Source organism: Pempheris klunzingeri, chromosome 6, assembly GCF_042242105.1.
Source record: "Pempheris klunzingeri isolate RE-2024b chromosome 6, fPemKlu1.hap1, whole genome shotgun sequence".
Classification (NCBI taxonomy): domain Eukaryota; kingdom Metazoa; phylum Chordata; class Actinopteri; order Acropomatiformes; family Pempheridae; genus Pempheris; species Pempheris klunzingeri.
In genome coordinates, this window is record NC_092017.1 from 23,565,386 (window position 1) to 23,684,104 (window position 118,719).

At 41.1% G+C, this 118,719-nt stretch overlaps 2 protein-coding genes across 3 annotated transcripts in view; both read left to right on the top strand.

Annotated features, from left to right (window-relative positions):
* Positions 1 to 9,510, top strand: part of lrrc7 (leucine rich repeat containing 7) — a 113,707-nt gene extending 104,197 nt beyond the window's left edge. Inside the window, exons 27-33 of the mRNA XM_070832244.1 lie at positions 1 to 137; positions 1,164 to 1,283; positions 1,477 to 1,687; positions 2,176 to 2,441; positions 3,550 to 3,642; positions 7,560 to 7,634; positions 9,400 to 9,510. The exon at positions 1 to 137 is cut by the window's left edge and continues 31 nt beyond it. Coding sequence (XP_070688345.1) covers positions 1 to 137; positions 1,164 to 1,283; positions 1,477 to 1,687; positions 2,176 to 2,441; positions 3,550 to 3,642; positions 7,560 to 7,634; positions 9,400 to 9,510 — 1,013 coding nt within the window. The remainder of the gene's footprint in view (positions 138 to 1,163; positions 1,284 to 1,476; positions 1,688 to 2,175; positions 2,442 to 3,549; positions 3,643 to 7,559; positions 7,635 to 9,399) is intronic.
* A 9,281-nt stretch (positions 9,511 to 18,791) lies between these two features.
* LOC139202291 (disks large homolog 4-like) lies at positions 18,792 to 115,777 on the top strand. Of its 2 annotated transcripts, XM_070831706.1 has the most exons (23): positions 18,792 to 18,946; positions 20,959 to 21,793; positions 22,292 to 22,388; positions 75,642 to 75,695; positions 77,919 to 77,969; positions 79,731 to 79,855; positions 80,704 to 80,873; positions 81,209 to 81,345; positions 82,139 to 82,283; positions 83,626 to 83,758; positions 85,758 to 85,914; positions 86,565 to 86,667; positions 98,918 to 99,032; positions 104,818 to 105,000; positions 108,394 to 108,457; positions 110,180 to 110,195; positions 111,176 to 111,217; positions 111,692 to 111,742; positions 112,027 to 112,128; positions 112,921 to 113,093; positions 113,191 to 113,300; positions 114,070 to 114,161; positions 115,033 to 115,777. In XM_070831706.1, exons 2-23 carry the CDS (start codon positions 21,366 to 21,368, stop codon positions 115,137 to 115,139), a joined length of 2,655 nt encoding a protein of 884 aa, XP_070687807.1. In that variant the 5' UTR covers positions 18,792 to 18,946; positions 20,959 to 21,365; the 3' UTR covers positions 115,140 to 115,777. The 2 variants fall into 2 exon arrangements, with proteins under 2 accessions (XP_070687807.1, XP_070687808.1); XM_070831707.1 differs by lacking the exon at positions 111,176 to 111,217.
* Positions 115,778 to 118,719: the final 2,942 nt, after the last annotated feature.

Here is a 118,719-nt window from a genome sequence, read left to right on the forward strand (position 1 = left end):
TGGGCATGCTCTGTCAGGGCGGGGGTCACGGCCAGGGGCGCAGCAGCACTTTGAACTTTAACCTTTACAATAACACTAAGCATGAGCCCCCTGCTGGCCGCTGGCTGCCACTACCTCCTCCTCCGTCTGCTAACGCTGTGAGTATCCCTCTGAGAACAATGAACCCCTGGTACTGCTGTTATCACTGCACACATAGGTAATTATAAAGAATAGCTGACTCTGCCTCTTCACCCAACACAGCAACCATAAAGTCTATTTAACTGGGGGCCATTATTGCTATTATGATATAGATTATTAAAAGTACCTTTTCTACCATCTGAAGCTGTGAGTATCCATGACGTTAGTATGATATGCCTTAGTTTTGCCGTTCAAACCCCACAAATCTTTCTCATCATGACTGGGAGTGACTTAAAAGGTCAAATGTAGCAGGAAGTGAACTAATTCTGGTGCTAGATTGGTATTTCAAGAGTTTGGACCCAACCATGAAACAATTTCCACATTTCAATTTGATTGAAACGGCTCAACATGCATTTGTCTGTCTGTCTTATGTCAGTGTACAGGCAGATTATTGTCATCGGACACACCGCACGTGTTTTTTCAAACAGATTCCTAGTATGGGTAATGGGATGCTACGTGAACATACAACTGTGTGCTGAAAGTTGGAATGGTTTGGTTATTTCTCTGTGCTCTTCTCGCTTGTTTCGAAGTGGGTGGGGCTCAGTAAGGGATGTCGCACACCTCCATTTGAATCTGAATCTGATGACAGTTGGTGGGTTGTTTGGACACTAACAAGCAAATTTGATCAAACCGCGCTCACACAGCCCTGATGAAACACATGAGCTGAGTTTTCAGGTGTAAACCACTAACGTCTAATATTTATCCGTTTTTTTTATCAATATTTATCAGCTGCTTCAGCCATCAGGCCATGTTGACTGGTGGTATCATTGCACACCATGTTACTTAATCTAGATTGGAAGGTAAATCTATTGACTAAGATGTTAAAGCGCTGCAGGATTCATACTTAAAACAGTAAAATTTCACAGAACGTTCCCATAAACCTGTCTGAAACTCAGGCAGACAAACGCTGATCCATGAATGAATTACTAAAGTTCATCTTCAGTAATGGTCACTGTGTCTCTCTCTTTCTCTGTCTCTCTCTCCAGACCCCCTCTCAGCAGGCTGCCATGCTGGATAATGACCAGGAGGGGATGTCAGGGAGCAACCAGTGGGCTCCCTACTCGCTTGGCAGAAGGGATGTCCCACCTGACAACCTCATGAAAAAGGTAAGAGCTGTTCTCCTTTATTGACTCTGTTTTATCCAGATGTTTTGCACTGATATTTAACATAGTCTAACAGTCATTAAGCTTTATGGAGGCTTTTTACACTACATCTTTTCCTCCAGTGTAGATGGGACCATATCTGTGTGTGGAAGAATTTTTAATGCCACGTCTCTTCCTGCCCCTCCTCTGTCCACAGAGTGTCCACTCCCACAACCCCTCCCACCAATCACACAACACACACATGATCGTCACTTCCTCTTCCTCGTCCTCGTCCACTACGCCTCATCGTGGGGGCGGGCAGCAGGGCTACGACGGGGTGGTGAACAAAGGGAGCCAATACCAACCAGGGATGCCCCTATCAGTGGTCCCCTCTGGGGGGCCGGGGCAGTACCAAGGCACCATGTCAGGTAAATGGTAATAAATTCAAAAATGGTTCATTTGTAGGGGTATGAAACCACATTGGACTGTAATGTAGAAAATTGAATTAGTGGGGTTACAAGCGGTCATCCAATCATCCTGTCACATCCAATCACAGTATCAAATCAGAAACAAATGAAGCATAATCACTTATTATTACTCATCATATATCTGTCTGTTTCTCTTTTTATTACAGCTAAAGAGTGGTTTAAAGGTGTAGTCATCGATTGTGGAGAAAGATTATTGATATGTAGCTAGTTACCATATTTAGATTAGTTAGCATGCACAAGATTTAATGTTCCTCTTGCTCCCACTGGCCTCTTTCCAACTATTTACAATGTGAAACCTGAAATTTCCCAAGTAAGATGACATTAGTCAGTCAGTTTAAACTTAAAATGAAGTATGAGTGCTATGTGTCTCAGATCTTACACATGTGTCTGGAAGTTTTATTTCACAGTGTTCTTTTTTTCTCTTCCAGGCCATCCCACTCCTGGACAGGCTTATCCCAGCTCCGGCCTGCCCATGGCCCTGTCCCCGTCTGGTAACCAGCCCCAGTACAACCCCCATTCCTCCCACACCTCCCATCAGCCCTCCCTCCCCGCCACCAACCCCCAGTACCACGGCAACCAGGGCATGGTCCATAGCAACCAGGTCGTCATGACCCACACCAACCCACGGCCTCAGAGCGCCCGCTGCCTGTTGCAGACCAAAGGCCAGAAGAGCACGGACGGTTTCCAGGAGCAGGTATCTGTCTGTCCATCTGTCTGTTTGTCTTCAGGCAGCACATCCCACACTATCTGGAGGTCTGTTTAAAAATGGGCTGTGCTTAAATGGTGGCTAAATATGTAGTAACTAGGTTACAAAGGATATCAGTTTTGTGGATGTATGTCAGTTCAGCTACACTGCAAGTAAAGTTCAATCTTTTGAATAACAAAATGTGTTCCTAGATGTAGGTAAGTATGATAAAGTAAACTGACTTAAGCTTTTCATTCTTTAGCTTTAGCTTTTTTTAGCTTTTTGGCTCTGCAACAAAACAGTGTTGCATTTGAAAGAGTCAGCGCAGCTACGCTGAAATATGGACTGTTGGTGTATCGATCAGTAAATCAGAATTTATTTGCATACTGCCTGGTGTCTCTCGAAGGACTTACAAAGCTGGTAATAAGACAAACAATTTCTATCACGTGATGATAGAAATGATAAATATTAAAGGAGATGTAGATGGCTTTGTCGGAAAATGAACCAGCAAGCTACAGTAAGTTGTAAAAGACAGACGTGTTTGATGTCAAATAACTAGCCGGATCAGATGTGTTAATAACAGGCCATGATGGTTCACAGATCAGATGCTTGTGTCGACGGGTGGATGTAGACAGGACACAAAATATTATAATTAACTGTGACATCTTGGTGTAATTTTAGATACCCTACAGCAACTGTTGGTGAAGAAACGGGGCTAGAAAAAGCCATGGAGGCGTAGTTCTAAATCTGAGATATTTCACAGATGGAGAGCACTGTACCAGTTTAGGTAGGAACATGAAGTCATTCACACCACCCGGATCAGCTGATCTTGTGGGGTTTTGTTTTTCCCATTCTAGTATGAGATGGCTTTCATTATGCCAAACAGAAATACTCTGACAAGGATATTTGTGGCTCCATTGTTGTTGCCAGAGAACCGAGGACCTCCAATATAGCTGCCAAAACGTGTCACACATCACACGAAAGCGCTCCTTCACTGTTGTGCGTGTCGTCTGTCTACTCTGTGCTTGTGTAGAGATTGTTAAGATCTTTGTATTTCACTTTCACTTGTCTTTCTTTCTTTTTTGTCTTTCTTTTTCTCCCCCTCCTCACTCTCTAGTTGTGTGTGAGAATAGAGAAGAACCCTGGTCTTGGTTTCAGTATCTCTGGTGGCATCAGCGGCCAGGGGAACCCCTTCAAACCCTCCGACATGGTACGACCCGACCCGGCCTGCCAGCCAATGACAGGCTCCCCGGCTTTACCTCAGAGTTGCCATGGAAACTGCTGCTGGTTACCGCAGAGTTTCGTCTATCTGTCCTTATGTCTGTCTGTAGGGCAGCAGTTGACTTGGTTAACTTGGAGTCTGTGATCTTCACAGATACTGTTGAGTTTAATTGAAATGTATGTATTTAAAGGGGTAAAAAGGCCTGATGTGTGATTAAATATACCAAAACGTCTTGAAATATTGGAAATCCTTGCTAGCCTCACAAAACAGGATGGAAGACTTTAGAGAAATGATATGAGTTTGGAAACTACAATATAGTATTAGGACTGATAGAACAAGAAGCACTTATGATACCTGATACACACGCTATGCATGTACGTATCATTAATAGTGTGTTTTTGTGTGTTTGCTTCATTTTTACACCGTTGGAAAATGTAGTTGCTGTAACAAAGTTAAATATTTCAGTATTTTGAAATAGATTTGTGCCCACATGCATGCATGATGTCTTATTACGAGATATGCCAAACTCTTTTATCATTTCTACTTCAGAGTTTGACTGATTCTGCCAGCGTGCGCCTGTGCTGAGAGCCTGTTGGGGCTGCAGATCCCCCAGGCCTCCTGCACATGGCAGTCTGTCCTAGAAACATGCTGCTATAGTCAGTCTAAAGGAGCGAGGCAGCTCACGGAGCTCTGACAGCTATTTTAGGATGGCTGCTTTAGTTCTGGGACACCGTGGGTGATTTTAGATGTTCAACACTTTGATCTCAGGATGGGGAGTATGGCAGATTTTACTGACTGTTATTCAGATGTTGAGTAACTGACGAGACAGCTGGTTTATAAATAGAAAGCCCACACGAGGAGTTATTTTAACAGTCGGCCTCTGTACAGCCCATCCGACAAATGGTGAAGAGATGAAGTGATAATATAGAAAATGTCAATTCATCATTTAACTTTAGTGTTAAGTAGACAAGTAGTGACTCAGTTGCTGACTCGGATAGCTGTTCAATCATCCCCATCTCTACTTGTATCTGTAAAGCTTCCACCAGCTGCAGTTTGTCCATTATTAATGCAATGTTGCACGGGCAGCAAGTGGAGTCAATGCACATGAGCAGTTTTTCAAGTGACTCTCCTCAACATTTTGTCAAGTAATTACATTACACTCACAGTCTATTAATAAAGTTTAAAATGTCATATTAGATACGGTATAGGTCTAGATATAGACATACTTTACCTGTCCATGTTAATACAGATTATTGGATATTGCAGAATGCTTTGCAGGATTTCTGGGTATCTACAGTGATGTCACTTCATTTTTCAGTGTGTATGGTTAAAATGTAAATGTTCTAACGTGAAAATAAGTGTTTAGATCTACTGATATGAGCTGGGTGTCTGCTTTCCTTACCTCAGACCCTACTCGTGCCTTTTGCCTTGTGTCTGAGCTACCATGATACAAAAACAGCTATTATCTATCACCACCATGTGTGTGTGGCGTCTCACTGAAGCCGCTGAAAGTTACTTTCAAGTTAGTTCACTGGTTGTGAGCTCAGGGCTGATTCGTCAGCAGTTTTAGCTCAAACAAATGCAGATTCCTTTGATTTTGGTTTGATCATCTTCTCTGGCCTACTTATGAGAGCTCACTTTGATTTGTCCCACCCTTTCTACATATACGTTTGTGGCTATTTTAGTCGATTTTATTTCCATGTTTAAAAGAATTGTTTTATTTTCTGTTCATGTTAATTAAGGGCAGACCTAAGGCTGAAGTGAGCCAGAGTTTAAATAGTTAAAAAGGACTGTGTATCAAAACAGCTTGACTGATAAATTATACATCTGTGGTTTTGATCCCCAGAGCCCACTACAGCCACCGCTGCTCCACAGGACTGTGGCGCCCCCTTTTGGCCACCTTGTTAAATGCACCCATCCTCTGATTAATATGGGCTGAAGGACTAGACTTACAGCCCAAATGAATCAGTGATGCTTATATTTATAAAACACTCAGTAATTATCCCTAGAGTTTCCTCATCATATTGTTTCCAACAGGTTTAGATCCCTCAATAATTTGCAATGTTTTGTAAAACCTGCCAGAAGTCATTATCAGGTTTCTAAAACAGAAATGATAATGACCTTCTAAGTTTCCGGGTCACCGGGTCAGTGTCACCTCTGGCTCATTACAATCCAGCGAGTAGAAGCAGTGTCTCAGGTCCTGTAATGACAGGAGTGGGATCCCGTCCTTTGATGTATTTGCTTCTCATGCTCGATTTTAGAACAGAAAACAGGGTTTTAAGGAACAGAACATGGATTTTTTTAGCAAATCTGGGTGATGAACATTTAAAAAAAAATCTAATTCTCTGTTCCCGTTGTTGCCAAATATGCTGTGTCTGCACACTGAGCTGCTGTCGATAACAAACACGCTTATCTACTGTCACCCTTAAGAAAAATGTTATCACTGGGCTGCAAAAACCTCATCCCTAATATTGTCCTATTTGTGTAACTGTCAGTTATGTAGAAAGCAGTTTATAAGCTCGCAGTCAAAAGTAACATTACCTTCAAAATGGTACATTTTTCAAGAAATTCTGAACAATTCTGAAATTTTGACAAAGGAAGGTTTTTGCAGCGGACTGTAGCTTTGTGTGCAACTGCTTTAAATTGTGTACATGTTTAACCGTGACTAACAATTTGCAGCTGCTAACAAACACATTTGTAACGTACAGTGAGCTCCATATAGGACCCGACAGGGACGTGCCGTTAAGTTGAAGTTTTTAAAGTCCACATTATCCCTTTAACCTCCTCACCAAGAAAAAAGCAATGAAAAAATGTATTCTTTATATATATTTTATTTCCTTGGGGCACTCATTAGAAAAATCAATGTTTTTTTATGAACAGACCCCACGTTTTTTGAAATATTGGCCTCTACTAAACGGTTGAGATGTCATAAGTAAAACATGTTTTCAATAAGATATAGTGAGTCAAAATGTGCTCCACCATATGGTTGAGCAGAAGGTTAAAGGGTTATAAAAATTACCTGATTGAATGCATGTATGAGGCTCACTGTATAAATACTAGTGTTACTGTGAATAGTAACTAAACTAATACTTCTAACATGCAATATATGTGTTTGTTCTTGCATTCACTCATAGACTGTAGTATGTATGTGCCACTGCACTGTCGATACTACATCGTCTTGTTTTTGGCTAACTGGTGTCACTTGTGGCACATTTCTCTGTAAAGCTCACTATTCTGTGTTCAACACGTGCGCCACCTGTTGAACCGTGTTGAGTTGATACAGCTGCATTGTCCTACACTTTCTGTGTTCAAAAACATCTTTCACCTCTCAATGAAAAGATGTTGGTGTTTTTACAATCTCTGCCTTGGGTTATTGAATAGAAAATATCAAATCTAAGAAAAATATTGGGGAAAATATTGGGGATGACATATCTTCTGCCCTCCCTGCTACCTACTTCTTTCCCCTAGACAGTACCCAACCCATACCTATTCTTCTTCCCCCTATTCCTTATATATTCACTGTATATCTCTATTTATCTCTCTTTCTAACCTCGTGTCTATTCCATGCCAGGCTCTGATCTGTATGAGTAGACGTTAAACCATTTCGACATGTGTAATCTATGTCTTTTTGGAAGGAATGTATCACTCAGCTTCAGTAAATTTTAAGTTAGATGGCAATAACAAGTAAACCCAAGTATTTTTAAACGACTAAAATTCTATCATCATGACCTGCATGCCTCTCTAAATTTAGAAGAAAGAGAATGCATTGGTGAACTTCCCATATATTTTTTGGGCAGAAATGTGATTTTTTGGGGGGTGGATATTGAGATGAGAATGAGAAAGGCAAAGATTCTAAACCATCGTGTCCCTGTGTTGTCCTAACGGTGTATCATTTTGACTTATAGGGTATCTTTGTTACTAGGGTACAGCATGATGGGCCCGCCGCCTCTGCCCTGCAGCCCGGAGACAAGATACTGCAGGTAACATCCTCTCACTCATCATCAGACGGGCCACAAACAGCCACATGACCTGCCCTCTCTCCCTCCCTCACCCTTCCCTTATTTTATGAACAAGCAAGGCAGAGCATTCAGTGGGAAAAGACAAACTTGTGTAACTTATGCGGTTAGCTGGACATTCTCTTACACAGGTTATTCAGGAGAGGCACACAAACACCAGTTAGCTGCAGCAACTGAGCCAGAGATCACAAATCAATTCACCCACTGGTGTTATATTACTGAATTGTTTACATGAGACTTCAGCTTTTTCCTGCCTTTATATTCTGCCTCATTGTGTGTACCTGTTGGTCCAGAAATCAGGCATGACCCCCCCCACCATCTCTCTTGTTCATCATTAGCCAGTGACACACACAAACCTTTGAGCCAAGGATCACAGGGGGATTTGAGAGGCCTAAAACGACTTTTTATACTGTTATTATCGCTGTTACTATGAAACTTAACAACTTAAACCCCCCTGAAGATAAAAAATGATGCGGGGGCCAGTTTTAAGACATCAAGGCTGAACTTGCTTTAAGCTACGTAAATGTACAGCGTCGTTTGTAACTACTGTGGGACTGCAGTGGTGACGCAGAGGTCAACAAAACCAGTTCGGGCAGAATTCACTCTTATCGAGGGCGACTTCCCCGATTGAAGCGAAGTAGTAAGAAGCTTTATTGTAAAACCAAAGAGTTTCTGCTTGTATCATCAGAACATTTAAATAGAAGGAGCTTTAAAGAAATAAAATGTACAAAATATAAACAACAAGTCATAGACAGTCACATGTATGTCAGCCAATTGGACATCCCATCCTGGATCTTTATGAGCCTGATGACAGGTGCAAGCAGAAATACTTCACGCCACCAGCTTTGCTTGCCACTGAGATATTTTACAGAGTAATTATTTTTCTAGATGTGTGGTCTTGTGCCATTCCCACGATGCTCATACATCATCTCACTAGATAACCGCTTTTTATTTACTTCAACTTCTACGTTGCGTTCTGAAAGTAGCTGAGCACTGCAGTTTGCAGTGAGGCTGAACTAAAGTATGCTATTCTTCAGATGCCTGGACTTAAATACAAATTGTGAAAAACCAAACATGGTTACGTTACAAGTAAACATGAGTATATTCTGATTTTGATGGTGAAATTAATTATGTATTGTTACACCTTGCAGGCATACTTTCCCAGGGGCAACAACAGCTATTGAAACAACTTCCTCCCCCCCCCACGTAGAATAATTAAATTAAATCAACGCTCAACATGAATTATTTATTTTATTTATATATTTACGGGAGCTATTATTCCTAAGACGTGCTAGTGTCAGCCCAAAAAGAACCGTGAGGATTGCCACTGCAGGGTCCGAATGAGATGCCAGGGCTTTACCCCTCCCTCACCCATCTCTCATTCCTCTCATGTTTTCCTCTCTCCTCCCCCTCCATCTTCTCTCCACAGATGTACAGTTTAGCTGGATGAACTCATCTAAAAGCCCTTTTTGTCTTTACCCCTTCTCTCTCTACAGCATGACTGTGTAGCTCCTCCTCTTCTCTCTCTTTTCCCCAACAGTGATGTGTTACTGAGATAATGGTGGCAGTGGCCCTCCATCCTTCCACACACACACACACACACACACACACACACACACACACACACACACACACATAGACATATGTATGGAAATACTGCAGCACACATACCTCTATACATACATGCACACACACATGCTGTTGACTGTGCTGCGTGTTTGCCTTGCAGGCTAACGGACATAGTTTTTTACACATGGAGCATGAGACAGCCGTCTCTCTGCTGAAGAGTTTCCAGCGGACGGTGGACTTGACGGTTCTGAGAGACAGCAACACGCGCTAAAAATAGTTTTATAACAAACAAACAAACAAACAAAACAACGCTTCTCTACTCTGCTCATCGCCATCCCACGCCACCCCACCTGCCCTCCGCTGGAGGCTTGTGGAACTGAAAAGTGAGCCGCCTTTTTTACCTTTTTAGGGGAACACACAGACATTTATTTGCCTATTGCTGGACCAAAGGCAAATACTAGTGCCAAATGTACCATAGGAAAACATATCGGCTCTTCTGTCTACCGGCGGTCAGGGACCTGATCGACGACCGGATGGACCACAAGAGGACTCTACGCTTTGAGTTCCTACAGGGCTGCTGCAGTTTGGATTTTGTGGTTGGTTTGTTAATTAGGCAGTCATCTGATCAGTCAGTCTGAATAGTTTGTTTTTGTTGGTTCGTTAGGGTTCTGGGGTATCTTTGCTTTCCTCCACTGCTTTCTCTTTGCTGTCCATGGTAGATTTTTCATAATTTGGTGTAGCACATGATTCACAATGTTATTCATTGTTCTTCTTTACTTTGTCCAATTCTCTTCTCCTCTCTTTTCTTTTGTCTTCTATTCTGTTCTCCTAATTTGTGTCTCGCTTTTTGTTCTGTTCTTGCTTTCACTGTCTTGTGTTTTACTCTTTACTGCTGTCTTCTGTTCTGTTCTGCAGGTATTATTGCCTCCAGTGTACAGAAATTGAAATCTTAAGACTTTCTGCCTTGTGTACATATATAGAGCTGCAGCTTTCTAGAGCTGCACTCTCCTTGGGGCCTGGACAGACAGCTCTAAAAGTTTATGATTAATATAAATATTGTTGATAAACCACATTCTGAATTCTCTCTTATGAACATACAGGGATTATTTCTCCAAATGGACAATTTTCTAAAGTTCACCGCTGTTTTTCTTCTGTAAAGAAAACATTGTTTATTGTTCATCACTGCTACTTGTCTTTTGGTTTAAAAACTGTTGCTTGCACAGCTGTGCTGAAAAGAGCTAAAGCAATATTTCTGAGGCTCAGCCCATTGAGATTTTCAGCAGAGCCTAACTTGTCCTGCAGTGCCCTCTATCGAGCAAGTCATGCTAATGTTTACACACACTGCCATGCACGTGAACTACCAGGCAAACAGAGACATACAGTAGGCGCATGTGCCCCCATACATAACACTCATGCAGCTGTGTGCTGCACTACTGCATCATGAAGCCCCGTCTATATTCTAGCCTGATTTTAGATCTGCTATTTTAAAACCATCATATTCTCTCTCTCTCTGTCTCTCTCGGTCACTCACACACATGCACACACACACACACGCACACACACTGCAACATTATTCAAAATACCCGTGCCATATTTTGAAGTCCTGTTTTCTAGTGTTGTTACAGCAGTGTTACATCGCTTTTTTAGCTGTTTGAGTTGTATGATAAAGTCACAGCATGCTTTCATGTCATTGGTCACTGTCAGCCAGCCATTTTCTGTTGGCTTTTAGAGTTCTCTACTCTGTAGAAAACTCTAGATGTACTATACCACTGAGTTTCAGTGAGACTGATGTTCTATAGCTGGTGCCATATGGACCCTCTGCCCCTCCCTGGTTCTATTTACACAGGCCCAAAACATCAGAGCTTTACCTCTTTGTGGCCCAGATCTGATCTGCACACAGTGAGAGCAGCAGCCTGAAGGAAAACTGGTTTTAACAAGTGTCCTGACTTCTGACCTACCTGTGGAAAGCAACTAGAGAAATGAGGATGTCCCTGCAAGGATCAGTGAGGTATCACACACAGTGTTTAGTGTCTTAATGGGTAAATCTGCAGTGAATCAGGTTTCCCTTTTTAGACAATCAGGGAAGATCTGATCTGTGCCACAAAGACCTTTGACTTTTTGGAAATTTCAGTGTAACTGTAAAGGAGATGCTAATCAACACTAGGTGTACATGGAAATTTAGATTTGCCAACTTTGTTGGTGAATGATAAAGATCGTATGTGGATTGGGTCATGTAGTGTTTGGAATATGACATTTAGAGGAGAGGGGAAAGAAAGAAGTAATGTAGACTCAGACGTGGAAATTGAGTTTTGCATGAGAAGTTTCTGGAGCCATGTCAGTGTGGTCTTCTAAAATCTGACCTTCACGGTCGTGCTTCAGTGAAGAGGTTCATTTTCTTCATGTAAATGCAACACGTGTCTTGAAGACGTTTCATGACAGGGAGTTTTGTTCTGTTCTGTGTGGCATCTGATGTTTCATCCAGAGCAAAACAACATCCTTCACTGTCCTTTGCTTTTACTTGATATGACAGTGTCATCCTGTGCCCATTTTGTGTCAACCCTCTTAATAAGCATTAGAGTTTAGTCAGTTCAATATAAGGGACACAAAATGGCACAGTTTAGTCTTGTGGTTGAGAGATCTTAACCACAGCTACTCACCCAACCCTATTTAGAGTTTGAAATATCAAAGATATTGTGATGAGAACAGAGTAAAGGTTTGATAATATAATTATTTTTTACTACATGTTTCAGGTAATTCTTTCTAAATATATTGATATACCTTAGCTTTGCTCAAAAATTGTGATATTTTATAATAATGACACTTATAACAAAGTTATGGATGGAAGTACGCACAGTATGACTTGGAGACCTACACATGTAATATCCAAAACTGTATAAAATGTATTTCTACTGTAATTGTGAATTTGTGTTATACAAATATATATTATATATATGTATATGACTATAAAAACAGTCTTTTTCTATGTGTTTAAACTACATAAGAGCTGAACAAATGCTAAGGACGGTGTCACTGTACATAGCTGTGAATGAAATCCAATTTAAAATGACTCATATTGATTGTGAATGTACTCATGCTTTCTGCAGTACCTACACCTACCCAACTTGAATGCTGCTTCTTCTGTTGTGTGACAAAAAGTACTTTGACCTCCGAAGAGAGAACCGCTGTTGAGTTATAAGTTGGACAAATTTTAGTGACGATTTAACAGAACTATTTATTTCTTTATTTATTTGCACATACAAGTTGAAATCCTTCCAGTTTTAAGTTTGAGTATTAATGCGGAGAAATGTAATTGCAGAAGTATATATAATATATATCATGTGTTTAGAATGCATTTTGCAGACGCTATCTGTACATACTATTTAAGATACATTTTTACAAAAAAAATAATATATGTATAAAATTGAAAAAATGCTGTGCAGCGATTATACTGGAGCCATTTTGGGCTTTGGGACGTACCATTTTTTCAGTATATAAGAAGTGTTTTGAATAATGTACTAAAGTCTCTATTGTACAAATAATAAAAATGTCACTATTGGTAATCTGGGTTCCTTCTGGTGCTCTGATCTCTGTCTTTAGGAGGGCAGAAAAGAGAGGTAGCTGCCTTTCTGCCCTTCTATGCATCTTTATTACTGTAGAAAGAGAGCAAGATGTAAAGGAGGAGAGGAATGATAAGATAAAAGTAAAAGCAGGTGAGGGAAATGAGACATTTAAAAAGGGAAATTATAAAAGAATGAAGCGCTGAGGATGACGTAAGGATGGATGAGGGGGATTAAGAGAGAAATTATGCAAATAAAACAGGCATGGAAGGAAATAAAGGAACAGAGAAGGGAAGAAGGGAAGGGAAAAGGCAGCAGGAAGAGATGGGGTGAGGAAAAGGAATGAGAGGGAAAAAGAGGATAATGAAAAGGAGGAAGATAAAGTAGTAGGGAGAAATGATACACAGGAATGAACTAGGAGATAAGAAGGGGGTAGAGAAAAAGAGATGAGGTAAAGAAAGGAGATGAGGGATAAAGAAAGGAGAGAGGAGAGTGATGAAGATCGCCTCAGCAGATCTGTGGCAGATTTCGATTTCCTCTGCTTCTGTGTGGATTTAACTCAGTAGTGGCTCTCATCATCTCAGCAGATGCTCCTTTGTCTCGCTGTCCATTAGTCTGAAAGCCTTCTTCATCCCCCTCTATCCGTCCATCTCATCTACTCTTGATACTTATCTGAGCTGTGGATCAGAGAGGGACGGCTCTGTTTGTCAAGCTGCCTCACAAGCAGAGTTTTTACACTGAGGTAGAAAAACCATGTCAGTGTTTGTATTCTTCAGTAGAGCGAAGAAAAAGTTTGGTCCATTTGGCACACAGCATATGTAACTTTAAAAACTGATCCTCTCTGCCAACCTAACTTCTCTGATCTCTGAACTTCGATTTATTCACAACCTTATTATCCATTAATGGCATTTATGACGAGGAAATTAAATCATTAGTCTATTTTATGGCAAATTATGAAATCCGTCCCAAATTTGCGCTCCATTTGTGCAAGTTTGTCTGTTATTTGTCATTTGCAAATTAGAATAGTGATATTTGTTTCACTTAGTAGTATGAAGTTAATACTATGAATCATTTTGCAAGTATTCTAATAAATATTCAGCCGATTTTCCAAATTTTTCAGCATAAATCTATGTACGGAAAATTTATTGTAAGCCTGTCATTTAGTAATAAAGACATACTGACATTACGTGAGCTTTAATACACTGGATGTGTATATTTACATAGATAACATTAATGAACAAGGCGGAGATGAAAGAAGCCGTGACATGAAGCTAGGGTTTCCACCCAACATTATATCAGGACACCTCAACACGGCGAAGAGAAGCTTTGTCGTTCAAATAATCATATTTTCACTTGCTTTGTAGTTTGTTTCACGAGTGAGAAATGGAAAATCTGTTAGCCGTGTCATGTTGCTATGAATATCCACAGACAAATGCGTTGAGCACAACACCTGCCAGCCAATCAGAAGTGAGTATGATTGATGATGTAATATTTTTTCATTCCTGTAACTAACCGCTGCCAGTGAGTATTTTTACAACGAGATACTTGTATCTTATTTTTTGCACTTTGTACTGCTACATACATTTCAGATACAAATACTGTACTTTTTACTTTTACTCTAGCAGATACAGCGACTTGGCAAATTAAGATTTTACATACAAGCATAAATAGATAGGATGCATTGTTATAGATTAGACTAAACAACTGTAAAAACATATAAATAATATACAAAAAAATAAAATATATAGGCTGTATAAAAATAGGACTATAACACTCAGATAAGCAGAATTGGTACTGTTAGTCCAAGTCTTTACTCAAGCAAGATCTCTATTTTCTCTAACACTGGTCTCACAATGTGTAGCGTTCTAACTCACTACTGTATAATGATACGAATGACTGAATTATAAGGTATCACTTGCTAAACCTTCTTCCTGGTGTCTGGCTTGTACCATTCTCCACTATTCTCCTAGCATCATCTACCGCCTGTCGAACAGTTCTGCTTACTGTGGTACAGGCTGACAATTAACAATAGAGGGTGATAGTTCACACACACTCATCCGCTAACACACACACCCACACACACACAGTAATACAAGCATTGACGAAAGCAGCGTGATGTCCTTTTGTTCCCTTTCCTCTTTACTCTGTCTTTTACACACTGCTTTGGACAAAATGATACGTCTGTGTGGTGACTGACCAACCCACTTGCACAATCATGCATAAATCTCTCCCCACGCTTACTCATATTAAGCTGCCATCAGTGTGTGTGTGTGTGTGTGTGTGTGTAAGAGATACAGAACAAGATTTTTTTTGCACCCACCAAAGCTGTCAATAAGCCCTTGTGACCTAATCAATAACAATACCAGAGACTGAATCCATGACCTGCATTTAGTGAGTGTGTGTGTGTGTGTGCATGTAGATGAAATATCCTGACAGTCGCTTCATTGTCTATGGACATACAGTATATTGTGTCCAACATGGAGGACTGTTGTGAGTTCTGCATGTACTTTGCATTTTCTGTCATTTTACTCTGACAACATGGTTAACATCTCCACCGTCAAGGGTACGATTGCTGACTGAGTTAAACTAATGTTTCACAAAATGTCAAATGTGTTAGTGAGACAGAAATAGGATGAAAGGTACCTTCCTGCGATTTGTGATATCAACTTGTTTTATTCTCTTTTTCAGGTTTGAAGAGAGCGAAAAAGATCAATACCAATTTCCTCTCTTTGCATCCAGTTTGCAGATATATCCAGGACGTATTTAGCCTAGCTTAGCACAGGGACTGAAGCAGGGGGAACAGCCTGGCTTCTTCTTTAGCCTATATATTGTATTTTAAAGATATAAAATGAGCCATTGTAAAGGCAGTTAGCTTTTTATTCAAGACCTTAGCTGAACCCAATAAATGCATGCCATTTGAGTGGACTAACGGTTGTCCTTAATGTGAAGTTTCCAGCTTCACACTCCATCCTTTTTTCAGAACAAATCCCGGATGAAGCAGATGAAGTAGTTTTGGAGTTGTTAAAGCTAAGCTAAGCTAAATGCATTTTGGACAAAGAAGTTTTATATTTATCTTTGCATCTGACTATGAATAAGATGGCAAACAGTGCTATTTTCCAAAACGTCAGACTCGTCTCTTCCTTTGAAAGGGCACTCGACGACCAAATGGGAGAGAGAGAACGAGACGATACCAGTAACCTAGTTTTGGGTAAACTAGGCCCTGGTAGCTGACATGGATCCTGGCTGGGAGATAGTAGCAAGCCTGGATACAGAGAGGCTTTAATCTACTCAACACAATAAAACTGTTTACCATGACAATCACAGCGAGCTCACACAGGGATGGGCTTGCCTGGACTGCAGTGGGATTACACCTGTGGCATTTCAACTGGATCCCTCATGCACCTGTTTTTTTTTTTTTTTTTTTTTTTTTAAATTGTTGGTGTTGTGTCTCTGCATGCATGTGGGCAACATGAGTACACACCCCGCAGTGCAAATATGTTTTTGCTGTTACATTCGGCCACACTCGTTTCATATTTGTATAGTTCAATACCTACCTATCATGTAGCAGTAAGGAGCAGAGGAGGAGGGAGTCTAATCAGTATCTGTAAACTCAGATCTGTGGAGGTGAGTGGATTAAATGTAGATCCAAGGCCCTGGGATGGACCAGGGTTTTTTTTTTTCCACTATGCACAATGCAGCTGTTTAACATGACAATCCCACCAACATACACAAGCTGCTTATGAAGAGCCTCCCAAACCTGCTTTCACGGTGTTTTTAGGTGAGTGCATGAATGTGTGTGTGTGTGTGTTTGTGTGTCTTCCAGTGACTTCTGGTGTGTGTGTGTGTGTGTGTGTGTGTGTTCATCCCACAGGACCGCCTTAAAACCGGTCGGACAGCGTTTGGAGTCAAGTCAGTTGAATGAAGAAATGAAGAACTAGTTTTGCCAAAGAGAGGCAGAGGTAAAGTGAAAGAGAAGGAGAGAGAGAGAGAGAGAGAGAGAGAGAGAGAGAGAGAGAAAGAAAAAACGAGCGGCGGCTCCGGGTCCTAAGTCCAGTGGCGGCTGTCAGCGACAGTTCCTCTTCTCCTGCGCTGCTGTGACTTCCAAACAAAGTTGTAGTGTTGTGATAAAAAAAAACAAAAAACAGACAGGTTGGCATAGACCGCTGCGGTGTCAGTTCCGTGTCCCACTTTGGAGGCAGGCTGTCCCGGGACAGACGGACACATCTGTAATAACAGCGACACAGACGCGAGCCACGGGGAGGAGGAGAGTGCGCGTCACCATGCCTGTTCGACAAAAAGGTAAATAAAATATTTTATTTGATGATCCTCTGTCTTTTCTTCAATCTCTCCACTACATTTCCCCAACTAGTGTGTTTTTTTTAAAGGGAAATTATATGGAATTCATCGGGTTTGATCACTCTAAAATGTGCGTGGATGTTGCGCTCTTCTCTGGTATGGAAGTTAACTTACATGAGCGCATTAACGCCGGAGAATGAAACTTCTCTAAAACACCTGCAATTTAGCACTGAAGAGCGTACTGGTGTACACGTACAGCCTATAAGTAACAATTGAAGAGCTTTTAGTAATTTTTCACACGTTGTGGTAAATTCGGCGCACGTTTTCCATCAAATAGCACTTTTTTTTTCAAATCTGGTTAGCTGGGATGCAAAAGCGGACAGAGAGGATTTTTGGCTCTGCCTAATGTTAATTACATGCCGTATTAAAGAGTGAATGTGCAACAGATCAATATCTTGAAAACACGCTTTGCTTGATATGTGTGGTTACACATATGTAAGTAATCAATATATAGGACTTATTATGAATGCAGTTTGGTTTGACATCTTTCACTTCATGAAATCACTCTATACTACCAGATACTAGATACTTTAAAAGGCTGAACGCGGAGTTTGATGTTGATCTGTCAGTGCTTCCGGTTTAATCAGCTGTTCGGTGCCACGGAGCCTGGAATGCAGTCTGCACTCTTCTTTTACACCATAAAATAAATTGCTCTCGTGCCCTTTGTGACTCACAGTAATACAACTTCATAGTAGTTACTATTTCACAGAATGCAGATACATCAAAGCGCCTTAAATAGGCTGGATTGTCAGGATGTACCACAGAGAGTCACTGTTTCCCTTATATTTAAGAATAATTAAATATCACTCCAAACTTCAGTGGCAGGTTTTATTGTAATGTCATATTGTGGTGATATTAAGTCAGGGTTAAGTGAGGATCTCTTTGTTAAATGTTACATCCTTGTATGATTTATGTTGTGAGCTTTAAGTTGCTGTTGCAAACATGCAATTCAGCATAGTTGTCAAACACTGAAAACAGGCAGTAGTTCATTATTTTTTCTTTTTGTTTCATTTGTAAGGGACCGTGTACAATATGAAACACAAATGTTAGTGTCTGATGAATTGTACTAGAGTCATTTTCATCTGCAGCCCACCAACAGGTCACAACGGCAGCATCCACACAGTGACAGAACACCACTAAACAAACTAGATAAACAAGACGAAGCACGTCAGACAATTTACACACAGTAATCTTACACGCACCATGTCATGTTGGGCCATTTAAAGCAGGGTATACCAATGATAACAAATATAATACATAGTAGTGGTTACAGGGTTTTTCAATTTAACTTTAAAGCCACTTCTAGTATGTTTTTTATTTAGTTGAGACAGAAAGGGAAAGAAAACATTCCTTCGGCACTCTTACGAAGAACAAAAAGATGACGTATATTAAAAGGTAAGTATATGGAGCCACATGTTATTAATGTTTCTTTTATTAACTTCACCCTGTGAGGTCCAAACCTGTTTTTCACCATAGTAATCCTCAATTAAATCAAGGCTTTTAATGCACAGTATTGTCTCCCTGCCCCACTTAAGAGTGTCTAGAGGATTTTGTCTTTCCTTCTCTGTCATTCGTTATGGGGGAAAAGAGTTTTTCTTATTTACCTGTGCATTTTGTATTTAGATGCCCAGCGAGCCCTGGAGCTTCTCCAGCAGTACCGGACCAAACTTGACCAGAGACAGCAGAACCAGAGCCGGGCCAAACTGGGCCTCGTGGAGGAAGACCACCAGCTGCAGCAGTCTCTGGACAGAGTCATCAATGTCTTCCAAAGCCAGCTCTTTAGTGCTCTGCTTGGTAAGGATATCTGTATGTTTGTTTACACCCAGTCAGCCACCGTTTACCTGCTTACCAACTGGTTTAAGATAAATTCTTCAGGTTTATCGTGTTGCTCGTAATAATGAATTTAGATTAAGGATGTCCCTTTTAAAATGAAGCTTTGTTTGCACTATTTCCTGTACAGTGTTTCGTGCATAAAGTTGCATACTTTGCAACAAATTGCACGTATTTTTTCCTGTCCAAGGCTGCATTTTACAGTATATTAAGAGAGGTTTTAAGTAGCTCAAAAGTTTGGCAAATTAGCTTAGTTCTTGTGCTGGTCTTTACAACAACTTCATGAATTCAGTGTTGCTACTCTGCAGCCAGTTTTCCTTGCTTGCATTTTGTGTGCGATGATTTTTTACTGATTGACGGAGCAGCGCAGTGTGTCAGTCGGGAACGGTGTTAGGGACAGTGTAAGAAGGCTTGTTGATGGCAACTTGTGTGTGCTTTTGTCCAAACGGTAGAAGAGGTTTTGGCTATAAGTAGTAGACAGTAGGCCTCCTGCAGACAGAAGGCCAGAGGACTGTTTGTGTTGGACTTGTTTTTACTGCGTCTAACAAGATGTTGGGCTGTCACATTACTGTTCAGCCAAAAGTGGAGATCAGACCACGAAGATGTAGGCGTGAGGTGGGCTGTCACAGGAAACACTGGGTCCTTTGTCGACAACACGCACAAATTTGGAGAATGTGTAGCAAGTGTGCATTCCTTCCAAGAGTTAACAGTCTGTGTGTAACTGGTTAGTTCTGCTTGTGGTGAACTGTTGATTATTTGAAGGAAAACTTGCCACATGTGTGTGTGTGTGGATGACAGAAAACTGGTTCTCAATCCACGCCCTCACTGTAAGATCCTGTAGTAACACTTCTTTCTCTGTGTTGTGTGTGTGCATGTATGCACATGTGTGTGTGCTGTTCACTAAACATGAGACCGAGTTCCTGTTTGAGACTTTGACTTTCAGTGGAGCTGATGTTAAAGTCATATCTTCAAAGTGTGCTGTCTTTCTTTTGTAAAATGGTGCCTTTCCTTTTTTTCAATAATTGATCCCTATCTTATTTTTGTATATATTGTATTTTGTGTTGAAGACATTTGACTTCATCTATTATGTAATATGTTTGAATATATTATATGTCCCTGGTTGTGACTTTGTGTTAGTGTACTGTGTCATTTCCATACTTGATGTCTGTTTTATGGTAATTTTTATTTTTATATATTGTGCTGTTAAATTCCCCATGTGCTCTCCTCTCCTCTCCACTCCCCTTCTTTTATTCATACACATCCTCCTCCAGCTGTCTGTATATTTCCTGTTCTCTTCTCACATACTATACCTCTTTTTCTTCCTCTTCCTCTTCCTCTTCTCTTTTATTGCCACCAAACCTCACCAGTTAACAGCCTGAGCTCACAGCCATGTCTATGATTTAGCGTCATACTGTCAGTTCTGTATTAGTAGAGGGGGAATTGAAACCTTAAATCATAACGGTCACTTTGATACGGTCTGTCAGTTACTCACAACAAGGAAATGACAGTGGAATGACCTTTGCCTGTTTTAAGTGGTATCTTTGTTGTCTTTGTTTTGCCACTAGAGGTCAACCATGTATTGCTGTAGCTGTGTTTCCTGTGGTCTCCCTACTGATGGACCTTGCTAAAAACTTCTGAAATAGGTTTTTTTTTTGTGGCCAGCTTCAATTTGCTTGCATCTGAATGTACAATGTACAATGTGCAACGGTGATTAAGGTTTTCTACTGTATTTGGAACAGCTTTATTGGATAAATTATTTTTTCCCATGATACTTTATTGATCAATTGTTCAGTCTATAAAATGTCAAAAAATAGTGAGAAATGTTTCCCAAGGCCCAGAATGAGATTTTCAAATGTCTCGTTTTGTACAGTCAAGTATTTATTCATACATCCTTCCAATGTGCCATAACCTTTCAGTAATCCACTAAAGCCTTCCGTTACTCTTAATGGCTCTAATCTGTGCTTTTCTCCTTCCAGACATTCAGGAGTACTATGAGTTGACCATCCTTGCAGACAGCAAGTGTTCTGTGGACCAGATAGATGGTCCAGGGAACACCCCTTCCTCCTGTACCCTGCCAGCAGAGCACTCAGCCCAGCCACAGCCCTCCTCTGGTCCCCCGAGCCCCCAAGCTTCTGGACTATCAATCCAGCCAAAAGACCTTACCCCCAAACGCAAGTCAGTCAAGTCTCCTGCTCCTCCAATCCCATCCGGGGCACCCACAACGAAGCCATCTTCTCCACAGTCCATTACACCTCAGTCACCGCCTGCCAAGGTCAAGTACCGCGCTCCTCTCCCTCCTGTCCAGCCTGGAGCCTCCAAATTATTGGCATCAGAGACTCCTAAGCCCTCTTCTCCCTCTGCTGCCAAATCCTCCGGAGTCACAATGAATGGAGTAGAAACCCCCTCTGGCTCCATAAAAACACATCCTGGGGTATCACTGAATGGAACAAAGGCACATCTTACTGACACCAAATCTGATGTTTCTTCACAAAGCTCCACCACCTCTGCCGATCCACAAAGCTATCCTGTCTCTCCAGACCTGGTGACTGTCTCCGCCCTCGTCTCCAGCACCATCCAAGGCCTCGTTTCTCCAACCACTCCAGACAAACATACCCCCATCAGCACCTCTCCTACCACCAGCCCAGGAGTCAAAGGCACAAACATAAGCCTTACAACCCTTGGAACCAGCAAAGACCCAGGCATATCCAAAGTCACTCCCAGCACGAGTCCAACTAGCCCCAACCAGGGAAAATTTACCTTCAGTAGCCCCATAGTTCCTCCTGGGCCTTTGACTAAAGGGCCTCATCTGAGGTATGTCCCAAAAATGAGCATACATTTAAACTGATGGTAGGGAACATTAGCAAACTAGACTTTAACTTAACTGACATTTGACACTGAATGAGTTACGTATCTCCAGGAAATTTAATGCAAAATGCTACAGCAATGAGCAATTAATGCCAAAGTGTTGGACAAAAAAAAAAAAAAAAGCAGAATACACTGCGCTGACACTGTCACAATTCTGATACTTTTAATAAATGATAAAGATAATGTAGATCATTAATTTCCCATTGATTACTACATGTGGTCTGGTCCTTTACTTTATCTGGTCAGCTGTTGTACTGTCGCTATGCTGCTATTGTAAAATAATCATAGCTATTAAATGGCATCCTTTGTATCATAAGTGACAGATATAATACAACACTGCATTGAGTTTGCTATTGAGAATCCAGGTGTAGTAGTACTGAATAATAACTGACAGTTTTCAGAGTTCACCTACAGACACCCTCTCTCCTTGATCTCTATTCATAGTCCAACCAGCCCCGGGCCAGTAAAAGTCACCTCCACTAGCCCCAGCCGTGGTCCAGCCAGCCCCAGGCGAGCTACAAGCCCACTGACCCCCAACAAGGTAAGACATCTCTGGTTGTTTTGTATTAGCGCCTGAGGAAACCTGCAGGAAACCTCTCAGCAGTTAATAGTAGAGCATGATACATATTGCCTTCTGTCAGACGGTGTGTGATCTGAGTTGCTGGGTGGCAGCCTTGAGGTTACAGTCAGGCTGCACGATTCTGAAATAGAAGTGAGGTTATGTTGACTCTCAGGACACTTAGAGGAGCTACTCTTATTGAATAGACATATCCTCCTTTGTCTCCTTGGAGCTTAGCTCGTCAGGTTTGGTGATATACTGTGTCAAGCTCCCATAATGATGTTTATATGTCCATGTGGAAGACATTTCCTACTGGTTTTCATGGTTTATAACCTCATAATATTTGGATTTTTCATATTCAGATTTTATTTTGTTGGAATCCGTCAGGTAGAACATATACAGTTATTGCGATACCCTGTGGTGCTGCAATATCGGCTAAACATTGGATATGATGCTGTCTCTGTGTTTGATGATAGGCTTGATATAAGGCAAACATGTCTTTACTCGTGACAACGTGGCTGCTGGTGGCTCCAGAGAGCAGAATTAGATGGATAGATCGTTTATGCAGACTGGCTGTTTGAACGCTGGCTTACATCGCATTACATAATATGACAAGGGGAATCAATTCAATTCAGTAACATTTGTCTGGTAGAGTCAGCAGATCAAGCTCAGAGATGGGCTCATGCAACTGGTTTTGTCTGGTTTTGATGGTTTGTGGTATTTGACCAACGGCTTACACTGTACACATTGTGTACTCTCTGATCTGCTGCTGATAGTCCTGATGCTGTAGTGCTGACACTGACTTGCTCTACTTTATACCAAAGTTAATAGTTTGCAGTAAGGCGCTTTATGTGCAACCGTCAAAATGTGTCCTCCCAGCCACATACTGCTGGTATTGTGTTGGTGCAGGTGGTGCAGGCTGCTGCACTGTTCAGGTGTTCCTAATTAATTGGAAAATTCAGGTAATGTAGTTGTCTTTTATTTTGAAACATACAATTTGAATCAGACAAACAACGCTACAAGTTTCAAGTGACCAAGGAAATTAAATGAAACACATTTTTTTTTTGCTTTCGCTCGTTTTCCGTTACTGTCTTGCTGAATGAACGGGATTAATTGTATTAACTGGCTGTAGAAGAAACTGAGACCCAATAATAATGTTCATTAGCACAACTTTCTGTTGGCAGCAGTGAGCATCAGGAGAGAACCAACAATGAGCCAGGGGAGGGTAGAGCTGTACAGAAGTAGAGCAGGACAGGAACAGAAGCAAATATAAAGTAGTGTGTATGTGTGTGTGTTTGGTTTATGCAACAAATTTGGTTGTGAGACATTTCCCATCAGACTTTCCCATCTCTACTTGCTGGTCTTGTCGTATGCACAGAACAGGGAGTACTATATATTCAAGTGGTTGATGTCTATTTATTGTAAGATGGGCGGCTCGATCCAGCCCAGTCCACATGTGGACAAGTGCATTTGGGCAAGATGTTCTGATGTTCTGTAGATGGTTGAGGTTGAGCTTATTTTAAAGCTGTGATTAATTATAAATAAATAGAATCTTTATTGTCATTGTACAAGTACAAGGAAATTGAAACAGCAATCCCTTAAGTGCGGAGCTGCCTCTAAAAAAACGAACAAACAAAACAGCCATGCATCACTCAAACATTTGCACATTCACAACCTGCCTCTTATTGCACGATTATATAAATATTGCACAGTGAAAGTGTATTCAAGTATTTCCAGAGTAAAGTGCGGTTATTGCTTTTGCATAAAAACAGTTTTTCGTTCTGTTTGTTCGTAATTTTAGTTGTCTAAACCGTCTGCCTGAGGGCAGAAGTTCAAAAAGTGTGTGACCTGGGTGAGATGAGTCCCTGAGAATGTTCTGTGCCGTCCTGAGGCAGCGGGAACTGTGCAGATCTTGCAGAGAGGGGAGAGGGCAGCCAATGATCTTTTGGGCCGCATTAACGACCCTGTGGAGCGCTTTTCTGTCAGCCGCTGTGCAGCTGGAGAACCACACACACATGCAGCCATTTGATGGAGAATTCTCTTTCACAATATGATGCACAACCTGCTAATGTATCATTGTAGCTTTAGCAGCTGCTTTGCCAAAGCGGTCAAACCTGCTGCAATGCTTCAGATTTATAGTGTTGAATGTATAAGTGTTTCATGAGGTTCCCGATTTTACCCCCTTTAAGTGCAACTAGCTTTCCACAGATCTTATATTTAGCTGCATTTCTATTACATTTAGCAAAGTGCATATTCATATATTGTAATGTTTGAAGTCCAAGATCAATTGTAGTGATATTGTGCATCCAGGAAAAGCTTGATATTGTGAGTGAATGAAATTGCATCTCTGTGTGAAGCTTCAGGGTGCATATGGAGCTTTAACTTCCCCAATACCCACAGTTAAAGTTGAAAGTAGAGCATCCATTGCTATACCGCTGTTACTGTTCACTCAGACTAACCCCCCCTGCCAAAGAGACTGACCTGATAAAGCTGAGAGTGGTGTGTGTGTGTGTAGTATATGTATTTGTGTGTTTGCTTATGTCTGTGTATACACGTCTGTCTGTGTGAGTGTTTGCCTGTGCATCCATGTGTATGCGTTTCTGCGCCTGTCTCTGCACGTTTGCCCGTCCGTTTTTTTTTGTGTGCTGAGTGTGTTCTGCGTGTGTACGGATACATTTTCTGAGCCATGCACTTTTTGAGGTCAAAATGTGGCTACCAGCTGCCATAAAACGAAGACAGCAGCTGGAAAACAAGAGGGCGGGTGGAGGTGCAACGGGACAGCTGCCATGTTTCCGAGTCGGCCTCTATTTTAACGGAGAGGTCCTCGCTGGCTGCTCTGATGAAAGGACAGGTGGAGAGGACATGAGAAAGGGAGGAGAGAGAGATTGAGGGATGAAAGAAGAGGATGAGAAGGAGGGGATAGAGACGGACAGACGGCAGAAGGATGTCACCAACAGCAACAAGCGGCTCAGTAGTGGAACGGGAAAGTTGCAGCTGGGAGATGTTTCGGTGAAAGTTTGCCAGGCGACTGGTGAGGATGGACTGCATCTGTATCCTCACTACCAAGGTGAGACACAGGAAGAGAGCAGATCAGACTAGAGCAGAGGAGAATGGCAGATAAGTCAAACAGATCAAAATTTCTAACAACCAAATTAACAAGGTTTTGTGGTCAGTGTCCATCATGATGGCGTTCATTCATTCATTACAGACGTCCCTTTAGTGCGCGTGTTGAAAGTGTGTGTGAATGGGGTGCTAAGCTTTAAATGTGCCAGGTGTCCTCACACGATCTTTTCAATTATAAACTGTCATTAAGATAGCACGAGCTTTAATGGAAGAGTGAGACTGAGACCTGCAGTCCTGTGGGGTGGGGGGGGATTCCACTTAACACATCCAGATGAGGTGCTTTATGACAAATGGCTTATTAAATGAGAGAGAAATACGTGCAGCTGATCACAATTAAACGTATCAAATTTGTGACGTGTTGCTTATGGCACATATGGGGTGCTGTGCTTTGTGAATGAAGAGGCTGCAAGGTAATGTCTTACAGGAACAGACTGTGCTCTAGTGAAGCGACTCTAATGGGAATGCCGAGCTGTTGCTCAGCTGTTGGTCTGACAACATGTGACACAGAGACACAAGAAACTGGGTTGATAGGACGCCCACTTCCAAAGACTAGCTATCGGCCTGGTTAGCTGGCTGGCTGGCCGGCTGGTCACTAGGAAAGAGGGAATACTTATGAAACTAATAAAACAAGGCTGGCAAAATTAAACACGTACTTAATGCACATTGTGTCCATGCTCAGTAATGCACTACCCATTTAAAAGCAGCAGAGTCAATTTCAGGTGGGACAGGATCAAGTCCCCTGCCACAAGCGGTTATGGTGAATTTAAACAACAAAGGTGCTTTTTTATCAGAACAGCAAACATCTCTTAGTATTAGAATTGCAAATACTAATAGGTATAGCTGAATTTTGGGTGCTCTAAGTCTTGAATCTGACTGACTCTCATTTTTGTCTCACGGACCTGTCTTGGACTCTTCTTAGATATAATCTGCACCCCACCGCTGTAGTAAGAAAGGCCAGTTCATGAGTTTGCTTACTGGCTGTTAGGAGCGTGACCCTCTGACCCTTTGACCCGCTGCCATGCTGGCAAAAAAACGGGATTGTGCATTCAAACCCTCATCAGCATGAATAACTGTAGTAAATTATACCCAAAGTTTCCAGATTACGATATAACAAGGAAGCCTTACGGTGAAGCTGCATGTGCGCGCACGCACACACACACACACACACACACACACACACACACACACACACACACACATACAAATAAATCTGCAGTCTGTTGGCAGATATACAAACAGACTTCAGAGATTCCATTTCACATTTATCTGGTTAATCTTGTTTATCTCATTAAGATGAAGGATTACAAAACAGAGGGTCTTCCCTGAGCTCAAGACTGCTAGATTAATGCGGGAGGATGTCAATACATCTTCTTTCACCCAGCTTGATTCAACTGTTACCAAATATATCTCTGATCAACACAGGATATGCTTTAATTAATTCGATGTCCCATTAATTAGTGCATTTAGGCCTTTTTTTATGCCATTCTCTGATTACCCAGAATGCACAAAGGAAAACCATTAAAGAGAAAGTCGAGAAGAATAACAGCATAACTTAAAAATCTAACACGTTTCCAGGGCACACATATGAGCAATGATACAGATAGATTCTCAGCAGAAGTGTAGGCCAGTCTAATAGGCTGCAAGCACCTCTAATCATGACTTAAATATCAAATCAACCGTACCAATATAACCATACCACTCATGAATGTGTTCAATTAAATCCTGCAAATACAGAATACTCAGTTTTCAAACATCTATTGAACACACTGTTGATATTCAGTAGTATCTAAGCTTGTATAGATTTTTGCTAAACACAGTATGTGGATTTTACTTCCCATCATTATTCTCTTCTGTATCTTGCCCAATCCTCTTTTCCTATCTGTTATACCCAGTCTTAAATCCCACACTGGTTTTATCAGTGTGTGATTGTTGTTTGCTGCTTGTCACTGTCCTCCCGTGCTCCAGGAGAGCAAGAGTCTTTTCTAAGAGGCTTACCTTAGGCTGCTAATAGACTTTACAGAGGTGGAGCTATTTTAGGAAGGACAAAGAAGAAAAAAAGGAGAAAAAAAAGGCACACAGAAAGACCAAAGGCAGGAGAGAGATCAAGTCTGTGAGCGCATGCATGAGCATGAATTCCTCGTATATCTAGCTTTCCTGGGTAATTTTCCTGGATCTTGCCAGAAAACTCCATGCTACATCATTCCACCGATCCATCCATCTGTGCAACTGTCCAGCTGGCACTGTGGTGTAACTTTGAGGAGGGGTCACCGCTGACAAATTAATCAACGGAGAAGACATGAGAGGAGGGGAGATAAAGGGGGAAGAAGGAGAGAACTTCCCGAGCACCTGTAGGGTTGTTAAGCCCAGAGCTATGTATTTGCAAGAGGACTAACACAGCAATGAGACTCATGAGACTCCCAGCTTTGTAAGATCCACACCTCTCGTGAAGGACTGGAAGTTTGTAGGTCTTTGGATAGCCCTGCCTGCAGTAGGGCTGACACCTACTGGGCCAGCCTGAAGGATACATGTGAAGATGGACCAGCACAACTCTGCATCCTCAGTCAGTGTAATGTATCTTCGCTTATTTTAATCAGAATGTAGCTTCTCACTCACCTGCTGTTTTTAGGTGGAGTTCACTAAAGGAAATGTGCTGAGCTTTGTAGTTATGAGAGTGCAGGGGGCAAGACAGTAGCAGCTGAAGATAAATCATGCCCAGTAGACTGTTGTCTGTGTTTAACTGTGTGGTGGTTGTAAAACCACATACAGTTTGGTGCATTTTTCACCAGCTCTGTATGTTTGCCTGCACAGTTTGGCTTGATGTTCAAAATCAAACAGGGCGTGTGTTTACACGGTATCTACATGTGTACGTAAGAAAGGCACATGTCCCGTGATCCACAAATGACACACACAAAAACCACATTGAAGCGTTTTGTATTTTCTTTCTCATTCCCTTCAACAGTATTTAGCAGTGGCACTAAGTATATTTATTCACGTACTGTACTAATGCACAATTTTGAAATCCTTTGCTTGAGTATTTCTATTCTATTCTACTTTATACCTCTACTCTTCTACTACATTTCAGTGGGAAATATTGTACTTGTACTCCTGTACATTTATTTGACACTTTAAGTTGCTAATTACTTTATATAAAAATAAAAACACAGGCAGCTTAGAAATTCATTGTTAAGGATTAAACCATTTTGACCTACAAATCTCTATATCTGTGTACAGTTGGGGCTCCTTGTCACATTTCAGATAACGATGATTTGTTAACTGCAGTTCCACCAAAGAGACATTTACCCTCAACTTCTCAGATAGTTTAATTTAAATAAGTGTTTGAGGTTCAAAGGGGTCAAACTATCCAGTGTTACACAGTCAAAAATGAAAACAGATTTTTTTAAACCGCTGGACTAAACTAACTTTTACTTCAAGTAGTTTAAACATGATCCACCTCGAACCGCAACAACAGTAAATGTTGTATACTGATGCATCAGTATCAAGAAAGTAATTTATTGTATCAGTCATAGGGGGCAATTTTCTGCAAAACAAGTTATTTTACTTTTGATACTGTAAATAGATTTATAGTACTTCCTTATTTTATCTTTACATTTTGGTACTAGCATTGAAGGATCTGAGTGCTTCTTCCACCCCTTGTACTTAGAGAGTATCAAACTCGGTCCAAAGCCTGTCTTAGACAAAGTACAAGTTGGCACCTATGTAAATCAGTGTTATAGGTGCCTCTCAAATCAACTTGGAATAAGAAGTGTGTCACATCCTTCTGTAAGGCTTTGATCCCTGGTTCCACAGAACTGTACCAGAGGTGTTAGCAATGATAGAGTCTGGCTAATGACCAAGAAGAGCTGAATAATTAAGAGGAATTTGTCCAGAGGTTGTGGCTTTAACATTGATGACAGCTGTCTGCTAATACCCCATTCCCTCTAATAGCTACCGAATTTCCTCTGCTCTGTACTTCACGGGGTAATTTTACGAAGTTACTCAATGGCACCTTGACATTAACGACAATACCAGATAAAACTTAGGAAAACTGGAGGTGCAGTGAGCAGCTTGTCAGCATAGTGAGTTACCAGTTGTTAAATTCATTACTTTGATGCAGGCCTGGAGACAACGTAATTATAGTAAGATTAAGTCATGACTACTTATCATAACAATTATAGTATTATATGTGGCTTACTGCATTTCTCTTTGAAATAGGTTCCCTACTGTAGTGGGTCACACCCCCCAGAGGTTTACTGAGCTTTGAAGCCAATTTGACATTGTGGCAAATTGTGTATTATTGTCATTGTGATAGAGGCATCAAACAGTGGAAACATTGTTTTGTGCATCAAAACACCCATGAAATTACTTGTTTCACTATCAGAATTAGATCCATTGTGTCTGATAATGTTTTGAATGTCTAAAAGATCATCTTATCAAGTTATCGGAGGGCTGAAGTGGAGGTTGCCTGGCTCTGTGTGGAGGTTTATGCGCATTTGTTTCATCTGGGTAATTTCTTTAAAGCGCAAAGTTGCTTTTTGGCTTCATGCACCACTGAGCAACTTTCTCAGGAGTGAAAGGAGTCACACCACCAACGCTGTACTGGTTCTCTTTACACATCCATGTAAGTGAGTGCCAAAGCCCGACTAGTTTCTTTTCTTTTCTTCTTCTTTTCTCATTACTTTCACAATTATAAAATGTGTGTTGTTGTTGTCCTCAACAACATTAAGCACAATATGGCTGGTTACAAGAGTCAACTCTGGATTTCAGTGCTTTTGGAAAAGGGTACAGGCAGCATACCAACACTCTCATGGTGCTGACCGCCTCATGAACAAGTGTTTGAGTAGTAGTGTGTGATGAAGATTGTTGTTTAAATCTAGAATTTGAAAAAGAGAGATAGCTAATTTGTATTTGTATTCACAGGAACGGGAATATTCTCGTTGTTGTCCTGGTGGCTTTGCAGCATTTGTTTTTTCAGCAGTCTATTGTCCCGGTTAAGCTGACAGGCCAGCAAACTAACATGATATCGTTCAGCCCTTGTCATGCCTGAGTATAGCCAGAGCAGCTAATCCCATCAAGCAGATGACTAATCGCTGTGGACCTACACACACTCTTATTTATACACACACATTTCTACAAAGATACCAACCTGTAGTATATACACACACACATACAAAACAAAAAAACAGTCAGCTGAGTTCATCTGAGGTTGGTTATGTCTTATAATTGAGTTTTCAGGAGGGGATAAATTAACAGCATAGAATCACTGTGGCTTTTGTGACCCCATGACCCTCGCCTGTCAGGATAGTTTAGACTGTAGATCAGGGTCGTTCTACACGTATTGTGAGTCAAAAAGATTAAAAGATGTTGCCCTTTTCCTTCTCTTACAGCTCTGTACTGCTGCAAGGATATAAATGCAACTGTTGCTGTAGAGAGAATGATCAGCTGACGGTAGAAAACCTGTTTACTGAAATATAATAGTCATCCTTAACTGATTGCTGGCACACTGTTTTCACACTCGGTGTGTTTACATCCAGGTATATCAAATTATGTGGCTTTTACTCTGGTTGTCATTAAATAATCAAGTAATCCATGTTTGATTAGTTTAGTGACTGTTTAAAGCCTTTTTATGTCTTAATCCAAATCCACAGACTGTTATTATTGCTGTTATACACAATTTGTGTGCAAATTTATGTCAGTCAAGCTCATACAGATCTACTTGAAGAACTTAATAAGACACTATAAGCCCCGACATACCTTTACAATTTCACTCTTATTGTCATCAAAAATAGAAGTTTATATTAGGCATGATTGAGATGAAAGTTAATATTTAGGGAATATTGTTCAGGTGCTGCTGTGTCTGTGTTTTGCCACACTGTGGCACTGTATGTATGACAAACACGCCAACATTTCGGGTGATCAAGTCATTGTTCTGCAGATACTTGACTCTCTTGGTATTTGTCCCTTGGAATTGATTATTGTGAAATGTTAAATAAATGACAGTCCATTATTAGGAGAAACTCTACTCTACTCTACTTCTCTGCTGCACAGCTGATATTTGTAGCCAGGAGACACCAGTGTGTCCTCACACAGCATTTTATTATTTTCTTAACAATATTTTCTAATAAGACAAGCAAAACAAAAAACCAAAAAGGCACATATAGTATAACAACAGAGATTCAATAGTACACAATCTGTTTAAGCTTGCACAGCATTTTAGAGAGAGGGGAGGAGATATATATAGAGGGGAATTCATCCGTGGACACTGAATACACAGCTGGTAGAAGCTAATCACGTGGCCATGTTTGAAATGTTGATGTATGGAGTATTTTTTGATTGGTTACTGTGTAGAATGGAGTATCCGCCATGATTGGTTAGAAGTGAGTGTATGAGGTTACCACACACACATATACACAGCGTAGTTATTTCTGTGCTGGCTGACCTACTAATGTTAACATGTAGTGCATGCCTGCTAGGCACATGATGTAGCATCCTCTGTTTCTCCCTCTCTCTCCATCATTCTCTCTCTCTCTCTCTCTCTCTCTCTCATTCTCCCCTCTCTCTCATTTCTATCTCAAGATATGATGTTATTCTCTATCTTTATACTCACATCATATGCCATATGAGCCAGAGCGCCTGTGGCTATCCCAGATGTATGAATGTGTGTGTGTGTGGGTGTGTGTGTGTGTGTGTGTGTGTGTGTACATCAGCAGGATCTCCATCTGTTCTTTGCCAAACACAAAGAGATATAGCTGGTCTGAGGACAGCTAGCTAATGACATAACCAAGACTTTTGGAAGACAAGCACTTTACCCAAAGCTGACACTTTGAAAACATAAAAATAACTCACTGATTTACTCTGGAAGAATCCAATTCGGTGTTTGTACATAAATCCAATAGCAAAACAGAAAAGATAGTGTGTGAATCAAAGCATTTTAATAATAATATGCCCTTTTCTCCGTTGTCAGGGATCACGTGAACCTGTATCTTGTTACACTACATTTACAATACATTTATTCCTTTAAATCCTCCCGGGAAGAACTCTCAAGCAAATATTTATTTAAAGAAAATAGAAGAGTTGGCCTCCATTTTTGAAGAGTAATATTCAGGATGTGCGGAGCAAAAACTTCAAAGCAAGCACAGAGTGGCAAAAATGTCACCAACAAACAAGTAAACTCTAAGAAACACACAAAAGAGGATCTCATAGATTACTGGTTTAAAAGTGAAACTTCAAACTTATAATCAATCATACAGATAAAAGCTTACACCCGAGCAGCCATTGCAAAAATATAAGCACACCATGAAATATTGCTAATAGTTATGAGGGTGGATGCAAAAAACATTGCTCCCTCAATGGAAGTCTTTTATGTCATGTCTACAGAAAGAACAATTTCTAGAAATTTGGTATGCAAAGAGACTTGAAACTTTGAAACACGGTTAATGCTTCAATTGTCCATTAATTATTAATGCATTAGACAGAACACACACACAAAGCTTTACATTTGTAAGTTTATACTGAGACGGTTTTTGAAGATGAAGTCCCTGCTGCGCTAAGAATAACCTTTCATGTCATTGCATTATTTATATGACTTGTCTACCTGCATCAACTTCTAGACTTAATTGGCTCCTCCAGGCTTGTTATCTGTGCATCTTTTATCTCTGTACAGTTGGAAAACCATTTAAATATAATTTGTCATTACTGATTGCAAATTTCGAATGTAACCTTAGGCATAGTTTTGTGTTGTTGATTGATTACTTTATCTTTAAACTTAGGAAATTGCTTTTGAGACATTCGTACAGTGTCTGCTTGTCTCTGTCTGTCTTCCCCACTTTTACATCTTTCAGTATTTTTCCCTGCCTGACCGTAAAATCACCCTGTGCGCTTGCTTCCCTCGCTCTACCCTCCGCTCTCTCGCGCATTGTTTCCCACTTTCTGTCTTCTTCTTCTCTCATGCTGCGTTGTTTGTTTTCCAGTCGAGGTGAGAAGACAGAGACAACCACAGAGAGACTACTGTGTGTGTTTTGGTCTGTGTATCTGTGTGTGTGATGGTCCAGATGGCCCAGCCGTCAGCATCAAGGGCCTCGGTTGAAGAGTGCGCTTTGACTTGTTTGACTTCCTCTGCCCTTCATCCCCCATAAATTGCCTCCTCTCCTCTCCTCTCCTCTCCTCTCCTCTCCTCTCCTCTCCTCTCCTCTCTCATCTCTGGCATGTTTAAGTTGGTTGACAGCTCACATACTAAAGATCACATAGATAGCATGTGGACAAATTCACACAAAATTAAATTGCTTCACTCTCTGGTGTGGCCACAATGTGTTTTACAGCATATAGAGACTTAAATGTTTGGCCACATTTTGAAGAAGAATCTATTGTGTGATAGGGTGCAGCCACCAAGGTGCTTGGCAGTTGTCTTAGTATAACGAAACTCAATAACTTCTCTGAGTGAATGTTGAATAAAGCTATTGTAGCACTGTGAGAATTGTATCTGCCTTAATATTTACTGTAAATACAGCTGTATTTACTTATTCATGTCATATAATATGTATGTATTATATATGTATATATGCTAGAACAGTGTTCTTAAGGCTTATCCATGTTTTGGAGTTCAGTTGGGTAAAGTGCTCATATACTGCTGTTAAGTACAGCATTGTACATATTTTGCTTTTGACAACAAACACATGCATACAGAGTTGATGTCTTGTCAGTAACTAAAGCCAGACCGACTAAAAAAAGCAGCCCTCTCATTCATTTTAATTAGGCCACTCAGGCGACGCAGCAGGGGTGCCAATACAGAGGGCTCCAGCAAAAAAAACCACGGGGTCGTTGAACCTGGCTCAACCTTTGCCGCAACATGGCGTCATCATAAGGTGTAGCAGTGGGAAGTCAAATACATACAGGCACACAATCCTTGCAGCGAAAGATTAAATAATCCCAGTTTAGATAACTTTGAAGAGCTGTAATATCCTTGCACAGGGTTTTGTGAACTGCTCGGTGCTTGATGAGCCTTCAAACTCATGGATCTGTTACCCTAACTGGACTCCCTGGGTCATATTTTATGTCTCATTATTACCTGAAGCAACACAACCTCACTATCACAGTCTGAATGCTTGCTTACGTCTATGGTAACATTTTGTGCTGGTTTGATTGCCACTCTGTGATCATGCTTCTCTGTCACATGTGGTTCAAATGGCTCAGTGCCAAAATACCATGTTCAAATGTCAATTGAACAAATCACCCCAGTAATGTGTGTGTGTGTGTGTGTGTGTGTTTTGGGATATCATGGCTTGTGACTCTGGGTGATGTAACAACATTGTCTCTGCCTCACTCATTCACTCCTCATGTCTCTCTACCCCTCTCTCTCCACCAGTGTTATATTTGGTCAATTCAATCTTCACTAGCCCGTATAATACTGAACCCTTTCTCCCCTCCTCCTCACTGATTGTATGTATGTGTGTGTGTGTGTGTGTGTGTGTGTGTGTGTGTGTGTGTGTGTATACAAGGCAGAGCATCACTGCAGCAGGTAGAAAAAGGGAGAGAGGTGGAAAGAGAGAGAGAGAGATGGGGGACACTAGAGAGACGACACATTTATAACCCTCCCTCTACCTCTGTGTGCAGGTCTTTCCTTCCCTTTCTCTTTCTTTCTTACTGTCTCTCATTGATCTTGCTGTTGAGAGGCGGGCCTAGAGAGGCACTGGAGCGAAACGAGGGAGAGCGAGCAAGCAAAGGGAGAGAGAGAGAGAGACAGATACAGAGAAAGAAAGCAAGAGAGAGAGAGAGAGAGAGAGAAGGGGAGCAATAGAACGAGAGAGGCACACACTCACACAGATAGAGAGAGAGGAGATAGAGGACTGGGACTGCTGCTGCAGAGGAGGACAGGAGAGAGCACATACATACTGACACACGTACACACACATGCACACACTTACATGCACACACACATCCACTCATTCATGCACACACTCAGACAGACTGACCCACACATGCTGACAACAACAACACACTGAAAACACAAACACATGTGCTAACACATTCACACACACACACACTAACTCACATGCAGACAGTGACCATGTTGCTCCCTGAATCCTGACCAGCTATGAGGATTACACAGATGAAGATGATGATGAAGATGAGAGCGATGAAGAGTGAGAGAGAGAGGACGCCGGCCTGCCACAGCTGAGGACCGTAGCCAGGCGGTGGGGGGGGGTGGGGGGGGCAGGAGGGGGTTGTGGGGGCCAGAAGAGTGGGGGATTGTGGGACGGGATGGAGCGCGGTTGATAGAACACATGCATGTGCATGTGTGCATGCGTGTGGATGTGTGTGAGTGTGAAATGTGTGTATGAAGACTAAGATGCCCCCCCAGCGCGGGACCAGCTAGCTAACGTTAGCCACATGTTGTGCCACTGCAAAGTAGCATGCACCAACAACACCATATCTCTGATGTTTGGATGCAAGGTAGGTAGAGAGCTGTGTGTGTGTATGTGGATGTGTGTGTGCATGTGTGTGTGTGTGTGTGTGTGTGTGTGTGTGTGTGTGTGTGTGTGTGTATGAGAGAGAGAGAGAGACAGAGAGACAGAGAGAGAGAGAGAGAGGCATGCAGGGGGTAGAGGTAAAGTAATGGACAGTGAGAGAGACACTGACTAAGGCGAAATGTGCTGAGAGAGAGAAGGAAAGAGGTAATGACTAAGCTTGTCAAGGGACTCAGGGTTGAGGTAAACTAAGGTGAGAGTTAGTAGCCGGCAGGAGAGAGAGGGAGATAGAGAGCGAGAGAGAGAGAGCAAGCGAGGGAGAGAGGGGGAGAGGTCCTAGCTGTGTATGTTTATTAGAGGGAGAGAAAAGCATGTTTGTGTTCTGCTGTCTGATTTCATATCACAAACTCTACAGCCAGTTTATCACCAACATCTTCATTGTAGCCCTGTTTCTGCAGCTATTCACGTCTAAAAGTTATTTAAATCTTGACAAAATATGCCACACGTGGAATTTCTAAATGACAAAAATGATGTAACTTCATGTTAAATACAAATTTCCTCATACAGTCATTGTTGGTCTTTTAAAGAAGTCATCATTGACAATGAGAACTTGGAGCTTGGACTGCAACTAATGGTTATTTTTGTGGTTAATTAAGAACTGTTTAGTCTATTGAAATGTCACAAATTAATAAAAATCAAATGCCCATCAAAAGTTCTCAGAGCCCAAGGTGACATCTTCTAATGACTTGTTCTGTCCAACCAACAGTCCAAAAGCAAAACAATTCAATTTGCAATTATATAATGCAGAAAAAAACCCAGCAGATTCCTCCTTTGACAGACAGGACTGGTAGGAAGGACTCTGTATTATGTTGTTTCTGTTAAACATTCCCAAAGTCAAGGAAACACTTCTCATAACCTTTATTGCTTACTGCCACATAGAGAAGCCAAACGTTTCAAATTGTAATCGTTGCCTAAAAACAGGCTGCTTTGGAAAAACTTTGCCTACATTAAGTACAGTCCAATATTGGCAACATTGTGATTTAAATCAGGAATTCAAGGTCATATTTTTTTTTAACTGACCAAAAAAGGTATTGAGGTTTGATATACATTCAGACATTGTATCTCCATGTGTGTTTATTTCACTTTCATATGAGTAAGTTAGTAGCGCAGTGGTGCAGTGGATAAAGTAGAACCACAAAAATGACCTTGGACTCAAACTCGCCACTTAGACGGGGCCTGTGGAGTTTGCATGTTCATCCTGTGCGTGCCTTAGTGCTCTGCTTCTCTTCCTGTACACCAAGGACATATAGAGAGTTTAGGGCAACTGGAGGGTCTGCATAGACCTACAGTAGTTTTTATGTTATAACCCCAGAGCACTGTGGGAGGGAATCCTCTGTCTTGCCTGATTCATGCTGTCTCCCTCCATATTCTAGCAATTTAAGCTGCCTCAAATTCACAGTCGTTCCATTATGAATCTAAAACTGAAGCTTCTTGACAGGGCTTTGGCATCCCTGACCCATTATTAAATTAGTATCACCATATCCCTTACGAGTATGCCCGCTCACTAATTACATAACATCAGGCCATCCTAAGTGAATGAGCTAAGGCTAAAATTGGTAATCATCATCTTGCAAAGTACTCTGAAACTGTTGAGTGGAAAATCAACACATGAAATATTAAAGTTCCACCCCAGCGCTTAAGGAACTGTGTCTTTGATGTGAAGGAAGTGTTTATACACTGTGCTGCATCTTTGAATAGCCATTAAACACACAGCTAGCCCAAAAATGGCTTCATAAATGGGTCTATAAACTTGTCCAAATAGTGCACTGAAAACTGGCCATGAGCTTCAGAAATAGGGTCGGAGCCACAGAAAGGAAAACACAAAATGTTTATTTTGTATACCGATTTAAAGATGCTGGGAATTAGGGAATCACCTGTGACAATCCATGTACAGTACTGTGATATAAGAAGCTACAGTAGGGCCATTGGACTGTGTGTATCTGTGTATGCATGGGCATGCTGTTGCCCAGTTCAGCAGTTACGCCATAATAAACTGTATGGACCTCACTTCTGTCTTATTAGATCATCTCACCATGACAGCCTGTTAGATAGAGTCAGGCTGAGAGACAACTGCTAGGCCGGAGTGAGAGAGAGAGACAGAGAGAGAGAGAGAGAGAGAGAGAGAGAGAGAGAGAGGCAACACGATTGTGCGACACAGTAAGAGCACTGGTTTTGTCCTCTACAAGTACAACTGGAGAGGGTAACGAGTGAGTCTGACCTGAGGACAGCAAGAAGTTGCTCTGGGCTTTTGGTATAATTCTGAGAAATGGTCGCTGTGGTCAGCTAACATCATCCACTTCCCATCAGCTTGTGTGTTGAAATGGACCCTGCTCAGATTCTGCAGTATCAGCTTTGCACTGTATTCTGTATTTCCATACATTAGGAATGGCTTGGGTAGAAGCAATAGCTAACTTTATTGTCTTGCAACTCTATGTCTATCTTTTAATTCCTTTCTTGGAGTTAACTAAGTTAAAGTAATGACAAAATAATGCAGCTGCATTACTATTTTAGACAACTTACTCAATATTTGCCAGTATTCATGACAGTTTCTTTGGTTTACTGAGCATCACATTTTGTATTTTACTAATCTTTTTCACAAATTTGTCAGTAAGTTGGGTTGCAGTACTTACTTCCTTACTGTACCTTGCTGAACTCTCTCGAGTCTGTCTCCATGCTGTTCTGGTACTGTGCTGCAGGCAATGTTCCTGGAGAAAATGTAGTGACAAGCACTGTACAGTATGTAATGAATGAATGTGTATTGTGTCTGCACAGCCAACTGTACTGTACTGTGGGCAGCAACTGCAAATGCGCTACAATTGCCTAAAACACTGCTGACTGAAGAAACATGCTGCATCTACAGAAAAGATACAAATCCAAACACATACGAGTATCCCAAACAAATATAGCAATACAAACGTGCTACAATGAGAAACTGTGCCAAAACCAATACATGAACAGCTAAAACAAACATAACCGAAGTGCTCCACGCCTCTAGGGGGAGTGTTAAGTGGAACAGCTTGATTTTAAACCCACGAGAGAGCGAGTCTTTTTATTTATAGCGTGTTTCAGTTGTTGTATTTGTTTTGGATTTTTGTATGTATTTGTCAATTGGTACTGTTTCTGAAGCTGCAGCACGTTTCTCTTAATGGAAATATTTTGGTCAGTTGAAGCATGTTTGCCCTTATCAGCTACCGTAGTCCTGACTTGCAAAACAAATGACCGTTTGGGCTAATAAAGATCTATTCTGCTCAGCTCAGGTTGCTCAGGTTATTATTATTCAATGTACTGACAGTGACGTATGAACATGTCGCCCATCAGTGCAAACAATAGCGTTTACAATGTAGGAGATTGTAATTATAGCAAATCAGCAAAATGTAATAAATAGAAAAATAAGTTACATATGATAATGCTGATTCTGGTGTATTATTGTGTCAATTATTAAATGTCGGAATATCAAGGAAATGCAGAAGAATATAATAATGCAGTATTTTGTAGTTGTAATATACATATACATATATATATATATAATATAATACACCAGCATCACCTAGTCTTAGTACTTCCAATCCATACAGAAACAAGTGTAAAACAGATAACATTCAACCGAAATAAAGAATATTTATATTTTTCATTAATTTACAAGTGTTAAGTTTGATTGAAATCACATGTAAATGTAAGGCAAACACAAACACTGCATGAAGGGGAGAGGGGAGTATATTACTTCTGCCTGCCATGTGTCCATTGCTGAGGCTGTTTAAGTGCCTGAGAAGATAAATCAAACACACCTTAACTAGGTCAGACATTTCAACACATTCAAAATAGATGAATCTGTTCCTCTTTTTCTGCTCAGGTCTGTGTATTTTTACTGAAGACACTTCACTGACTGCTGAAGCCACTTAAGGTTTTCGTTCTCTCAAGTTTCAAAAATTCCTTAAACACATTTAAAACTGTTAATCACATTCACATGTTTTAGATTTAACGAACATGTTTATGACAAACTTCCAACATATAAAATAACTTTATTTTTATAGTTGCCTTCCTTTTTCAGCCATATTTTGCTACTTGTGCTCATCACATCTGCTTTTTAATAATTTATTTCCCAGTTGCTGCTATTTACACTTCCAATCATAGTTTTAGAAGTTTAAAGAACATCTTCAGCTTTTTGTTGATTTCAGCAGTGGATACTGGATAAGTCTGAATTTTAGCCTTAGTACCCCGTCCAAGTGGGCCATGTATATCTTTTACTATGACAACGTTATGTCACATCACCAAATTTGTACCAGACATGTTCTGACAGGATGGAGTGATTGAACAAAAAGAAATCAGTAACAGTAAACCATACGTGATCTTGTTTAATTTCCTTTGACAAATGTGTCCACTGATTTAGTGATTGGCTGACTTTATCCTAATGAACCTTTTAGTGTTGTTACTGTCACATCGTCAGCGTTGCTAAACGAATCTGGTCATCAGCTGTCCTTGCTTTGGCAAAAAGTACTTTTGTTCTTCATGCCAATAAAACATGAGAGAGAGCGTGATGCCAGAGAGACAGAGAGAATAAAAAGATATAGAGAGGGAGGGAAAGATGAGGGCACGTGTATGTGTGTGAGAAGTCCCTTACGGCAGAGGATCCCCTGCTCTTTCATATCTCACCAAGCGTGACTAACGCCTGGCTTTACTCTGACACACACACACGGACGCACACACACAGATACAAAGTAACACATAGACATGTACTAGGATGCTGAATCTGCACCCAATCTAGTCACGTTTCTCTGGCTACGCAAGACTGGCTGACACACTAACACATGACAGCAACAGTGTGCGCGCGTGTTTCTGTGTGTTAGTGCTCAGCAGGCTGTCTGCAGGCACAGTCCTGATTAGGAATGCTCGGCTCTTGGTAGTCAAGCAAGCAGAAACACACACACACACACACACACACAGTTACATCCAGACACACACATACACATACTGTTATGGAGGAATAGACATATTTGGTGTCGCTGTCCATTCATGCATTAATTCATTCAGAGGTGTTCCTGTGCCATCTGAAAATTGAACGCCAAATATAGGATTATGGCTGACTGTGTGTGTGTGTGTGTGTGTGTGTGTGTGTGTGTGTGTGTGTGCGTCTGTGCGTGCGTGTGAGTGCAGAGGGCAGTAGCAGCAGTGTTGTGACAACAGTGTGAGCCAGGGTCTCTTCAGGGTCTTAGTGCCTGGCTGTTTAACTGCTGCTTTCAAGATTATTTTGAGGCATTTCAGACTAATTAGCGAGTCGACAGTGAATGAAAAGATCAGAGCGAGAGGCGGAGGAGAAAGGAAATGTGCTGAAGGTCATGAGGCGAGTTCAGATCAGTTCATTTTGTCAGAGCAGTGTTTACTCCTAATCAGTCTAAATGAGGTTAAAGTATGCAGCAAAGGAAGCAGGGGGAGAGCACACACAGCCACGTCTATTTGAATTCACAGGAATTAGCTGATACTGTTTTGCCCAGAAGTGCTCTCCTGTGCAAAGCAGCCGCCCACTCCCTGCCCCAAAACACAATTTCCAGAATAGATTTTGCATCTTGTTGCTGACCAAGATGACAGCCAGCTGCATTGCAGGGTCAAACGCAGTGATGGAGCTTTAATGCTCTGATAAGCCACAAAGCTTGCTGTCAGTAAGTGTTAATGTTAAAGCATGAGTTTGGAAACATCATGAATTGATCACACATCCTCAAGTCAACTGGTGTAAAGGTCTTTTAAATCAAGGGTACTTCAAGTTTGTTATGACAAGAGAAGTACCAATAACTGTGTTTTTTAACAGTCTGGGTCTGAGAACAAAATGTCTAAATTTCTCTCTTGGGAAGGAGGTTTAATTAAGGCTGTGGGCTGTGTAGTTACTGATTTAGAGGCGCAGGGGGAGCTGTGTGATAAATCACACAAGCACACTTGTTTTTGTAGTTTATTAGGACATGTATTGGCTTACACTCATTCCCTGAAAGCTTGTCTAACATGCTTAACCCTGACCATTATCTGAACCCCTAACCCCAACCTAATTCTAACCTCTCTACCATAAATTAAGTGGTTAACCTGGTAGGAACCAGCTGTTTACCACCAAATTCATTGTGAGTCCTCAGAATGAGGTTGTGAGTACACGATTTCTACACATGCACACTTCCACACTCAGGGAAGTCAGCTCTGGCTTTCTGTTGGCTACCTAAAGAGACAGCAAGCCAAGAGGTCGAATGTCGTATTAACGGGACTGACTGTGTGACTGTCTGGCTCTCTGTAAGGGAGGTGAATCCTTCTCCTCTTTTATTTTGCCAGCTGTGTTTGTGTGATATGGTGTTATTTTAGCCTTGCTTATTGGATACTCAGCTCTCTATTACCACATGATAGCCTGTAAATCACTCCAACCTAGTAGTAATAACATTAGCTTTGCATAAAAGGTATTGTTGTTGAGACACATTTCCTTAAATCGAGCTGTACATGTCTGAATTTTGTCAAGAGAGCATCTCTTCAGCCTCCTCCCTCCTTAGTGTACATCTATCTTATATGGCAGAAGTCTTAAATGTTGCATTAAGGTAATGTAACATCAGAGGCTTGTTGATTCACCTGATTGGGAGGTGATAATGCAGTGATTGTTTGCATAAATGTGATTAAAAATTCCCCTCTAAACCTGACATTTCAGTAGGATTTTTGACATTAAATCAAAATAAAACGCTTACATCACACGGGCTGCAACATGAAGATTGCACTGCACAGCAGTGTAATACTGTTTAATATGTCAGACTAAATTGGATTAAATGTCTGACTTCTATGGAGAGCACGTAGGGATGTTGTCACTTTCTGCTTTTGTGTGAAAAAAATGACTATGTTTAAGTTCATAGACGAAACTACCGAAAAACTAAAGGGAACTCAAAGGAAATTCAGAAAATACCAACTGATGCAACTGACTGAAAGGTGCAACAAACTTTCTTTTGGCACAAATAGAAATGTGCCAGTTAAAAGACAGAGGTGATCTTTTTGTCCCTTTGTAACACTTTATTTCTCTGATGTATTAATCATCCAGTCAGAGGACAGAGGATTTTACTGGATAAAGCTGCGTACAGAGCTCTGTCTCTCCCGTTTGTCTGCTTGTTCGTTAGTTTTCGTGTTTTATCTAGTGAAATCCTCCATTGTTGGTGGAGCAGACTATGAAAGCATGTTGTGTTAGCCTCTAAGGCTAAACACAAACTGTACTCAGTCATTAGTGGTTCCCTCTATAGCTTAAACAAGCATAAAGTTAATATTATATTAATCAGAATGTCACATTAAGTTAGATTTAGCGCAGTCAGCACAGGTAGCTGATGGAGGCTACTTTTTGATTTGCCAGAATGACAAATGCCAGCTCACTCAGTCCACATCAAATCAAACTGGGTTGATCTCTAACGCCGGACCAGATCAGCACAACCAAACAACCTTATGTTATAAATCCTTACATGAGCTTCTCACACAGTCTGCACTCCCTTTCATTTGGAGTTAAGTGTCACTTTAATCTTAGGTTAAAGTCAAGCCGTGAGCCCAGTAAGTAAAATATATTGAATGAGTAATTAGATTCTACTTAGATGGATTGCTGTATTAGCTGTGTGAGTCTTGAGCTGAAATTAAACTATTATCTTGGTTTTGATTTGATTAGAGAATCAACATCCCGTTTGTCTGGAAGCTGTAACAGTCTGCTTCTCTTTATCAGTATCTCCTCTTCTGTTTGGAATGCATTTGAGTGCTTAATGCATAATGAGGTATAAAGCTGGCTTCACCTCATCCGTGTGCCTCCTGGAAGGAGTGAGTGTCCCCGTGCATTCAGTATGCAAAGGGCCCGTCGTTGTGCACCACGAAGCACAAAGTCACAGATTCAGAACTAGCTTGGTCGTCCCCGCCCCCCTCAGCGCCACTGACCCTCTCCACTGTACTATGTCCAGCAAAGCAGAAAAAAACAGCAAATGATTTTTAAAAAAAGATGAAGAGAAGCAAGGGAGAGTTCGTGGGAATGGGGAATCAGTAAAGGGAGAGGAAATAGTGAGACTTACTGTAGTGCGGGCCGGAGATATGGAAGGAAAAGAGGCACGATGAAGGTATAGAGAGATGAGGAGGAGAGAAAGAAACAGTCATTCCCTGAGGCAGGCTTGTCTCCTGCTCAATGTCCTCATTCAGTTTTCGTGCATCATTTTGCCTAAAAACTTCTGCTTCAAGTCCAGTCTGTGTGTGTGTGTGTGTGTGTGTGTGTGTGTGTGTGTGTGTTTGTGTGTGTGCACGCAAGTGCAACTGTGCACATTCACGTTTTTTACATTCACGTGTTTACAATACAGGAAGCTCAGAAAACAATTACTGCCATGCTGGGTGTACACCTGGACTTCCTCATGTAGTGACACACAAACACTGGACTATAAAAAACCTCTCATCACACACTCATACGTGTACATACACACTCTGCAATGCTCTGTTATCTTAGCTGCTGTTTTGCACTAATCTTTTCTTCTTTTCCAGCTTGACTAAATCATTTCTACTTCTGAATTAACCTCTTCTGTCTTTTTTTTCTCGCTTCCTGCCTACCCTCCTGATACCTCAACTTCCAAACCATTTCTCTCCTCTTTTCTCTTGAAATTTCTCCATCTTATTCCTCCTTCCTCCCTTTTACCATCCGGTTTCCTGCTCCCCTTCTCCTCTTCCTCCTCCTCCTCCTCCTCCTCCTCCTTTCTCACCATAGAAATATCGGTATCAAGAAGAAGAAGGGGCATCACCAGGTGCCCCAAAACTCCACCAACACCCCTGCCATCAGCACCCAATGGGAGTAGCCAGAGAGCTGAGGGACGGAGGGACCCTGGGGAGGGAGGGGAGGGAGGGGAGGGAGGGGAGGGAGGTGAGGGAGGTGAGGGAGGGGAGGGAGGGGGGCACCTGGAGGAGAGAGGGAGGGAGCGCCGGGACCATGGAGAGAGAAAGGGAACGATCACTGGGGAGGGACGGATCCCTCGGTCGCCACGGTGACCTGCGGGGCGCGGAGCTGGTTCAGGTGGCGGAGCGGCAGCTGTCTCAGATTCAACACGTTCATGGATACGTCACTCACACACACATCACGCCTGCTCAGGTAAACACCTCTGTGGCTTTGGCTCTACATCAGCATGCTGACATCAACACTCTAACACACACACACACACACACACACACACTTGTGGCGTGCATCTTATACTGCCATTGTCAATCTGTTTCCCATCACATCTGCTCACTAACACTGTCTACCTGTCTGTCTCTGTGTTAGAACCACACACATGGCTCAGGGCTGCCTGTCTGTCACTCTATATGTCGCATAACTCTGGTGACAAATACTGTATATTTGGGGCCAGATATTACTTCTGTTCTGTGAAACCTTTTGATGTTTTTTATTTTGTTTTAACTCACAGGCCCAACAAATCATTTTTCATACATTTTTAAGGATGATCATACATAATTGAAGGTACTTTTTGGTTCAGGGTCAATTGATTGTAATTGAAATGACAGTCCAGCTTTCCTGGCGTGTTTACAAGAACATTAATATTGTAAACAACCTTTTAAAGGTACCAGAAGGATATAACAACTTGTTGCCTTGTGTAGTTGTGCATTCAGATGATTCAGGTCCCATTTCCCAAGTTTGGAAGTTGCTCTTCTGACTTCATGAGTTTTTAAGTCGTAATGCAGACACAGCATGGACACCGTAAGATGTGATGTATTTTTTTACTCAGAGTGCTTAAACAACATGTTGATCGCTATTTCCAGCATATCTGTGACAACAAGAGTAAAAGAGATCAGCTGTAACAGCTTGAAGCTTTATATTGCAAACTGATTTTGTCCCAGACTTGTTGCTGCACCGTCACATTCCCTAATTCCCTAATCACCAAAGTATTGCTTAATCTGACTTGTTATCAAAGTTAATGCTAATAAATGACTTTTTTAACTAATCTAGGCCATTCTACATGGACAGCAACCAATGGTTTTAACCTAATACCATATTACAAATTGCATATGAACAAAAAATTATTATGCAGTCCATGAATTAATAAAAAGTTTCTTTAGACTACTTCCATCAGCCATGTTTCTGTGTATATGATGTTAAAGTGGACAAGTTGTGTACCAATATTTTTGCTGTCTTTACGACTTGTTCTGACTTGAGGGTGCGTTCTTGTGAGTTTCCCAATTGCGGAAGTCATTTTTTCCAACATCACATGAATGCACCAGTACAGTCTTTGTAAATCAGCTTGGGAGTGACAGCATGTGCCAATCTCAGCCCTGTCTATATTCAAATAATTTGTTTTTCCAGTTATGTTTGAAGGAAATGTGCCACAGGTTGGTTAACGGTAGGGAAAGATTATTGTTTTGATTAAATATTGATAAAGTAAACATGTAATTTCTTATATTTCAAGTCACTGTTGACCATATAGCCAAGACTGCAAAGAGAGATACTGCCAGTGCCTAAACGAAACCATGAAAGAAAATCTGCTTTAAAAAAATCGTGCTTTACTTGCTACAATAAGATGTTTTATTGCAAGAGCAGAAATTGTATTGCATTGATCATAATGAATATATAGAAATGTATCTGATACATTCATAAAGAATGTTTATAAAATGTAATCTGGACATTTGCTTCAAAATGTATTTGCTTTTGCAAATTTAAAGTATATCATTCTAGGAGACAGGGTTGATCTCATGTTTTAGAGTTTCTGTTGTGTTTTTTTTCTTTTAAGAATTTGATAAAGGACTTTCACTTTAAACTGGGGGGCTATACTGTGCTTCGGGAAACTTGGGCTTTTGAAACCTTTCGTTGAATGCCACTGGATGAAATTTCAGAATAACAATACAGTCAAGCTTAAATTAAGCCTGTTTGTCATAGTGCCTGAAAAGATGACAAGTCAGAGATAAAAGCCAACAGCAGTGATGTGCTTTACGTCTGTTGTGAAGTAATTTATTCCGAATTTGGCCCAACACATGGCCTAGCACCATCAGCATCTATTTTTGATGCTTATGGCTTCACATGGTTCTACTCAAGGTGGCAGAGGCACCTCCTTTTTAAAGTTCAAGTACAGTCAGAAGCAGGGGGACCTGTTTCAATATGGCTCCAGAATTAGACAGGGCTTTTTTGAAAGTACTTAGAAGTCAAGGATACTGGCCTAAATTTGCTTCCATGCACAGAGCCTTTCTTTGTACCAGGAGAATACTTTTGCGGAACTGTGCATGCAGGGATTCAGTCGAATGCTTGTCCCATTTTTTAGTAATGAGGCCCATTACTATCTCTGTTCTGCACTCAGTCTGCGTCTGTCTGGCTCCCTCTCTCTTTGTCCCTCTTTCTTTTTCCCCTCTATCTCTCTCACACACACTCATAATCGCACAGCATAGCCTGGTAATCTTTTTATTTTGGTTGATTGGGCTGTATCTGTCTGCAGATTAGCGCTTACATCACTGTGTTCGCACGGCGCCGACCACACTCACTCGCTCATGTATTCGCCAACGTACACACACTTGTTTTCCCGCTGCACGTGCACACCGATTCCTTGACACACACAAAGACACACACCTCACAATCCTCCATAATATTAATGTTATCTTTTGTTGACGCTCGACTTTATATTAGTTTTTTGAATTGTAAGCGTTATTGGTGTCTGATAAATCATAATAATGGTCTTTTATATGCGGGATTCAAGAAAAGCAGACCCGTAGTTCATTAAAATTACAAAAGAATATGTAAATGAAGAATATCAAATTACTTACTGCCACACTGAAACTGGTAGTGAAGAAGGTGATCAAAGGGCCATTAAACTAGTTTTCCTCTGCAATATCTGTCTTTCTCTCAAGTAAAACTTTTTTTCAAGCTATAAGCCACAAGAGGATTTACAGTGATTTTAAAACAGCTGACAGACATCGAAAAATTAGATTTGAAATATCCCACAATTCCACTGCTTCTTTGGTTTCCTCTCATTTTCTGTATATTCCTCCTTTGTTTCTTTTCTCACTTTTCCTGTATTTCTTGTTTGTTTCGGCCTCCCTACCCCCCACTGACGTGTTGTTCTTTCTGAATTCTGGCAGGAGTGATCATCAGTCAGTGTATTACTTTGTTAAATCATCTCTTACATTGTCAGTAGTAGTGTGTGTGTGTGTGTGTGTACGTTGGGTAAGTTACGACAGTCTTCTGCAGGCTGCAGGCAGTCACAGCTGAGGAGTGTGTGTGTGTGTTAGTGGTGTGTCAGTCCCAAGTCATTATACACTGTCACTGTCCATGCACTGACTCAGTTGTCAGTCACCACGAGTTCAAAGTTTGTCTGCTGGACAAACCTCGGACAAAACTGACAGTTCACTTTGTCACTGAGATGAAGTAAATGTTGGTGTGTAGCTCCATCTTGTGGTTGGATGTCACCTTCCCATCACTACTAATTATATCACATTTCACTGGGGAAATCACCGCGGGGCATTTAAGGCCCATATGGGTATTTTTCTGAAAGCGCTTATGAAATTATAATATTACTTGATAAGAAGTTATCCACTTATTGATAGATGAAATGATTTGTTTATCTTTGTATTTATTTTTGTCTCAATATCCTGGTCCATACCATCACCACCATCATCATCATCATCATTACCCTTTGCAAACTCTTTACATGCGTTCCAGCTGTCACCTGTCTGACCATATAACTCCATGATGAGGTGCCGCACTGCCGTTGTGTTTGGTTGTCCTGGTTATTTTGAGAACTTCCTCCTCCCCAAACGGCGTGTGTGTGAATGTGTGTTTGACCAAAGGTGCTGGATCTGGCTTGCTTCTTTATGACAGATGGACCTGCCACCTTGTTCTCCCCATGTACATGTTCCCTTCTCTTCCTCTCACTCAACCCCCCACCCCCCTCACTCTCTCTGTTTCTCTCGCTCTCTCTCAAACACACACACACACACACACACACGCATACACATACATTGTGTTGAAATGTAACAAAAATACATAGTGTTAAATAGTGCACTGGATACTGAAGATTTTCTCCTTCTCCGTCTGCTCTACCGTACCAAAGTCCAAATGCAGTAAAATATTGTATTTAAAAAAAGTTAATACCAACTTTTTTCACTTTTATATTTCATTTGAAAATTATCATGTCACAGAAATTTGTCATTAAAACAACACTGATTGCTCTCTAGCTGGTTAAGGTTAGACAGAATGCAGCCACAGTTAGCCTAAACTATCGTACAGGCCTTTTCCAACCTCTTTACTTGAATTAAAAAGTCAATTTTGTTGCTCCAACATCTCAGCAGTTGTTTGATAAACCACATTTGTGGCTTGCACCTTACATACTTGAGTGCCACAGTGTGCATGTACACGTGTGTGTGTGTGTTGCACCACGCTGAGCTCTGTCTGTACATCGTAGGTAGAATCTCCTGAGGTTCCCTTTGATGACGAGGCGTGGCCTCACCCAGAGGGAGAGAGGCTGAACGATGTCCCAGCCCCACCTTTCTCCTCCCTCTATTCTCAAAGCCACGCCTACTACCAGGTAACTCCGCCTCCGGCACGTGGCATGCATTCATAGCTTCGTTCTTTTGGTTTTAAGTCATTTCTCGTCTCTGAAGTCCAGAATATTTCGCATGCAGTTCTCTGTTTTATGCTTTATTAGTCTATTTCTTGTGTTTCGTGAAACAGTGCTGCAGATCATACAAGATTTCTTTAATCTGTGGGAATTGTTGTATCAGCTGAAATTCACCATTACCTCAACACCTCAGAGAAACATTTCAAGGTGTTCCATGTAGCATTTTAACATTAATAAGTTGTTAAGACAGACAACCTTAATAGAACACTCTTTCTCTGCGCAAATAGAGCTAAAGTGCCAGAGGTCTTAGTGGCAGATGGTGCAAGGGGTGAAAACTGGAGAAAAAACTCCAACATGTTTATAATCTTAGAAAAAGGAGCTAGAGCTGTAGGGGAGGCAGCTGGGAGGGAAGGGCTCATGGTTTTATTTAGAGAATCCTACCATTTCCAAGTGTGAGACAAGGTATATCTGCAGTGGGTCTTCTGTTTATTATTCATAACATAATTAATTTTACAATAATATGCTCATTATACTGTCGTGTAAAAAATGCTACATGCAACGTCTTAAAGGGAGCGGTTCTGCAGCATGCTCGCTCTTTCCTCGTGTGCTGCACTAATCTTCTGAGGCCAGAACCAAAACGAGGCTGTAATGCTCCTGTATCTTCTGGTTTTGGTTCTCCAGACCATGTTAACACAGAGCATGCTAAGGCTGTATTTGTTGGTATGTTTGATGTGTGTTCTTGTATTGCACACATGGTCAGACATGGATGAGATGTGGGTGATTACACGAGGAGTGGATCTGCGTGTAATTCCACCTGTAATTCTCAGAGGTGAATTTCTTTGTTTTTTCTGAGTCTGTTCGAAGAGTGTTAATAAGATGAAGAGAGGCAGTTTCCTCTCTCATCTCTTCTGGTCCATTAGTTTAGATGTAGTTGCAGATAATAAACTGCAGGAGGCAGTAGAGGCAGACGAATAATCACCATAGTGTGTGGTGCCTTAACAAATCAAGATCTGACTGAACTGAATTAATGAAGCTATGAAATAACAAGCATTATAATTAAATGGTTGATAATAGCTGGTAAAGATGCTCAATAAATGAAATAGCAAGGCTTATTATTACCAGTTTTGACAAATGTCTTCGACAATTCAAGGTAGACCGAAGAGGAAATGCAGCCGATACTGCGGCAGTAGACATCAACTGACTTTGCTTAAATAACTCCACTGACAAAATTTATATCTGCTGCAGAGACTGAATGAGGAGAAACAGTAAAAAAAGTGACTTGCTGCTTCTTTATAATGCGTGAACAGTAAGACACACATAGGCTGCTCAGAGACCATAGTGGCTCTTAGTCATTAAGCTAATGCAGATAATTAGGAAGGAAGGAAAGACAGAGAGGACCAGGGAGTGGCGAGAGATGGGGTGAAGAGAGAATTACAGGCAGACTGACTCTGAGACAGTGGGCAGATTTGTTGCTGGATGTTTATCACTCAGCCCAATCACTCCTCCCCAATGAATCTCTTTTCCCTCCTACTGATGCAGTAATCGAAATTAGTCAGTGAGACTGTTACTGTGAACTTCCTGTAATGTTTAAGAGGTGTATAGTGAATTTTGCATCAACATGGAGGGCCACAGGGATGACAGAAGACGATCAAACCAGCTACAGCACCTGTGAATTCAGCAAACTTCTATTTTTAACTGTTCTCCTTGTCAGTGATTGTCTTTAAAAAAGCAGTTTCTGGATTATTTTTTTCACTTTTAGAGTTAGGGCGGCAGAAACTGACATATTATCACCTTTTAAATTGACATGGTAATAAGCTACATTCTCTCCTTCAGAGTTGTGTCTCTGGCCACCTGGTGGAGGCTCTTTAGCTGTGAAACACTTTGTCTGTCTGCTATTTAGTGCTGAGGAGGAGGTGTACACTGGGTCTGAAGGACTTTGAATCATTAAAATTGCAGCTAAACAGCTGAACAATGAGCAGAAACGAAAAGGTCTGTAGAGTCGGGTGGTAATTCTCTGTGGGATTATCACCGCTGGCGACCAATTTCACATTGCACAAATTAATTTAATCCATTGTCATTATAAAAGTATTGATTAGAACTGCTTGAAATCACAAAGTACAAAGAATAACGTGCTGCATGGCTAAAAAATACCCTCAAACATGATTTGCAAGAATATTTGTCTCGGCCTATTGGGATTCTCCTTTTGCTTGAGCTGGTGCTTTGCTTGCTCTACAGTGATTTATGTGTCTTTCTCTATATGCCCAGTACTATATACCAGGGGAGCCTGACATAGCTCGTCAACACGGTCCTTACCAGAAGCTGAAAGGGATCTAATGGAATGGCTGGGGGGGAGCCAAAACGCACAGGAACTACTGGAATAGACTGCAGTATAGATGTGCATGGTGTCTGGTTTACAGTTCTTGTAGCTGCACTAGCATCCCTTTATGCTTGTTGACAACACAAAGCTGATATTTATGATATTTTTATTGAGAATGTGTTAAAGTTGAAGGCCAGCTAACTCAATGAGACAGGGCAACAGCAGCACAAATTATGTTTTGGTTGTGGCTGGCCACTGAAAAGTGCTCGTTTACCGACGTTATCAAGATTTTACTACTTCTAAACTAATAAATCACGAGCAGCTCTTATATAAGTGCAGTCACAGCAAAAATCAGTTGGGATGACACCATAAGTCTGTATTAAGTCCCAACATCTGGACTCTATTGTTTCTGGGTTACTGTGCCAGCAGGGTCAGACTATCCAGAGCCTGAAAAGCGGGGACCCGAAATAGGTTGTGGGTCAGTCTGTGGTGGGAGCACAGCCAGGGCAGGGGAAGCAGCAAATAATTTGTAAAAAAAAAGAAAACATTTGTACACTAGGCTAATCTATCAGTAGCCCAGCGTACCTGTAGAGGATGTGAGGGCAAAGTTGGCCCTCTCAGCAGTCAGACATTAAACATGCATGATGTGTGCTTTTATTTAATTGGTCCTGAAATATTAATAGAGCTGGCATTCACTGGCTGACATTTGACTGGAGAGAGAGAGGCAGAGAGAGAGAGAGAAAAAGTGAAAGAGAGGGAGGCTTATGCAGGCGGGCTTGGTTGTGATATGGCCAGTGTGTCAGGGCATTGTTGCTGTGTCAGCTGACATGTCTGCATATTGTGCTTTTTGTTATGGTGGCTAGCTACAGACACACTGACGGTAGAGGGTGACTGGCAGATGCTAATGATACGGTTCCAGTTGTAATCTATGCTAGCTGCAATGATAGGCTCTAACTGTGCGTTCACACTGAGGGCAGCATGATTGATGTCTTGCTATGTCTTTACTGGTTGTGGCCGTTGCGAGACGCTCAGGTTGCATTAGTGTTGTGTTCCACAACCATATAGTTTCACACTGCGTGTGTATTGTTTTAGAGGGAGTCTATTAACCTGGAGGTATCTATCCGGTGTCTTACCATAAACAACTCACTGCATGCTTTTATCCATGTTAGCTGCATGGGAAGGAGCAACTGTATAACTTTTGTATCGCTGACTTTTCATTGAGCGCCGTCATCTGGTCATTTTCAGTATTTCCAATACTTCATTACCAATTACCCGCAAGACTACTGACATTCCCATCAGCCTCATATGTAGGCCTACTTTGTGTTCAGTGCTAAGTAGCAAATCAATCAATCAACCAATCAATCAATCAATCTTTACGTATATAGCGCCAATTCATAACAAGTGTTATCTCAAGATAAAGAGCAGGTCTAGACCAAACTCTTTAATTAAGAGAAAGACACAACAATTCAAGAATTCAAAATTAATGATTCAAGAATCCCCACATGAGCAAGCATCAGATATTAGGTAACAGTGGCAGGAGAAACTCCCCTTTAACAGGAAGAAACCTCAAACAGAACCAGGATCAGAGGTGGGCGGTCCGTGTTGGGTGGGGGCTGGACAGAGATGTATGAGCATGTAAGCATCCTGATATATGTTGTGATTTAACTCATAGCACTGCTCTGCCCAGTGTTGTAGTTAAGACCACCTAAACTGAGACCAAGTCATGACCAAGACCAGAGTCTATCGAGACAGAGACAAGACCAAAACTTTGAGGGAGTGAGATTTGGTTGATACCATAGCACTCACAGCTTCTTCTCCTGTCTCCCGTGTTCACTTTCTCAGAGTTTTTCTTTACGTTTGAAGCAGGAATTTTAATGTCCAATCACAGAAATGATGTTAACTAGTAAATCAGACAATGCACCTGCAATTAAGTGGTATCCCTGCAGTTGTCGTCTTGACAGGTCTTGAAATACAATCCTGAGTCTTTTTGTCTGAGACAAGGCGGAGTAAAAATGCGGTTGATTGTGAGACGACACCTTGAAAAAGTCTTAAGTTGCTAACCGAGGCTTATGGGAATTCATAGGCTCTCAGTCACAATCCACGTTTTCTTAGCTAACAGGTTTGTTAAGCCAAGCTGTCCAGGTGACCTTGTGTGGACATGTGGTCAACATGATAATTTAGCAGCAACTTAATTATTTCGGACTGTAATTGGATCTGTAGCCTTTGTAGTCTTATAGCAGCTTGGCTAGTCTGTAGCTATTTTATTTTTTATAAGTGTGATGTGGCAGTCACAGAAGCCTCTTGCAAAGGGAATTCAAGCTTGATTAGAGGGACACTGCTCTGTAAATCACCCTCACCCACTCTTATTTCCCTGTCACATATTTCCGTCATGTCAGGTTAACAAAAAATCTTAAAAAAAAGAATCAACAACACATTAGTCAGCCAGTACCAGGTGTATTTCAGGGCTCAGAAAGCTGTTGCCATAGATACGGTTCCCAAGGAAACATAGGAAGTGACAGGGGTCCTGCTCCACCTGTGGCTAATCCTCAGGGAGGCTATGACAGCTGTGTAGGCTAGCTGTTACCGCTTAAAACAACTAAGTTTAGTTTGTGGTAGTGCAGCTAAGGCAAGTCTGAGTTACCTACCCAATGAAGCTAGCTGCTAGCCTGGCCTACTCACGAACTTAGCTTGCCTTTGCACCATGCTAGCTCATTCAGTGTCTGCTAAAGCCCCTTGGCCTTTATGCTCGACGCTCGGGGGATGCTGTGAGGACACTCGCTAGGCTGGTTGTCTACTTTCTCCTCTCCTCTCTCCTCTCTCCTCTCTCCTCTCTCCTGTCTTCTCTTTTCTTTTATCTCAGTCGGTGCCCAGCAACAGCCTGTTGTTTTCCATTCTGGAGTCGTGCTCCATGCGTGTATGCCTGCGTGTGTGTGTTTGCGTGAGAGAGTGAGTGAGAGTGTGTGGGAGAGCTGGGTGCTGCAGTGTCTGGAAACAGCCTCAGGAGAAGATCTCTCTGCCACACACATACATAAACACACACACACACACATGCACACTCATATAAACAACTAAACTATCAACTGATGCATGCATGTATCATTTACACACACACACACACACACACACACACACACACACACACACACAGACATACACATGTATTAGAAGCATACCTGTTGGTACTGTGCTTCAGTATCAGTGTTTGTTACTGGGTGAACAACTCTTTCACTTCTTTCACTTCTTCTCTGCCTCTCTCTCTCTCTCTCCCACACATAAACACACACCTCTCACACACCTACACACACACACACACACACACAAACATACTTATCTCGTTATCTGTCTAGTCACCGCTAGCATTCAATTTCTACATCTGTGGCATTTGGCTTTTTTTCTGCCTCGTATCCTCAACCTGCAACAGGCATCATTGCACATGTTTGCGTGTGCGTGCATGTTTGAGGGTGTGTGTGTGTGTGTGTGTGTGTGTTTGAAATGTGTGTGTGTGTGGGGGGGGGGGTGGGACTCTGTTATGTCATTGGCTGCCTAGGATGTAGGGGCGTGGCTTGTGCCAGTAATGATATCTGACAGTTCGAGAGAGAGAGAGAGGCGTCGGGTTGCAGCTCCAATAAAAGACTGGAAAAGACAATTTGCTGAAAGACACAGAGCAAGAGAGGGAGGGAGAGAGAGAGAGAAAAGGTGGGTGTGGGGTAGGTAGAAAAAAGAGAGGGAGAGATGGAGAGACTGAATTATGGACTGTACTGAGTGAGAGAGACAAGAAGAGAGAGTGAGACTTGGAGCGACATCATAGATGTGGGAGGGAGGGGAGGAGAAACAGAAGAGTTGCAGAATGATTCTTCTAACCATCCACCTACTTCAGATGCTCTCCTCCTCGCCTGCATCCTTCCACCTCCCTCCTTTCATCCGTCAGGCCACCCATCCCTCCCTCCCTTCTTCCTTCCATATTTAATGGGAGCACACACAGTGACAGAGGGGAGATTGACTGGTCATCTCCTCGGACTAGAGAGGAGAAGGGAGGGAGGGGGAAAGAGGTGGGGTGGAGAAAGACGGAGAGAAAGAGTGAACTCCCTTAAATAATCAATCCTCATATCCTGTCGTTGCCTGGCCCACGCTCTTCCTCACTCTCTCTTCTCTCTGAAGAGAGGAAAGAAAGGAGTTGAAGAGAGGAGATTTTGGACCACCAGAGATGACGACGTCGGACATTTGTCCTGGCTAGACCGAGGATGGGGTGATGGACAGCAAAGACAGACGGGCCGATGGATTGACGGGCCGATGGATGTACAAAGAACCTGACGGACTGACTGATGCCCCAACTCTAAGAGAACTCTTTCTACCTGCCCTGGACTTTCTACCTCCTCCTCCAGCTCCTCCTCCAGCTCCTCCTCCACCTCATCTCTCCATCTGCCAGCTGCTCTCGCACTCCTGAGGGAGAAGAAGAAGAGAAAAGGGAAAAGAAAGAGATAGTAAAAAAAAAGAAATGAAGAAGAGAAGATAAAAATATAAACAATAGCATCATAATCTTCAAAACAAACTGGTGACAGAAAAGAAGGAAGGCTGGACTATTTTTGACAGCAGCACCTTGAGAGCTTGACAGAGAGACAAAAAAAGCAAAGTGACAGAGGAGAGAAAAGAGAGATGAAGCAGTGGAGGAGCGCTACAACATGAACCCTATCGTGTCTGTCTAAGGGAAGAGCAGACAGCAGAGACGATGAACTATATTTTCGGCAACAACACCCTGTACCCCCGCAGTGCGAGGGTAGGCGGGGCGTCCGGGGGTCAAGGGGCGGGGCTAGGAGTCAAACAGAAGCTGGGACCCAAGCGGGGCTCCTCGGAGGAGCTGGCACCTCCCCACACCTCCTCCCCCTCCACCTCCTCTCCCGCCTCCTCCTCCCCCTCCACCTCCTCCTCTCGCTGGCAGCAGCTCCTTACGTTCTTCTCCAGGAGGAGTGCCTTCACCGACTGTATCACTGCTGGCCAGGTAACACATACGTCACTGTCTGCGTGTGTGTGTGTGCTGTATGCTTGAGGGGTGGTAGGGGATCAGGGTGGGAGGCATGTAACTTAACCTGGGTTTTTGTTTTGTGTGTGTGTGTGTGTGTGTGTGTGTGTGTGTTCTTCATTCTCTAGTTTCAGTTTCTTGGCCAAAGCAGGGAGGCAGTCCGGGGCAGTAGGCAGGTTTTAAATTGAAGCTGAAACAGCTCTTCGCTTGTAGTTGAGATTTTTTGATAATGTTGTCATGGAAATGAGCCCTGGCATAGTGTATGAGACCCAGAGAGCCAGTGTGTTGCCATGGCAAAGCCGTCATTTAGCTGATGATTGCATTGTCACCCTGCCAGTCCAGTGACACAAGATGCAAAGTCCACATTGAAAACCTTACCGTGGAAAGGGAAGGTGTGTGGCTGTCCTCATGAGAGAGGAGTCACAGGCAGCTTGTTTCTATGGTTCCTTTGTTACATTAAAGCACAATGAGCCACAAGAATCCTGAGTGTTTGTAGATAATGGTGCTTTGCGTCTCCTTTAAACATAATGAAGCAAACCTCTTACTTTCTTGAGCTAGATTTATTGTTCTGTGTTAAGGTGCGACATAGCTACAGACCCTACACACATAGCAGACTGATAGATGTGAGAGATATCATGTAGAGACAGCAAAAACTGGTATTGTTAAGTTTGGGCTGTTTCTACAAAGTCTGCTGAGAACATTAATTATGAGGACATGATTGAAGAAGGTGAAGAATAAGTCAGGAGTCAAACATCTAGCAAGAACATTCCCACTGCTCAGTAGCTGCTTTCATTCTATGGTAAAAAACAGAAACACAGTGATTGCACAGAAGTAGTTTAATATTCAGCAACGAGACAAGGCGAGATAGATGTTTATTTCACACAGATGAATACAAAATACATGAAAGAAATGTAAAAGTACGCGTGAGGGTGTGGCAGAAACCTGTAATGGCTTATATGAAAATCCGAAGTCATCAAGTATCCTTGATGAAACTACAGTTGTATAAGAACATGAGAAGCCCACCGCTGCTCTATATCACAAAGAACGCAGTCACTGTGGGGAATATAATTAAAACATAATCAAAACACAGTATGGCCTGATTATCTAGTGCTGCAGTGCTGCTTTCAGTGCATGAAATATGATGCTGAGCTATAACTCAAAACCTACACATAGCTATCCAGGGTGGGACTGCTATTAACCCACTGTATCAGGTAGGCCTATAAATCCAGCTGCCTGTCCATTACATCACCATTATAATGACTTTTCTCACGCTGAGACAAAAATGATGGCACTATTACAAACACCATGCTATAATAATACACACATCAACATTTATTTAGCTGAGAATGTGTTTGCAGCCTTCCTTGCTCTTTAGATAAAGGTAAAATATTTAGCTGGAGATATGAGCTGAAAGAAACCAAGTGTTCGCCTCCCTGTATTTCTGTGCCAAACACACAGGACGTGTAGCGCTGACAGAGCTCGTAAATAACATTGGCGTCCATGTCAACCAACTTGAGTCATCACACCAGCAGCCTGCGTAAATCACTGAACCAATATCCACCGCGGTTCCAACAATATTATGAAGGACCTAACAGGGAAGGCTGCTACTTACTGTAAAGATCTTTACATGAGGCTCCTCTGATGTTGACAGCTTTACGTTGTCTTAAGCCTCTCGTGAGACACCTTTCCAACTGCAAAGTTCTCTCTGTTTGTTCAGTTAATCCAGTGCACCTTTTCTTCCCTTTCTGGTTTATTTCATGTAGGAGTTTAGTTTTTTTTTTGACCTTTTTATGAGCATTTAAAATGCGCACCATCTGGCTTTGGAAGAACGTTTGGGGTTTTGATATTAATATTAGATGCTTACATGTAGGATGCTGTGGCATTCTGCACTTCGGAGGAGAAGTTGGCCTGAAATTTCAGCCCATTAGGAAACGACGAGCTGATGTGATCGGCCATTATTGAGTCCCGTCACCTGCTCCACCTGCTGTTCTTCACAGCACTGTATGAGTTTTTGCTTGTGCCACTGATCAGTTTAATTTCAATAATAATTATTTTTTGGACTTGTGAGTTTGCACTTGGGATTGCATTTGCACCTACTTTCTGAAATGTAGAACCCCAATTGAATGTATTCTCCCACTCGGAGACAACGGCTCACTAAAATTTTACATATAAATAATAAAACAATCCCAACACAGTCATGAACTACAAACTCACTGTTATAGGACAGAAATCCAGTATTAGAACATATGTTTTATTTACAGACTTCAGCAAATCTATCCGTGAGAATATGTTGCGATCCTCTTTTTGAAAAAGTCAGTATTTCCTCTCTATCCAAATAACTAAACTTAACATTCCATCCATTATGTTATTGGTTGCACCATTAAGCCGTGGTGCCATTAAACCATGGCAGATGAAGACGGTGCAAAGAGATGACGTAATTAGAAGACCACCAGTCAAACTTCAGACCGACAGTTTTGAGCCACAGTTTTTAGTTGTTTCAGTAAAGCAGAAGCAGAAGTAATCAAGTTTATCCACCAAGGCTGTTTCCATCGTATTTTCTTACTTTTATTGATACACCAACTTTTCCATCAAAGCCAAGTGTAAGAAAAATTGAAAAAGCACACAGAAACAGGTTGAATACAGTACTTGTTTTACTACAGAAGCCAAAAGCAAAGTCTCCAGTGCATCCAAACCCGCATTATTGATCTAAAACTCCTGAGTGGATGGGGGGCCACTCACAATGCTCACCCCTGCAGCACTTATACGGTTTTCTAAAGATTTACAGCACAGCCAATGGAAAAAGTTAAGCCAAACCGCCTTGCAGTAATCATATTGGCCAGTGTTTTCCCAAGGTGTTGCCATTTTCCTGTCTAAGGCACTTACTGCATGACTGATAGGCCATTATAACACACACACACACACACACACACACACACGGCCTGTGGACATGGCCTGTTGATGTGAGAGAGACACTGTTTTTAACTATTTCATGTAAGTGATTTGGATCCACTGCATTGGCGTTATAGGACAAATCAAAAATCTCTCATTACGCATTGCAAAACACAAACTGTGTGTGTGTGTTTTAGTGTATGTAGCCTACCTGTGGTGTGTGTTTGTGTCTGCGTTTATTCACGGTCACAGCCAGATTAGATTTTGATAGGGAGGTGCGTGTTGTTCAGCAGTAGACACACACACACACACACACACTCATTCATTACTCTTGAATCAAATCATTCAGGCCCTTTGACACTTAGAGATCTGGATGATGTTGAAGTCCAGACATGGTACTTTATCTCTTTCTCACAGGAAAGCATTTTGTTGCAAGATCTCTGCCTTGCTAGCAATAATAATAATAATCTCGATGTCTTTCGCTATTAACCCACCAGTCAATTCATTTTGATAGCTAAGCTTGTTTGATTGTGGTTTGATCATCTCTGTTAGAGCCCATATTACCCAAAGTGACTGTACCTTCTCTCTGCAGGACAAAATACTGAATTCATGCTGCCTCAGGAACTTTTAGAAGTGTTATATTTTATTTATGTATTTTAGATCTCATGTTGTATCTTCACTTGAGTTTATTAACCTCAATAAACCGAGATAAAAGGTTAACCCTTTGCTTTTCCATTTTTTTTGTTTGTTGTTGACACAATTCCCCTAGCCCCCGCCTTGCCTCTGTATAATTGATGAGTGGTACAACAGAGGTATGAAAGTCCTCGTGGTTCTAAAAGCCTTAAAGAGGTGTTTATTGGTCACAGGAAATGGAGGTAGTGAGGGTTGGACAGAGCTGGAGAGATGGAGCGATGGAGAGAGAGAGAGAGAGAGAGACATTGAAGCAGAGAATTTGTGATTGATTAGGGCTGTGAGAGAAATCTGATAGCCTATTAGCACAAAGTGGGCAATGTGAATGTCATCCACATTACTGGCTCAGATAATAATGCAACCATGAACATAAAGAGCGCAGACCAAGTCAGCCGACAGACTTAAAGTTATTTCATCAGGACTGGTTATGAATTAAATAGTTATAATCCATTAGATGTTTCTGTACCAGAGGTGGTACAGTAAGTGATATTCTTTTTTTTACTTGCATTTTCTCTTTGTCTTTCACTGTTGTGTGCAGTTTGTTCCCTCTATGCAATAAAAACATTTGGATTGAATACATATTAGATTCATGGGAAGGTTTGGCTGGAGTGTATGGAGACTGGAGAGTATCAAATCTGCAGTTTCTGATAGAATGAAGTATGGACATTTGATTTATATACTGTATATGTTATTTTTGAAATGGAAAACATGTTGTAGCCACATATTTAGCTGTGTCAGCTCATACTGTAAAGAGTGTGTGTGTACAGAGGGGTTTAACCTACTCTCGCCAACACACACTTCGCTCCTGTAGAGAGTGGCTCATTATCCTTCTGATACCCGAGGAAACTTTCCACTCTCCCTGTGCCTCATGGGACACCACCATGCATGTGTGGGCCTCTCTGGTTTTCTCTGCCGTCTTTCCTCACATCTGTTGTTCCAGTGGTGCGATGGGCAGAAAAGGTCATATTTAAGTGGATTTATCCTGAGTCGGATGCTGCATCAATGTGTACCTGTTATACACTGTGAAACTTAATAACAGTTTCTCCCACATTATTTCTATATAGCATCTGTTGCTGAGTGGGCAGCGTGTAATAAACTGAAGCAAGAGTGATATTTTTGGGAATCTTCACACTTTAAGTGCAAATTTTCACCTCCCGCAGACTTCTTAGCCCACTCAGAAACTATACATCATTGCCACATAGAAATGAAGCAGTGCTTAAGTGCAGGGACGAGGGGAATGGATGGAGCATTCGCAGTGGTTATACATTTAGTTTAGGAACAAGATATAAGACAAAGATGTGATTAACAGTTAAGAGAGTCACTGCTCCGCCATGCCTGTGCTGTGCTCACATCACATGGGAATAGAAACTTGATGGTTAAACCCAATGACTTTCAAACATTAATGAGTTCAGACTTGTTTGAAACCATCAAGGCACCATGACTGACATACAAAGCCCCCTCCTGGTGATCCTGATCAGCTGTTACATGTCAACATACGTGTTGTGTGCTTCCACAGCAGTTTAGAAACTGCCTCATAATCGATCATGCTTTTAAATTAATAAATCACTTCCTAAATTAGGGCTAGAAAACGAGAGGCCCTGAGACCGTTTCATCTTTTCAGTAAATCCTTGTTGTATGGGGGTGATGTCATCAGTGGGAGGGTCTCATGCAAATGTTTACAACCTGGACCACCATTGCCCATGGTAACCAATGAGCTCCTCTGATTGCTGGCCAACACTGCGGGCGGCATCAGCTGTTGTCATGGTGATGCTGCTATGCTGATCACCAAGCAGCAGAGTGTGTCATGTGGGTGTGCGCGTGTGTGGGTGTGTGTGTGTGTGTGTGTGTGAGACAGATAGGGAGAAAGAAAAAGAGTGTGTGCAAACTTAAAATCTTAATAGTGCTCAGTTGTGCAAACACACACATTGTATTGTAGCAGTGAGTGCTTGAGTGCTTTAGATTTGTGGGGCTTGAGAGTGTGTGAGGTGTTGCATCACCTTCTGTGTGTGGGATGAAGCTTGCATATCAGCTCTCTCCCACACACACACTCACACGCACACACACACACACACACACAGACATCTCCACACACTCTCTCTCCTCCCTCTCCATCAGTCTCCTACCTCCAGCCTGTTCTCTGTCTATGCTGATATAATCAACGCAGATTCGCTGACCACAAGCAATCACTTGATATGACCACCAACTAATGAGGCTGAACACAACCAAATGACAGCTCCATCTATCCTCCTGTAATTAGTAAAGAACGGTAGGACACTCCTGACTTATTCGCCGCCACCACATGAAAACATCATAAGTTACGGTGATGATGGTGTGAATCAGAAGCTTTGCATCCACCTATCGTGCCATCTTTGGAGACTCAAGTTTTAATCCTACAGTGACTCTCTCTGCTTGTGTGATACAACCGACACATTTGTAATTAGAAAAGCTATTGTTACACCAAGAATACGAAACAACAGCAAACTTTGTCCCATGTAAGTGATGCTATCCCTCTTGACCTGTAATTGTTGTGCCTTCTCGTAGGCCAGTCAGTGCGGTCCTTGATTAAAATTAAAGTTTAATGTAATGTAATTCTCTGGCATCCTGTGACACAAATGAATGTTAGCTCTGCTAGTGGTCCAAGGAGGAAGAAAGCTGCCTGCCACTGGACAAGCTTATCTAGACCAATGACCACCCTGACTCATAGTGCCATGACGTCACATCTCTACAGATCAGATCTTTAACCCTTTATAGGGCACTCATTGAAATACTTAGTAATTCAAAATTTCAACCCTAGACCATTACTGGTGGACTTTTTTACTTTTGTGAGTTTTAAAAAAAAAAAATCAATTTTATGGTGAAAATCCTGTGGTGAAAAAGCCTGATTGTCGCTGATTGGCTTGGAGAAATCTGGTAGCTCTACTGCCTCATGGTGAGGCAAGGGGCGGCATTTTGAACTCCCACTTAAGTTACCGAATATGGTCCCTTGCCCAATAAAGGGTTAATATCAATGTAAAACAAAAATTATATTGGAATATGTGAAGATGTCTTGTCAAACAATTCTGTGGTCGCTGGGGTTTTGGCTAAAAGGCAAATTGTTCTAGAGCAGGACACAATCAGGATAACAAAGGTGACTTTACTTGCACTTTGACTTTGTCACAGTTTCTTGGATGCAAGACTCAGTTTTGATCCGTGATGGAGTGACTTTTTCTGTTTGCATTTAAGAAATGTAGGCAACTATGTTAATAATTAATAATTAAATGTAAATAAGTATAGTGCCAAACAATTCCTGGTTCCTTCTTCTTAAATGGAAAAAAGCCTTATATATGATAGTTAACATACTAACTTTGAGTTCTGGACAGTAGTTCTGGATAAAACAAACTATTTTAACGTCACTCTGCATGATTATAAATGACATTTTTCACTACTTTTCAATGTTTTTTTGGGTTTTTTTTAGATAAAATGATCAACAAACACAAACTAATCAATAGTTGCAGCCATTTAATGCAAGATGAGTTTCTAATTAGATCCTACAGTATTCAAAATTGGCCTGTGCAGTTCATACCAATCACGCTCTGGTACTCGAGAACCCACTGAAAAGGTTGATAAAAAATAAATGAATAAAAAACTAAAGGCTTGCTTTTAGTTATGCTATGATACACATATGTGATGTAGTATTATGTTGTGACTAATGTGTATGTAATACTGCTCTGCCAAGACTGCGTGGTGCTATGGTGTAGCCTGTGTAGCTCGGCAGTGTCACATTTCATCACGGTTTGTGTCTACGTCTGACAGCCAACAGTAGCTAGGGCTGCATCACGGTGATTACTGAAGCAAACACAATTAAAGTGAATTTGTGACAATCACTACCTCAGTTGTATTAATTTGGGCACCCACTGGCAAACACACAACATAATAGACGTCTATGGTCGCAGTAGTGGTTGCAGCTCCTTGATCTCTGCCAGCGAAAGGCAGCGGGCGGCATCTCTGGCAACAGGGTTTGTAATTAAGTCATGGAGGTAGAGACCTCAAGGTTGGCAGACGCAGCAGACACCTGACAGAGTGGCAGATCCATCTGTAACACACACTGAGACCATATCCTTAACAGAGAATACCATTCCAGCAGTATTACTTCACTCTGATTCTTTGGCTCACGGTCGGAGTGAGGCACAACCAGCCTAGCTAACAGTACAAGCTAGGGTTTCACCAGAAAGAGCGAGAGACAGAGAGTGACACAGATACACGAGAAAAGAGAGAGTAGCGCAGTCTGAACACCGTGGTGAATGAGACACTCAGTTACTGCTGACCTGAGGATGTGATCCTACCCCACAAGTAGGTTCACTTCTTGAGGTCAACAATCAGTGTGAGAGGAGGAGGTTCATCCGTCAAGAGTGTCAGAGACTCAGTTCTACCCCTATTGACCCCACTACTAACTCTCAGATCCCGTTACAGCTTACAGTATGTGGCATAATGAGAGAGAGAGCGTTGGATTGCCGTTCATTGATTATTATAGCAAGTAAATTCTACTATCTTTGTTTGACACATGTGCTTCAGATAAAACTACATGGTCTCATCACCTTAAATCATAAAAATGGTGCCATGACTCAGGAGAGCACAAACTAGGCCTATTCATTGAGCTTAAATGGGCTTCATATGTATTGTGAAAGAACCGTAATACAAATGTTGTAGCAGAGGCTCACACACTGTTGATTACTTCATAAATAACATTTCAGTCCTCAGACCTTTGCCAGGTAAAAATAAAATCATCAGGCAGTTGTATTCATGGGTCCCCAAGTAGCCTCGGGCACTTCTGTAGAGGGACGGACTGCCTCTTTAAGCTTTGGATGCACTGATTGTTTCGGTAACTGCTGGTAGGAATTCTTTTCTGACATGTGAAATTGACAAATCAACACAAAACACCAGTTTCTCCATTAAAAGTAAAGGTTACGTATTACACACTCCATTCCTGCCAATTGCCAAAACACAGCGATGCTGCAGCAGAGGGAGGAACGAAAGAGGCTGTGTGCAATGACAAAATGGAAGTAAACAACAAAGGTTTCAAAATGCTCAGAAGAATCAGCTTTGCTTCTGTGCAGAAGGGATTAAACACGTTTTGAAACCACACAGTGAGTTTTGATGAGTAGCACTGACTGTTACTTTTGTTTATGAAAAAAAAACAACTCTGCAGGGCACCTTTAAATGTTCTGATTAATCAAATAGATAGTATTTAGCTACTTTTAGTCCCTCACGCTGAACTAAAATAACCCTCAGTGAGCTGTGACACATATTTTTGAGTCTCGTGTCTTTCCTTAAACCCTCATATAAAGCAGGAGTAGGCAGCCATTTCCAGCAAACAACCTAGACAAGCCGAGCATCTGCAATAAAGAGTTTTTAATCATTCAGCAAGGATTTGTTGGAGACCAAACCAGCACTAAAGGAATAAGCAAGTATTGGACTTGGTCAGGTGTCTCCGATGGGATGCCCATGCTGCTCTGTCTCTGCTGGATGCTTAAAGAGGCAATTGTTGGTTAACACTTGAGACATAACAGCTTGATATGCTGACAGTGTGACAGTGCTGTTTTCTGTGACTTCTGTTTTTAAAGATGTGTTTTCTGATCCCATGACATCATCTGGATCCTGAAGTAAAACCCAAGCCTCTCTGTCTTACCTCTATCTACTTACTACACCAGAGATTGAACATGAATTAATGCCGCTTTCGTTTAAATGCCAATGATCCTAATTTACACTATTTTCAATATTTTTTCCAATAAGTTAATGCTGCTGCCTTTCACACCACACCATGACCTCCCAACCCCAACTCAAAACAAATCCCCTCCTAATCACAGCAGCACTAGATTAATACTGATTTATTCTGCCATGTTGTGTGTGGCTGCTGGTGTGATATATGATAATGAAGATCTCTGTAACCTCACATGTCTGATCACCAACTGGATCCGTGGAGACCACAGCTGTGCTGTGTTGAGATGCAGTGTTTTCATATTCTGTACCTTCAGTGTATTCGCAGACATTTTTTCAGCTATTCTGTGTCTATGTCAGTATTTTGTTCAGTTCAGTCTGCAGCGTATAGGGACAGTAAAGTTATTGCGTTTTTAAATGTTAATAGAGCAGATGCCAGCGTTATGCTGAGTTACTGTTAACGCTCTGCAATATTTGGAGTTATTTAATTATTATTCTTAAGGACTGGATTAGAGTGAAATATAGTACGTGATATTTGCAGTAATATCCAGTTTCCCTCCATCAGAGTGCCAAAAAACACATCATGCTGGAGTGGACATTTGCAAAATACCAGAAATTACCTTGTCAAAAATGTTTTAAAGAACCAACCAATCAGGTAACAACTAACACAACATGTTATAACTCTACTATATTTTTCACACACTACACACTGTTTCCTTATAAAAAATATCCAAATCTAAATATTTCCACCTCCATGTTTTACCTATTCCAGGAGTCTGTTAACATTGCTTTGTCATGCAGTGCTACTCTACTCTTGTACAACATCACACATGCTGTCAATCAGTGCTGATAACATCATACAGCTGAAACAAATCGACTAATAATGATGCAGGAACATCCTATCCTACCATCATATCCTTATATGTGTGTGTTCCATCATGCTCCATCTGTCTGTGGAGTCTGAGGCCCCCTGCTGGTGACATGCAGTGTCACACTCTTGTCTTCCTGCATAGAGTGGAGTTGGAAACAAAAAAATCACGTTAAGTGATTAGTGAAGTGTTTTTTTTTGTCTTCTAAATCACTAAAGCCTCTGGCCAAGAAGTTATTTCCTGTTACATGTCTGCTTTCCCTATGGAGCACTTGGAATTTACGAAGCAGAGTCAGCAATCAGTTTTTGAGTGAAAATCCTGAAGAGTTTATAGATAAGGAGTAATTATTCCACTGGAGGAACAGTGCAGAGGATTTAACACTAAATCTTAGAGTAGTAGCATTGCATTGTCTTAGCTGGAATGGCACTTTCTACTGTCTAAGGAAAGGTTGTGAAAACTTGATATTTTGGCCTTTTTCAGCTGCCGCCCTCACTCTGAGTCAGACCGACCTGTAAAGAGTAACATACTGCATGTGCGTGTTCTCTGCTCTAATTAATATCCATTACACTAATTAAGTGAAGTAGACACTCAAAAACATGAGGATGTTTGTCCTGGATTTTTAAATCCTGCATCATTCGGTCAGTCTGACCCAGAACATGAAGCGAGGAATCAATCAAGCAAACCGTTGCACAGAATTGATTACGATTACGCCTGATAGACTAATTTGGTGTGTTTCTTAATGTGTTTCTTAATAATTCTTCTCAGAGATGTGACAGAAGTGTGTGGGGGTAGAAAGCTAAGTAGAGCTTGACACGGTGTGGGCACACTGACTCAGATGTTTTATACATAACAATATTTGAGGATAATGGACATAGCAACCGTACCAGGAACTATAATTTGGTCGTCACATCATAGCAGTGATTTTGCCTGAGAAGACTCAAGTATTTTAAACTAAAACTCTTCTTCTAGAGTGAAACTCAATCCCTAAACCTTTACTCACTCTTGTTTCATCTCTTATCTTCAACCGTTCCTCACCGCAGCCCACCCCCCCCCCCCCCCCCTCCGACCCCGCCCTCTAGCACTATATTAGTGTAGGCTTGATCTAGCACTGTGATGCTAACAGCCTATTCTCCTTGCTCATCCTTTCCTGACTGAGCGGTTAGCCTGCAGCACTAGCAGCACTTTACACAGGGAACACTAACAGAAACGCTACAACAGTCTTTCTCTCAACCACCCTCACCCTCTCTTCATCTCTTTGTGCTCTCCACATGGGTGCTGCTTTTTAATGTGCCTCATCTGTCTGCCTATCCGCCTCTCTCTCTCTTATCAGGTTGGTTTGGGGCAAGTTGTGGCATATATTAGCTGACATTATAGAGTCTTGGACCTCATACCGGATAGTCGTGTGTCTATTTCTATCCTGCCCAGCTCTGTGTACAAACCAATGGCAGCTCCTGTTTTTTGTTAAATACCAGCTGCATGAAAGCCAGAAGCTATAATTAAATTAATGTCAAAGATAGTCGCCATTCTCTTGTCGTTCTGTACATCACTGTAATCTAACTGTCTAAATGTCTAACTATATAAATGTATTCTGTAAAAGCTGCTTGACCAATTAATAGATTTATCTGTGTTTCATTTCTTTGTATTTCGCCATAGGGCAGAATATTTATTTCTTTATTTCTTTTCTTTTTTTTTTACCAGTACAGAACTTAATTTCATTTGGATACACATTTCATTTCATACACTTACAAACTCACGGTGGTGCAGCTGCATTTTGAACCACTTTATGGGCCAGTGTTTTGCTCAAGGACACCTCACCGTGTGGCCAGGAGGAGCTGGGGATCACACCATAAACTATATAGACGTAGACCCTGTATTGACAGCTTTGGCCTGATACTGTGATTCATCAACGTCGCCGCCATATTGGACGATGCATGATTGGCCTGTGAACAGGGGAGCTGATTTTTTTCTGTATAAAACTTTGTATTTTACCTGATTATCATAAGACCAACACCATAACTGAAGTGTTGGACTGTATGTGTGTGTGTGTGTGTGTGTGTGTGTGGTAGGGTGACTTGTTAGAGATTTGCCTCTTCCCTTCAACAAAGAGGAAAATAAAACAAATAAATCGGGAGACACACGCACAAGCAGAGACGCACATTCTCACAAGGAAGTAGGCCAATGCATCCAGACACACACACGTAAACACATACACAAATACACAGCAAGCATTTCATACACTATATTCCAGCTGACCCGGCGTGCCTTGTGATGCTTTAAAAGAACAAGACAAAGGTTGATGGAAGGGACTGCCCTCCACCAATCACAGCTCTCCGTTCATTCTACACACGCACTCACACAGACTGAGCTCTGAGCGCTGTATCACTGTCCCCGGTCGCCTATCGATTAGTCATGCCTGGCTGCTGTCATGTGCAGGAGTCCAGGGAAGCCCCTAATTGGCTAGTCCGGGAAAGAGGGAGAAAGAGAGAGGGAGAGTTGGAGAGTGAGGGGGCAGACACTGAGAGAGGGAGGCATGAGAGAGGCTGAGAAAGAGAATAGTGCATAGAGATGTGGCCTAATATCAAACCATGATAACTGAAAGATAAAGCAAGACAAAATGAAAGAAGGAAGACAAAGAACATTTTTCTCATTCTAACCTTTATTCCTCTGGGATGGAAAGAGTGACCACGAAGCTGAAAACTAAAAGAAATCAAACAGGAACCTAACCTGAGTAAACTCCTGTTTTGCTGATTCTACTTTTTGTTTGGGATGTATGAATCGAACTGTATCGTCTACAGAGCGACAGAGCACCAACATAGGTGGATAGTAGGAGTGCCAGCTTAATCACGGAATGAGAAAGACAAACCGTCCATTGGAGCGCATGAACTGACTCGCATCCTCTACAGAAACAGAGACATCCGGACAGAAAGCGGGACTGAAGTGAGGCTCTACTCGTCCAAGTGGTCCTGCATCTTTTATCTTACTACTAACCCTGTAACCCTGAGGGTCAATGGGTTCCTAAGAGGAGAGCACCAAGAAGAGGAGGGTTAAATATCGCATGAAAGGAGGATACTTTGCTTTTTTAGCACTGGTTGATGCTGTAATCTATAAAGGAGGAGAAATGGACACAAAGAGAAGCAATGCCTACAAAGGAGGGATAATATATTCTAATTATCTGATATTGCAGTGATCTTAACACACTGAGACACATCAGAGAGAGAGGAAAGGCAGGAATACCAACTTTGCACTGGACACGGAGGAAGATTGGTTGTTCTGGAGAGGCATGACCTACATTATTCAGACACAAGTGATTCTGAGTAACTGCTCTGTTTTGTCATCTCTGTAAAGAAGACGATGTGGCGAGAGTGACATAAGAAGATATATTAGATCTCTTTGTGACTTTTTATACATATATATATATCTCTGTGTAGCTATGACCACTTATTTTCAAAGCCATGAGTTCTGTTGTAGCCCAAAGAAGCCCAGCAGTGGCTCTAATAAGAGCAAATCTGGCAAAGGGAAGGCCAAGTCAGGAAAGAGCCACTCTCACGCAAAGCAGAACCAGAATTTACTGCAGATACAGACGCCAAATCACCAGCTGCAGCCGTCACCTCTGCACTCACCAAATCACCATCTGCATTCACCAAAACGTCTGCCTCCCTCTCCTTCTCCGAGCTACTACCACATAGCACCGTCATCTCCAAGTCACCAGCTAGCTCCGCCATCGCCAACTTACCAGCTGGCTCCACCGTCGCCAAATCGCCTACTGCACTCGCCCAGCCACCACCAGCTTCACCTATCACCAAGTCATCATCAGCTGCAGCATTATTGCCAAAACCAGCAACAGTACTATCCACCAGCTTCGCCAAGTCACCTGCTTTCCTCGCAATCCACACATCAATTTTGCCACCAACAACAGCAGCAGATGCAGCACCATTCACCGAGTCACCACTCGTTGTTCCAGCAGTGCCAGCACCACCACCACTACCCTCCTCCTCATCTTCCTCACGCCTCCCAGTCACTGTCCATCCACCCTTTTCACTCGCCACAGCTGCCCCTGTGTTCAGGGCTGGGCGGATATGGGTGGAGCACGCTGCCAACTGACCTGGCCACCAGAGGCTCCAGAGGAAAGTTTCCCAACCTGAGGGACAGTATGAAGAAGAGTCCCACAAAGAGCAAAGCCAAGGGCAAGGCTGGGAGCAGGGCGTGGCCCAATGACACGTATATTTGGACCGCGCATTCAATGGAAACGCCCTCACACGTGCCCCGCATACAACATTTTCCACAAATACAGGCCCATGTGCAGGTAGGTTTGATGGGGAGACAGTAGGGGGATGGAAACATACAGTAGCTAGTGTCCTTAGGAACCAAATTTCCCATCCACCTCTGATAGTAAAGGAGAGTCCACGCTGTTACAGAACACAGGTGATATGTCATACAAAGCGTTACTAAAATGCGGTAGCCTCCTGTACACTGTTGGGACAAAAAAATGTAGCACAAGCCTCTACAGTTAAATTAGATGCCTGACTGAGATCTGCACATGAAGGTTCAACACACCTGTCTTAAAGGTACGATACGATACGATACGATACGATACGATACGATACGATACGATACGATACGATACGATACGATACGATACGATACGATACGATATACGATATACGATATACGATTACTATAGAAAGAGGAATTGAGACTTTATTGTGAAACTCAGGGAAGCAGATCGTCCTGCTGCTGGGCTGTACAACTAGTTCAGATAATGGCCAATTGAGAGCCAGACAGACACCATACTGTGAATTATTCTCACAGTGTTTTTATTCATAACATTATATTACCTTTGCTTATTAAAACAATAAAACACAAAAAAAAGAAGAGCAGGAGAAAACTCGACTTTCAGTAATCCGTTAGACAATTTGTCCTTTGTTATCATCACGTCTGAACACTTTTACTTAAATTAGAAAGAACAAGTGGAAAGAGTAACAGTGTATCGACACACATTACACAAGTTATGTAGTCAAATTGATTGCATATTCCATTAATGTTCAGAGTACTCCTGGAATCAATATGTGTCAAGACATATTAGACACTAAAGGAACGATGGGACAAAAAAAGAGGGGAAGAAATGTAATGTGTGATATCTATCTCCATCAGGCGCACAATATCACCATGTGATGGTGGTACGGCTGCTGTAAGCAAACACTAAGTGTTGTCTGACCACAATAATGGAGACATTTTAGAAGAAGGGGGTCACTGCAGTAATGTTGTAATTATCTTTGTCAAACTGCCTTTTTAAGTGAAGCACTGACAGCGTGAAGTGCTTTGGTGCCGTTCCCCACACAAACCAGCACTCTCAGTAGTCTACAGAATCACATTACCATCACAGTGTGTGCGGCTTGTGACTCGCGCTTGTTCTCTGCGGTTTGCTGAAGATTTTGAAAAAGAATAAACCGAAATATAACACAAGCACAGTGTGGGTAAACGGGAGGTGTGCAGAAATAACAAAGCTGGGTGAGCATCACAGAATGATGATACAGTAATAACAGTGAAAAAGTGGTTATGCTCAACTTCAACTTCTGATATAATCAAAAGAACACGACCACCCATGTGTAACAGGACTTGTGTATTGTATAAACTGCACAATAGTGAGCTAAGGAGAAGAACACAGCATGCCAGCTGCCTGTTAGTGGTGTTGCTGCTGTTGGTGGGGTAGTTATTGTGCCATACATCTGCTGTGATCAGAGATAGCAGGTAGTGATAATCTGATTAGCGTGATTAGCATGGCCATTTTGATTTGATTAGAGTCACGCTCCGTCTGATTAAGTCATTAGTCAAATGGAGTTTCATTGCACATTAGGAAGACAGAGCGGATAGTAATATTAGGAGTGGAACATTTGTCTGTATGAATGTGCGTCTTTCTCTCAACGCTGGCTTTCCAGTACAATACATGTCTAAAATGTTGACAAAGTAAAGTCAGATGTTAGAGAAATAAAGCTTTAAATTAAGTCTATAAATGTTGCAGCTGTTTTTGCTGCTCGCCATTCTGCTCTTTTTGGTTTGGGACTTTTCCAGTTTCACTTTCTTCTTCTTTCTTTGTCTTTATGATGCTGTGCATCATTTGGGGTATTTATTCATAATTTCTGTTTATCCAATAACGATTCATCTGCTAATTGATAATTGACTCACGATAATAGTGTAGAAGCTGCATTGATGGAAAATCCTTTCCCAAAGCACGTGCACACACACACACACACACACACACACACAGTCACCTACTCAAACATTTCTTAATATTGCATAATATGATGAAAGCGCTTGTCTGCCTCTTGGTCTGATGAGACAAACCAGTTATAGACTGGATCTCTTTCAAAGCTGTGCTGTGCTGGACCTGAACCAGGCCATAATTCCATGGTAACACAGCTGGTGTAACACCAATTATGTAACAACTACCAATCATTTGCACAGAGCAACACAAAAAACACTGTCTGGATATGGATGTTGTGTGTGTGTATTTGTGTGTGAATGCTTGTTTGTTTATATTTGCACATTTGTTCTTTTGGCCTTTTCATGTAACACAACCCCATCCGCACACACACACACACACACACACACACACACTGACACACTGATGTTACATAAGCGTGCAGTCTGACATGGCGTGTCAATGGAATCACCAGCTGACTAACACACTGGATTTGTCGCTGTATGAATGACACAAAGGTTTTATCCTTTATACTGTACAACACTGCTGTTACAATTGCGAATGGGCCAGATAAGTTTTAGGCACACCACTTAACTTTAGGCAGGTAGTTGCTTGAGTACTTATAGTTATATTCACAGGCTTGTTTACATGGTAATAATAAGGTGACTGTAGTCAGATGAAAAATTTTCATTGCAATTACAAAAATAACATTTCAAGTACCACACTGAGATTATGTCAAAGCTTTAAAGGGCAATGAGTGTTAGTGTCTATCTGGAAATCTGTGTTGTTAAATCATTGGTGGAATGTAACTAAATACATTAAATAATAGTAATGATAATAATACATTAACAATTATGACAATTACACAGCACGCACACACACACAGTTGCACAAACACTCATACACACACAGATCCAAACAGCTGCTACTGTCAGCACGACCCTTAATGTCTCCTCAGTATCTATGAACCTTACTGTACCTCCACCCCTCCCCTCCTCCTCTTCCTCCTCCTCTTCCTCCTCCATCTCCTTCATTCACAACCTCCCTCCACTTCCTTTCTCCCACCATTTTTTTTTGTTCATTTTTTTTTTTTTACTCATGTCTGCTGTTTCAGGGGGGTTGTGTTCATCTGTCTGCACCCTCTGCTCCTCATTGCTGTTGTTGAAAGAGCAGATTTGACTCCTCCCACTATACCTATAATCCCTCTGATCCTCCCCACTCCCCTTTCCACCCCCCCCTGCCACTCCATCTCTCTCTATCTGCTCCCATGTGGGATCAAGCATCCTGTCAGTTTGACTGACAGACAGTTGGACATGTGGTGGAGAGACAGAGAGAGAATGAGAGAGAGAGAGAGAGAGAGAGAGAGAGAGAGAGAGAGAGAGAAGATAAAGGGGGGATGAGAGAGGTAGAGATTAGTGTAGAGGGATAGATGCTGTTGCTGCTCTGTTGCACAGCGATGCCATGAAGTGAAGTCTGGGTGGACTGTCTGTTTGGTTGGCTAGCTTGTTTGATGCTTGTTCAGCTGCTTCGTCTGTGAACTTTCTTTGGCTGCAGAACAAGAGCCGGACCTTCAGATTATCTTACATGGACTGGCCCGCTCATTGCTGGTTTATTGGAGAAGACTAGAGCTGCAGACGCTGGACTGGCAAGCACTAGATTCTGTCTGGAGAGAAAGTGAGAGGAGACAAGGGAAAAAGGGGAGACAGGAGGCAAAAGGGAGTAATGATAAGATGGGGGCTGATGCTCCCTTAGCAAGTACAAGGAGAAAAAGACACCTTGTGGCTGTTTATTTGCGAGTGTGAGGTTTTCTGTGCTTGCATTGAAAGCAAGAGGAAAGATAATGTCTATCATCTACTGCTGCTCTAACCCTAGCTGCACTGGGCTGGACTGAACGAGGCCATAATGCAGTTGACACACAATAGGATAGAGAGTACAGAATAGTAGAGTGCAATATCCTACGGGCTATTAGAATGCAATCTAAAATGTAAAAGTACAAGGTATTGTGATGCAGTACTTTGTGGTGCAGTAATGAATTTCTGAGAGTACTTTATGTACCAACAGAGGTTTATAAAACAGTCTGTTACGTTACAGTGTGGTTTGAAGTGTAGTACATAAGTATTGTCCAATATAAGGGCTGTGCAGTATGTCATGCGGTGTATGCTGTCGCTCCGTGGTGGTAATCTGTAGCAGATGTACTCAACATGCTGTACCAAAACATGAGACGAGTAAGTCATTGTCACTTATCTCTGCAAATGTGTTTCTGAGTTTCATAGTGAACATTCGCATCCGTCTTGAAATACTGTATGTCTTTAGTTTCACAATAATATCCTTCAAATTAAAAGCGTTTAATAACTCTGCTGTTCTCTCTTGCAGGCCAACCCCCCTCCAGTGGTGGTCAACACCGACAGCGTCGACACCCCCCCATATGTGAGTACTGGTTCAAATGTATTGGCAATGGTACCAAATATAAACCTCTACCCAACTGTGTACTTTGCACTTTGCTTGTACTGTAACATCTCAAGGGCCAATTCTGGATTTCATGTAATTTTAGTCTTTAAGAGTTTTGAGAGAAAAGGAAAATAAGGTTAGGTCACACAAATAAAGATTAAATTACAGTATTATCAGTGGTTGCGTTTGCACCATTGACCATTGGATGTTGACCATCAGTGGTTGGAGCTAGCCTCATGTTCGTAGTACAGGTGATTATGGAGAATACAACATGAGGTTTTATGAGATTTTCGTTGCAGAAACTTGAAAATTGAATACACCACCTTCCACCTAAACTTCAATATTTGTTTTGTGATACAGAGTGGGATAAAGATTTGTACTAGAAGTATCTAACAAATATATTTGTTGGCACCTACATACATTGCCAGCCCAGGCAACACCTTCACAGAGAATCATTTAATAACCTTCAGTGTTGCTACTGTTAATACATTCTAATTGTTTTCTACTCATGTAACACATGTAAAATTGTTTTGGTTGTAAGATTAAAAAGATAAATATATTTTGAATCTTGTACAGATCTTACCTGTGAAATTCTAGCAGTGTCTACAATAATTCAGCAACTTTGTAGGTATTTACGTGACGCCCTTCTCCACATAACAAAATGAGCACCCATAGAAATTTAATATAATGGCTTGTTTGAAAGACTTGCAGCACTTTTTGGAGCTTGTGCTGGAAATGTTCAGTAATTTCAATATTTCTCCAGTAGTGATAGCAGCATCCTGGATTTAGACAGAAAGCTCAGTCCAGAATTAGATGGATGCAGATGTCATTTTACTGGTAGCCAGCTGCCATACAGAATCAGTGTCTGTTGTTGTTAGATAAGTTTATTATGTAATTACTGTGGAATTACTCCCTGCTGAACTGCCTGGAATATAACAGAGAGAGAGAGAGAAAAAAAGGTTTCTGTCACGCAGATCACACTGATATGATTAATGGCTGTCATTTTCTTCCAAAGAAATGTGATTAATGTCCAGAAAAAACAGATGACTTTCAATGCTTATGTCTCTTTTCAAAGCAAATTTAGTTTTTTTGTTGCTGAAAAGTAGGCAAAGTTGTAGAGGCTTTAACTCTGGTAATCTTCAAACAATGTTACCCTGTTAAGCAGGAAATGTCACAAAGAGGTCCCAAAGGATATTTTATGTTCACATACCCTTCAATAGGGCGCTCATCCAGCCCGAATATGTTCAAAGTATTGCAGGTGATAGCAGACACACGTGGTGGCTGATGGGAGATTGTGCCCTCTGTTTGAAACGACAGAAATTCAAAATCTAAACTAATCTGACTGCACAGAGACACAGATTACAGCCAAGGGGATTACATGGGCCATTGGGATGCCACTCGACCACTGCGTTCGTGTGTGTGTTTGTGTTTGTGTGTGTGTGTGTGTGTGTGTGTGCCTGCCTGCTCTCCTGCCTGCCTGCCACAGCTATAGCAGGAACAAGACGCTCATGTCCCAGTATAAACCGAGAGGAACGCAAAATATATAACAGTCTGCTCAAATCAGATTTAATTCTTTGTGCTGTCCATTCAGTCAGGAAGTGGGGATGTTAATATATTTTATAGCACAGGCAGTCCTGGCTGAGCAGTGTGATTGGCTCTTGGGTAATTCATCAGGGATGCTCTTAGATATGACATCAGACATCACTAAGTACGCATTACCAGTTTAATCTCTGGGATTCATGCGTCATTCATAAACGATCAAATGTCTATAATTCTGATATTTGTTGCTCTTTGCATTTCCTGATGAGTGAATTAATGATTAGATAATCGCTTCACACTTTGTGTTAAAACTAGAAAGGAAATTCTTCAACTCCCAAATTCTGAGAGACGTTTAAAAGGCGCTTGTTACTGGCACAGTTACATGCATGTAACACGGAAACTGTGAGAATTTTGATTAAACTGTGATAAACATGAAGGTTTTAATCCAACATGTTGGAGACAAGATGAGAAGGTGGTGTAACTGCTAATAGCGACTAACGTGACACAGAGAAAAACACTGCGTATAAATTATGAATGACAAAAGCTTTACCGTAAAATCAAAGGAGCATTTTAGTGCCCCATTACAGGAAAACAGCTTTTAGTATTTAGTCTTAATTGACACCCTTATCTTTGCTTCTTCCTGTCCTTCTTTCTGTCTCGCAGGTCAATGGAACAGAAGCAGACTATGAGTATGAGGAAATCACGCTGGAGCGGGTAAAATCTTACATACAGTGAAAACACACCACCGACATACATGCCTATTATGCGTAACGCACTATAAATGTACTCAGTCACATCAGCCCCTCTGAGACAGTGCCTCCATCTGTTCAGACTGACCCCTGTCCTCCCCGCACACTGCTCCATAATCACGCTAGGTACATCATCCGTGCTGTCGAGAGCAGAAATTATTTTGAGCGTTTATTTTAGACCAGGAGAAATGGAATCTGAGCGGAGACATAAACAAGCCAAAAAAGACAGAGAAGGTGTGAAAAGACTGAAAATATTATTTCTGAGAGGTTATTCTGAGGAATTACTGAGCTGCTGTAACAAATTGCTTTTTGAGTCGACAAAAAAAAAAATGTTACTTGACAGAACATATTATTAGAATTACTTAAGTCCAACTAAATCAAGAGCTTAATCATCATCATTTTGGGCAATGCTAAATGTATCAAGTCAGCCAACGTATCTAAATCAACCAATGCGTTTCAGTTAAAAGTAGTTAGTTAAAATAGTTCACACTTACTGCAAACTACAAAATGAAGTAATTGTTTGGATTGTAAATCACTCTATTTCCTATTTAAGTAATTATATACTATTTTAACAAGATGCCCAAATAATAGTGTAGTTGAAGCTAATGCTTTCTCTTTTTTTTACCCCATAATATTTCACAAGCGTTTTAGGTTGCTAAACATGTTGCAGGTAAAAACATGCTGTTTATGTCAGTGTGTTTTTTACAGACTGGAAGTCACACACTAGTTTACACACCAATCTATTCACCTCTACCTCTCACTGAAGCTTTACTCCACAGCAGCGTATTTTCTATGCTGTGAAAAGTTACTTTTCTAATCTTCATATGTTCACTAATTCTAGAAGAAAGCATATGAGAAGAAAAAAAGTCATTTATCTTTCTCCTCTCCTTCATCTCATCTGCTTCTCCTTTACTCAAACCCACCGACTCTGCTGACCCTATTTCCCGGTGCTCTCTTTTCCTCGTCCAGCCTTCCCCACTTTCTTTTCCTGATCCTCTCCCCTCCTCTCTCATTATATTCCCCTTTCTCTCACCCGAGGCTCTCTCCCCTCCCCGTCTCGCTCTCCCTCTCTCGCTCTATTCTCCTCTGACCTGGTTCTGTGTGCTTGACGGGATCTGCTTTAAAGACACTATGGACGCACACGCAAAAACAGGCAGAGACATTATACTAGCTCTAAAGAGTGAGAGAAACACACACAGAGTAATGGCTACAGTCAGGTAATATGCTGGGATGACAGAGGTGATCTATTATGTGTAATTTGGTAACAAGCGATAACTGAAGAGAGGCGTAATACATGTTGTTTGTTGAGGTGATAAACTCATTTTGTAAGAAGTGACAATTGGGGAGATATTAGATGTAGTTTTGCAATGAATGATGTAAGATAAGATAACGTGATTTAATAGATTTGGTGATGAGACATTTGTAAAAACTACCAAGGTGTATTCGGGTGATGTTTATTCATTATTAAAAAGCATCTTAAAATATCAGCATAACTAATATATATTTTCTATAATATATATAATATACAGTCTGACTCTGGATGGAGAGATGATGACTTTTTGTTTTTATGAAATCAGTTGAACGACAGTAAATCTGTCATAGTAGATCACTGAAAATTCAAGTATCAGAAATGGTTTTCTTAAAACCAATACATATGTTCACATGTTGATTATTTACTGTGTTTTTTTCTCATTAAATCACACCCTGTGTCTGTGTGTATGTGAAGGGTAACTCAGGTCTGGGGTTCAGTATCGCAGGAGGGACTGATAACCCTCACATCGGGGAAGACCCCTCTATCTTCATCACCAAGATCATACCTGGAGGGGCCGCGGCCCAGAATGGGCGACTCAGGTACACACACACACACACACACACAAAGAAAATGACACTTGTGTTTGTTAATTATGAGGATGAGGTCTTGACTTAGATTATTTGCCAGTTAACTCACTTGTACCAGTTAATAACTGCTACATAACCCCAGTCTTTATCTTAATCACCTCATAATAATTCTTACCTTAACCAAAACCTTAAAGGTTTAACTCAAATAAAATGTTCAACCCCTATGTGACCAGATTTTCCTCACAATATGACAATAGTTGGAGACAAATACACGCTAAATGCAATCCTGCACTTTTACACATTCAAAATATAGAAATCTTCAGCCATGTGGTGTCTCACCTGTTTAAGTAGTTTTGCTTCATTGTTGCTGTGATTGACCAGCTAATATGAACACAGTATGTGTTTGTTAGTTAGAGGGCAATGTAGCTGTCTACCACACACATGCAACCCAGTAAACTTCATCAACATTTTGAAAGAGTACTGTGTGGAGAGGATCTTCATATATTACAACATTTAAATGGGGAATTAAATGTAGTTTTAGGAACTTGTAGCCAGGGGTGATGAGCTCCTCAGGCACAGTGATTGAACAAGGAATTTCATATCTATGAGGCGTGAGACAGAAACAGATCCTCATAACTGTTCAGTCATCTTTCTTTTCCCTTAATTCAAGATTAAAACGGACAGGAATGAAATATTAATTCAAACAACTGAAAGATGTTGACAGCAGCTCGTTCCACTTTGCTGTCTCCCTGTTAGACTTGTAAAAGACAAATGTTTAGGTGAAGGATGTGATGCGTATCCGTGTTCTTTAAAGAGGCAAGTGAAGTGATATTTTCTCTGTATGTGACTTTGCTGTGCAGGGTGAATGACTGTATAGTTCGGGTAAATGATGCAGACGTTAGGGAGGTGACCCACAGCGGGGCTGTGGAGGCGCTGAAGGAGGCCGGAGGTCTGGTCCGACTATGTATACGACGCAGGAGAAGCCTCACTGAGAGAATCATGGATATCAAGCTGGTCAAAGGGCCCAAAGGTGAGGAAGTACCACAGAGGTAAACAGAACATACATTGGAGTGTGTCGGTAGTAAAACACAATTTTATTATTTTTGCTTCGCTCTATTGCATTGGATCAGCACTTTGAGATTTAAGTGCTGACTTGCAGCTTTGTTGTTGTTTGAGAGTGTTGACACACTTCTGCTATCCTACAACTTGCCGACTGCATGATAAAGAACAAAGACCTCAGCTGGTGCTCGGCAGTGAGAGAGTATGCTGATAGTGTGCTGCTGAGAAGTCAACACTACATGAGGAACATCCTCAAGAAACCAACAAGTTATGTTTAAATTATGATCTGTTTGTTTTTTCTCTCAGGTTTAGGATTCAGTATAGCAGGTGGAGTTGGAAACCAACATGTCCCGGGTGACAACAGTATCTATGTGACTAAGATCATCGAGGGAGGGGCTGCACACAAAGACGGACGGCTACAGATAGGGGACAAACTTGTAGCTGTAAGGAACACCTTTTTATTCTTTTTATCCCATTTTTTTTGCCCCTTCCCTCCTTTTATTATCTGCACTTATTATTATGAAAATGTCGGTGAGTCTAGTTTGTAGACTGTTGTCAGCATCAAAGCAAAGTTTTACTGGTTCACACAGCGACACGATTTGTTAAAAGTCAAATGTAACAGTGATGAAATTTGCTTAGCAATTTTCAGGTTAGAAAAGGAATTGAGATTAGCCCCATAAAGATAATGAATATAATATAACATTATTTATAGCAACAAATACTGCAAGCTATAAATAGATTGTAATGAATTATGTGTCATATACATCCCTCACTCACACTAAATATGAAATGATTTGCCCTTAATAAAACCAGAAATGTAATTATTCCACAGCAACATTGCCAAATTTAGGATGACTCGTGTGTGTTTATACTTTTCTTACTAAATTGAGAACAGAGCAAAAGCAAGCCTCTCCATTACCCCCCGACCCCCGTTATTAAATTCTTCATAATACCTACTGTACTGGGTATGTTTGCCAGACTACATTAGGTGTGTTAGAGAAGGACAGTGTGCAAGGGTATGGTTGTATCAGATTGTCACTCCTATGCTCCACATCACAGCCTGTTAAGGTAATTTAAAACAGCAGCAGGCCCATTCAGCATAAATAAATACAACCTCTCCATTAAGTTATTACAGTTAATGTATTGTCAGTCCATGGACACACTGTTGTGTCCATGTGTGTGTGTGTATGCATGTCTGTACGTGGTAATACAGCTCATGTCTTCACGTGTCTCCAGGTGAACGCCGCCTGTCTGGAGGAGGTAACTCACGAGGAGGCCGTGGCTGCCCTGAAGTCGACTCCTGACGTCGTTTACCTCCGCGTGTCCAAACACACGTCCCTTTTTATCAATGACAACTTCCCTCCACCGGACGTCACCAATTGTGAGTACACATACACCAGAGAGCTCTCAGCACCAGATCTACTCATAATGCTCATGTTGATTCACAACACCAGACAGGAGTTTGCAGTTTGAAACAGTGCTCTGGTGAATGTAGCATGCATCACTGCAACCAAGAGGCTGAAGCATTTTTAGGGCCAGATGGTGTCGAACTATAAAGAACAGCAAGGAACAAAGCTGCTGGTGGAGATTTTTGCTTTGGGTGGGTTTTATAAAAAAAAAAAAAAATCACCCATTGACTACAAGGCTTTTTGCAGAGACTCTCAGTAGAACTGCGACAGCACAGCTTGAATTCTCAGACCACCATCATCACAAGAATTGAATCAAGGTAACATGTTCAGTAGCTGATAGGTATTAAGAAGCATATTTATATGTTTTACTATATAATACAGAAGTGCTGGAGAAAGATGTAAACGGTGACGTGGAATATAATTAGCTTCACTTTCAAATGACTGTGCCATTTTGTGATGTACAAAAGGACTAAAGGCGTCTATCGTATCAAGTATGATTAAAGGTAAAAATGTGATAAGATAGATTTGTGTCTATTTTATATATATTCCTGTGTGTTTTTCGTATTTTGATTGCATTGAGGCAAATTCCTACTTCCTATTTATCTGTGCAGACATGGCAAGAAAGTATCACATCTCGAATCTTATCAGTGGTGACAGAAAAGACCCCCCCGCTATGGATAAGCAGCTAAATCATAGCTGAATAGAAAACATCACAAAGCTCACCCCAGTAAATGAATAAAATAAATAATCCGCTAGATGACCCTGATCGTAGCGTGCTCATACGTCATGATGAAGCCAAATACTTCCAGTGTTTTCAAACCAATTTAAGTTGATTAGGAACATTACATGTTGGTTTAAAAGATATAATGATGACATCAACCAGACAGTTTTAAATGTGTTATATAACAGTCTGACAGTCAGACTGGGTAAATGTGGATTACAGCCACTTGTCACCTCTCCAAATAAACATATTATCAAACAACAACATGTCATTTATCACCGCTTTGAATCCAGAATACCACACCGCATATATCACACCACCGTCTCACAACGGTCCTGCAATCATGTACAGTACATTAACACTTGAGGAAAGATACAGTATGAGCAGTGATTGATTAGACAAAAATGTAATAAGTTTACTGTTTATTCACAGCAAGTTGTGGGATGATGGTGTCTCAAATTAGGGTTTGTACTAAAAGTTCATGAAAGTCCACAGCCATCAGTCCATCAGCCTCTCAAAAGGCATCAATGGAATGATGCTTTATGTTTGACAGTATGGTAAAATAAGAAGAAAATGCTTGTGTGTTCCTTCAGCGTACTCCCCACATCAAGACAACCACATAAGCCCCTACATGAGCGGCAGCCAGTCTGTAAGCCCCGCCCCGCTGACCACGCCAAGATACTCACCGCTGCCCAGGGCCATGACCGGAGACGACGACGTCCCGAGGTGAGACCTCACACACAGACATGTGCATACTTATTGGAAGGTAAAACCAAAACTTTACCAGGATGTTTCTGTAAAGTCCTTCCATGACAGTAACAAACCAGTGGGTCCAAACTAAACATGTTGAACATTCAACCATATTTCACTAACTCCACGGCTGAAACACACATTTACAGGGAATCAATATGCATAAATACTTATATATATATATACATATATTTGGATATCTATGTTTCCATTAAGATTTACTTTAGTATGTTACATTAGACAATGACTCAGATTGTATTATTACAGTATTATTGCAAAACAAGCAGATAAACTGTTGACATGGTCAAATTGTCAGACTTGTCTGCTTCTTCATCTTCCCTCTTTTTTCCTTTACTGCCTTAAGTTGTCCACACTTTGGCCCACGACACCAAGTCCTAGAGAGCCCAAAATAAAGAGTGACCTCGTCCCTGCCTGCTTGCTCTGCTGCTGTTTGTGTGTGTGTGTGTGTGTGTGTGTGTGTTTTGGCAGTAAAAGGCAGATGGCAGTGCAAATTTTGTCTGGCGTGTAAACTCAGGTCACATATGTACACACACATGCAGACTGCTCTACTGTCTTTAATCCAGTTTAATGGACGGATTACAGCCTATCGCAGCCCTCGTCACTCGACTGGCGTCACCGTGGTTACCAGAATATGACTCATTTCGTCATAACCCTTTGGGCCAATCATTGCGCTTTGATTATAATAAATCTGATAAGCCTCCGACTGACTGCAGAATGGTCATTTTGACGTCTGCCCTTCTTTTTTTCTCGGACTCCTTTTTTTTCCCTCAGTGTTTGCATCTCTCCCTTATTTTCTCTTTCATCTGTTTCACTCCCTGATTAGTTTCTCATGCAAATAGAGGATTATGGGTTCTAATAAATGTCCACTCAGTTTTCACAATTTTAGGAACATCTGCTTCCTGTCTAAGTAGGTGGTTTCAAGTGAAAGATGTGATTTATTAATTTTGCTGTAGAGCGATGGAAGCACTGACTCCTCTTGTTACCTATGTCAACACCTTAACTCTTAAGGTATCTGCCATTTTCCCAAACGTAGTATCTATGTTCCTCACCATAATTCATAGAACGCATTGGGACCATTTTGATGTGAGGTAACAAAAGACTAGGGGTTGCTATGGTATTAATGTACTTGATGAATGTGACTGATAGTTGAAATACACAATTTTTAAGATATTGACAAAGAAACTGTTTGATGTGGGTCTGTAACATCTGAATGCTGATTCAGTGGCTTCAGATTGGTGTGTCCCTTTAAAACCATTTCAGTCAGAGCTAAAGGGGGATAGAATAAAATTCACATATAGACAGTGTATTGATTATTTTTTAAAAAACCCTGATAACTCATCAACATGTATGCCACTCTTGGATTCTTGATTTTTTTACAATTTTAAGTAAGGATGACATAATGTTCTAGTGGTTTCCTCACAATAAGATGGACCTGCCTTAAATATGCATTTGCATGTTGCAGATTTGCATGTTGTGTTGACTTAAATTTCTTGCATGTCTCCTTGTTTACACTTACTGTTGAAAGACATTCAAGTTATGCTGATTTTATAAAGAATCGGTGTAACAGAGTAAAACTGTGGCACAACAAAACAGAGACAGTGCAATACTGACATCTGCTGGTCATTAGGGGGGAATGATGTCTCATTTATCACTACTCATTAGGCTTGTATCACATACAGTATACGTTCAGAAACCATTAGAATATTTACACTGCAGTAATTGCTTAATACAATGCAATATTTTAATGTTTTCATTTGTAGTTGTGCTCTAAGTACAACATATTAAATACTATACTTCCCTATCAATCCTCCTCTTGTTGTCTTACTCTTACAACTAAACATCAACCAAACCTAAATATTCTCTCAAAATACATGCGAATTTATACAAAAAAGTTGGATATCATAATCTTTCATTCTAACGCAATGTGTGTGTGCCTAATTTGTGTTTCTTCCAGGGAACCCCGGCGGGTGGTGCTTCAGCGGGGGTCCACAGGCCTCGGTTTTAACATAGTTGGAGGGGAGGATGGAGAGGGAATCTTCATCTCCTTCATTCTTGCCGGAGGTCCAGCTGATCTCTGCGGGGAGCTACGAAAGGGAGACCGCATCCTGTCGGTATGAGCGAATGCAAATACTTACACACAGATAAATACCACAAGCATTGTAACCATGACTATTTGTTGATAACTCACATTCCACCATGATTACAGTGTAGCTTATATACATTTATCAAATGACTCATCTTGTCAGTTATTTCCTAAAGAGCCTCAATCTTCTGTGTTTTACTCTTTAAAAAATGTCATATTTTAAGCTAGCTCTGATGCATTTTTGCATTCGTTCACAGCGTACACAGTAATCTGATTTTTAAAGAGACTTTTTATGCAACTGGTATCATTTTCTTTGCATGTTACCAGTGAGTCAGTCCCCACTAATGTCTGATGGGGGATGTGTGGGTTGAAGTCGTATTTTGTGTTCCACTAACGTGACATATGGCTTTAATTTTCTTCAAATGGGGTTCGAACGTGATTAAGTTGTCAGACTGTAGAGACATTAGTAATCCCTACAGAATATTGTAGTCACAGAGTGACAGTATTATGACGAAAGCACTGACAGGGAATGATTTTATGCATTAAATAAGCCTCCCCAAAGACACACAACAGTACATATGCACATATACGCATGTCTGTGAATTACTGACCCACTATACATTATTAATATTGATCTAAGGTATGGGATCTAATTGAATTTGTGTTTACTGTGTGTAGGTAAACGGTGTGGACCTGTCCAGTGCAACACATGAGCAGGCAGCTGCAGCTCTGAAGAATGCGGGACAGACCGTTACCATAGTAGCGCAGTACAGACCCGAGGGTGAGTACTGCAGCTAAACACAGCACATTGCCATCCATCTCATGTACAGATCAATGCACAATGAAATCTGATTGAACTGCTGTGCAACAGAACAGATTCCTTGAATTAAAGAACAATACAACATCCCCTGAAAATCTTGTCTTTGCTGACCTCCAGTGGTTTGTCTTCATGCACAGTTACAGTTCTTCACTCTAAGCTTAAAAGCTTGAAAGTTAATAAAAGGAATGAAATATGTTTGTGTTTTAAAGGCACAAACAAAATGCTCCTTTTGTGGGTGTAGAAAAAAATGAAAAAAGCCAAGATAGGTGGGATGACATAGCACGATAGACCAGGTTTATAGTATTTTTTTTATTAGTACTCTTTTCTTTATTATGTTATGTTGTGGTTCCTCAGCGTAGTTGCTTAATAGTAGTTAATGGAAACAAAACATTTTTCATGCTTTTATGCTTTGGAAGTTTTGGAAATTCACTGTTTGTGCAATAAACAAACACGCATACATGCTCATATAGACACACACACACATATTGAGAGAGGTTTCCCTACAAGCACCATCCTGGGTGTTTGTCCACTGGGAGTGACTGAGAAGGCCGTAACCTAGGAAACCAAGTTATAACTGCTGATAGGCTCAGCAAATGGGATTCAGTCATGGCAGGAGACCCGAGTATAACACATACACGCACACACTTGCACACAGTTATACAGCATCAGGTCCCCTGGTCCCTGATTCTCTTCAGAAATGTGTTTACTGGAAGAGGCTCTGTGTGTGTGTGTGTGTGTGTGGTGCAGTGCAGTGTGTTGGTGTGTGTCTCTCTCTGGTATCATCCATGTATTATTCAGTCAGAGGTGTTGTTCTAACAATACCAGCTTATAATACGCAGGATCACAGGTAGTAAAAAAGTCTGAGGGGAAATTGATTTTAACTCATACAATGAATCAAATCCCAGTCCTGGAAAACAATTTAATACTCCTATATATGTTTAGTAATTAGATGCGTTTGTGAGCTTAATTGTGTTTCAATTCTCTGTAGCATAGTCGGACATTCTGAAATCCTGCAGATAACCTGCTTATCAGGTAAAACACTGATACAAAAAGAATATGTTGACCCACAAGGATCCAGTGTTATTTATTCAGGTCATGATAAGGTTTGTGCTGAAGACCAGTGAGAGGAGCTGAGGGTGGTCGGACTGCTAAGGTGGCAAAGATCAACTGGTAAAAACCTGTGAATGAAGGCTCAAAGGTGCTGAGGCACTAATATAAAGGCTGACTGTTAACGCTGATGAAACAGTTTGCATATGATTTATAAGATTTTGTAGTTATTTAACCATGACATGGAAAGGTTTGCAGAGCATGAAAAAAAGAGAACAGGAATTATATGATGAATAAATCGAGTCAACAGTTTTAAGTTACCGGATCAGAGGAGGCAGCTTAAAAAATGCATTTGTGTTGAATTTGAGAATTTGAGAACTGAGGTGTCAGCATCAACCTGAACACCTTTATTTCACTGCAGCAGAACAGAACAGAACAGACAGCTAGAACATTTGGTGGAAAACAGTGGAAAAGTTTTAAGCCAGACTATCACTACCATACCAACTCTCTGGGAGGAAGCAAGTACATTAAGATGTCTGAGGCACTGCTAGAACATAATGAACATCCAGCCTTAGTATGCACACTAATGGAAGCTTATGAAGGCAGCGTAGGGATATAATAATGTGTATGTTACATATGATTTATGAATTCTAAAAGGGCGTACAAGCATGATATATGAATAATGAATTCTAATTTCAAAACAGGAAGTGTGTTTATTTATTGTTTTTTTGTCTTTCTGCTACTATTTCATTTTCGAATTTTTGAATTTATGAATATAGGCAAAACAAAATCCTGAGTGGAGAGAGTGTGTTTGTCTCTGTGTCTCTATCTGGTGGTGGTATCTTGTGTTAGCCTGGTGACTGGCTGTAAATATCAGCAAATGCCAGTAAGAACGTCAGTGCACGTCTTAGCTTGTGTCTGATCCATAGTGTGGATCAGCACCATGGACAGCGCCCCAAGGGTTTGAAAGGTCTTAAAGGAAAACTTCACCAGAAATCTTTTGAGTTAAACAAGCTCAGTGTTTCAAATGTGTCCAACAGACACTCAGTCGTCCCCTTTTTGCAGTCAAAACTGCTGTTCGCTGTCAACTGAACAGCTTGCAAATGGACCAAAATGACATTTGCAGTTGTGGTTACTTGTTGTTTAATGTGCTGCAGCTGAACAGCCAATTAGACATCTAGCCTGCAAACGAATGTTAGCAATGCATGTTTATCTGGTGGATATTAGTTTTATCGCTCGTTCGACAGATTCAGGTGCAGGACAGGATAAGGGAGACTTTAGCAGGAAACTTGATATGTGGTACTTGTGTTTCTTGTAGCAGGCTGCTGTCTAGCTTTCAGTCAATCTGCTGAGAAGAACATTGACATGATGTAATGCAAAGACTTCTGTGCTAACTGTACAGAAACAAGCTCTCCTTCTACGTATACATTGCTATTCTGACGGATTAATGCAAAAACAAGGAAGGCTAATCATAAAACGAAGATTAAATATCCATCCCTCACTTTTCTTTTTTTTTCTTAAAGAACACTGGACGTGTCATTTATAGAGCAGATATGTATCATATAGTAGATTAAAAGAAAGTACTTTTTAATTTCAGTTAAACTTAAAAAAGATTGTAGTTTCCTGTAATTAGTTTGGATTAACAGCAATGAATACGATGCAAAGACGCAGCAGAAAAATGTCTCATCACAGAACTGATAGCAGAACTTCTCTCTCCCACCTGACCCTTATTTCTGCTATAGATTGTTGTTGTTCAGTATGTTCCAAACATTGCTGCCCGAAGTCACATGTTCACCAAGCACTGGTACGGCGAGGATTGTGTGGATTATACTATGCATATGGATGAACAGCAGAGAGATGGATTAAGCTACTGAAAAGAATTGCATTTTTTTTTTTTTTTATGGGCACTTTTTTGCCATGATTCTTGTTTGCCGTTGGAAGCTGCCCTCCACCACGAAAGAGCAAACTTTCCAAAGTCACCACTTAATCCTGCTTTTCTCTCTCTCTCTCTCTCTCTCTCTCTCTCTCTCTCTCTCTCTCTTTTAATCTCATCAAAGTGTTGAAATGGTTGGAGGGTCTGTTGGTCTGGCTGGGCCCAGCTCTGTTTTGGCATTGTTTGGTGGTATACTGGGATTCTTGCAGTGACAACACACAGTGGGTATCAGAGGTGGTCCAGCTGGCTTCACCAAGAGCCGACTGTGTTGAAGTCTGGTTTTAATGTTCAAGGCTTTTCCTGCTCAATGTTTAAGAAGCTGAGTGTCAAAAAGCGTAGGTTAGTCTAAGATCTGTCTGTCTGTCTGTCTGTCTGTGTCGTGACTCTCGTTAGTGACTGTTGAATGGACTCTATATCAAACCTTCTGTCCACGCTGGGCTCTGGTCAGCGCTATGGGTGTGTATGTGTGTGAGTGCGTGTCCATCTGAGGGCCATGTTTGTCCCGTTCCCGTGGTGATGGCATGCGGTGACCAGCAGTGTTCCCTCTGATTCACCCACACACTTCCTGCCAATGAGAGAGGAACTCATAATGACCTCCACCAGGAGAGGAAAAGTGTCTCTGTCTCCATGAGTGTGCAGGTCTCCTCCTGTTATTTATATTAAATATGGCACCACGTTGCGTATGTGTGTGTGTGTGTGTGTGCGTGTGTGTGTGTGTGTGTGCTCTAGCTTGGGCAGCGACAGGGTTGATTTAAGCTGATGCAGCAGATATAGACCTGTGTTTATTTGAAGTACAGCAGATGGAGTGTGTTTGTCTGTGAAAGGTCTTCATGCTGCGTTAGTACTGCCGTCATCACGTGACATCACGTTTCTGGTTATTTTAAGCCAATTTTGTATATCAGACCTGTGGCTTCAAAATGTGTTTCTCCCCAAATCCACATGCATCCGGCCGGGAAAGGCTGTTTGAATGGATTTTCTCCCAAAATCTCCATCTGTGGGATTTTTGTAAAATATTATTTGGTACAGGATAAACTTCACTTTAAATTTATCGTGCCAAATTAGGAGCAATTTATGGGCACATTAGAATCCTCTGATGCTATTGTGAAGTTTACAGTTGACCCTGTAAACATGTGATTATTATTCAACATTCATACAGTAGCTACAACAGGAAGCTCTAATATGCCACATGAGCAGACTTTGGTTAAGGTGGTATGAGCGGAGACAATGACTCCTGTTCTCAAACTGTACTAAGTACAGTCCACAGACTGAGAGAGCCCAGCTGATGAAAATCCATTCTCATTTCTGCAGCCAAGTCTTGTTTTGCTCACAAGCTCTGAAAACTAAACACGGAATATAATTAGATAATATTGAAAATAATAATTTCACGTACATGGCACTTTTCAAACAAAGTTCTTCCTGAATTAATTGAGCAAAGGTCATTTAGGAAAGAAAAATAACTATGATAATAAAAACAGTTATTTCAACTTTTGAAGGCCGCACAGTCTGACTTTAAAACAACAAAGCAAATATAATCAAACAAAGTAGATAAGTATAATATATATATATAATTACATTATATTCACAGAAGCTGGATGCAGGTCATTCCAATATTAAGCTCCATCTGACTGAAATAGTCTTCCTCTCTTCCTTAGATCTATTACATCTTTTGTTTTCTCATTTCAGTACAACCTGTTTATGCTTTAAGTTGTGTGTATTTACAATATTCAGTTTCTTTGTGCTACAAATAAGTTGAAGACAAACTGTTTCAATGGCTCTTTATGCTGCTGTAACTGACATATTATCTGGGCCAGTGTGTCCATTTTTTCTTGTACAACAGTTGAGGGCCGGGGGTGTGGGAGGGTGTGGGTGGTAGAGTGGGGCCGAGCTGTCTGTGTACTTCTGTGTGGCATTTAATATGTGATGCTGTTTTTGTTTGTGTGGGTTTTTATCTTGTATTTGTGTCTATAGAACCCCTTTGAAAATGAGACGCTACATCTAAAGGGGCTGCTACCCTTTCAATAAATTCAAATAAAAGAACAAAGCATGCACACGGGATGAGGGGGAGGATGGGAAAAGAGAATAACCGGTAAAAGAATATGTTAAAACCACCAGCGATTTCTGCCCCAACAGGTAACTCTAAATTCTAAAGGTTGCCTTGTAGCTTAAGTGTTCTTTTCTCAAGTTCTCAGTGCAGCTATTGTTTGTGCTGATAGTAGAAAAACAATTCTGGATGTTCATTAAAAAAGCTAGTAGCGAGTATTGACCTTTAAGCATGATCTCCTCCCGTACCATAAGTTTCCTGATGTGGGACTGGTAATGCCTGCAGGTTGACAGCAGGGTTAGTCACTGGGATTACACAAAACTGTCACCGACACACACTGCCACACACAAACTGTACACAAATGACACACACAGAGTCGGCGTCTGTCAGCAGTATTACTGAGGTGATGCAGAGAGGATTATCTTCACTTCTCTTAGCCTGCTTATTACATTTTGTGTGTGTGTGTGTGTGTGTGTGGTGCACCAGTTGGTAAGTAGAAGATTAACAGCAACTCTATCTGGGCTTTCAGACGCAAAGTTGTGGGAATATTATCTCCTGACATGCATACAATAGGCTGCTTTCCTTTCTCTTCCTACTTCACTGTATCGCTCTCTTCTGTCAATTTTGCTCAGTTTCCTAAGACTCTCTCCTTCCTGTCTGTCCCTTTCCGCCTGTCAGCTCCTCCTCTCCTCCCCAGTGTTACTGGTGTCTGTGGTAATGGTCTGACTCACCGCCCACAGAGTGTGCTTTTGGGGGATTTGGAGCGTCACTTGTAACAGGAACGTGACTGATTTGAGGTCTGAAGTCACTGTCATGCTGAGGCTTTTATTAGCTGCCAGAGATTAGACACATTTTTCAATTTTGACATTTAAACTTGAATTCTTAGATTTCTCCGTTGTTGTGGTTTTTTTTTTTATTCTCTCTTTTCTGGTCTCTTTCTTTCTCCTCTGCAATCTGATCAGTCGATCAATACCAATTTACATTACTGTACTGTATCCTATCAATTATAGATGAGCCTCTTACAGGGCTTCTATTTTTAGAGCTGGAGCCAAATATCGATTCTTATACACTTTTACAACACTTAACCAGATGAAGGATTTTTTTTTTAGTTCAGCAGATCAGACTTGAGGCATACGTGTACAAATGCAAGAAGGATTTTTCAAAACTAGCTTTTGATAACTTCCATTCTCCTTTTAAAATGTGTGGTCTCTTGATTTGTACATCCACTAAATGATAAAAAAAAGAAAACATGAAGTACAGCCCAAATAATGTCTTTGAAATGTAGATAATGAAACTTTCTTTATCCCATTGGATGAATTACATTTTTGCAGCAGAAAAAATGAAAGGATTCCGACAGGGAAAATGAAAAAATAGAGCATTTCTAAGAATTAAAGTTGCACCATGGAGTTTGTAAACAAAGTTAGTTACTCATCAAAAACTCAAATGTGTATTCTTGAGGCCTGACAAATGTGTTCAATGCAATTCTTTGCTTATAAAACATCTACAAACACAATGTTTTGAACATGAACATGAACATGAGCACCTTGCTGTCATCCCTGTCTTTTAGAATACATTTCTCCGCTTCTCCGCACACTACCGCCACCAGCTGTCCATTAGTGGAATAACACGAAAGTGGAAGGAAGCAGCAGCAACAGGGGCCCACTCATAAAAAAACATTGCTCCATAGCGCAACCAGTGGTCAAAAAGCTCCAAAATAAGCAATAAAAATATCAAATAGGACACTAAATTAATGCTCCTTCTTAAAGGGAAAGTAGATAAATGGAAAGAGCGTGGACTATATACAGTACATGTATTTACTCGCAGAAGTCATTTACATTTCTTGTATGTAAATAAGGTCTGATTCAATATTAGTAGGGGTGGTCTGAAAGGAAAATATTGGTGCAGTGCACACATCCCTAAAGATGAGAACTGCCTGTCTCCAGTGGTTCCCTGTTGGATAGCACTGAAACTGCACAATGCAGAGAGGGTCTCTGCCAGCTGCTGAATGGAGGAACAATGATTCTCTAGAGAGAGGAGAGGAGAGGAGAGGAGAGGAGAGGAGAGGAGAGGAGAGGAGAGGAGAGGAGAGGAGAGGAGAGGAGAGGAGAGGAGAGGAGAGGTAAATGAAGGAAGGAGGGAAGGAGGGAATATGAGCCCCAGAGCCATTAGTCTATGTCAGCACCCCTCCCCCATTTATTCCTCTCCTCCTCCTCCTCCTCTCTTCTCCCTTTCCCGTCTCTGTCTCTCAATTATCTCTTTTTCCTCCCTCCCTCCATCTCTCTGTCTCTGTATCTCCCTCTTGCTCTTAATCTGATAATGCTGCATTGAGGTGATGTGTGTTGACAGAGACACTTAGATGCCGATCACGTGAAACTTCCTATCTGGTGATTTCAAGTTGCTGCTTCACTCTTGAGAGAGGGGCGGAGATAGAAGTGTGTGTTTGTTCGATGGGATTATGGAAGCCCGTAGCATAATTTAACATGATAAAAATGTTTGGTTAAGTGGGATTCTTCATATATATGCAGGGTGTCTCATAAGTGAAAATCAGATATCAGACAGAGAAAAGCAGAGGGAAAGTAGTCTTAAAGATGAGGAGACAGAATCTGAAGGTGGAGAGAAAATGAGAGACAGACGGAGACACAGACAAACATAAATGATGCAGTGCAAAAAGAGCTGAATTCCATATAGTTAATTAAGGCAGATGACACTGTCTTTCCCTGCTGTTTCCATATAAAAGGAATGGAAAATCAATTTAAGAAATATGAATTGAGCTGTTCATTAAACTCCCCAAAAATCAATATTCAGAATGCTTGGTCAAGCTTTACCATGTGTGTGTGTGTGTGTGTGTGTGTGTGTGTGTGTGTTGCATGCAGACTGATTCCCTTGGCCAAAGTAGGGCAGGAGAGCCTGGCATCGACTGAGCTTCCTGCATGAGTGACCTGAGGAAACATTGCATGTGTGTGTGTGTGTGTGTGTACGTGTGTGAGTGTGTGTGCTGCATGTGTGTGTGTTTCTCCGCCCTACAGCAAGCTGCTGTCAAACAGGGGGAGGAGCAAACGAGCGCACCAGCGAACGGGAGACAGAGAAAGAGAGGAGTATAGTAGAGAGAGAGAGTTAGCATCTGTTGTTTCTGTGGCAGCTGAGCAGCTCTGGACTGATTTTGGACACACACACACACACACACACACACACACACACACACACACTCTCACAAATACACATGTCCTCTCTGTGCCACATACTACTACATACCTTCACACACATTTACATCTTTCTGCTCTGGCTCCCTCACATGCTGGATCTGGCTTTAGATCTTCTCCATCACCTCTCTGTCTTTCACACACACATCTGCACTCTCTCTCTCTCTCTCTCTCTCTCTCTCTCTCCCGCTCATTTTCTCATTCATATCCCGGGACTCTAAGCAGCAAACCCCACTCTCATACACGCTCAGACACTTAGCCGAAAGCCACCGTACTGGCATCACATCGCGCGGACGCTGAATCTGCCTGTCTGCCAGCAGCATGTGAGTACAGCTGAGTGGGAGCTGGGAGAAACAGACCTGAACTGATTTACTTGTTAACATCCTGCCTCGAGTTACATCCTGGTGTCACTGTTTATGGATATGGAACATTTAAACCCTTAACTCTGCCTTTTCTTCACTTCGATTTGCTGTCTTTTGGGGAATGATGATTTGGGGGCTGAAGAATATGGGATGCTCTAACACTGTTGGCCAGTGATGCGGCAGTAACATGTTGACTCCTACGCTGCCTTTGCTCTTATGACCCTCACAGTGTAAGAAATTATCAGTGAGGTAGAAACATTGGTGCTTTAGTAGCAACAGTCTCACTTCCAATACTGTTGCTTTTTTTAATTTATCTCCTTCTATGGTACTTTTCTCTATATCTCACCGGTTTTGGTTTTTAAGGTGTTTAAGATTGCAGTTCTGACCTCTCAGTACCAGCACTCAGAAGATGATCAGAGCTGCAGCCTTGGCAGTGCTGGCTTTGTCCTTATCTTCAGGACTCAATAGTACTATTACCTTTGCTGCAACACAGTCTTTGTTCTATAGATCCCAAAGAGGAGCAACATCTCTCTGTAGCTCCATAGTATCTATATATGTCTGTCTCTAGTGTTTCAACACTTCCTCTCATTGATAAACCTTTATTCTGTATTTTACTGTGTCAGATGTGACTTTTCTGCGATACACCTAAGCTCAATCATTAAGTCAAGTCATTAAACTGTTTCCTCTCCTTCTCTTCTCTGTCTCTGTTCATTCTGTCTTTTTTTTTTTCCTCTCTCTCTCACTCTGTCTCTCTTTTGCTCTTAATCCCATAATGCTGCATCGAGGCGGTGTGTGTTGACAGAGACAGATGCTGATGATGTGAAAGTTCATACAGTATGTGATTTTGATGCATGTGATCACTCTGTGTCCAGTGAAACAAACAGAAATGGAGTTAGTGGTGTGCAGTAGTGTTAATCCATCAATTTGTAATGGATTAAAGCTGAGATTGAAAATGCCTGACTGAGGCCAGCGATGAAAATATTCAAGGTTAAAGCAAGAAATTACATTTTCAGCAAAAGGGCATTTTGATCTTCACTTTATGAAAAGATCAGAGTCTTCATTTAACATTTAGCATTGGATGTAGTGAGTTATATGAATCAACCAAAAAAAGAAGAAGTTCCCTTCCCAGAATATCAATGTGCTTTACTGTGCCCGTACAAAAAAGAACATGCTTCTCCGAGCATTTCAGTGATTTCAGACCTACGTTGCTTCGAACCATTTTACTAGAGTTTAATTGTTTATCTCTATGAGCTATGTCAGATTATTAGTTAACACTTTGGGGGAAATCAGAGTTTAGATGTTGGTGTTATGTTCAGAATCTGAGTGTGTGTTGTGTAGAGAGAGGAAAACAAGGAAATGAAAGCAGAAATAGGGAGGAAAAAGGCGGAAAAGTCAGGACATACTGCAGGTTTTGAGTGTGTGTGTGTGTGTGTGTGTGTGTGTGTGTGTGTGTGTGTGTGTGTGTGTGTGTGTGTGTGTGTGTGTGTGTGCATGTGTGCGTGTGTGCATGTGTGCATGTGTGCGCGTGTGTGTGTGCGCATGCGCGCGCGCAAGTGCATGACCGTGTGTACCTCGAGTATGATTGAATTACTCAGGGTTAATTAGATTCTCTAGTCCACAGCAATGGTTCAGACACACACACACACACACACACTTGCACACACACACACACACACACACACTTGCACACACACACACATACACACACACATACACACACACGAACACAGGGACATCCTTCAGAAGGGCTTTTTCAGGCTTATTGCCAGCGGCGTTGTCATCCGTGTGTTAGTTCAGAGGTTTCTGGGAAGCTGTGTGGTGTTAAGAAGACTAGAGGACAGTCAGTGAGGATTTATTACACATGTTTCTGTTTGTTCAGCCGCTCTGATCAAAAATATCCCAATTCACCATTATTTTGAGACAGTAATCTGCTGGTTAAAAATATATATTTTTACTTTTTCTGCTGGTAGCCGTGTATGCACATCAGAGAACACATTATGTAATTTGTTTTTCCACTTTGTACATTTCCATAAATAATGTACATTTATAATTAAAGAGGCACAGTGGCATTTTTATGGCCACTAGAAAAAATGGGTCAGAAACTAAAGAGTTTTTGCAGCATGTAGCAGGAGGATACTAAAGCACAGGGCTGCTTCGCTGAGTGTTTGAGCAAACCATTGCACTTTGCATTGATTAGCCAACTGGTCGCTCTCTTGCAATTTACTACTTGTCATTTAAGTGAGATAGGGATACAGTTGTCCCTGGCAATTAAACTGGAAGTGCTGTTTGAATATTCTTTGTTGTGTTTGTGTAAAACATCAGCAAATCACCAAACACTGGTGAAATTTGAATTTTTGCAGGTTTGACAAAAATATCATTTACATGTTGAAGGTGCAGCATTGCAGTTGTTGTGTTCCTGATTGTTTTCCTGATATCTGGATGGATATTTTTGCATTTGATTCCATCTTTGTGTGTTTCCAATAGGCTAGTTGCATTGCAGAAAATGAGCTAGCTAACTAAGAACTCCAGTGATGCTACATCACTCCACTGCTGAGCCGCTAGAATGTCACTGTGTGAACTCAGTGTGCATGTGTTCAATGCACACTCGCCTGTTTCCCACCTACAACACAACATGTAGACAGCTGAAGTCAGACGTGTCTCACAGCTGCCATTTATGACAGCTTTAGTGTGAGTCACATGGGTTCACAGTACTACGTCAGAAACTCTCAAATTTTCAAATTATTGTTAGTCTTGTGGTTTAACAGACTTATGAAACTAAAAATTGCACTAGCTGCTGGCATGTTATCAGAGAAAGAGTGGAAAGAAAGAATGAAGGAGCAAAGTAGGAAATTAAAACCTCTGAGTCTCCGTCCACATCTCAGATTTGTCCAGTAATTCAAATAAGTGTGTTGTCATGCCCATTCATGGCGGTTCTTGCCAGTTAGAGAAGTAATTGACCAGTCAGAGCTGAGCCATATTTTTATATATATAGCAAACAATGAAACAATGAAAAATAGCAGTAGAAAAATTAATGAATAGATTTTTCCATAGATGCTGTAGAATTAATGAATTAATTGAGTTCAAATGTATCTGAGTCAGTGTAGAAACTTCAAACTGGCTGTGTGTGTGTGTGAGTGTGTGTGTGTGTGTGTGTGTGTGTGTGTGTGTGATACGTGCTTGTAATAGCTGTGTTTTTGTAGCTAAGCAGGGTGTAGTCCAACACGGAGTGAATCCCCTGTGCTCTTGTACATGGAAAATTTGCATTTACATGCAATTTTCATCACATCTAAAAATGCATGTTGCACTAGTTGTACTACAGACATCTGTAGGAAATGTACTTAACACTGTGCATAAACCTCCACCACGCTTAAAGTTGTTTGATCATGCTTCTGCTCCTCTCTTTGATCCGTGTACTGTAATGTGGTGAGCAAAGATGATTGAAGCGTAAAAAAAAAAATCTCTGTCACTCTGCTGCTTCTAATGTGGAGTTTCTAGTAGCTTGTAAAAGTGGCTTATTTTAGCTTCTCAATAGATTTTTCAAGAGTTGCTGTAAGCATTACCTGTCACCTGAAGTCTGCTGGGTCTAATAATGCTTGTCCTCTTTGTGTGTCTCTGTTTGTGCGTGTAGAGTACAGCCGCTTCGAGGCGAAGATCCATGACCTGAGGGAACAGATGATGACCAGCAGTGTCAGTTCCAGCTCTACATCGCTCCGCTCCACACAGAAACGCACACTTTACGTCAGGTAACACACAAACTCACAGCACACGGAGGTGACTGATTGTCTAGTGTCCTTCAGTGTGACTATTATAAGGTCTTATCTCAGCTGTCGGCTCAGCGTTTTGTGGGTGTGAGCTGCTGAAAGAGAGGTAATCACATCTGAAATCACAATTAGATTGCCTGGCAAATACTGTCTAATGCACAAACACATCCATCTCCTGTCAACTCTCTCGATTACAGTGCGTGTGAGTCTTCCTCTGTCCTGGTGACATTCTTGTCCTTGCTTGTCCTGCTTGTTCAGTCTTCTCTGAATCACCCCGTCCATCCTTAGTTTCCTCTGTAGAGCCCGGAAGCAGTATCAGTCCTAAACCACCTACACTTTTAGGATCCTTTCTTTACAAGAATCACTTTGGAAATATCGATTAAACGCTGGGTCCAGATAAGTCACATCAGGAGATCAATACGATGGAAAACAAAGACAGGAAGAGCAGCTCTAATGGTCACACTAATGATTAAATCCATTGGGTAGGCTTTGAGGAGACATGGGAGCATTTTTTTTTAGGTTGTGTCAGTTCAGCTACAGCTGAAAATGATTTCAAGACACAAGTATAAGCCACAGTCGGGAATTAGAATTGAAATACTAAAAAGTCAGTCTTTAAATCAGTCTTTAAATACAGGCAGACTGTGGAAGTTGTGTGAGTGATTAAAGGGATACTTTGCTGATTTTTAACTGCCGTTGTATCATTATAATAAGGGTAGTTAAAGCAAATGAACAATGTTTAACTTCCCCTCGATGGTGCCTGGAGGCAGAGCTCCCTGCTCGTCACCCAGCTTGTTGTCCTTACTTTACTGTAGATTAACTTTGAAAGTAAAGTTCATTAAGTCAGTCTTTCAATCGAGCAATAGTCCTTGCGCGAGTAAATGTCAGCCGTCAAGCTGAATAATGAGCAGAGACCTCTTGGTGCAAGGAACACTGAGGAAAAGTTAAACATTGTTCATTTGCATACTATCTGTAATGATACAGAGCTGGTTGAATATTCCTGTTAACCCTTTAACAAGCAGCAGCCTGAACACTGACCGAAAGTAGGATTATAATACTATAATAATCTGACTGAATCCTTATTGAACTTTGACAATCTATATGTTATTTAGAAACACAAAGACTCACAATTTCATCAGTGTAAACCACATTAAGATCCCACGATCACTGTATGATGGCTGCATATAAATCAGAACAGTTTTAAGGAAGAGTGAGAAATCTTATTTACCCACTACCATGTTGGTTCCTCTGTAGGTTTCTCCATTAGCTCATAGATAATTCTGACTCTCCAAAGAGTGCCTTTTCAGAAGAGAACATCGTCAGGGCCGTAATCTAAATGGCTCAAGAACAAGAACCATTTTAATGTGTCATTTTCCGTCGTATGCATAATAATGTATCCGCTCTTATATCTGTGTTTGTAGTACATTACATATTACAGATTTTTCTCATAAGTGTCTCAGCCGTGACAAATAAACCTAAACTCCTGCAAAACTCCGGCTCCTGCTGGACACTGTGACAGAGCAAAAAACGCATTTCATGTGTCACTAGTTCTTGTGTTTGGCGTTATTTCTGACAAAACATAAGGAAACTACAGCTGGCATGTGCTGCGCATGAAAGGAACATCCGACCTGAATGGTGCGCAAGTGGCCTGGAAGGAAAAGGCAGCAGCGGCCGGACAGAGTCACCTTCAACTACACACACTCACTCTCTCACACGCTGACTCACACTGGGGTCAGACCCTGTACAGGGAGCTAGAGGCCAAAGGTCACATTCAGCACTCTGGGAACTGTAGTCCAACAAGTGTCAGAGATTTATCAGACAGACTGGTTACCTGGTTTATCTGACTGACTGAGAAACAAGCTGATTAACTAACTTAAACTTGAACATGTGACTGAAATGGGATTGTAGTTTTTAGAGTGTGTTGAAGTCTCTGCCAGTGGACCCAGAATGCTTTGCAAAACCTTGAATGACCTACTTGGCATTCTCACAACTAAATCAAATGATCCCCTTTGTGAAATGTAGACTTAATAGAAATGTATGAGGGAACATGACATTGCAGCTGCTTGCCGTCACTGTTGTTAAATTTTTAAGTAGTCACCCATAGGCATAATTATCATTAGCATAAATTAAGGGTGCACCCACTGTTTTTATTTGGCTAAAAGACAAAGAAGAAATGGCCTGTGCACTGCTCATCTGATTAAATCCAAAGGAGCCACATTGATTGTCTTGATATCCTGAAAAGAACTGTGAGCTGCATTTTAGTGAGTGTGACGTTGTGATTTATGTATTATTTAGATACAGTTTTCTGCAAAAAGAGCATGATTATTTTAGATTATTAGTTTTTCTTAGGTAAGAAATGTAAGAGTTGTATACAACAGAGATATAAGTGAAGTGATGGTCTCCTCTTATTAAGTCAGCAGAGTACATAAAGGTACTTTTGCTTAGCAAAATACAGCGGACACAAATACTTTGGCTTTTCATAAGCCAAAGTGTTGGACACTGAACCGCTGAAAGCAGCACTCTGTGTTCATGACTGTATAATTGCAGATTTAATAAGGAAATATGCATGTGTCAGATTATTATCATGACACCCCCTGTGAGTTGATCACTTTACATGCTGAATTTTAATGACTGCGTTCCTGCATGTCTTCGAAATCAGGCCAGGATCATTTCAAGGTTATAAAGAATAATGTAGTCACCCCCCCCACCCACCCAAAAACAACCCCCATTATAAATCACTGTCACACATGAAGTTCCTGTATCTGGTTACTGCCCATAAATGACCAATCAGCATCAAATATCAAGAATGAGCACTGGAACTGGCAGCTGATTGGTTGAGCTGAGGTTGTTGGCGCGTGATAGATTGGGGGTGTCTGGTGCTCTGGGCTGCTGTGTGTGTTCATGCATGTACATACTGTACGTGTGTGTGCAGGTGTCTACTACAGTAATATGCATGCGTATAATGGCATTGACTAACCTTTCCATGTAGGAAATGTAGCTAAAGGAAGGTGACAAATGCATGACGGTGTGAAAAGTGTGTGCATGTCTTCTTATTTTACACCGTTAATGTCCTATTTTAAACACGCTGAACGGCTCGATAGCTTGGTATTGTAATAGTATATTCACTGCACAGAGATCCACCTGGAAAGGCTACAGAGCTGCAAAGTATGATAACATGGTCAAGTCCCATCCTCCTTGAAATTTAAGTTGTATTTTAGATTTTCAGAGACAAATATATTTATTTTTATATAAGCTGCTGCAAATGTATATATACTAGGATTTGTTTGCTATCAGATAAGGGGAAGATACAGAAAGGTTCAAAGTCCTAAGTGACCTGAAACACCCTGCTGGCTTTCTTTCTGTCCATGATGATTTGCTTATTAATTCTTATTACTTGTACCGATTGGGGTTAGAGGTACTTTATCAATTTCGAAACATTTCAAGTAACCAAATTTATTTATTTGGAGAATATATTATATTTTATCAAATTTATAGTACAGTAATGGCAAATAAACTGACAGCATAGATAAAAGAACAGTTACCAACTGTTATATAAATATAATTTACTAACTGTTTTGTGTTAAACAGCGCTATGATGCAGTCATCTTCCAGCGAATAGCCCTGCAGAGTCACCTCTGAGATAAAGTGCCTATATGCAGTAATGTTATATGAGTATTCAGGGAAAAGTGTAACTGCAGTGTGTTTTGACAATAAGCTGCTGGCAGTGCAAAAAGTAACACTAACACAGTGTTTCATGCTCAAAATTTCCACAGTCTCACTGGGAAAAGGCTGCATGTTCCTGCACTCGAGTAATTTAATTTCAGAGGTTCCCTCACAGGAATTAAAACAACTGTAATGCTGAGAGCTGGTGATCGATTTAGAGTTATATTTACATGTGGCCTTAATAATACCGCAAATAATCCATCAGTGTAACCTGCTCGCTAAAATAATGCATTAGGGACGTGTGACACTTTTTACATCTATGTTTTCATTTATAATCATCAACTCCTGAGTATAGTGGCATTATGAAGGAAAGGTATTTATACGCTTATCAGAATCAGAATCAGAATTCCTTTAATAATCCCCAGGGGATTATATCTGACACCTGCTGTTTACTGTATGTATCTATGGACCCACTGATGTGGACGCAGCTCTGCACCTCACGTTTACAGTATTTCTTTTTCTTTTGATCATATAGAACATTGTAAAATGATTGCACATACACGGCAGCAGTACTACAACAACATTGGGGGGAAAGTAAAATTGCAGTATGATTTGTCTGCTTATCTTAGCAAACATGGTATTAATATAGTATTTAACATTAAAAATTGCCTCAGTGCATTTCCACAGGTTAACTGCGATAAGGCCAGTGCAAAAGATTACACTGCAGTAATTACTGTGTTCTTTCACTTGAGTAATTAGATTTCGGAGGTTCCCACATAGGAATTAAATCGACTGTAATACTGAGAGCAGGTAATTGATTTAGAGTTACATTTACATAGCTGTACACACCATCCATTATAACCTGGTAGCTGCAAAGACTCTTAAAGTGAGAGTGCTCTTGTTTGTTTTCTACTCTTTATTGTCATATATAGTCGTTGACTCTTGGAGTATTGATATTATGAAGGAAAGGAAGGTTATTTATAGATGTATGTATCTTTGCCATTCAATTTTGAGGGATTTTTGCTCATTTTTCTCTGTAATTAGTAGCAACGCACTTAGTTTTCCACACAAACTCCCAAGACAGTATTAGGAAATAACATACCTGTACCAAACATGATGTTTGATGTTCCCTGTTACCACCTGCTAAGACGTCAGCCCAGTTTTCCCAGTTTGAAGCTTCACCTAGTTGAATGATCACTGTGCTCTGATGTTGACCATGACGAGGTTTAACCAAGGTCGGCCACAGCTGATCAGTGAGATCCCAACCAACCCCCTCTGGTCATAAGATCACATTTCTATGAGACTTTGGAGTCCAGTGTGATAAGAAGTTACAATTTAGCAGCCAGATAAATATATAATGTCCTGTGTGGACATCTTTCTTTTATCATCTTTGATCTAATGTCAATAAAACATGAGGTGGCGTTTTTTGTAACCATGTCAGACTCTCTGTGTCTCCTTCTCTGTCTGATTTTCTCTCTCTTTCTCTCTCTTAGTTTCTCCTTCTCCGTCTATGTTCTGTTTTATTGATGAAGGCAGTAGGGACTTTAGGGGATGCCGGTTATTTCAGCTCTAGTTCCTTTTCGCGCACTTACACACACACACACACACACACACACACACACACACACACAGACACACAAACACATATATTGCTGCCCTACTTTCCCAGGTCTTTTCCCTCTGGACAGGTTTGAAAATCCAGAGACAGATCACCATTCAGACACACACATGCGCACACAACGTACAGAGTGACAGACACACACACACACACACACATACAGACGGGCATACGAACAGACAGATGTGTACAATTGCACACACACAAACAGGCATGTACACTCAGACAAGGTCATACATTAGTAGTGTAGGAAAACAATTCTCAACAGATCTTTCTGTCTATATTGCTTTGTCATTTGATTTTATTTGTAATTGTTTATTTCTTAATATTTTTCTAAATTGGAATGCGATGAAATGCAAAGTGAATATTTCTTCCTGTGAAATGTGTTTGGCGCTTCCACACGTTGATCATCTTTTTTCACTAAATGTTTTTTGTCGGGGTTTTGACCGAATGTGTGCAATGTGAAATTGTTTCTCCGTCTGTCTGCAGAGCGTTGTTCGACTATGACGGAAGTGCGTCGGATCTGAGTGCGCCCAATCAGGCCCTGCCATTTCATTTTGGGGACATCCTCCACGTGAGCAGCGCTGGCGAAGAGGAGTGGTGGCCTGCCCGTCACCTCAGCCCCCCTCCTCCAAACTGCCCTGAAGTCGGTGTCATCCCCAGCCGCAGGAGGTCAGAGTTGAAAGGGTTTGGATGGGAGTGCGCAGTAGATTTTAGTACCTCTCATTTCATTAAATTAGTACAAACCTGTGAAGTCAGTTTGAGCTAGATCCCACAGTCACACGGCATTTTCCTGCAACAGGCTGCATATCTGCGGCATCTTCTAATCACGACGGTGTACTTTAGCCGTCAGTGCTCTGCTTACTCTGTCTTGGTTTCACACTGCTTGTTTGAAAGCTACGCTGTCACTTGCTGCTATTGCTGCCGCAGTTCATATAGTGTTTCATAAAGCCCCACCTCCACCTGAAAACCCACATGTAGGCTCTGGGTTTATGTTTCCCAAGAGGGAAGTTTGTATTCCCGCTGTCCTGAGCTTGATGAGGGAGCGACAAGGTCAGAGCCTAGACGCCAAACATCAATGCTGTATGTACTCTACACTCACATAATCAATTCCTCATGAGTTAAACAAAAACGAGTATCTAAACCATAAAGAAAAAACATTTGTTGTATAGAAGCTCATAAGTGAAGTTTGACAAAATAATCTTAATTTGCGGTTCACGTACTTTCTTTTCACTTCATCAGTGGATGGAGATGTTTTAGCTGTCCTCACCTGACTTCTGTGCTTCAAACGCATGATAAAGCAGGTTCTGAAACGATGAGATCTGGAGCATTCGGTTGTCGAGCTTTTGAAATAATTTCTATTGCTGACATGTTCCTATTGCCAAAACGTAGGAATATACACAATAAAAGCATCATACAAGCCATCAAACTTCCAAAGAAACATAAAAAACATGGAGCACAATATAGATTTATTTTATTTATTTAGTCAACATGGTTCAGTGAAATTCAAAGTTCAATTAATAAATCAATTTGCTTTCCCCTGCACATCAGTTTGTTCACCCCGATAAACTTAATGATTACCCTGTCTATAAAACATAACTAAAAATAAAGCCATGGCCATTGTTTTCCAGCCTAAGACATCTATCCATGCGGAGAGTTTCAAATTAGTTACAATCTACGCTGGTGTGTCATTCTTCTGTTGGCTCATAACACTGCAAACACCATCATTATGTAGAATCTGCTGAATGCAAACCCTGCAGTGGAAACTGAGCAATAATCCCTCCTCTCACCTCCCTCTTCCTCCTTGTTTCACAGCGAAGGGGGTGACAGACAGATGTTGATATGCTTCGGAGGTGGGAGGAGGAGACGATTAAAAACAAGTCTTGTTACCGTCAGTGTCACTGAGAGAGGTGACGAGAGTGGAGGAACGGAGCGATGTGGCAAGTGATGGAGTGGAAGGAGAGAAAGGGAGGGAGCGCTGAAATGACAGTGAATAAGTGAAAGAGGGGAGAAAAGGGATTAGAGGCAACAAGGGTGAGTGGGAGTGAGCGAGTGGAACATGGGAGGGAGGGTTGGATGTAGAGGCTGTCACACAGGGGTGTAGATGGTGGGGTATTAATAGACTGAGGTGTTAGAATAGAGGCTGGGTGAGAGAATCTGGGGTGATAGAGGCTGGTGCATTAGAAAAGACTAATAGAACTAAAATATGAAGCATTAAGGGAGAATACAGCCACCAGAGGTTTGGGTGTTAGTGGAGGAAGCATTAAATACAGGATGTTATAGTATAGCAGGAAAATGTTGATGAAGCTGAGGTATTAAATGATTGATTATTATGGGCTGGTATAATCTGAGGTTGGTTTGTAAAATTAAGCAGCCATTTTCTGATATAGGCTCTTTAACTGTCCTCTGATATTAACTCATTTCCTGTCTGGCCTTCCTCTTTTTATCCTCCTCTCCTCTTCTCCTGTCTTCCTTCCTCCCCCCTCCCTCCCACTCAGCCTCTCCTCTTCTCCTCAACCTGTTTTCATCCATGCGCTCCACCTGCTTCTCCTCCTCTCCTTGTCTTGCCTTCTCTCTCTGGTCCACCTGTTTGTCCTCCCCTCCTCTCATCTGTGTCTCTTCCCCCCTTCCCCTTGTCTCCTCCTCCTCCAATAATCCTCTTCTCCTCCTCTACTCGCTTCTCCTCCTTCCCTCTTCCACCTCTGCTCCTCCTCACTCCCCCTTTCTCTTCTCCTCCCTCCTCCTCTTTCACCATCCTCCTCTACTCGCTCTCTTCTCCTCGTACTCACCCTAACCCTCCCTTCCTCCTCTCTTCCCTCCCTCTTCTCTCTTTTTTTTTTACCTACCCCTCCTCTACTCCCTGTCTCTCCTCCTCTCCTCTCCTTTCTCTCCTCCACCTTCTTCACCTCCTCATCCTTCTCTGGTTTTTTTTTCTTTGTCTTTAAATTACATTATAATAATTTTATTTGAAAGAATGAAAAAATAGAGGAGCGAGAGAGTGAGGGGGGGGGGGGGCACAGGAACCCACGACTGAGAGGAAAGGAGAAACAGATACTTATTTGCCGATGCAGTGGCATAAATATTCTCCCATGAAGCTATTATTTGGTTGGAAAGCCTTTCAGAGCCGGGCTGCCATCAGGGATTAAACCCGAAGAATAGCCTGCAGTCTAGCAGTCTTCCTTTAGTTATTATTGTAATGATTGCTGTGGACCTCGGTGCTGCTGGTCTGTTTTCAGTGGCAGTTGTTTGGCTGTTTGCAGACATCAGGCGGCTTGAAGCTGTATTATTCAAGACTTTGTTTAAAAATACATCTCGCTTGTCGGCTTAAATTATAAAAAGAGGCTTCAACGGAGAAACAGGTGCTGAACTGAGACACAGGAGATTCACCTTATTTGAAATTCTAGCGTAGAATATGATCACCAGCAGGAAATGGCCCTGTACAGGAGGTGACAAGTCTAAATTTAAACTTAGCAGACAAAAAATGTCCTCTCTACCCTATGGCTGAAGTATTTCGGTCTTGCCGCACGCTCATCCCTTTGCATTTGTAATAAGGTGGTCGTATTCCATCCAGATTAGCGGTCATGAACCTGCTATCTGCTCTTAACTGTCAAGTTACATAACATCTGGATATTAAAGTCCACACAATTCAATCACACATCTCTCACTATTATTCAGAAATCCCATAATCTCATTGTGCTGCTTAGAGAGGAGTTAGATCCAAATACAATAAGGTACAAAATTACTTTTTAATAAAGAAATATTACGGGATATTTTATGGATATGAAATGATCTGATACACTGACCATGAAATTAAAACAGTTCTACGGTTTCAGGATGCTTAATGTTTTATCAGGCGATCCTGTAACAACAGGTTTGTCCTGACATGAGAGAATTATGTCTGATGACCGGTTCGGTTTGCTTCTGTTTCTGAAATCGTACCCTGTATACTTGTCACTAAATACCATCTCCTGTGCAAAAGAATCTTTTTAAACTTTGTCTGTCCTCTTTCAGCATTTCTCTTAATGTTTTTTTTTTTTTTTTTGTCCTTGTCCTTCCATCTCACAGGGCAGAGAAGAAGGAGAGGTCGAGGTTAAAGACAGTCAGAGTGACGAGGTCTCAGGACAGATCGGTGAGTAGCAACCTGCCTTTTATAAACCTTAAACCATTAAGTTTGGTCCTTACAAAGCTCACAAAACTCTAAGATGTGACTTAACTCACATCTATTAGTTTGTTCTTATTCTCTTTTGTGTGAAATGTTTGTAAACCTTGGCAAATTAATTAAGTAGTGAACCGTGTTAAAACAGCCAAGGGGCGAATTCATGTAGTCTTGATATAACCGTACTCTCAAGAGACTCTTCCACCAACATGAAACATGAAATACCACATGGAACTCTTAATAACAGCTTCCAGTGAGATTCAGTGCTCACGTATAAACTGGAAAGAGAATGTGTTGAGATGCTGTGAAACCAGGTGCAGAAGGAGGTTTGGCATGGTGTTATTTACAGAGGAAAGTTTTCTTCTCACCTGACAACTTAATTTTATGTAACTGTGCTTGTAGCAACAATGCTTCTGCACACAGAGACCTATGGATTCACAGGGGTCATTTCTCATCTGAGCTGTCCTAATGTGAGAGCACAACAACTAAATATGTGGAACTCTAATTCAACAGGGTTATAAAAGAATGGATGTTTGATTTGTTTGGTAAAGACAAGGCGGTGTGCTTTATGTAGGCCATTAAGACCAAAGCAAGTTTGTTTCAGGTCCATCATATACAGCACAGTCACTAAATCACCTTTAGTGTGTTCTGGTAGCAATGAGCTGACCAGAGTCGGCCGAACTGAGAGGTCAAGTTCACTTCATACATCCCTAATATCCCAAAAACATTCACAAGTGCTTAAGAGCGAACACGATAAGCCCATTAATCGACTAACAGAAAATTAATCGGCAACTGTTTTGAAAATTGAATAAAAGATTTAATTACTTTTCAAGGAGAAATGATACAAAAAAAATTGATTCCAGCTCCTTGAATGTGAGGAATTGCTGTTTTTCTCTTTTTTTTATATCATTGTGAACTGAATATCTTTGGGTTTTGGACAGTTGATCGAACAAAACAAGGAGAATTTACACTGATTAGTCGAGAAAATAGTTGATTGATAATGAAACTAATGTTTTGTTAGTCCTAGTATGCTTTGGTCTTTATTTCTCAATTCTTTTTCTAGATGTTAAAAGATCCTCCTATGTCATTGTTTACTTCTACAGAGCAACGGTAACACTGCAGACACTATTTGGGATTAAATCAACACACTGAGGAGTTGAAGAATTCCTTTGACTATGAGTTGACAATTTCTTAGTGACAACCACACGACTCGTTCCCAGGAGAAGTGTAGGCAGGTTAACTAGTAATTAGACTCTAATTAAAAGTACGCAGCCTTGCTGCAGTCAGAGTTGAGAGGCGAGGTGGCGACGTGACTTTAATCACACTTCACACAGCGTGTTGATGAAAGCTGACACACCAGTCTAACAAAAGCTATTGACACCACTGTGCTGCCGGCTCCATCTCTGTTTTCCTCGCACCATGTGAATCAGCAAGACTGCAATCAGCAACTCTGCACGGTGAAGAGCTGATAATTAAAAATTCTCACACACACACACGTTGTATCCCCTGGCGTCATGCTCTCAAATTAGTCTTGCGCACTCAAACTGTGTGTGTGTGTGTGTAAGAGGAATAGAGAACCCACGAGCTTTCAAGTAAGACTTCTCCTGATAAAAGTCAAGATACTGTTATGATCATCTTCAGTATGATGATTAATGTGCTCTCTCTCCCTCTCTCTCTCTCCCTCTCTCCCTGCAGGATCAGGATGATAAAGGTGGGTATTCTCTACGTCAGTGACACCTGCTGGTCAGTATATGTAACATCAGCTCCTGAGCTGACCGACGTTACTCAACCGTTTCACTTCCACCCGAATTCTATCTCTTGAATCCTCCTTCAGACTCCTCTTCCTCCACCCTGCTTTGGGAGGGAGGAAGAGGAGAACATGACCTAGAGGGAGAAAGAGGGTGTACTGAAATGGACAGTGAAGTTGACTGTAAAAGGACTGTAAAGTTTGAATCCATAAGAGCATCATGAATATACAAAGTAAAAGTTGTGAATTCAGGTCAGGCCAATTTTATTTATACAAGCAAAAATCACAGTTTGCCTTAAAATATCTAAAGTAAAGTACTCATGAGCTAGTTTTAACCATCTTATATACTGCTGTGTGATGTATCTTTCTACATAACAATGTATTGGACTTTATATGGGCTTTATAGGTTTTTAAACTCCTAATTTGTACAAAATGTTCCTCTGAGATGTAGTGGAGAGTAAGTGCAAAATACCATACAATTAAAATACTCAAGTACAAATACATCTCTTTTCGACCCACTTGTAAAATCTAGTTTTTGAGTTATTAATCTCTAGACTTTTTATGACCATTGATTTGTTAACATTGTGCTAAACATTACAATACCACCAGACACAAAGATCTCTGCAGCTTTGAAGTTGAATGCTAAATCACTGGAGTGTTTTTTCAAGCGTCTCCCTTATTATATCAGGAAAAGTATGGGCTGCTGTAGAGTCGTACTTGTACCTTTCCTAATGTAATAAGGAAATGTGCAGAGCCTCATGTTCAGCTGAACAGGAAAAGTGAATATAGAAAATGGATGGAGTGACTTTGTGTGGCTGATGGTTTGTGTTAACAGTGAAAGTGTGACACAGAGAGAGTGTAAGTCTGTGTGTGTTTGTCTGTATGTGTGTGTGTGTCTGTATATGTGTGTGTGTTGCTGACTCTGACCTGTCTTGTCCTTCCAGAGCTGGTAACCTCTGGCACCAGCGATAGTGAGAGTAGTTCCTGTAAGTCTAGACCCTCCTCTGTCTCTTTCTTTCTTGCTTTCATCCCTCTGTTCTTGTCTCTCAGTCTCTCTTCCTTCTTTGCTCTTTTGTGTTCCGTTTGTATTTTATTTCCAAACCGCAGCCACTTCGTGTTGCTGCTGGTTTGTGTGTGTGTGTGTGTGTGTGTTTCTCTGTGTGTGATTGTGGCTGTGTCATGCATACATGCACATGTTTATTCTGTGTGTTGTGATTTTTATGTGCATGTGAGTGTTTATGTGTGTGTGTGTTTATCTTTGTGTGCGTGTGTGTGTGTGTGTGTGTGTGTGTGTGTGCGTGTTTGCAAGATGCCTTTCAACTGCTTCTCCAGCCGGCTTTTCCAGAGCTGTTTGAAGAAGTTTAGTCCAAAAGTAGAAAAGGGTAAGGGTGTGCTCTGCTGTCAATAATCCCATCCTCTCTGCCTCTAAATGCGTCCATCATCTCTGTTTGTCCAATCAGCCGGCCAGGAGGAGACCCTACTCACCTACCAACCTGTCATGCAGCAGGAAGGTCTGTACTCAATTTCACATCATCCTTTTATTTTCTTTTAGTTTCTCCAGATTCATTTGTTTTCTTTTTTTGTTGTTAAATGTTAGGAAGTATAGTCATGAAACCCTTCAACAGCATATACACAAAATGTGAAAATAACTGATTTGGCTATTTAAATGCTTAAACCGAAACACAAGGAGAAAACTGGATGTTAAGGAGTTAATTAGCTTGTATGTCCAAGTTTCTGCTTCACTCAACTTACCGTGCGTCTCTGTGTATGTACGGCTCTCGCTGTCATATCCCAGTTAATTACACGCGGCCAGTCATCGTGCTTGGGCCAATGAAAGATCGGGTCAACGACGACCTCATCTCCGAGTTCCCCGACAAGTTTGGCTCCTGCGTCCCACGTGAGTGTCTAAACTTTGTAACGAATCCGAAGCAATGACTTTTAAAGTGCCACTGCTTTGCACACAACAGCAATCTTTACCTGAACACACATTATGAAAAGTTAAAGTCATGTATGTAATTTTGTAAAGCTGACATACATTTTTTTTGGTTTTCAGCTGCGCACCAAAGTGAAAGGATATTAAATAGAGACAGACAGCTTCGGTACTTTTATCATTTGTCACTGATCTCTGACAGTTTGAAGAGATAATTTACTTGACAGCTTGGCAGCTTGAAAATAAAAACTCTAAAAGAGATGGACAGATCCGAGCTAATGATTACACCTCATCAAATATCTTTCATTTTCATTTTTATATTTCATGTTTAAGTCCTCAAAAATGGTATTTACTCAATATCTAAAGAAGTCAAATGTGAGTAGGGAGCTGGAACACCAACATCTTTACCTTATCCTATCTACTATAGATTTTTCTTCAGTATATTTGAAATCAGATACATTTTTACTGATAAGATAAGATCAAATGTGTACTAGTTGCATATAGAGTTGGATGTAAAGATACATTTATGCTTTTTATTTGTTTATTCATCTTTTGCTCTTTTTTAGATGACTTTGTTATAGGGAGAAGTACATAGCACAGACCAAATACCAGGATATTTAAAGCTTAAGCTCTTATTTGACTCGTGTTGCCTCTACACAATTACATACAGCTTGTCACTTACAAAACAACACACGCAAAATAAGTCATACAAAACAAAAATACATTCATATATGTTAAAAATGAAATGTGTATTTTCAGACACAACGCGGCCGAGGCGAGACTACGAGGTGGACGGCAGAGATTACCACTTCATGTCCTCCAGAGAGCTCATGGAGCAAGAGATCCAGGAGCACAAGTTCATAGAGGCTGGCCAGTATAACAACCACCTGTATGGAACTAGTATACAGTCCGTCAAAGAAGTCGCTGACAAGGTGAGTTTGCAGAAAGAGTATGAAGAGAGAGGAGACAGAATCCAACGGACAGAGAGATCAGAAAGCAGAAACAACTCTGTGTCTCCGTCTCTCTCAGGGTAAACACTGTATACTGGATGTATCAGGGAATGCCATAAAGCGTCTCCAGATGGCAGGCCTCCATCCCATCGCTATCTTCATTAGACCACGCAATGTCGACAACATCCTGTAAGTAACGTAAACGCCAACCCCACCGCCGTAACATACACAACATCCTGTATTTGAGCTGAACAAGTCCATTTAGCTTGTTTTTAAGCTTTCTACCATATCACATGTTCCTCATCAGCAGAGCTCAGTTGTCGTGGAACTGAAAAATACTCTTTTAGGACCTCTCTTTATCGTTGCCATACAAGATGAGCTTTTAAGTTCATTCCTGATGTGGGAAAGTACAATAAACATCAAACAGGTAGATAAACACAATTGTATGTAACAGGAACATTAAATGAATATACAGCCCATAATGATCTTGAAGTAAATTCTCAACACCAGGAGCGTAAACAAAAACCTGAATAAAATCAAGAAAATGCTGCAAGTTTCATAAGTCCTCAACTATTCTGCCAGTATGGTACTGGTACTTTTGTTCTTTCACACGTAATAATGAAAACTGACAGTAATCGCAGTTATATTCATAAATGACAGATCTGTTAAAGTTTTTGTTTGATTAAATTGTTAAGGTGTTATTCAACATGCAGTATGCATAGGTCAGCTAATACTTGATACTTGAGACTTGTCTTTAGCTATTTTCAAACTTACTGTAGGCAAGCTGCAACTTGATTAATGGTATATTCTTAGTTACTCCACTCTACTGATGAGGTTCCAGTGAAATAAAACTTAATCAGTATCACGTCACAATGAATTTCACAATGTGGTTAAAGAGGTTTCCGAGGGTTTATTTTCAGTTTTACCATGTCATTGGAACTCCTGTCTGTCTCTGCAGAGAGATGAACAAGCGTTTCACTGAGGAGCAGGCGAGGAAGACCTTTGACAGAGCTGTCAAGCTGGAGCAGGAGTTCACAGAGTTCTTCACCGGTTAGTTATTACCACACAAGCACCACCTGGCGTTCTTTTATCTCAGCTACCTCAATCCATGAATCCTCTCATGTCACCGTGTGTTTTCCATGGGAGACAATCTGGGATTTTGGCAGCTCAGGACCCACAAAAGAGTTCTGGGAATAGTCCACTATAACTTAAATGTTTAAAAAATGGTTCAACACTTTGGGAAATTTGCCTTTTGCTTTCTTTTTGAGAGTTAGCTGAGATGCCACTCTTGTATCTGCACTTATAGTATGCAGCTGGAGTCAGGATGTGGTTAGCCTGTTGTAGCTGAGCATAAAGACTAGAAGATGGGGGAAATGGCTGGTTCAAAAATGTGTCCACCTCTAAAGCTCACTAATTAACTTGCTTTATTGTGTACACGTTGGGGAAGATAGTGTGATATAATTGATAGCTATTTGATTGAACTTATAGATGCTATTATTTTTTAAACACCATATATCATTTAAAGTTTTTATCTTATTTTTTGGTATTCTTGTTTATATAACTGTAAATTACAGTTCGATTGATCTCCTGTTCTAACTTTGGTCAAAGAAAGAGAATAATTCCCAAAATGTTTAACCGTTCCCTTATCAAAAGTAGGAACATTATTGAGTAGAAGATTGTAATGTCCTTGTTTGTGATTGCTTTAAGTGGAGTTGTGGAACATCGCATTTTCCCAAGCCAGACATTATATATTTGGTTCAAACATGGCTGTTATTTTCCCACTCCTCATTTTGATTGTATTTCCTTCTTACACACACACACACAGTGGGTCAGTGGTAATATGTTTTGGTAAATGCTCTTTTGTGAGGAGTATTAATGTCTCTCTCTCTCTGGGTCTCTCTCTCTCTCTCTCTCTCTGCAGCTATAGTCCAGGGCGCGTCTCTAGAGGAGGTGTATGCGCAGGTGAAGCAGATCATTGAGGAGCAGTCTGGTCCTTACATCTGGGTGCCCACCAAGGAGCGACTTTGAATAAACACACACATGCTACATGATCACACACATCATCCTCTCAACAGTTCCTACATCTCAAATTTTCTATTATCGGCCTGCATCCTCTTCTCACTCTCTCTCTCTTACATACACACTACAGCACACACACACACACACACACACACACACACACACACACAATTACACAAGCACACAAAGTGGCATGAGGCTGGGACTATCTGGGACTGCTACTTCCTGAGTTGGGAGGAGCTAAAGTCTGTCCAGCAGCCTATTGGTGGATCTTCCTACAGCTCAGTTCCTTAATGTTTAAGGAGGTGTTTCAAATCAAGGCGACATGTACCATTATCTGATTTGATTTCATTATTGTTCTTCTTATTCTTGTTGTTGTCGTTGTTTTCATATTAACAAAGGGTAATGCATTCATGTATGGGTTTGTAATGATAATATTGTCACCAAGAGGCAGACTTTTGCACGCTGTAGCTTTAAGAGCATGTTTTTGGGACAAAATCTTGATCTCCTTCCCTGTCTGTCTGTCTGTCTGTCTGTCTTTTCATCACAGCATTGCTCCTGTTTAGAGTTTTTTCTCTTTCTGGTCTTTTTCTATCTTTCTCTCATATCCCATCTCTCCCTCCTCCCTTCCTCTTCCTCGTATCGAACACTCTAATAGGCCTCATAATGGTTTTCGAGTCCATTTGGAGCCCAGGGCCCGTATTTATCAAATGTCTGAGAATTAAGCTTAAGAACAGGGTCAGTAGCCAAAAAAGTTATTCACAAAAAATAAAGACTAGGACACATTTATCAAGCATGTCAGTAGTAACCTTTAAATCACATCAATTACATGTATGCTCAGAGTAGGAACAGCTAATGCCCGATTCATTGTTTTTAAAATACTCACATTCAGCGATATGCTATTCTGAATGTTTAATTTTTAAATAAATGAAATGTATGTGTGTGAAATCCTTAACATCTCCAATAGAGAAGAATGTAAAAATAACAACAGCAATCTGATATGTATGATATATAAATGTGTAAATATGGATATACGAGGCTCATATGGAAACTCTCACCAGAGAAAACAGATTCTAAGGATGCTTTAGTGCAACAATGACAAGTGATGATAATGAAGGAAAATCAATGACAGCTGTATTCTTGTTATTTGTAAGCCTGATAAATGCAAATAAACTAATAGGCTAAAACTATGTTATTCTGAATGAAGTCTAATCCTTCAGCTATGACCAATAATATTTTGTACAACCCCTCTAAAACACTGAAATGTAATAAAAATGTCATAAATGGCTTTAATTTTCAAGAGAGTTTTTCTTTTATCTTTCATTTATGTTAAACAGTTTGATAAATACGGGCCCAGTTTCCAGGTTTAAAACAAAAACAAACTTCTTCCCACACAGGCTTCCCTTCTCTTCTCCTCTTCCTCCTTTCTGTCTCATGTCTTCATCTCTCTCCTCCTCCCCTACTCCACATTCACGGTGTGGCTTTAGTTGAGCACCCCAGCATTAAACAGTGTATCATCTTCTTCATCAACACTATCATCACGATCATAATCATCAGCATCATCATAATAGCTTTTTCTTCGTACTGTAGTTGCACTAATGAGGGCTGGTTTCTTAAAAGCATCTTAACGTGTCAGGATTGATCTGGTATTTGGATACTCTCACTTTTCTTTCAGCTATCGGTGATGTTTCAGCTGGTTTGAAAGAGCTTAAGAGGTCAGAGAACACTTTTTGGTCTGATTAAAAACTTGCAGTTATCTCATTGGCTTGTATGTTATGCTACTGTTGTGTAGTTAAAGACATCATTTAAACACTACTGTCAGGACGAACTAATCAGCTGCGTTTGCTTTTTTGGCTAAAGGTTTTTTCATGCTGGATTTGTAAGGTTGAGCTCTCAGTCCCAGTGTGCATAAAGGACACCTGAAGCTAGCACCACCTGTGACCTGCGCTCCACACATTGCTCCATGATTTGGGCACATGGTGAACTGTCATTATTATATTTTCACCTGTTATCCAGCAAAGGGTTGTATCTTTAAAGGTGTTTTCATGTCAGTCTCACCAGAAAGGGCAATGTTCTGGAGCAATGTTTTTATTTAGAAGCACCATTTTCCACTTTATATTAGTTAAAACGTGCAACTTTACAGTGCAATACACTTACTGATGCTGGCTCTGGAAGTCATGTGACCCTCGCTTTGCACATTTGTTGACCGTAGCGGTTGTAGGTACCACATCTGCTCAGGGTCCTGCATGTGTAGATGATGTCAATAACTGTCTTCCTGCAGTCTGGGACTAATATTTATTGAAACAAATATCAAGGCTTTGAAGTGAACATTCTCCATCATTATCTCAGTGAAACTCAATATAAACAGAAAAATGTAAAAGCTGATAAATAATCATATAAACCATGTAACATTAACACACTGTTAAGATGAATCATATTTTCACAGTCAAACCTCTCCACGGTGAGACACACGCTAACTCCAAGCAAACTAACAGATCTCATGGTAGTAAACGGTAGTCTGCGGTGCGAACACACCCTCTGAAGCACAGCCAATCATAATGTCATTATGTGTAACATCAACTGTAAATGCAGGACCCCGAGGACGTGGCGGGCCGAGCACATCTGGCACCTATAGCGGTCTTGCCATAGTCTTTGCTGCTCATAGCAGAGGCAGAGGAGAGGTTAACTCGCTTCACTACAGGTGAGCACTGAATATAATAAACTTGACTAAATCCTCACTATGTTGTATGCAGGCCTGGGTTTAAATTTAGCTTGAACATAACTTGTCTTCTCCTCACCTTTTTCAGCACTATAGATGTTTTATTGTTCTGTTCTCTTTATCAGGCCAATTGACACGCTGCACTGGATAGTTTTAATAGCCTAAATAGTGCGATGGAGCCATGTTTTTACGAAGGGGTTTCTTTGTATGATGCTTGAGCATGAGGGAAACCCGCGGTCGTATTATTCAAACATTTCTGTTGCTTCCACTCTTACAGCTGATCAGCAGTTTTGGCAGGATCAGCTGTGGATGTAAACATAACTTTTGTTTGTTTACACGAGAAACTCCAAGGGGCACTTACAATGTACATTATAGGCACCCAGAAAAGAAGAGAATCAAAGACTGTGGCAATAAACCATTTAAATGTTGGTTTGAGCAAACATTTTCTCTCTCAGAAAGTATGCATCTGTGAGACTGTGAAAATACCTACAAAGACACAACTCTCTTTTGCGTAACAGGTAAAATATATATATATATATATATATATATATATATATATTTGGCTTTTCACTTAAAGCAACTATAATCAATATTTTTATAACAATGCATCAAATAACAATGTGAAAACAGTGTGACAATGTGAAAGGGGTGGCTTGTGGTGATGAACCTACAGAAAATAATCACCTGAACCTGCAGCTCCCCTCGGCTTGATGGATATATATATAGCGAGTTTCAACTTTAGCTGCCCGATCCATAGCTTGATTTGGTTCACTCTCACAGCTCTCATAACATCAGCTGTTTAATAGTGAAATGGCTCCATAAACCCACCGTACACTTCATGCTCAGCACCAAACTGCAGACAGACGCCAT

What these genes read in the sequence shown, in the direction of transcription:
- LOC139202291 (XM_070831706.1), top strand. Translation starts at nt 21,366, where the DNA reads ATGAATGGAGTAGAAACCCCCTCTGGCTCCATAAAAACACATCCTGGG. An exon ending in AGGGAGACCGCATCCTGTCG is followed by an intron (nt 85,915 to 86,564) that starts GTATGAGCGAAT and finishes TACTGTGTGTAG; the next exon opens with GTAAACGGTGTGGACCTGTC. An exon ending in AGCGCAGTACAGACCCGAGG is followed by an intron (nt 86,668 to 98,917) that starts GTGAGTACTGCA and finishes TTGTGCGTGTAG; the next exon opens with AGTACAGCCGCTTCGAGGCG.